This window comes from Hakea prostrata, unplaced genomic scaffold, assembly GCF_041222555.1.
Source record: "Hakea prostrata isolate BN-2017 unplaced genomic scaffold, UWA_Hpros_2 contig_58, whole genome shotgun sequence".
Taxonomy (NCBI): Eukaryota; Viridiplantae; Streptophyta; class Magnoliopsida; order Proteales; family Proteaceae; genus Hakea; species Hakea prostrata.
The window spans coordinates 4,394-148,572 of NW_028291177.1; the positions used below are offsets into that span (position 1 = coordinate 4,394).

At 39.2% G+C, this 144,179-nt stretch overlaps 2 protein-coding genes across 2 annotated transcripts; both read right to left on the bottom strand.

Annotated features, from left to right (window-relative positions):
• Positions 1 to 21,142: 21,142 nt before the first annotated feature.
• LOC148999051 (RNA-binding ASCH domain protein) lies at positions 21,143 to 103,990 on the bottom strand. Its single transcript, XM_089141502.1, has 11 exons — positions 103,779 to 103,990; positions 100,200 to 100,384; positions 100,053 to 100,113; positions 99,842 to 99,890; positions 88,438 to 88,492; positions 88,263 to 88,350; positions 75,625 to 75,743; positions 55,979 to 56,104; positions 55,120 to 55,213; positions 26,020 to 26,174; positions 21,143 to 22,787 (listed from the first exon to the last, which is right to left on the bottom strand). Exons 1-11 carry the CDS (start codon positions 103,972 to 103,974, stop codon positions 22,728 to 22,730), a joined length of 1,188 nt encoding a protein of 395 aa, XP_088997628.1. The 5' UTR covers positions 103,975 to 103,990; the 3' UTR covers positions 21,143 to 22,727.
• Positions 103,991 to 129,816: 25,826 nt separating this feature from the next.
• On the bottom strand, positions 129,817 to 135,251 carry LOC148999052 (RHOMBOID-like protein 13). Its single transcript, XM_089141503.1, has 2 exons — positions 135,134 to 135,251; positions 129,817 to 134,749 (listed from the first exon to the last, which is right to left on the bottom strand). Exon 2 carries the CDS (start codon positions 134,452 to 134,454, stop codon positions 133,645 to 133,647), a length of 810 nt encoding a protein of 269 aa, XP_088997629.1. The 5' UTR covers positions 134,455 to 134,749; positions 135,134 to 135,251; the 3' UTR covers positions 129,817 to 133,644.
• Positions 135,252 to 144,179: the final 8,928 nt, after the last annotated feature.

Below are 144,179 nucleotides of genomic sequence, written 5' to 3' on the forward strand. Positions count from 1 at the left end.
TTGTTCTTGATCCTTCTATTGCACCGCCTACCTTTTTGTTAATATTGGTGAGATCATATCCGAAAACGAAACCCTTGCTTTCGTGAAAAGGGCTGATCTAAATCAAGAGGGAGGATCCGGATAACCAATTTGATGTCTTTGTTTAGGTTTAGTATCACCCATGGTTATGGGAGTAATAGATTTGAGATTCGGACTATGATCATTCAAAATTCGGATTGAAATCAGATGATCAGAAGCATGAGTTTCGGATTGAAACTCTCTGTTTTTGGGAAGGTCACTAGTGGCGGTCGCTCAACCTAAGCGACCAGCCCGAGCGACCGGCTGGTTTCCAGTGACCAAATGACTTTTGGTTTTGATCCGATTTGATTCATTTGACTTATACCTTACTGTAACCCTGCATATAGGTGTCCTCTGTTTGAAGAGAAAGTTTTATAATTGTTTACAGATTACTTTTTTATGGACGAATTACCTATATGCAGGTAAGGGCATACAATCCTATCTTTATGAATTAATTTGAACATGCTAGTCCAGTGTCTGTTATTATTAATCTTTTATTTCATATGTTGCTGTAACCATGTTTCACCTACTGATCTTGTTACATGACTGCTGTTTGTATTGTTTATACATGCACTTTGTCGATTATGAATGTGATGATGTTGTTTGATAGTACGTGGTTCTAATGGAATAGATATTCTATTTGGATATCTTAGCTTGGGATATCAGAAGGCTGTGGTATGGGACACATGCCTATTGATGTCTCCAGCACTGTCATAACTGCTGGATGACATACTTAGGTAGAATCTAGAGTTGCATGGCTAGGTACCCCACATGCTACTACCCTTTCGGTAGGGGAATTGAAACCGGATGACCCATGATGAAAGTGATGTGACGATGGTCCACTGTTAGTCATATAAATGGTAGGGTTGTATATGTTAGGGTTGGGCTAATGGACGTCCAAGGAATGGACCGGGTGTCGTGAGGAGTCATGAGAGCATTCCGCCCCAACAATATGTGGATGACCATAAGGTTATGGAATGGAGTCCAATAGCGGTATCCAGTCCGTGAGGGTTCTCATTCCTAGGTTGCAAAGGATACTGAACCGAGTTGGTTGGTGCCATAGGGGATGTATCTGAACTTCATGTAGTATGTTACCTGTATGACCTTGCATTGGATTAGAAACCCCGACATGCGCCAATACTCATGCCAATGGTGTCACATCCACCTAGCCGGTATCCTACCTGGCATACTTGAGTGTGTGATCCACAGCCCCGAAGATCAAGTATCAAGGTAATCAACCTCCCACATAGACAATAACATAATCATGAACATAAATAATCAATGTGCAAAAGATAATCAAAAGATCCAAATAAGGAAAGAATAAATCATATATCATCAGAGTACGAAAGACAATCAGAATGTCTAAATCAATATGTAAAGTGAGGCGGGATCCCACTCTACAACCAGCGGAAAGTAGATCACAAATCAAAAGAAAGACTACAACTGTTTCTAAGATAAGAAAGAAATAACAAACTAAACTAGAGTCTATTCTATCTTATAAAGAACGTCTTCATAAACATAAACTTCATCAATGATGCTCAGACGTTCCCACTCCATAGTAGGGCTAATCTTGGTAACAAGCAAAACCACTTGAGGAATCCTCAATGTAATCTTCATGGTTGCTAGCACCTTGCGTGAAGTATGCCTCTTCAGTTTGTGCTTCCTCATATTGACTTTCATAGTCATCAGTACCTGTAGAGTAATCTAACAAAACATTTCACAAAAGGAATGAGTTTCAAAGAAACCTAGTAAGGCAGTTAATCCATAACAACGTAAATAGCAGGATTTCAAAACAAAGTAAAATGCTATATGATATGAAACACATGATGCAATATGATTCTAACTCTATGTATGTTGGTCTCTATTGGCAGACATGCTTTAAGTCATAGCACCATACTTCTTTAGGAAGGTCTCATTACACAACGCCTTTTGGTAGTGGGTCCGGCATCCCTCGGGACATTCTATGGCTGGGGGTTAAGTCACCACTCTCTCACATCACCATTGGTTTAAGTACTGGCGCATGTCAGGGTCAAAGCCTAGCCAAATGCAAGTCTCCTACTTAGTTACATCAAGTCAGATCCAGATACATCCATTCCTCGCCCCTGGCGATCCTTTCCGGTATCCTTCACACTAAAGTCCTCATAGTCCCTGACTCCAGACTCATCAACCCTATAGGTCATCCACATATGGTAAACGGGAAGCTCTCACGTCCCCTCACGGGTTGGTTACCAGTCTTGAGAGCCCGTGAGCCCAAGTCTATCCATATGCAACCCTACCGATAAATGGTCCCCACAATGTGATTCCTATCCTTTCACGGGTTGGTTACCGGTCTTGAGCGCCCATGAATCCCCATTGCTACCAAGGGTCGTTCGGTCTCAATTACGCCTCCGATTAGGGTTTGACATAACGGGACATCCTAGCCAAACACTACTAGACAGTCCTAAATATGTCATCCAATAGTTTAGGAAGGTGTCCAAAAGGCATCTCCAGAAACATCCCATAATATTCCCGTAGTTGTCCACGGACAGAAGTGTCAAAAGGACACCTCTCCTTTCCAAACCATACTTAATCATACACAAACATAAATCCATAACATCACATATATGGTAGCTTCTTATATGGAAAGAAATCAATAATAACATCCAACTTGCATATATTTGGTAAGTAAATCATACATGAATCAATTTAATATAAACAAGTAATGCTACTGTAATCAAGATAGTTGCATCAGTAATATATATCAGTGTAAACATCTAATTAAGGAAATAAACTAACACGATTCAAATATAGAAACTATGATATGCAATCTATGTAGTTAAGGAAATAACCATCCTTACCTTATATAACTCGCAAAGGAATCTTAGGGAATCAAGTAAGACCTTGACTAAACTTGGGAAGAAAGTCCTAAACAAGTATATACAACATATTAGGAAAGATACTTAAAAGGAAAGATATCAAAACATCCAAAACAGACCAAATATGAGATTGTTGTACTCATTGGTCGATTGACATGGTCTACTGCCTCAGTTGACCAATGAGTCGACCAACAGAGATAGTGACCTTAAAAAATCAGAGTTTTTAGAATATAAAACCGAATTTGGTGGTTCAAAAGGGTACTAAACAAGGGGAAAACCATAATGGCAGTGTATTAGTATATAGAGGACTCTAAAACACTAATCAAATCAAGTCTTCAAGTTACAAATTAGGAAACAAAAAGTTACCATAATTAGATCAATCATGGTTATTGAAGAATTCATAGTAAAATCATAGACAAGAACAATAAGATGATGGATCACTGTTTGTGATAAAAGAATCATGAAAAGCATGCTTAGATCTTCAAGAAAATTAGATCTAAGACTGAAGAACATCAATCTAAATAAGGAAAGAGAATGAATACAAGCTTTTCTTCAAAAGCGAGTGATGATCTTGATGAAGATCATCCACCAAGCTTTAGATCCTTAGGAAAAGAGAGGGAAAGATTATAGTGATGGTTGCAACAGAGATACAACATCACTACTACTGTCCTCAATCAGAAAAGGAAAGAAAAGTAACGAAGAATCAAAGATGGAACATAGAAGAGGATGATCACATACCTTTTTGTGTAAAAGCACGAGTTTTGACGAAGATCCGTCAAGATAATCACCAAGGACGCAAGGGAGATGACTTGCAGAGGGCTCTGGTACGTTACAAAGAGTTTGGAGGTAGAAAATACGAAGTAGACTTGAGATTGGACTTAAATAGAGCAAGCAAAGACCTAATTAGCAAAATCAGATCCCATTGGTCGATTGGATTGGTCCACTGGTCCTAGTTGACCAATGAGTCGACCAATCAGAACATCAAATCCAAAACAGGGAAATGAAGGCTCAGATCAAATCCAAACATAAAAGGGTTTTGCACACACACCAAGTGACTTACCTAGTAGGTAGAAATGCCTTCAAACCATGACAGAGAGCACTCCAAGTCATTCCACTAATTCCATCTTCATCAGAATGCAGTTTCCATAAATGGAACACTGACATCAACACTCATGGATTCCAAGCCAGCCACCAAGTCTTCTACTAAAATGGCCCAAAGCTGACTTCTTGCCTTACTTCGGGTTGTCGGACCTACAAACAATAGGGTTTCCGGGTCAAGGTTAGGGCTGGGTTTCACAAATGGTCATGGTGAGAGAGTGTTGACTTAACCCCATCCATGGTTTGAGAGCCAGGTGTGGACTTTCCATCTTACCCAGGATCCCTACAGAGGTAACTAGTCCTTGCTGGATTAGAGTGACTAGACCTACCCAGAGGAGGGTATCTTAAAGCATGTCAACTGTTAGAGACTTGCATAGTTAGATCTTAGTAGCATTCATACTTTTCACTCATACATATCATATATGCATTTCTGATTTGTTGGACATATGGATGGGAATTGTTATTGTTCTTACTGAGTTTTCCAGAACTCATTCCTTTATTTGTATATGTTTTATTAGCCTGCATAGATGGAGGAAATGTGTCGGAAGATGGATTGGTTTCCTATGAAGGAACCTTCCTGTATGAAGAAGATGTGGCACCGACAATGGGAAATGGAGATAGCCTGTGCGGGAGCTCCTGCGAGTGCATGGAATGTGCTTATAGCACCCATTGATGGGCGGAGGAGACAATTGGTCAGATAGTTTGCTCACCGTATGGAGGAGAATTGGAGGACCCCTCATCTTGATAAACTTGAGTCTAAGTTTTTAGCTTTAGAAAAAGAAACTGGAAAGAAACTTATTTAAACCTTTTGAATTGCTTCCGCTGAACTCGTATTCTTTTGATTTATTATTCTTTCATTGATTATTTTATTGGAGTATTTGGACTCATGTAATCCTTTAATTCATTAATTGAACTATTATTGCTCTTGATTGTCTTTATTTTTATTTATTATTGTTGATAGACTAAAATTGTGGATCCTGTGACGGATCACTCCCACGGGTTGTCGGGCGGGTAACCGAGACCGGCGGGTGGGGTGTGACAAAAGTGGTATTATAGCCAAGGTTTTACGAAGTCAATAATACTTAATACAAGTGTTAGATGAGCAATCTGAGTCATAGATCCAGAAGTGACTCAAAAGAACTAGAGTGAATAATAGAAAATCTTTCGTTAGAAACAAACTAAGAAAGCAAGTGAATCTTTCTTTTGCATAACTTACTATAAGTCAAGTGAAACACATTCTCACATTATAATTATCAAGAAGTGCATAAGAGACAATAATATAAATGCAACAAGCATAATTGTACTTCATTAATAAGATAATGCTTTACATAATTCGGAGTGTGCTCTACGCTTTACAAAAGATAGGGAATGAACATGCGCTGAATAAAAACTACAATAAGTATATCTAAATCCTAAAGTTAGTCTGTATTGAATCAAAAAGGATAAAAGCCTAAGTCTACTACTGCTGTGGTGGAGGTGGTGGTGCTAGTCTCATCTGGCGGAGAATATCAAGGCACTGCTATCTGGCCCCTCATCTCTACCTGCCCCTGCTCGAACTGGTCCATCCGAGTGAACAAACCTCTAGCCCAAGGTGGTGCGACCTTCGAAGTATCCTCAGCCCCGGTTGTGCCCCCTGTCTCGAACTGAGAAGGTGGTGGTGAGTCTGAATGATCAGCATCATCAGCCTCTACATCCATGTCCTCCGGCTCGGTTGACATCTCTGGTGAATTTGGTCCGCCATTAAGTGCATCTGAGCGACCGATCTGTGACCTATCGTGCCGCCATGGCCGACCGGAATAGACTCCTCTCCCTCGAAGTCAACCTCGAAGTGCTCGAAGATCTGTGTCAGAAGTCGCCCGTATCCAAGGTTCGCTCCCCTCGGATATGTCACTCAATAGATCATGGCAGTCTGAATGATGTATGCCAAGTCAATCTGATAGCGAGTGTACACCGAGAAGGTCATCATAGCCTGCATGAGTGAGATCTCACTCTGATGACCTGCCTTAGGCAGCAGGTTTTGTGAGATGATCTGGCATCAGGGAAGTAACTCAGTCACTGACTCTACCCCGCTGCACTCCCGTAAGCAAATTCCTGAGTAGATGAGAGCTCTCTACTCCTAGTGGATGACATCATTTGAGTCTCAGTGGTGAAGCGTATGTCTGTAGTCTTCACCCTGCTCTCTATCACCATGACATGCCATGCTCTCCCACTCTCTCCCTGTGGAAGGTGTCAAGTTGCTGTAGAATAACCTGACTAGCTTTGGATAGGCATCCTCATTCAAGAACAAGGTACCTCTCCAGCCCACTGCCGCAAACCTACTCTCGATCTGGAACTGCTCTACCTCTGCAGTCACCACCGGTTGTCTATACTCGATCGAGGGCTGACTAAAGTGGCCAATGTACAGCTCCTGTGCCTCTAGTGACCTGAAGTAAGCTGGATGGACTAGGTCCTGTGCGTCACCCCGACCACGACCTTGCTGCGAATGGGTACTCTCCTACCTCCACGAGCAGCCATCTAGTGTGAAAAATCTGTTTTTAGGTAAAAAGAAAGCGAAATGAGAATTAGGACATGTCTAGTAATTACCCGTCAGTGTAAAAATGCATAGTGAATAGTAGATCTATGCCTAGACATGTTTTGGGAAGTAAAGGAAACATTTTGCATCAAAGAAAACCTAAAAATAGTTGCACATTGTAGTTTCTTACATGCAAACCATGGAAATGAAGGGTTTTGTGAGAAGATTACCTGTGTAGCATGTAGAAGTTGTGTGGGAAGTAGATCCGAAGCCAACAGAGTCTCCATAATATTTTCCTTAGCCTTAGCACAAAATCCCCAGAGCCCTAGTACTGTTTTGAGAAGTGTAGAAGTGCATTGGTGGATGGTCCTAGTGATGACTCAACACTTCTCCTAGAATTTAAAAGGAGAGAGAAGGTTAGTCATGAAGGAATAAAAAAGGTGCTTTTGGCACGTCCATAGACCAATGACAGAGAGTCTGATTGATGAGGTTAATATACCCAAAATGTAGATAATTGAAAGAACTTTCATTCAAGCAAGGTTTAAAGTATCGATATCGAGTATCATATCAGTTAGGTGATTTTAAGAGATGTATTGTCCTATATCGAGTATTGTATTGCTTTGGCTAACGTATTTTAGTGTAATTCAATGGAGAGACGCATCGAGATGTATCATATCGGTTGGGTCAAATATGGATACGTATCGGCTAGTATCGTATGGTATCGTGGGATACTTTAAACCTTGCATTCAAGTAAAAAATCACCGAATCGGAGTTCGGATGGGGGTCCAAACTTGGATCGGTCAGTTGGACCATCGGCCGCCCCAACCCCCCACCCCTTCCCAGCTACGGGATAGAATCGAGATTTCGGGTTTTAACATCCTATTTTATGTTTTAATTCACCTCTAAATGCATTTTCTAATGCTAGAGTGGGGATGAGGCTTGGGGAAGTGGAGAAACCAAGGAGAATAGTAGATTCCATCCAACCAAAGGTGCTTTGTGACCCATATTGTCGCCAGAACACTGAAGGAGGTGAGAATCCTTAAACCCTCTTCTTTAAACATAGTTTTGTGGGGGTTTTCTTCACTTTGAACGTGGGATTTCGGTAGTTGAAGCATGTTAGGTATTTTGAATGCTCTTGAATAGTTGTATTAATGGTTCCCTCTAGTATGTGAGTCGTTGGTGTGAATTGTTGCAAAAGATTTCACGTTTTGACTTTTTGAGATGCCCACGGGCGATTTAGAGAGTCAAATTTGGGGCCTTTTGATTTAGAACGAATTGGATCACATTGAAGGTACCCTTAGAACCCTATTGCTGCCAATTAGACTTTCCCAAAGTTTTGTTTTGATTCGACCTTGAATCGGTGGTGTGAAATTCCACCTAACCCTAGCCTGGACACCCTGTTTGTTTTGGATGAAGAAGTGATGTGTTTGGTGTTTGACCTTGAAGTTAGACCTTGAGTTCAGTGTTTTTAGCCTTGGAAGGTCCTATGAAGTTAGATTTGACCCTTCCTTAAGTTGGTTGAGGACCCAAGGGTTGGTTTTGACCTTTGAGATGCAAAATTCAGCAACTCTCAAGGGGAGGACCCTTTGGTCGATCCTCCTTGGTCAGTATCATCAACCAAGACCATCGACCAAAGCATCCTTTGGGGCAAAATTCTCTATTTTGGGGAATTTTAGGTTTTGGGAGCCCTATATATTCAAACCTTGATCTAATTTGAATCACTTCGCCTCTAAGCCTCTAGAGAACATGGGAAGAACCCTAGAGCCTCCTCCTCAAGCCAGGGAAGATCCCTAAGCATTCAACCAAAGTTGCTCTTTGATTACTCTTCTTCAAGGTTGGTGTTCTATCTCTTTCTTCTCTGATCTACTCTCTCTCTATTGTTTCTTCTTATTGTTTTGATTATGAGGAAGGTATTACACTATTGTAATGACCCAACCTCTGATCTCCTTTGTCTTAGAGTGAATCCCCATTCACTCTATGTTCTCCCTTGAAGCCATATGGTGATTCTCCATGTATTTGATATAGTATTGATAGCATGATCTACCCTTTCTGTAGTTTTCTATTCTATTGTGTTAGACCTCTTCCTTACTTGTTTTCTATGCATGATCTACTATTTTCTATCCTTTTGAATGAGGCCCTTTCATTCTAGCCTTTCCGTGATGATTTGCAGTTTTAACCTAGTAAGGCTTTTATTAGAATTCTTTTCCATTGATCTTGTTAGATGTTTAAACCTTCATAGATAATCTTAGAATGATGTTTTAGAATTTTCCTGTTAATTTTGGAGTGTTCCAATGTGTTTTCGCGATTTTCCAATAAAAAATTGAAGATTCTGTCCGTACACTATCTACTTGGTCGGTCCTCTTGGTCGATAACATAGACCAAGGACCATCGACCAAGCAAGTTGCTGACAGGAGAATTCCCTGTTTTATCTTTGTTTTGACTCCGATCTTTTGGATTTACTTCTTATGGTCTATACATGTTTGTTTAAGCTTGTTTAGGTGATTTTGGATTTGTTCTCTGATCTCTCTCTTGAAAGTTATAGATTCAGAATTCGAGGTGAGTACGTTCACTCAAAATATGCATATTTACATGCTTGTTATGATATGATTTGAATGCATGAATTAGTTACTGTTGTTTTACTTTCTTTACATTATATTACTTCTGTAATCACAATAGCATGTTCATATTGTGATTTACATATTGGAATTGATCATGAATGATGTGAATGTGATTTGGACTATGATGTGATATGTATGGAATCATGATATGATGTGAATGCCTAGGTTGTAGTTGTGGAATGGGGAATGCCCTTTTGGCATTTCTGTCTTTGGACACCAGTGGAGGTGGTATGGGACGCTTTCCTAGGGTGCCCTTTGGCGCTTTCCTTGACTACTAGTTGACATACCTAGGATTGGTCTAGAAGTGTTTGGCTAGGAAACCTTTGTCATGTCTAAACCTATTAGAAGGGGAATTGAGAACAAGAAAACCGTGGCAGCAATGGGGATTTGTGGGTGCTCAAGACCGGCAACCAACCCGTGAGTGGACATGAATCACATTGTGGGAGCCATTCATTGGTAGGGTTGCAGTAGTAGACTTGGGCTCATGGGCGCTCAAGATCGGTAACCAACCCGTGAGAGGACATGAGAGCTTCTTGTTACTATTTGTGGATGACTAACAGGGTTAAGAGTCTACGTAGCCGGGAAGGAGACGATGACTATAGGGGGAAGGATACAGGAAAGGATCGCGGGAAGCGAGGAATGGACGTATCTAACCCTAAGTAGATGTGACTCAGTAGATGATTTGTATTGGGCTAAGATTAACCCTGTACACATGACAATACTCAAACCAATGGTGATGTGAGAGAGTGGTGACCTAAACCCCAACCATGGAATGTCCTGGAAGGATGCATGACCCAATTACCAATGGAGAACCCAAGATACTGGGAAGGTTGAGGGAGAGTGATTTGAAGCCTACTTAGAGGAGTATGGTGCTATATCTTAAAGCGTGTCTGCCAATAGAGACCGGCATATATAGAGTTAGAAGCATACTTACATTCATTGTCTTATATCATTGCATTTATGTTTGCTTTGAATTGTGTGTAGATGGCTGTTGTGATTGAACTACTTGATAAGTTCTTTTGAGCTTACCCTTCGGGGGATATGTTTTTAGATTTTGCAGGTTCGGAAGAGAACCTGTGCTTCGGTATGGAGGACCCTTCCTTACATGGTTCAACTTAGGAAATCAATGGAGAAGGTCATGACCAGTGGTGTGACCAGCACACAGGTTTGGACTACATTGACGGCTCCTATTGACGGCAGCCAGCATCGTCTTATTCGCTGATGGGATCGTGAGCTAGAAGCTGACCCAAAGTTTCAAGAGCACAACCCGAAGGTGAAGAAGATGAAGATTGAAGACGAAGAAGAGTCGATGGAAGATTTTGACTAGTTTACTCTTGTTCTTCTAAACTTATATTTTGAATTGTAATAGTTTTAGAGTTTGCTTTAGATTTCAATCTACCTTCTGCATTTATTGTGGGGTATATTTCTATTATACACTACAATCATCTTTTGATTGGCATCATGTTTTCTACATTCTGATATTCTTTTGTGATCCTTCTGAGATCATTTCTTGATTATTATTATTAAATTACTTTAATATAAGGATTTGTTCTTGCTTTTGATTATATTATTGTGCTAAGTAGATATGATTGTTTCTAAACGTGATCTTTGGGGCTATGGATCACACACTAGGGTATTCCAGATAAGGTACCGGCTGAGTGGATGTGACAGGTGGTGAAATAATAACTTTTCACTGAACTAGGTTGAGAATGGTTGCTTTGAACCTAGTTGTCAAATTCGGTTTTTGTGGGATTATTTTGGGATACATTTTGAAACCCAATTAAATCCTAATTTATGTTTATTAATTCTCTTACATGATTCTGTTTATTTTGAATATAATCACCGACTTGTGAGTGAAATTTCAGACTTTGGAGAAAGGAATTGAATTGAAAGGTGAGGAATATACTTAACCTTACATTGCATGTTTAATGATGTTAATTAATTTTCATTCTTGATATCTTGTGCCTTGTTTTGGTATTTATGATTTTGTGATTATGAGTGTGACTTTGTGAGAATGAAAGGTGAGAAAGTGTGTTTGCGTTTAGTTTATTTTCAGTATTCTTTGAATGATGATATGAGAATGTATGTGGGATTGGTTTTGAGACTTAGATTATTTTATGTCTATTTACCAACTAGGGTTGTAGGTTTGCCCATTATCGTAGTGAACTTACATGAGTATGTGTCACATCCACCCAGCCGGTACCCTACCTGGCATACCCGAGTGTGTGATCCACAGTCCTGAAGATCAGTATCGAGGAAATCAACCTCCCACATTCACAATAATATAATCAAGAACAAGACTAAATCAAGGTTAACAATGTAAATTAATAGATTGAAGCAAAGTAACGAAATAATCATCAGAGTGCGGAAATGATACCAATAGATATGTATAATCAAAATGTAGAGTGAGGCGGAATCTCACTCCACGAATACAGCAAAATGTAGTTCGAAAGTCAAAAGGATATTACAATTGGTTCTAAAGACAAGAAAGAAATAATATTCAAACTTAGCTAGAATCTATTCTACTTTATAAAGAATGTCTTCATAAACATAGACTTCATCAATCAAGCACAGACGCTCCCACTCCACGATAGGGCTAATCATGGTATGTAACATGATCACATGAGGAATCATCAACGTAATCTTCATAGTTGCTAACACCTTGCGTGTATGCTTCTTCAGCTTGCGCTTCTTCATATTGGCCTTCATAGTCATCTACACCTGTAGAGTAATCTAACAAAATATATTTGTACAAAAGGAGTGAGTTCAACATAACTCAGCAATGCAAGTCATTCCATAACAACATAAATAACATGATAGCAAATACATAGCATGATGCAATATGATATGAGACAGACAATGCATGAATGAGTCTAACTCTATGTATGCTGGTCTCTATAGGTAGACATGCTTTAAGTCATAGCACCATACTTCTTTAGGAAGGTCATTCACTTCCCCTCAGCCATCTTGGCATCTTGGGTCTGTTGGTGGTAGTTGGGTCTTGCATTCCTCTTGGACATTCCATGGTTGGGGTTTAGGTCACCTCTCTCTCACATCACCATTGGTCTAAGTATTGGCGCATGTCAAGGTAAAGCCTAGCCAAATGCGAGTCATCTACTTAGTTACATCAAATCAGATCCAGATACGTCCATTCCTTGCCCCTGGCGATCCTTTCCGGTATCCTTCACACTAGAGTCAGCATAGTCCCAGACTACGGACTCGTCAACCCTATTGGTCATCCACAAGTAGTAGACGGAAAGCTCTCATGTCCCCTCACGGATTGGCTACCGATTTTGAGCGCCCATGAGCCCAAGACTACTAAATGCAACCCTACCAATAAATGGCCCCCACAACGTGATTCATGTCTTCTCACGGGTTGGTTACTGGTCTTGAACACCCATGAATCCCCATTGCTACCACAGGTCATTCAGTCTAATACCCTTCCGAATCGGGTCTGATATAACAGGGAATATCCTAGCCAAACACTGCTAGCCAAGTCCTAGGTATGACAACCAATAATCCAGGAAAGTATCAAAGGGCAACATTGGAAATATCCCATACTATTCCCACTGATGTCCAAGGACAGAAATGTCAAAAGGACATTCCCAATCCCAAATCATACCTATTCAATCAAAATCCCAAATCAGTCATATCATCCATGATAGATATCTCATCAAATAGAAAAGTATAATAAGACAAGATCAAATGAATAAGCAACATACATGAGTAAGTATTCATACAAGATCAACTACATAAAGTAATTAAGGAAATAAGATCCTACTGTACTTGCAGCATTCATATCATAATAAAAACTATCATAACAGTAGAAAATCTATGCAGTTCCCAATTTAGAAACTAGGATTCATGCAATCTATGTTAATATGGTAATAACTGTCCTTACCTTAAATAGATTTGAAGATATTCCGGATGGACAAGAGAATGGATCCAAGGTTAGCAAACAAACCCTAGAACAACATCATACAACCATTAAGAAGCAGTCCTAAAAGAATAAGCATCAAACGAATCGAAATGGACGAAGAAATCCCATGCTTTAACTGCGGGTTGATTGGCTGGGTTGATTGGTTCAATCGACCTAGGCAATCTGCCCAGTGAATAGTACAAGTCAAAAATCAGATTTTTGGTCCGAAACCTATTCTACATGATCCGGAATGCTACGAAACTTGGAGGGAATATCTAACATAGTATTCTAAGACTACCTAGCACATGTTAGACATCAAACGGAAATAAAAACCAATGCTTACTAATTTAGAATGATACTTTCTAATTTGGTAGAAAACATAGTTTTCATTAAAAACAAACTATGAATGAAAGAGATGAACTAGAGATGATGAGATCTCATTCTAGTATATGAATATAGTAAATCAGAAGTAAGAATGATCATGGAGATGCATCTATAATGCTAGAAGAAATCAAAATAAGAATATGATCATAGATTTAAGAAAAAAATCATAAGAATCATGTTGAGAATGAATATGAAGATCATAGCATAGAGAATGAAAAGAGATTGTAGAAGATATGATTGCAAGGCTGCAACATCTCCTTCATGATCTCAGTTCAGAGAAGAGAATGATCATAGAAAGAATGACTAAATAACCTAATAGAGTGAATACTAACCTTTGATTGAAGAATAAGAGAGAGAACTTGCAAGTTTGCAAGGTTTGATCTTCTTCAACACTCTAGGAGGCTTGGAGAGGAGTTCCTTTCGTTCTCTAAGTTTTTTGGTGTGAAACCCAGCCCTAACCTTGACCCGGAAACCCTGTTGTTTGTAGGTCCGACAACCCGAAGTAAGGCAAGAAGTCAGCTTTGGGCCATTTCAGTAGAAGACTTGGTGGCTGGATTGAAATCCATGAGTGTTGATGTCAGTGTTCCATTTATGGAAACTGCATCCTGTTGAAGATCGGATTAGTTGATGGACTTGGAGTGCTCTTTGTATTGGTTCGAAGGCATTTCTACCTACTAGGTAAGTCACTTTAGGTGTGTGCAAAAGCCCCGTTATGTTTGGACTTGATCTGAGCCTTCAATTCCCTGTTTTGGTCTTGCTATCCTGATTGGTCGATTGGACCAGTCGACCAATCCAATCGACCAATTGGTTCTGTTTTTGCTAATTAGGTTGTGGCTACTCTATTTAAGTCTAATCTAGGGATTACTCCGCCTCATTTGCCTCCTAAGCCTCTGGAACGAGTTAGAACTCCATTCTAATCAATTCCCTTGCATCCTTGGTTGATATCTCACAAGAACTCAAGTGAATTCCTTCCTCCTGCAACAAAGGTATGTCTACGCTCTCTTTTCTTCTACATCTTTGAATTTCTTTTATTTAATCTTGTTCTTGATTGAGATCAGGAAGGAGATGCTGCATTCTTGCAACCATCTATTCCATGATCTCATTCTATTCTTTGAGATTTATGATCATCGTCATGATCTCAACCCTAGCCGAATTAATTCTTGAAACCCTAACCCTTGAATGATCTTTCTGGAAACCTTTGGTAACCTCCCATGCGAGGGAAACCTCATGGGCAATATTTATGTTAATCTAAACTTGATCATTGAATGATTTTCTTGTTATTTTTGACCAAACAAATTATCCCCTTTCATCCTGTGATCACAACCTTTTCATGAGAGCCATAAAGGTTGAAACCCTAGTTTCTTGAGACAAATCAAGAACCCATATTTTGATCATGTTAACATCCAATTAATGTGTTTTCTTAAAAGAATGGAACCCAACCACCCCCAGTTCCTTACCCTGTCAACTCCCTCCATGATTAACCTAATTAGGGTAACTTGGTCCTTTTGTATCTGAACTTGCCATTCGTTAGTGTTTGATGTCCATATAAAAAAAAAAGAAAAAGAAGTGGAATTTCCCCTTATTTTGTACTCTTTTGAACCACCAAATTCGGTTCTATTTTCCCAAAATTCGGATTCTTGTAGGCTACTGTCTCAGTTGGTCGACTCATTGGTCGACTGGGGCAGTAGACCAATCCAATCGACCAATGAGTACAACAACCTCATTGTTGGTCTATTTTGATTGTTTTGATATCTTTCCTTTTAGGTATCTTTCCTAATATGTTGTATACACTTGTTTAGGACTTTATTCTCAGGTTTAGTCAAGGTCTTACTTGATTTCCTAAGATTCCTTTGCGAGTTATAAAGTAAGGACAGTTATTCCTTAATTACATAAATCGCATACTCTCTGGTTTCTACCTTATGAAACTATGAGTTTGTTTACTGTTCTTATATTTTATACTTCTGATGTACTACTGTAACTACAGTAGCACTTCACTTATGTTTTCTTTTTATTATTTTGAGCTTATATGATTGCTTATTACTATATTGTTTAACGATTGGCTTATGCTTTTACATTCTCTTTTATATAATGAATTGTTGGTTGTGTATGACATGACTGATCTGAGAATGTGTTTGACTAGGTATGGTTTGGGATTGAGAAGTGTCAAAAGTCCTTTTGACACTTCTGTCCTTGGACATCGGAGGGAATAGTATGGGATGTTCTCCGAAGATGCCCATCGACGCTTTCCCGAATCATTGGATGTCATACCTAGGGCTATCTAGCAGTGTTTGGCTAGGATGTCCCCGTTATATCAGACCCAAATCGGAAGGGTATTGAGACCGAACGACCCGTGGTAGCAGTGTGATTCACGGGCGCTCAAGACTAGTAACCAACCCGTGAGAGGACGGGAATCATATTGTAGGCCATTTATTGGAGGGTTGCATATGGCTAGACTTGGGCTCATGGGCGCTTAAGACCGGTAACCAACCCGTGAGAGGACATGAGAGATTCCCGTTTACCATATGTGGATAACCAATAGGGTTGATGAGTCCGTAGTCCGGGACTATTAGGACTCTAGTGGAAAGGATACTGGAAAGGATCGCCCGGGGCGAGGAATGGAAGTATCTGAACCTGAGTTGATGTAACTGAGTAGATGACTTGCATTGGGCTAGGCTTTACCCTAACATGCGCCAGTACTTAGACCAAATGGTGATGTGAGAGAGAGGTGACTTAACCCCCAGCCATGGATTGTCCCGAGGGATGTCGGACTCACTACCAACAGGAGTCGAGTGACTGACCTACCCAAAGAAGTATGGTGCTATGACTTAAAGCATGTCTGCCAATAGAGACCAGCATACATAGAGTTTGGATGCATACATACATTATCTGTTTCATATTGCATTGCATCTTGTTATGTTCTGCCACATGTTATTTATGTTGTTATGGATTAACTACCTTACTGAGTTCTTCGAAACTCATTCCTTTTTGTACAATCTCTTATTAGACTATTCTACAGGTACTGACTACTATGAAGAACAATACAATGAAGCGCAAACCGAAGAAGCGTACTACACGCAAGGTGTGAAACCCAGCCCTAACCTTGACCCGGAAACCCTATTGTTTGTAGGTCCGACAACCCGAAGTAAAGCAAGAAGTCAGCTATGGGCCATCCCAGTGGAAGACTTGGTGATTGGCTTTGAATCCATGACTGTTGATGTCAGTGTTCCATTTATGGAAACTGTATCCTGATGAAGATCGGATTAGTTGATGGACTTGGAGTGCTCTCTGTCATGGTTCAAAGGCATTTCTACCTACTAGGTAAGTCACTGGTGTGTGTGCAAAACCCCTTGATGTTTGGATTTGATCTGAGCCTTCATTTCCCTGTTTTGGTCTTGTTGTTCTGATTGGTTGACTCATCTAGTCGACCAATCCAATCGACCAATGGGTTCTGTTTTTGCTAATTAGGTATTGCTTGCTCTATTTAAGTTCAATCTCGAGTCTACTTCGTATTTGCTGCCTCCAAACTCTTTGGAACGTACCAGAGCCCTCTGCAAGTCATCTCCCTTGCATCCTTGGTTGATCCCTCGCAAGAACTCAAGTAATCTTCTTCCTTTTGCATCAAAAGGTATGTGTCTACACTCTCTTCTTCTTCTTCATCTTTGATTTTCTTTCCTTTTTGGGTTGAGACAGTAGAGAAGATGCTGCATTCTCTATTGCAAACATCTCTGTACTTATCTCTCATGATTTCCTAAGGATTAATGGCTAAAGCAATGATCTTAATCATGATCATTGCAAGCTTTTGAAGGAATCATGATCTAAATCATGATCTTGTCTTCGTTCATCTTTTGATTTAAATTCTGATCTTCTTAGATCTATTTTACTGATCATATTAGTAATCAATTGCTGTGTTTTCTTTACAAGATCTATAACCTATCAATCTCTAGTTCTTTTTCCTTGATCATACCATGTTCTTTCTTCAAGAACCATAATTGATCTAATTATGGTAACTTTTGTTTCATAATTTGTAACTTGAAAACTTGATTCAATTAGTGTTTTGAAGTCCTCTATACACTAGGATGCTGCCATTGTAGTTTACCCCTTGTTTAGTACCCTTTTGAACCACCAAATTTGGTTCTTTATTCACAAAATTCGGATTTTTGAAGGCCACTGTCTCGGTTGGTCGACTGAGGCAGTAGACCAAGTCAATCGACCAATGAGTACAGCAACTCCATATTTGGTCTGTTTTGGATGTTTTGATATCTTTCCTTCTAGGTATCTTTCCTAATATGTTGTATACACTTGTTTAGGACCTTCTTCTCAAGTTTTGTCAAGATCTTACTTGATTTCTTAAGATTCCTTTGCGAGTTATAAAAGGTAAGGATGGTTACTTCTTTAAATACATAGATTTGCATATCTTAGTTTCTATAATTGAATCTTGTTAGTTTATTTCTTTAATTAAATTCTTACAATGTTATACTACTGTTGTACTATCTTCATTTCAGTAGCATTACTTGTTTATGATTCATGTATGATTTACTTATTGATTATACGCAAGATATATGTTGTTATTGATTTCTTTCCATATATGAAGTTACTATATATGTGATGTTATGGATTCATGTTTGTGTATGATTAAGTATGGTTTGGAACGGGAAGGTGTCCTTTTGACACTTCTGTCCTTGGACTACTACGGGAATATTATGGGATGTTTCCGGAGATGCCCTTTGGACACCTTACTAAATTGTTGGATGACATATTTAGGACTGTCTAGTAGTGTTTGGCTAGGATGTCCCGTTATGTCAGACCCAATTCGGAAGGGTATTGAGACCGAACGACCCATGGTAGCAATGGGGATTCATGGGCACTCAAGACCGGTAACCAATCCGTGAGAGGACAGAATCACATTGTGGGAACCATTTATCGGTAAGGTTGCATATGGTTAGACTTGGGCTCATGGGCGCTCAAGACCGGTAACCAACCCGTGAGGGGACGTGAGAGCTTCCCGTTTACCATATGTGGATGACCTATAGGGTTGATGAGTCCGTAGTCAGGGACTATGAGGACTCTAGTGTGAAGGATACCGGAAAGGATCGCCAGGGGCGAGGAATGGACGTATCTGGATCTCACTTGATGTAACTGAGTAGGAGACTTGCATTTGGCTAGGCTTTGACCCTGACATCCGCCGGTACTTAGATCAATGGTGATGTGAGAGAGTGGTGACCTATACCCCCAGCCATGGAATGTCCCGAGGGATGCCGGACCCACTACCAAAAGGCGTTGTGTGATGAGACCTTCCTAAAGAAGTATGGTGTTATGACTTAAAGCATGTCTGCCAATAGAGACCAGCATACATAGAGTTAGAATCATGTTGCATCATGTGTTTCATATCATATAGCATTTTACTTTGCTTTGAAATCCTGCCATTTATGTTGTTATGGATTACTGCCTTCTTGAGTTCCTTTGAAACTCATTCCTTTTTGTGAAATGTTTTGTTAGACTACTCTACAGGTTCTGAGTATCATGACTGCTCGTATGAAGAAGCGCAAGGAGAAGAGGCATATCTCCAAGAAGGTGATTGCGGTTACGACAATTACACTGAAGATTTCGCGGGTGGTTATGCTGCGTACGATGCTTAGTCCGACCATAGAGTGAAAGCGCCCTTGCGCCATTTTTGAGATTTATACTTATAGAGATGTTGTCAATAAGATTGAAAACAATTTAGTTACTTATTGTACCTGCTATTGGGATTATTTTTTATTCTTTTCCTTTTCTTTTAGTACTACTTTTCCGCTGGTTGTAGAGTGGGATTCCGCCTCACTTTACTTTATTGATTTGACATTCTGATTATCTTTCCGTACTCTGATTATATATGATTTACTCTTTCCTTATTTGGATCTTTGGTTTATCTTTTGCACATTGATTATTATTGTTCATGATTATGTTATTGTCTATGTGGGAGGTTGATTACCTCGATACTTGGTCTTCGGGTCTGTGGATCACACACTCGTGTATGCCAGGTAGGGTACCGGCTGGGTGGATGTGACACAAGGTGTTGGCGACAATCAAGATTACTCTGATGATCCCTCAGGCGATCACATTTCGTGTTACGATTAGAGGCAACGTGGAATTGGAACATCTCTGTTGGATTGATGAAGTCCACTATTTTGAAGATGTCATCTATAGGATAGAAGACTCTTAGTTTAGTTATCTTTCTTATTTTCTTTTGTTTCAGTTGTTATTCCTTTTAGACTTATACTACGTTTCGCTGTATTTGTGGAGGGAGTTTCCTCCTCTCTCTACTTCTTTTGATATCTTCGGATATCTGGTATCATTTTCCACACTTTGATTATATTGTTTATTCATTTCTTGATTTGAATCTTTTGTTTATAATATTTAAACCTTGATTATTTCCTGTTTATGATTATGTTATTGTATATGTGGGAGGATGATTTCCTCGATACTTGATCTTTGGGGCTGTGGATCACACTCTCGGGTATGCCAGTTAGGGTACCGGCTAGGGGGATGTGACATTTGGAGGCTAGGGATACTAAAAATACGAAATACTATGGTATATATAGCAACATAGACCTAAACAGAAGATTCTGTTTGAATTCTGTTTGCTTGGGTCGATTGGCTGGGTAGACTGACCCAGTCGACCCAGGCAGTCGACCCAGGCTGTCAGCAAAGCTTGAATCAAGGATTTGAGAGCCTTTGAGCAAAGCACGTCACTATAAAGGGCCCAATGGCGCCTATGACACGTGTTTCTCGTTTTATTTGCCTTAATGGCTCGGGAGTGGGCCTTCCGAATACTGTATTTGTTCTGGGAGGTCCTTGTCCCTCGGCGCCACTAGAGCTTTTCTATCTGACTCGGTCCTATTACACGAAGAAGTTCTACTGCGCCTTTTCGGTGAAGGTGAGGCCTCATGAAGATGAGTGGTCTTCACATGTTTGTTCAAAAGCCTTTTGGCGATCAGCTTCTTAATTTACACTTCCAACATGCGGCAATCATTAGCATGACGCCCTCTATCTTTGTGGTAATGACAATATCTTGACGTGCCAGCCCCATCTTGGGGGCATACACATAACCTTCCAGGGGTTTTTCGTTACCCTGAATCTTCTGAGCCTCGGATCTGTGTCAGAGCTATAGATCGTGACTTGTCCAGAAGAGTGAATGCTCCTCTAAAGCTTCTTTTAGGTCTTGAGACCTATAATGGTTGTGCACTAGCTCCAGGGAAGGAGTGGCTGCCTATACGAAATCCTAGTCTTTCGAAAATAGGCTTGCAAGCTCCCTCGCCTACAGCTTGGGCCTTCCCCCCGCCCCTATGTTTTACCCATTGAGCATGAAGCGTAGGCGCTTCTTCTCCCTAGACACTGTCATTTGGGTTGACAGGGGTAGGATTCACTGTGCTAGGCAGAACACTAGTTGGAACGGAGAAAGGTATAAGCTGACTCCACTAGTTCCCCATTGACTAGAAGGAACCCTCCATCTTAAGCATTTTTGCTGCATGTCTACTCATCGGACAAGATCTGGATTACATGTATGAGTTGCTCCCTAGGGAAGGGGATTAGTAGGTAACTCAGGAATAGTTTCTTGACACTCACCCGTCATAAGGGCTTGCGTATCTCTTGAGGCTCCACTCTTTGGCTAGCCCCCTTCCTCCTTGGGCGGGGGTTTTCCTAAGACTTGGAGGCTTTGTCACCTAAGTTATCTCTAGCCATCTTTTGGTTATCTGAAAGATTCAGACAAGGGGAAAACTACTGAACTTTTTGTTAGTGTTTCCAATAGACGGCGCCAAATGTTGTTATGAAAATGTGCTTGGACTCCTTGGTCCACTCCTGATCCGGGTCTGGTTCTTGAGACCAAAACAATGGTGGAGTGGGCCGCCTCTGGGGACGAGAAGCCACCTCCAATGATTAAGTCAGTTCATGTAGGAAAACCAGAGACTCCCTTGATGAATAAATGCCCAGGGGAGTGAAGAAGAGAATGTTCTTCAAGAGTTAATACAGGAGAACAATGGTTGGAGTATTCAAGTCCTCTTTCTTACTCGTGCTTTGTGAGGTTATATATGCAGCTGGTCCATACCTCTTGTGGATAAATCCGATGATTGGATGGAGGATGGAGATGAATTCTTAGAGAGGCTTGTACAACAAGTCAAACTGTGCAATCTTTACGCCGGTGGAAGATCTTGTTGATGAGTCAAGCAATCAGTTTCAAGTTAATACTGACATGACACTGGCCCGCAATTGGGGGGACAAAAAGGTGCAGGTGCAAGGCTTGAGGCTAGTTTGGGATGAGGGAGAAGCTTCTTTGTCATCCATGAGCATTTAATGATTCTTGGCACATTCAAAGCGGTATTAAATGTCGTGATTGACGTTTGGATAAAAGACACGCCAAATCTGTTGCCAACACTACTTCTACTGAGAAGTCACATGATGAAGCTGTGTGTCACTGTGATGTTTGATTCTTGGGTTCTCAGTTGATATCTCTTCCGAGAAGCCCCATGACTGAGAAGCGTCAATTGAACTATCTTGGACCAAGCTTGAGCCTTGGGTTTGGTTCAAGTGGCTTACTCCTGTTCAGAGATTGTCGTTGTAATGACCATAACACTTAGGTATGTAGTTGCAGAGACATCGACATGAGAGACCTCCTCAAGTTGCAGAGAAATCATTGAGAGACAATATAGTCCCTCCTAGTACAGCCTAGAACTACTTCGATTAAGTGATTTCTACCATCTTTGCTCTAATAGATCACAGGCTTCTAGCATCAAGTTGGGGTTTGACTTGATGAGAGAGAACCTTCTGTATAGCATCAGCGCTAGGTGCCCTCTTTCCTTAGAGTCGCTTCAACCTTCAGTCGCCGAGTCGAAGTCTTGTAGTCAATTGTCAAAGAGAGTCAAGAACGAAATAGGGTAAAAACTAAGGTCTTTCTAACTACAAAATTACACACAAAGCCCTTATTACCAACGGTATGGTTCCACATGAAACTTTGATACAGTTTAAATGGCATGGTTCGGTTTACTCCATTTTGGTACATAATTGACACCCTCAAATACAACCACTAATACAACAATCAATATGGCATGGTTTTTAAAGTCGTGAGGGGGATAGGCTACTGGATAAAAGCTACTTTTTCATTAATAAAAGTAGATACATGTATGAATAGGAAAATTTAAATGCAAATTAACTCTTAACGCTCTAAGTGATAAATTTCCAAAATTCTTCAAATCGTATTCTAATACAAGAAATATCCACAATTACTAATATTTTTCTTCTAAGGAGCACGTTTAGTGTTTCCATGCACTTGAATGGCCATCATCCATGTATGGTTCAAGAAATCCTATAAACTGAACAAAACAGGGCAATAATTAGAATGGAAGTTTCCAACATTTACAATAGGGATCTTAACACCGCCCCCTCCCTCCCCCCGCTAAAATAATAATAATAATAATGAATAAATAAACAGCTCCGTTATGAATGCAAGTATGCAACAAATCAAATCCTAGAACATCTAATGATATGAGATACGAACATGAGGATAAATGATACACCTAAAACCCGGATATAACACGTAAATGTATATCTCTTTATTTATTTATTAAATTTTTTCTTTATTCAATTTGCAATCCTTTACATGATGGTTCCACACAAGTTTTTTTTGGGATCATCTCTAAGGTTCAATCTACCTAGTAATTAATTCCTGGGCAGCTGTTTCCTTTTTATATGATAAGGGCTACAATTTACCTATCTAGCTGTATTTGCATCTCAACTACTGGTTTATAACCTACAATGCTATACAATGTTTCATGCAAATCCCTGGGCAACTATTTCCCTATTTTATGGGTGGAATTAATTTTCTGCAAGTTTTTTTTTATATAAAGACTTGTACCTACTCTGTTTCTTCTAAGATTTTTTCAACATCTCATACCTGAATTTAGCATCAGCTAGGTTCTACTCCATTGACTATTGTTGTTTCAAACATTTTTTTTTCTACCCACGTTTGGTACTACACATATTTTGCTTTTTTATTGTTCTTGATTATCCATAGTTGAACCTGTGCCTCTCCTTCCTTGTCCATATTTTGCTTTTTATTAAATCCCATCTATACCATAACTCCTTGCCATTGGACTATATTTACCACTGATACAACTGATACTCTATACTTTCCACATTACAACATTCCCTACCATGAGGAGAACTTGGAAACTATATTTCTTAGGATCTTTTTAAACTAGATATTGGTTATTGGTTGTCATTAATTGTCCACATATAATGCTACACGTGAGGGGGAGAATGGTACATTATTCTATATCTACTCAAGATGTACTGATGGATATTATTTGTGAAGATCTTTGTCCTCAACTTATGGCATTCTACAACAATATCATTAGCTACCTTTACCTATATTGTCATTTACCTAACTACTTGGTCCACAGTAACCCATACTACCTTACCTACTTGGTCCCAGGTAACTCATACTATCTTTTACCTTACCTACTTGGTCCGCAGTAGCTCATATTGTCTTTTACCTTACCTATTTGGTCCGCAATAACCCATACTGTCTTTTACCTTACATACTTGGTCCGTAGCCCATATTGTCTTTTACCTTACCTACTTGGTCTACAATAACCCATATTGTCTTTTACCTTACCTAATTGGTCCGCAATTGCCCATATTGTCTTTTACCTTACCTACTTGGTCCGCAGTAACTTATACTGTCTTTTACCTACCTACTTGGTCCACAGTAGTCAATATTGCCTTTTACCCATCCATACTTTACCTACTACTTGCCTTCTTGTAAAGCATTTATATGGACTTTGGAATAACAATTTTGAAGACTTAGTGTGTATATTCCTCCCTACTATTGGCATTATGTGGATAGTGTCTTTGATCCTGCTATACTTATGGACTTTGTTCATCTTCAACATTGTTGATTATTCTCATTATTGGATGGTTCTTTCGACATAAAAAATTAAAGTTTCTTTAAGTTGATGTTGATTATCTCCTCGGTGAAATTTTCTCAGTGTTTATTGACGTCTACTATTGCTACATGATTCAAAATTGGTGCTACCTTTCAAGTTTATTATTATTGTGCAAGCTGAAGTTTTCTTTGTGTATGCTCTAGCTTAAGGGGGAGTGTTGAAGTTTGTGTTGTTACTGTTCACATGAACAGTGTTATGCATTATTTATTGTTTCCTTTTCAGATGTGCTACTCTTTCTAATGTAAGAATCTTGCTATACAAGTTTTGATAATTTCTAGACAGCATAATTTCTATTTTCTATTAGTTACTAATTTTAGAACTTTCCTTTTATAGTACTTTCTATTTTGGACAAATTTTGGGAGTTAGTTTTACTAGAAAATTTTATCCATAAGTTGCACTTTTTATGTCCTTTTTTAGAGGGCAAGATGACTTGCTTCTCAAGTTGTAATCTAGACTATTCATATCTATAAATAAGAGACTGCGATTGTAGGAATACTAACCTAGAATCGTAGGCTTATGTGATTCCTATCAATTCTTATTTCTTCTTCTAAATTGTTCTTGTTATTGCTCTGTTTTGTTTGATAAAAGTTTAATTTCTAACACATAGTGTTCTTAATTATAACAAAATAGAAAAGTCCAACTTGGACGAAGCCTATCTTTTAATTGGACCTTTACTACCGGTTTAGGCCAAATCAGTACTTGTGCTAGGCCATAAACTTAGGTTGGATGTGGCCCAGAACTTGGGCTGGCCCTGCTGGCTTTCACTTAAGAAAACTTGTTAGTTAAAAACTGAAGATTTCAACGAATTCGATACAGAATCCTCAAAAACTGTATGATGCCTGTCATGAGGAATACTTGCTCGCTACTGTTTCTAAGAAAGTGATTAATGGCAAATGTGCTTCACGGGAATGCTCCAAAAAAGTTGGAAGCCTCCTACCAAATATAATTTAGTTACAAACACTGAAATGTGGATTTACTTCTGGCAACCAGACAACCATTTGAAATTTGTGAGTCATTCCTTAGTATGTACTGCTCCTTATATCTAGATGACTATCCAAAACTTGAAGGCTTCAAGCAGGATGTGCCAATCATCAATCATCATGGAATCTTATTACTTATGCAATGTTTAGGTAATTGTAAAAGGAAAGAAACTGGAACATATTTAAGAGTGCAAATACTGAAACAGGAAGAGAGGGTTACTCTGAACCCTTGTAGTTTGCTCAAGTCTTGGTGCTTCAGTTTCAGAATTCAATGGACCTATTGCAGATGGTTCATTGCGTGCATAGACTAAAAAAACCACAACATCCATGGTGAAATAATTAATTTAGCGCTACCCAGTGCTACCTTTACATATAATTCTTTATAATCATGGTTCAAAATATTTGTTTCTAAAGACATGTTGCCATCCCTGCTGAAATAGAAAATTTTCAAGGAAATTTTTTCAGTGAAAACGTTGCACCCTAAACGTCGGCAGTCAATTCCTCAACCAAAATATTTTGTATATTTCAGCAAGATTTCAAATATTGGATAAACTAATCAAGAAGGGGTGAAAAATAGAAGGGGAGAGACTATAACCTACTGGAAGTAGTATAATTACCTTTAAACCATCTTTAGTCCACCGTGCACCATATCCTTCAGCAACCCTTATCTCAAAGACAACCCCATATGGTTGAACAATATGGATGTTCATCCAGCAAAAATGAGCTATTAAGGAACCGATGATTTTCAATGCCAGTCTGTTCTTATTGGAATCTGAAGAAATAAAATAAATAAATAAAATCATATTTAATGATATGATGACCAGAGCCCATGTGGCCAAACTTAGCATTGTAAACCTCAAAGTTGTTCGTAATATCAATGTTCCTTGGACAATCCATAATAGGGGTTGGGGCAAAATCTGAAGTCTAGAAGAAACATCAAAACAAATGGTTTTCCAAACCAAGTCCACAGCCCCTAGAGTTAGGAGTCCATCTCTTAAGGTTAGGTTCCCACCTTATCCTAGCCCCAAAAGCCAGCTTCCTGACGTAGTCAAATATAGAGTTACCAGGTAGAATTTTAAGATCCAAATGAGGTCGAGCATGGGGGTGCTATAGTGGGCTATAAGCATCCAAGGGGTTAGGGAGAGCCCAAGGGAGACAACCGGAAAGGAGCCAAGAGAGAACCCAGTAAAGTGAGTAGGGTAGCCTTAACTGAGTATGAGAACCCAGCAAGGAAAAGACAGGATTTCTCAAGATTAATGTGATGTCCATTTGATAGAATGGTATAAAGAGGTCGAATTAAGATCCTAACATGCTCTAGGTTGAGGTCATGGTGAAAGAGCGCAAAAGAGATAAGGCATTAAGACTATTAATAATATCTCGGGATCATATTGATTGTTTAATGAATTGATCAATATAGTAAACAACAGGATTTTGAATTTGGTGCTTAGAGTTAAGATTAATAAAACAGTCAGTCCTTCGTATAAAAGAACGAAGTTGATTACGCTATGCAATGATCCCTAGAGAAACATGGACCTAATACATTCTAAAGGGAAGAGTAAGAGTATAGGACAGAAACTAAAAGGAAGAAACTGGAGTGGAACCTTCATTTATTGTGGTAAATGACCTAAGTGTTGACATTGTTTCCTTCTTGTAAGTTGTAACATTAAACTATTAATATGTCAATTGCTTAATGCAGATAATAATGAATGTCAATGACTGAATCAGAATGGTATATATAATATGTTTTAAATACCACAAGTTCATACTTATAGTGCTTGTTTTGTGTGTCAATGGTACTAATGATCAAATCTATAAGATGACAGAGAATATAAATGTAGGTTGTTAAGTAATCATACTCAAATATGAATAATGCTAACTAGTAATAAATTGAAAACTCATTATGAATGAAAATGACACAACAAAACAAGGGAGACAGTTTGACATTAAATTAGAGGTCTCAACCCTTCAATGCAGAAGGATTATATTCGTGTGAAATTGAGATGACAAAAGCCATAATATTTTAAGTACTCAAAACGGAACACTGTTCAAAGGATCTCTATCCTACTCTATGTGCTGATGATTCATTTTGACACTGATGGAAGTCGTTCACATGATGAGATTCTGGCATAAAAATGCACCACAAGGATCCAAATGGTGTGATGAACAAAAGGAATGCTGATAATATAGGGGCAGTTTTTTAATGGAATAAAGTGGGTGGACAAGAAGGGTGAAAAATGTATTTCTTTCCTGGGTTTGTTTGGTTAAGTGTGGCGGGAGAATGAGGAGACAGACTTCCTTAAATTAAGTGATTTGTCTGCTTTGGTGACAGTGACAATTTCCCACTGCATGTGTTAAAAAGTTCCTATCCAAGATGGTGGACCTTTTTTGGGGGAAAGAAACACTACCTTTTATATTGTGGAACCTACATTTCTCTTTTCCAATTTTCTTTTAACTTCCTTTGCTTTTCTATCTTTCACCCCACTTTACATGGGTCACACATATTTCCCCTTCTTTTCCATTAAACAAATGGTTTCAAGAGCCAAAAATTGACTGCTAACAACTAGGCTAAACAAGGACATGCCCAAATGATGAAGACAGGGAAAATGATGATTACAAGGTATAGCAATGAGAAAACCTTTTATGCACACACAAAATCATGATGGATGCTAGATTCAAATGACAGAATGCCAGATACTATGTTCTTTTCTATTACCAATCTTGACTAATGACCAAATTAATGCAAAATATTACATGGCATTAAATGATTCTTTCACTCATGGAGCTGCAAAGCTCACTCTGTATTTTCACCAATTGTTTCAGATTTAGCTGCATAGGATAAATGCAAGGGAATTGTGACTGCTAAGAAAATTGCTGAGTGATAGGAGCTGTGAAACTTTCTTATACATAAAGCTCATCGATGTAATTATTGTAAATGTAATGGTAATACGCAGAGGCCAATGGTGTCGCCTGATTTGAATATGAAGTTCCTATGATGTAAATGGAATACCTTGACCAATACTGAATGAAATGTTCATTTCTGTTAACCCCTATATAATACAAGGTTTCCTATGCATGCATAGTTAGAAATGTTTGTCAGCCCCAGTGGGTCTAAGAAACTGGGGCATGATATAGCATCGTTCTTTTTTTATTTAGCTTTTAATGACAGATAAGATGGTTAAATGTTAACAGGACCAGTCTTTCCCATGTAAGGCATCCATGATACCCATGGTATCCAGAAGATGTCAAAACAAGGCAAAGCACCTAACGACCAGCACTATATTTACTCCCCTCCCCCAAAAAAAGGGGAAAGAAAAAGAAAAATCAAGCATATCCCACCATAGAAAAAAAATTCGAGGGAAACTCAAGTTTCGATCAGGTGAAAATGGGAAACCTATGTGGGAAACTGGGAAATTTCAAGAAAATTTAGGACTTTTTTGTGCAAGTTTTGACATTAAGTTTTGATAGGTTTTAGGGGGTATTTTAGGGTGGGATTTTGCATTTAAGCTAATTAGAGTATAAAGAACACATTGGTCGTATTTTGCTAAAAAAGTCAATGTAAATATGTCATTCAGTGTACATAACATCAATATAGAGTTGTCCGAGAAGTACACTATAGACTTAACTATTTAAGTACATAACATTCAATATATAATTTCTAACTTCAAAACATCAAATACAAAGTAACTGAAAATAAAAGGAAAGTACAACTTAGTGCCAAGTGGATCCATCCTCTGAGTTGAGTAGTATTATCCCTATAACATTCTATCCTCCAACCAACAAACATAGACATCCCATGACATTTTATGCCTATGGTTGTCAAAGTAATCGACAACTGTAACTTTATAAGTTTGGTCATCAACATGCCTGAGATAACTAGTCTGAGGGAATACGCAATTTGGATAGAGAAGTCTTGATGGAGGGGGTATTTGTCATGGTATTTGAGGAAATATGAAAGAAACAAAAAAATTTAAAATTTAGGAAAGCTACAAAACTTGCAAGAAAAAGTCTCAGGTTTCCACAAAATTTCTCAAGTTTCTACGAAATTTTTCAAGTTTCCATGAAATTTACCAAGTTTTAACGAAACTTCCCATGTTTCCCACGAAATTTGGGAATTTTTTTTTCCTCATGAACAGCTGGTCCAGCTAGGTTGAACCAGGTTTCGAGGTTTCAACAAGTTTCGACGAAATTTCGACTGTTTCAATCGAAACTTTGGATTTTTTTCGGTCCCCTAATTTTTCGTTTCGAGGTTCCCAAAATGGAAATTTTCGGTGAAAATTTCGCAAGTTTCGATGGAATTTTGTTCTATATACCCACAAAGGTGCGCCAGCTCAAGGGTATTTCTCCGTCTTCTACCTCCCATTTTTTCATCCGTCTTTTTTTTCTCCATTCTTCATCTCCTCTTCAACCTTTTCCAGCCAACCTCCAAACCCCCTCCAATCCAAAAATAAACAATAAAAAAATAATAATAATTAAATAAAAAATATGATCCCTTGCAAGGAAGAAAATTCCACCGAAACAGGAATTTTGACCTTACAAAAGACCGAAGTTTTTGATATTTTGGTCGAAATTGAACACTTTTTTCTAGAAATTGGAACTTCAATTTCGGGCCTCATATGGACTCAAAAGGATTTGGATTATTGCATACTACCTATTTTAAGCATAATAAACACAATGGAACTAGTATTTTGCCCAAAAAACCCCATTGAAAATTTATCATTCAAGTAAACTAACAAATGACTAGTTTCGACAAGTGCAAACTATATTGCATACATGCATAAAATCATCAGCATACATGAATTGTTTGGTAGAATGGTTACATATACAACAAGTTAACAAAATAAAATGACCGACTAGATAAGGTGATGGTGTCTCACATATATTAAGTTGAAGATATCATATATACATAAAATAAAAATACATAATTTTAGAAAATAATTATTAAAATTAGAAAATAAAAAAATGGTAGCAAATAATAAAAAGATAAGTTTAACAAAACACAATCATAGATCATAGTCCTAGGCTAAACACATATTAATTTCAAGGCAATATAAGATCATTTAAGGCATGAACAAAACAAAAATAAAAAAAGGGAAGTTTGGAACTATTGCTTCACATTCTATTGTTGCCGGAGTTTCCTTTGTAGATGTTGTAGCTTAGGAGGTGTTTGGAGGCAAAAAATGAGCAAAAAAGGTGATTGAAGGCAAAGGAGTCTTGGAAATTAGGTGAAAATGGGATAGAAATCAACAAAAACTAAAGAAAAACAAGTTGTAATGTGGAAATGGTCGAAATTTTGGTCGAAATTTGACACTTTTCCGAAATAATTGGAATTTCGTTTCGTTTTTGAAAAAATGCAGACATTTCAACCGAAATTGTCGAAATTTCGGTCGAATTTTCTTCTATGATCCATTGTATGAGTAGGTCTTCCGTACATTAGGCAACAAATCACCTTGGGCATCCCAATGCGCATTGTCACTCTTTTAAGCTTGCCTTGACAACTACAAAAGCATCTAGAACTAAAATATTCTAGGCCTTCAACTTAATAATTAGTGTTTCTCATTTTCTACCCACTATAAGTTTCTACGCTATCATCTTTTATCCCCTTCACGTTTTTAAATATATCTTGCATTCAACACACGCATCTTGGCACCTTGAGTGTAGTCATAGGCCAAGAACAGGCCATGTTTTGCTATTGGATGGTCATATAGTTCTAAAGTTTTTGGCTGTGATAGGCCCGAGTACAAAGCCTAAGGGGGCATGCAGATTCGTTATCAAGGATTTAGTTGTTTCATTGTAGAGGGGCAGGCGTTGGCAAAACATTGGTGGACCATAGTTGTAGTCTTGAGGTCAAGGCATCAAAACATCCTCCCAGAAAAGACTGTGTAAGAAAAATGCCCCCTGAACTCTGCCTGTGCGGAAGCCTTTAGCACCTGGTTCGCCCTTTGTTTGTTGTTTCATTGTAGCATTTAGAAATTATGCAAGTCTAATTGGATATTTGGCCTCAATAATAGCATCTTAAACTTATAGTTTTGCTTGTCTATTTAGAAGATCATATTTGGTCTCAGTAATAGCATCTTAAAGTAATAGTTTTGCTTGTGTGTATAGAAGTTCAAATATGCTCTTTTAGTTGATTGTAGATTAGATTAAGCAGTGAACTGATACGTATATGATGACTAGGCAAGTTCTAGACATAGTAGGAAGCAGAGATTAAGGGTTCCTGATGTAACCCAGGGTTTGGGTTAACCTCCAGGATCCTCTTAAGGTGAACCAGCTAGCAAACAAATAGCCCTTGGATGATTTTATCTCAACTTTAGTAACCCACGGGAAAATAGAACTGAGAAAAATAGGTTATGAAGGAATGGGAAGGTTAAGGTTTAACAAGATTTGAGATGGCTGGTGGTTTTGGATCATTAGGGTTTTAGAGATATTAGGGTTTTAACAATCAAGATGGGACCGATTTTGGATAATTTTAAGATACCCCAAAATTACCCAGGGATGGAGAGCAAAGATGAGGGGAATGATGATGGGGCATGCGCTAGGGAGGATACATACATAAGGATGATGGGGGCAGCCTAGTTCTTGGGAGCAAGACTCACCTTCCGATAGGTGCCGCAAGGTTTCTCAGCCCTGAAGCACTCATGCGCACTTCCTGGATGCAATTCTCATTAATTCCACTCATTAATACTGAATTGAATTAAAACCTTGGACTAGTATTAATAGCCAATGATAGGGCCCTCTCAAACCTGAATCTGAGTCCTATCGTTAGCTTACTGTTGACGATGGAAGAATACAGAAACAATACAAACAGCAATAGTATATAACTCTTATAGATGATCGTTCATTGTTTCAGAATCAGTAGAACAGCAGATTAACAACGAAGTTATCGCTTGGTGAATACAAAATACTACTAATACCTATTGCAACTACAAACTGAATTATAACCTAAGAATTAAAGCAAAGGCTAGGTAACATAACCAGCTCCATAATCTAGAGCTTCCTGAAAAGTCTTCCTTCTCCCACAAGCACAGTTTGTCTTTACTCATTTTCTCCTCTCCTCTACCCTCCCTCCTTACCCCCATATATCCCTTCTTCCATTCTCTCTAACAAAGTCTAACAAACTCTCCTCTCTTATCCAATGTTCAGTTGCCACCTAGCCTGTCATTTCTGTCCCTTAGCTCATAACAGAATGGTGGTGGCTGTCTACTAATGGATTGCCACTTGTCCTTCCTTTGCACCAGCTGCTGGTGTAGCTACATTCTCCCCTGTTTCAGCCGATGCTACTGCTGTCTTCCCCTGTTTACCCTTGAGTTTGTATAACTGAATAACTAGGGTCTTATCAACACTTCCCGCCTTCAGATTCACCTTGTCCTCAAGGTGAGGGAAAATTTGAGGTGAGTCTTCACATGTGTGCCAGCCATCTTCCGGAAAACGTGCAAGTACTGAAACAAAATTTAGCCCCCACCCCTTTTTTTTTTTTTTTTTTTTTTGCATTTGATAGCCGGACTGCAACTTGCCTAAGGCTCACCAGATCAGCATCATCTGGAAGCAGGTATCTCTTTTCCTAATAGAACTGATCCAACATAAATAGGCACAACACCTGAGGAATCCCAAATGCAATGCTTCTTCATTCGATCCACGCCATGATGAATTCCCGAGGCATATTGGAAACAGCCACTTGTATGAAATATTCCCAGAAAAACAAAATAAATGACCACCGAAGAGCAATAAGCCATCCTTACGATCAGGCCCTTGATTGGAGGATGATCTCGACTCGGTGACGAGGATGAATCGATAGCTTGTGATCCTTATAACTGCTTCAAGTGCTCGAAGAAATGCTCGAAGCTTTGTTAGAAGACCCATGCTCCCAATAGAACGCAGCCCTAAACAGATGGGTAAAATTTCTGTCGCCGGCAACGAAACCAGGCATCGATAGCATGGACCTCCGTTATTATTGTAAGCAGTAAGCTCCCCTTCTAATCCCAGAGCAACACCTGATACAAGAGGCCTTCCCAAAACTACACAACAATCACCGATCAGATACCTGCTGGGCACATTATCCGTGGCATCAATTACTATGGCATATTTGCTCAAAATTTCCAAAGCGTTGGATGTTCATAAGGCTTCTTTGTGTTCCTCGATATGAACAATGAAATTTATCGTGCGACAAGCCGCTGCAGCAGATTCAACTTTTGATTTACCAATAAATGCTTCTATATGGATAATATGATTTTCGCTGAATCGATCAACTGTGCGTGCAGTACAGAGAATGACCCCACCAAGGCTCACCTCTGCATCTCGTCGGAGGCCGAAATCCTCTCGATGGGTGCTGCAACGAGTCACGGCTCTGCGATTGTCTTCGGAAGCAGGAAGAAATCGCCGTGGTAGCGCCCAACCGTGGCTCTTTCCGGCAGATGTTCATTGTCGTTTGGACTGGTTTGGAGTCTCGCTACTCAAGCGTGGATTTGGAGGTTGAAGAAGGATGAACAGTAGCCTTACGGGAACACTCTGGCTTGTAGGTATTGCATTCAAGTTGTCTAATTTCTGAGCCAAGCCTGGGCTGGGCCAGTTAATCCACTGTAGAGCCCATCTGCGAGCCTCACTTATATGACCCAGATCCAACATCTTCAAATTGTGGGCTTTAGTTGGGTCTTTTATAGCCCATTTCAACATCTTCATATATTATAACAAGGTTGCCAACCAGCCCATGGACCTCATGTATTTGACCCATGCTTGGATCGGAACTGCCGATCCACCCAGACCCAAATTTGAACCTCTTCGTCCCAAACACGAGTTGTGATCAAAACCCTCTTGTTTCATTCTTCTTCTTTGTCTGTTTGTTTTGGCCGCCACTAGTGGTACCTCTTCCATCACTAGTGCTGTGGAAAATCCCCGTGAGTACGCCTTAGACTTCACTGGACAATCTAGTAAGAGAACGGAATCTCGGAGCCATATTGCACCAAGGAGGTTTTCCGTTGTGCAATTGGGAACCTGACGACCCCTTCGACTGCTGACTCCTCTCACCACCAAGGAGGTTTCGCCAGAGCTCTAACCACCCAACTCATCACCCCTCTGATTGGTCAACGCTTCTTCTGATGCCCAAGAGCAGAGTCGTGAGAAGCCCCTTCTCCCAAAGACTCACCGTAGAGATCGAACTTCAACTCAGGAAAATCGTTTTGGATGGTTGACTCTTCCTTCTACTTCCTTTCCCTTGTTCGGCGAGGAAAACTCTTGGCCACCACCGGATGTTTCAGTCCTATGTTGCTAGGCGTCAACTCTCTGCAATTCTTAGCGTGAACCTTGGATTCTTCATCGTGTTCTCCAGCATCAATTTCCATCTGATGGGTGTTTGCTGCCGAGCTCGAATCCAGCGTTTTCTCTTCACCGAAATCCATTCTTAAGGCCTCCGTGAAGCTCTCCCAATCTAGTTTCGGCCAGCCTCTCTGGTAGACCCAATTGAGCACATCATCTTCCAAATGATTGAAAGCTACTGAGAGCCAATGTTCTTGCTCAATCTGATGTTGCCAACAGAAGAGCTCGACTTCCATCAACCATACTTGCGCTCATTCTTTTCCTGAAAACAGCGAAAATATCATCTCAGCTCCATGGGAACCTTAATGCTCTGATACCAAGTTGATAGGGCCCTCTCAAACCTGAATCTGAGTCCTATCATTAGCTTACTATTGACGATGGAAGAATACCAAAACAATACAAACAACAATAGTATATAACTCTTATAGATGATCATTCATTGTTTCAGAATCAGTAGAACAACAGATTAACAATGAAGTTATCGCTTGGTGAATACAAAATACTACTAATACCTATTGCAACTACAAACTGAATAATAACCTAAGAATTAAAGCAAAGGCTAGGTAACATAACCAGCTCCATAACCAGAGCTTCTCGAGAAGTCTTCCTTCTCCCACAAGCACAGTTTGTCTTTACTCATTTTCTCCTCTCCTCTACCCTCCCTCCATACCCCCATATATCCCTTCTTCCATTCTCTCTAACAAAGTCTAACAAACTCTCCTCTCTTATCCAATGTTCTGTTGCCACCTGGCCTGTCATTTCTGTCCCTTAGCTCGTAACAGAATGGTGGTGGCTGTCTACTAATGGATTGCCACTTGTCCTTCCCCTGCACCAGTTGCTGGTGTAGCTACATTCTCCCCTGTTTCAGCCGATGCTACTGCTGTCTTCCCCTGTTTACCCTTCTGTTTGTATACCTAAATAACTAGGGTCTTATCAGCCAGTATTAAGACTCCTACTTCAACTCTTAAAGGAAAACCAAAATAACTCCTAATCAGGAGTCCTATTTAACAACTTAGGAACCCGCCACTAATTAATTAATGAACTTCTACTTACGCTACAACTCAAGTAACTCACAAACTAGGACTCCAAGTAACAACATTACGACAAAAAATAGATGGAACTATTCCAACTAAATAGGGCTCGAACCAAGGGAGGATAATGACTAAAATACCCTGCATTGGTTTGGTGGTCCTACTCTGGTTCTACCGCAAGCTGTTAGTGGGCTTGGGCCCTCTTTCATCCCCTCCTGGGCTGTCTCTTGCTGGTTACATCAGCTCCCCCCTTGTTGAAATCATTTATTTCCGATGAATGGGTAAATGCCATATACCTCTTGTATAAGTCTGGAGTGATCTTTTTGAAATCATCAGCAAGTATCCATGTACTTCCGCTTCAAGGTTTGACATCCCACTTAACAAGGAAGGTGTGGTATCCAGGTCCTCTTCATGTGGTCTTGTGCATGTCATCTGGCACTTTTTTGATAGCTTCTTCTTCTTTGGCGACACGAGCTGTGATAATTGGAGCATCCTGAATCCCCTTCATCCCAATGGTGGCCACACCGCCAGGGGATAAATAGAGGTCTGCTACATTAAAGATATTAGTGATACCCATGTCTAAAGGTAACTACAAAAGATAAGCATTAGGGCAGATCCTTTTGAGAATTTTGTAGGGTCCCATCTTCCTGGGGTGCAGTTTGGCATTGGCACCTGGTTGGAGTTGCTCTGGATGTATTCTGACCATGACCATATAACTGTATTAAGTGCTATGCTATCCTCATCCTTACGTATGCATGGACTTCAGTTTTATGCTGAAAGAACTCGTCTGCTTCAGTGCTAACTATGGCTTTTGTTGGCAGAGGTGTCAAATCAATAGGCTTTTGGGGTTGGACATCTAGCAAAGCTTCAAAGGGGGTTCTCCTAGTGTTCTGTTCACAAAACTGTTGTAACTCTGCGATGTCATGTATGGCTGGCCAAGTCTTCTCTAATCTTGCATAAGGCTCCTTAGTAGGTTTCCAGTTATCTATTAACTACTTCTGTTTGGCTGTCAGTCTGGGGTGGAATGCAGCTGAGTATACTAACTGGTGTTAGCGAGTAGCCAGAGTGTCTTCCAAAAGTAAATCCAAAAGTAACTCATGAACTTGATGTCCCAGTTTGATACAATCATGCTGGGCAATCCATGCATCCAAACAATCTCTTGAGGAAACTTCTAGTGATGTGTCTAGCATCATCTGTTTTATGACAGGGAAAAATGGGTCATCTAAGTGAATCTATCAACTACCACAAAAATTGGATCAAATTTTGTTTGGGTAAGGGAAAGGGGAGAGTAGAGTCCTGTGTATTGCAGATTTCCTTTGGCAAGTTGACATTCAACGTCCCTTTTAAGTCCAAGTCAGTAGTATCTAGCCATCACTTGGATTGTGGTATTATTAACCCTAAAATGTCCATCAAGGCCCCGTTCATGTAACTCTCAAATAATGTGCAGCCATAAATGTGACATCCCTCAGAAAATACTAACCTGGTTATGTTTATAGGGTTGGAACCTAAGAGAGCTAGAGCAACCATGCTGTGCGCCTTGAGCATGGGTTCCAAAGTTCAACCTGCAAACATGGAGGTGGATAACTAAGATCATGCAGGTGTGCAACAAGGTACGAAACTTTGGCGAAATTTGGGAAGGTTTTGCTGGGATTTCGCCCCAGTTTGGGGGGGGGGTGATTGAGGTCATTTTGGCTTGGTTTTTGGTGTCTAGCCTAATATGAGGTCAATAAACACACTAAGAAAGCTATTTTGGCCTAAAACATCAGCTAAAGTGATGCTCCTGATTGGCACATGCCTGGCTGTATGCAGGAAAAACTGGAAGTCAAGAATATGACTTTAGACCAATGTAAATATGAAAAGATCCTCAGCGATCTTCATTTATTTGCAAGAAAAAGACAACTAAAGTTCATTATACAAGTAACTCACCAAGTTTTACTCGAGAAAAAAGAAAAGAAAAAAAAAAAAAAAAAAGGACAACTAAAGTTCATTATACAACTAACTCACCAAGTTTTACTCCACCCAAAAAAAAAACGAAGTAGTCAAGTATATCTTACATACAAGTACAACAATATAGGTCTAGAATATGAAAGTAAAATAACCTAAGCTATACTGCTGCTTGATGTCCTATGGTGGCTTCACCTCCATCATCTCAATTCCAAGAATTGTGCCTCGGTGGATCCATCCCTTCTTTGGCCAAAGTGTGCCGCTATAATCATCTCATCATGCCAGTTTACATACTCATCCCATGACATGTTATGCTGATGGTTGTTAAGGTACTCAAGTACTCACAAATTGTACCTCTGTGGCTCGTGTCATCCATTAATACAAGACAAGTTCAGTCCAAAGGGTAATGAGAATAAGGGTATGGAAGAGGCTCCCCTGGGTGTGGTGGTGCTGGTGTATATGGGTGGTGGCATATTGTATTCGAAGAATTCCTCCAAAACTTTGGATGTCCTCGAGGCTGAGCTTGACCCATAATCACTGAAACCGCCACTGAAAGGGATACTCAAGACACCAAAAGGACCATAAGTAGATGTGGAGCCTCTAGAGTCATCGAAGCTCAAAGATCCATCATCATGCCTATAGTACGAACTCTCGGAAGATAGGTATGTACCATCATATCCATGAGTGGGAGGGACACCATGAGCCTCATACATAGATGTGGAGCCCACAAACTCCTCCAAACTCAAGGATCCCATCGCTCCCGCTAAGCCCTCCATCAAATTTAAAGGACCATATGATCCGTACGATCGGGTGTCGTCCCCATAACCATGCATGTGTTGGTTCCCTAGTTCCTCCTCTTCTGGATGTAGGTTGTAGGACGACCACGATGGGAGTCATGGGACTCACCACCATAATCCTAATCTTGATCTTGAGTGGCATGTGTGAAATAAGACTCCCCCGCATATCTCACTGGGGAGGGCTATGTTGCAAATAATGGAACAGGTAAGCACTCGTGAAGTCCTCCACTACCATAACCATCGTCATCATCATACCCATCACCTCTAGTCTCATGATCCTTATCATCACCACCACTGTCATCGTCGTCGTCATCATCAGAATGCCTCTAAGTCAAATTGGGAGCGAGTATGTCATCTGGATCATCATCATCATGTGTGCCATATGCCATCATCCAATCCTCATCCAATGTACTAACTGCCTCCTGTGCATGTGTCTGCCCAAATAGAGATGCCATAAAATCATCCACATCAACCCCTGCAACTCAAGCAAGCTTTAGGTTAGGACTCCCTCCAGGCATGTCCAACAACAACTCACCCCTATCCATCAACCACTGAGTGAGGGGATCCTGCTCTTCTGCATCCACTTTGAAGACATTGTTGAGGTCGATGTTCTGCTCACTACTCTCAGCCTCTTCATTGGCATGTTATATCTTCAACCTCATGTTGTAGTGGCAAAACATTAGATTGTTCAAGTGCTAGCTCCCCAACCTGTTCCTCCTTTTGGAGTGGATCATGCTAAATGTACTCTAGTTCCTCTCACACCCAAGAGGCAGAGCAAGTCTGAGAGAGGATCCTGATCGTCAGTCTCCTAAGGTTCATTGCACTTACCATAGATAACCCACTACTCAACTATGTTACCACAAAAACATTAAGTTCATACTTAATAGTTGATACTCAACATAATCTACTTGTCTGTAAAATGTAATAACTTGGATCAGCGTTTTCTCGTCCCCTAATGGTAGCATCCAAATTGAAGGACAACCAAATGTGCCCCTAAACACCTTTATTTACAATCATTTGTAGTGATGGTTAGCTAAATTCTTTAAAAAATCAAATGCAAGTTCCAAGTCTGAAATCCTTGTTATCTCTCCTTGGTATGTCAAAATGATTGGAGTTGTGGTTCGGCTCCAACTTCGTAATCACCTGCATCATGGCATTGAGCAAGCTGAGTCTAACCCCAAATGTTTGCCATACTAATATTTGGGGTTGAGATAATAGGCTGTGCAATTCATAAACTCAGTCATGGAAAAAAAATCGAGGTAAACTCAAGTTTCGACCAAGTGAAAATGGGAAACTCAAGTGGAAACCTATAAAATTTCGTGAAAACTTTGGACTTTTTCCTGCAAGTTTTGACAGGTTTTAGGGAGTATTTTGGGGTGGGACTCTACATTTAAGTTAATTAAAGTATAAAGAACACATTTGGCACATGCATTTTGTTAAAAAACTCAATGGTGATATGTCATTCAAAGTACATAACATCAACTTAGAGTCGTCTGAAAAATAACTTCTAAGTTCAATTCAAAACATCAAATACAATGTTGTTCAATTCAAAACATCAAATGCAATGTAACTAACAATAAAAATAAAAGGGAAGTACAACTCACTAATTCAGTGCCAAAAGGGGTGCCTCAATGGATCCGTCCCATAACTTGAGTAGTACTGTGCTTGTAATATCCTCTCCACTGACTAACAGACATAGAGATCCCATGACATGTTATGCATGTGGTTGTCAAGGTAATTGACAATTGTACCTCTATAGGTCTGGTCATTAACATGCATAAGATATCCAGTCTAAGGGAATACGTGGTTCAGATAGGGAAGTCCTAATGGAGGGGTTATTGGTGGTGGTTCCACGCCAAAGATTTGCTCCACAAATGTCTATGCCCCAAGACCTTAGAGTTAGTATCCACATAAGTAGCACCCCTATACACATATAGCGCCCTCTCGCAGGCACTGGACAATACATCCTAGTCTGTCCCTCATAATCCTAAGGAAACCCATAACCATAAAGGGCATGACTGTAAGCCTTAGAAGAAGATGCAACACTCTCCATACCGTTCTTGTATGAGTGGGGATCTGCTGCTCCTGGTATCCAATATCCGGCTGCGGAGCCTCTCGACTTATCTAGACTTATAGAACCCATTGAGCCCACCAAGCTACCCACATCCATTGGATGGTGAGATCTGTACGATGAGGTGTCATCCTTATACCCATGCCTATGTTACTTCCCCTTCCCCTTACGGTTGTAGGTGGAAGTGGAAGAACGACCTTGAGATGTTACTCCATCGTGATCGGCATTTTGGATAGCATGGATGAAGTGACTCTACCCCGAGAATCTCAATGGCCCTCCTTGTCCGTGACTCTCAATTGGGGTCATTGTTGGCTTTGGTGGTAGTGGTGGTCTCTCCATAGGATCAGCTGAATTCTAATCATTTGGTCCAATATCATCATCATCATCACTCCCACTGTCATTCCCACTACTAGGTCCAACATCATCGTGATGATCATCATCAACATCGTCATCATCTTGTGCTTGAGTAGTAGGTGTCTAAGTAACATCATCATCTGACCACACAATATTATCCTCACCGACATTGGATGCATCGGGGTGTGGTGCAAAGGGATGGCTAGGCTCAATGTGCAGTCTCCCATCTCTCATACAATATGACTATTGGGTCGACCTCTCGCCTCATCCAACAACGGCTCTTTAACCACTCGAATAGGGGGTTCTCCTCATCATCTTCAATGGCAAAGATCCCAACCAACTAATCTTGTCCCCATTACCTCCATCCTTACTTTGCTTAATGTGCTCCTCTCTCAACTTCATATTATAGTGCACATATACAAGATATTCTAGCCGCTTCACCCCCAATCGGTTCGCCTCTTAGAATGTATCAAATTGAATGTGCTCCAGTTATGCTTGCAGCCGGTGGCAAAAGATGTCTGGCAGAGCACTTTAGTTGCAATATGAATCAAGTACTCTGACTCTAACCCGTATTGCAACCACCACTCAGCTGTAAGAAACATACCCAACCCAATTAATAAGGCTAAACATTTAATTGTATAAAAAAACTAAAATTGAGAAAGTAAAACTTGGACTAAGTGCCTAACCAGGAGTGTGATGGTCCCCCGAGCTTGAATAGCCACTGAGCGACCGAAGCTACCAACGACATCCCTAAAAGCCTTCAACTACAATAAATACTTACAAAGTATAAAAAAATAAGTAATTATTTTAAGAACTAGTCATCTCACAAGTTACAATGTTACCTCGTTATTAATTAATGCTTGTTTTGTCGGATCCGGTTCCAACCTTTCCACTACTTGATGGACTGCCCAGATCAAGTCTGTCATCATCCCAAGTTCTTTACTATAGTCGTACATGGAATTCAAATAGTAGGCTATCAAGCAAACTCAACAATTGAGATGGTAAGAAACTACACAAATACATAATAAGTAACAACTTGGAAAATTTAACTACTTTCCACTCACCAGGCAAATGCAGTGGGTGTTGCAGCTGCCTCTCCCACCTCTCCTAGATTATATTAAGGAATTTTTTTATTGCCCTTAGGATATAGCTTCCCAACCACCTCCTTCACCATCTCCATTGCAGCCCATATATTTGGTAAAGTTGATTTCCTTTGTTGATCTACCAACTTCAAGATTGTCACCACAAGCTGTAGAAGCTTCACAACTTTCAAATTTGCTCATAAGAGATCACTAGATACGGTGGCCTATGCTGCACTCCTTGCCAATGAATCTAACTGGGGCCAATCGAACCAATCTTGCGATGCAAACATCTCATGTAATTGGTTTTTCTTCTTCTCAAAATTCTTCAAGGCAATCCAATTTGTAGCAAATCTTGTGGCCCCAAGCCTCCCCAATCACCACCACATATCCTCCTCAACATATCCAATGCATATCCATGGTTATATACAATTGTGGTCACATGTTAAGTTCGCTGAACAACCTTCTTCACAAATTTGATTTGCCCCATGTCCTTTAGCATCAAATCAACACAATTTGCCACACAAGGGGTCTCTAAAAGCCTATACCTGGGATTCTCCATCAACTTCATCCCAGCCTTCTTGAAGTTGGAGCCATTATCTCACAATCTGCATCACATGCTCAACTCTAACCTCTTTCACCACACTCTTCAACAACCCACATATGTATTTTGCATCCTTTTTGTGACCGGATACATCAACAAACTTGAGGAACATTGTCCTCCACCCCAAATCAACACAAAATTGATGATAGACTGTTTAAAAGGACCAATCCAATTATCATACATCACCATCACCCCATAGTGCCTTCACATCAGCTTAAGACCATCAATGTAGGTCTCCAAGTCATCCTTATGCTGTGAGAGATATATATTATATATCTCATATGGAGTTGGCCCAACCACCCTATGTCCAACACCACTGATCTCATCCACCATTGCCTTATAATAAGGCTCCTATGCAGCGTGTGCTGGAACACTGTGATATAATGCCCACTTAGAGAAGGCCATCCCTACCTTCTCCTTCACATCACCCCGCAAAAATGCTTTAATTTCTTTTGTTTTGTCTACGGCCTCCTAAACAAGTCAGGATCAATGCATAGTATATGAACATCAGGATCTGTAGCACTAGGTCTCAGTGCAGCAAATGTAGCACTAGATCAGGGCCGTGGGGCCCGTGGCAAGGGGACTTTGGCTCCTCCTCATATTGGAGTTGCCTCCCCCTCCCCTCTCAAAACCTGGATCTCTAGATAACTCTTCACCCATAGCCCTTTGTGTCCTCCTGATCTCATCAAGTTTATGAGATTCTCTACTCATCCTTAGTACTCTCTCCATCTCTGTCTCTAGGGATGATGCATCAAGGTTTGGCTCATCTGGATCGATATCCTGCTCTCTCAGCTCCTCCAAGCATGCTGCGTGGAACTCATCCCTCTTTGCCCTCTTCTCTTGCCCTCATCTCATATATTTTTCCATTGCCACTTTAATTTCATAAGGGACATTAAGGCATCAAAGCACATTGCAGCCTCCTCCCGCTAGATGGACCTTTAGTCGAGTGGCCCCACCTGATCCAATATTTTTCAAACAAAATTTACACTCAAACTTTTTCTTGTCATCTGTCAGAGGCCTACCATGCTGCTAAGCTATGTCTGAAATAGTAGTTTTTGACTCAAAAGTGAGTGCCTAATACAAAAATACATGATAATCATCGTTAAAACACAAAAACGCTCTAATTTTAGCCTAAAGACCCTAAACACAAATTATTTATAAACTAAGGTATTCACATACATTGAGAAATTTTGTCCTAATTAAAAATATTTTTTTTATAATTAAAATAGTATTTATAGTAATTATTAAATACAAGATAAATCAGAGATAAATCAGAAAACATAGTAGAACACTTCAAAAAATAGATTCAATCAATTACATTTGTAAATCCACCTACTCGAGAAAACAAAAAATAATTTCAACTCAATTCAACATCATTTGAGCATGAAACAAACAAAAAAAATATAAATTTTTAGGTATTTTTTAAAATCAGAAAAATTTTAAAAATAAATAAATAAATAGTAGAACACTTCAAAGATCAAATCCAACAACATACACTTGTAAATCTACCCACTAGAGACCATGGAAAAAAAAATTCAAAACAATCCAACACCATTTGACCATGAAAGAAAGGAAAAAAAACAAAAAAATTTGGAAAAACTTAGGTTACCTTGCAACAAAACTTGAAACCCCTTTAAATAATCCACCAAGAAGGGCCGGAACCAACAAAGGAGTCCTTAACAATGCTTGAAATGATCCAAAAACAAGCAAAAATGGTCGAAACTTGGGGGAAATATGAAGGCGAAACAGCGACTTCTGCCTCTGTATTGAGCTCGAAAATCTGCAAAATGCAGAGTTTCGTGCAAATAAAAGGAGTTTAAAGAAAAGAATTGGCCTGTCGGGTTCCTGGTGAGTATTTCTGAAACAACTTTGTATCCCTCTTTGGTCTTACCAACTGCATTGAGAAAGCAGCCATTCACATGCACCAAACACCCTCTCACCAACTTTGTTTCATTTTAATCCCTATCCCCAAAATTTTGAAGCTTTTCCTCTTTATCCTGTACTTCTGTTCCTAATACATGGCAGAAGCATTGTCTCAATCAAGCAAAAAGGAAGAAATGGATGAGGAAATGAGAGCTCTAAAAAAGAAAAAAAAAAAAAAAAAGGAAATTGGTGACTTTGCCCACAGGAAAGCAGATTGTTGGGTGCAAATGGGTATTCGTCACCAAAACACCAAAAACAAGGCAGATGGAACTGCAAAAAGATACAAACCAAGATTGGTAGCCAAGTGTTTTACTCAAACCTCTAGGATAGACTATCAAAAGACGTTTGCACTAGTTGCTAAGATAATATATTTCAGGTTGTTTTTTCGTGTGCAGTAAATAAAGGATGGAGCTTGCAGTAACGTTATGTGAAGAACACTTTCTTTTACGATGGTGGAACTTAAAAGGAACTGCTTGAAATCCTTCATTAATGAAGTAGTTAAACAAGGAAAGTGAGATATTGCAATCCTTGTACAACAATCTATTAGACCTTCTAGATAGCAAGAAATCTATTTGGATTCTACGATGTCTGCTTTTGAAGGTAATTAAATGCTCCTCTCTTTTTTGAAGTATTTACAATAGATAGATCAAAAGCAACAACCAAATCTAAACTTAAGATCCCTTCCTCATTCCTCTCTCCAAAACCATATCCTCCACATATTCTCCCCTAGCCTCTTTGATCTTTCCCCATATGTCCACTTAAATCACCCCCTACGATAATATTTTTTCCTTGACGAATTCCTTGCATTAATCCATCCATATTTTCCCAAAATTCTAAATTTAAACTTTCATCACAAATTGTATTTACGGTTTCTTTCTCTATTACAAGCTTGATAATTGTTGGTTGAGTTCTACTAAGAGTTGAACTCCATTAGAGTTTTTGTTTATGTAATTTTTTATTTCTTGTTACCCAAGTAAGGGTATTTATGTAATAGTGTTCTTTTCACTTTATTATAAATAGAGGGCTTGAGATCATACTGATCCATTCAACCCATTCTACCATAATCAATAGTCTCAACATGGTATCACAGCCAAAGCTTGATTAGGGAAGAAAAAGAAAAGAGAGAGAAGAAAAAATAAGGGAATAACCTTGCTGCAAAAGGGGAAGAACCTTGTTGCAACTAGTCTCCTCCATTGCTGCAACTATACCACCATCACCTCCTCCATCACTGCTGCAACCATCTCCTCCATTGTCTGATATTTCTACCTCTGCCACCCAATCTGAGCCTTCCCCTTCCATCACCTTCTTCTCTGTCTCTCAAACGATCAAACCCACTCCAAAAAAACCCCATCGGTTTCCTCTTCCAATCTTCATCATTCAAACCTCAAAAAACCCCATCTGTTTCTAACCCACCTATTAAACCCCCCCCCATTGAACCAACCTAATTAAAACCCCATTAACCCAATGAACCGAACCTAATGAACAACCCATTGAACCAAAATCATGGACAAACCAGACCAGGGGTCTAATTGTTAATTCGTATATATGAAGGGGTCTCTTTGAGAATTCATAGATTTACACGGCATATATGAAATTATACATCTGCATAGGGACCTATATTATCCATCTTTATAGGGGTCTATCGGTAATAATCCATATTTATAGGGACATATATGCAATTATCCATCTTTATAGGGGTTTATATATAATTATCCATATTTTATAGCGACCTATATGCAATTATGCATATTTCCAAGGGTTTATTTGAAATTATCCATATTTCCATGGGTCTATCTGCAATTTTGCATATATACAAGGGCATTTTCTGTAAAAAAAATTTAATGGAGATACTTACTATGGACCTTGTAACTCCCTAGATTTGTTTGGGTGGTTCAGCTATTCCATTCGATGACATTTCAGTTGTTTTGAAAGAGTGAAGAACTACAGACATTTTTTTTTTGCATGGCAACCATCAATGATATTACTGCCTCCACTGGCTCCGAACATTACCCCACTCTTCATCCTCTTTTGGTAAGATTTGATGGAACAAATTATTTTATCTGCTCTCGATCTGCATACTTAACTATTACTGGAAGAGGACTTGTTGGACACATTACGGGCGCCACTATCAAACCTACCACCACAGGTATTTCACAGGATAAATGGATCTCGAAAGACTCTCTTATTATGTCATTCCTTTTGAATTCCATGAATCCAAATATTGCCCGTGGACACTTATTACTTGATACTATAGCCCAAGTTTGGAAGGCTACTACTAAAACGTATGGATAGTTGAGGAATGATGCAGAAGTTTATGAGCCACATATGAAGCTTCATGAGACTACCCAAAAGGAACTGACTATAGCCCAACATTATGCTAAGTTGCGATCTCTTTGGTGGGAATTGGATCATTATGGGGATTATCACCCCACTAATCCAGATGATGTGGCTACTTATAGGAAGCATGTTGATAAGATTCGGGTATATGACTTCTTAGCGGGTTTGAATATGGAGTATGATTAGATCAGAGTGCAAGTATTAAGTCATTCTCCCTTTCCTACATTATAACAGTCTTATGCCCTTGTTCAATGTAAGGAAAGTCGTCGATTAACCATGGTTCATGCTCCTATTGTGGAGAAATCAGCCTTATAATCTGTTAGCACTAAATCTAATTTAACTAAGGAGATTGTTAAGTGTCACAAACCATATCATACCAAGGCCAACTGTTGGAAGCCCTATGGGAAACTTGCTAATTTTAAGCAAAAATTGGCACAAAGAAAGGGAAATCGAAGGTTAATCTTTCTAAGAATGCTTAAGAAAGTATTTCCTGATTTAGTTTCTTCTTGTAAAAAGGGTGAATTTTCTTGTGAAGCCTGCATTTTTACGAAGCAGACTCCTACTTATTTACCTTCTCTTCATAATAGAAAATATATTCCTTTTGTACTAATTCATACTGATGTGTGGGGCCCCTGCCAACATGAGTCTTACTGGCTATAGATACTTTGTTACTTTTATTGATTGTCACTCTCAATCTACATAGATTTATCTTTTAAAACAAAAAAAAAAAAAGAAGAGGTTTTTCGATGTTTTCGTGATTTTCATAATATGATTAAAACTCAGTTCAATGCCACTATAAAGATCCTTCGCAGTGACAATGGCACAGATTATATTGATGGTGAATTTTATAAATATCTCTCTCACTCTAGCATAATACACCAGACCAGTTGTGTTGATATGGCTGCCCAAATTGGGGTTGCTGAAAGGAAGAATCGGCATCTTTTAGATATAGCCCATTCACTTATGATTACTATAAATGTCCCTGACCAATACTAGAGTGATGTTATACTTACCCTCTTACCTTATGAATCAGATGCCCAGTAGGATACTTGGTTATAAATGTCCTAATGAGCTTCTTCAAGGAGCCGCTTCTTTTGAAATTCCCCTAAAGGTTTTTGGATGCATGTGTTATGCCAGAATCACAGCCCACCAAAGTAAGTTGGCTCCCCGCGGCTTACATTGCATATTTCTGGGGTATTCTGCTACTCAGAAAGGGCACAAATGTTATCTTCCTCCTTCCAAGAAAGCCATAGTCTCCATGGATGTAATCTTTAATGAGTCTTACCCTTCCTATACACATCTCCAAGGGGAGAGTCCTAAAGGAGACATGTTCTTTCCAACTCTGGACCTTCTTATCACACCACCACAACACATCTTAGGAGTTGAAGTGTTCCCTAACCAAGGGGAGACCTCGGCCAGTGTACCTAAGGACTCTAATAAAGGTGTTATTTCCAACTCTAAACCTTCCTATCACAGCACTATAACACAATTTAGGAGTTGAAGAAGTGTTTCCTGACCAAGGGGAGACTTCGGGCAGTATACTTGAGGACTATAATTCTCCCCCTCCGTTTTTTGAACCATGTGAAGAACTTGGTCAGGGGGAGACCACTCCTGTGAGGCACACTATTGAGGTCTTTTAAAAATAGATTGACCAGAATAAGGAGATGCAAACTTATCAGAGGAAGAATTGAAGGGGGAGAAAAGTGATACGGTACAACTTCAGTCTCCTGCTCCATAATCAGATTCTACTATTCCCCCGAGGTATCTTCTTCAGATCTTTCTATTGCAGTTAAAAGGAGTCAGATCTTGTACTCAACATGCCATAGCTAAATATGTTTCTTATGACTCTTTGGCTAACTATTACTGTGCTTTTATATCCTCTATATCATCTATATTTGTTCCTAAAAGTTGGCAGGAAGCCTATGCTGATAAAAGATGGAAGGCAGCTATGGTAAAGGAAATGAAGGCAATGAAGGCAATGAAGAAAATGATATTTGGGAGCTAGTTACACTTCCTTTAGGAGAAAACCCTATGGGCTGCAAATGGGTGTTTGTGGTTAAACAAAATATGGATGGATCAATCAACAGGTTAAAGGCTACACTAGTTGCAAAGGGGTTTACCCAGACCTATAGGATTGATTATCAGGAGACTTTTGCCCTTGTTGCAAAACTGAACACAATAAGAGTTCTGTTGTCTATAGCTATGAACAAAGACTGGAACTTCCACCAACTAGACGTAAAGAATGCCTTCTAACATGGGGAGTTAGAAGAATAAGTCTATATGAAAATCTCACATGGTTTCTCCAAAGACAAACTGCAGGGAAAGTCTGTCAGTTGAAGAAGTCAATTTATGGGTTAAAACAGTCTCCTAGATGCTGGTTTGGACCCCTCCTAAAGGCAATGACTTCTATAAGGTACAAGCAAAGAAATGCCGATCATACACTATTTGTCACTCATGTACTAATATCACACTTCTCATTGTTTATGTGGATGACATTGTCATCACAGGGAATGATGGTGAGGAAATTCAAACATTGAAGGACTTTCTTGGCAGAGAGTTTGAGATTAAAGATCTAGAGAAGTTACAGTACTTCTAAGGGATTGAGGTGACTCGATCAAAGAAAGGTATACTCCTATCCCAAAGAAAGTATGTCCTAGATTTATTATCAGAAGTGGGAATGTTGGGGTGTAAAGCAATTGATACCCTTATTAAACCTGGAGCTAAACTTAAGGAAAAAGAGGGAGAACCAATGGACAAATGAAGATACCAAAGGCTGGTAGGTAAGCTTATTTACTTGTCCCACACCAAGCTAGACATCGCTTATGCCATGGGATATTGAGCCAGTTCATGCATGATTCATATTTAGCTCATATAAAGGTTGTTACAAGAATATTGCAGTATTTGAAGGGAAATCCTGGAAAAGGAATACTTTTGTCACCCACTGATAATCCAATAGTAGAAGCATACACTGATGCAAACTTGGCTAGATCTCCTGACAGGAAGTCAATTTCAGGTTACTATACCTTTGTTGGAGGTAATCTAGTTACTTGGAGAAGTAAAAAACAGAATGTGGTAGCTTTATCCAATACCAAAGCTAAATATAGAGCTATGGTTAGTGGAGTTTGTGAGCTATTATGGTTGAAAGGCTTGCTAGATGATATTGGAGTCCAAGTTCCAAACCCTATAATGCTATATTATGACAACAAGGCTGCCATTAGTATTGCCAATAATTCTGTGCAACATGATTGAATTAAGCACATTGAAATTGATAGGCTTTTTGTCAAAGGAAAGTTGAAACAAGGGGTCATCTCTATGCCTTATATGACCAAGTGGCAGATATTTTCACTAAGGGTTTGAAGGAAAGAGATTTCTTTCCTATTGTAGGCAAGTTGTGCATGACTAATATCTATGCCTCAACTTGAGGGGGAGTGTTGGTTGAGTTGTACTAGGAGTTTAACTCCATTAGAGTTTTTGTTCATGTAATTTTCTATTTTTTGTCACCCAAGTAAGGGTATTTATGTAATAGTGTTCTTTTCACTTTATTATAAATAGAGGGCTTGGGATCACACTGATCCATTCAACCCATTCTACCATAATCAATAGTCTCAACAATAGCAATAATCCTATCACCTAATCTTTTAACAAGCACCACATCATTATTTAAATTTGTATCCTCTATTTTACCTACCCTACTTCTATTACTTTTATGATTTATCCCTGGTATACCAAATTTTAAGGTCATCCAACTCTCTAGCTTTTTTACCCTTCCATCTTATCTCTTTGCAAGCTATATTAATCCTTCTTTTCATCATAATATCTATTAATTCTAAGCTCTTACCTATTAGAGATCCTATGTTCCAAGATGCCAATCAAATCCTACATTTCCAGACTAGCTTCTTTACCTACACTCGTCCATAACGCGAGAACCTTTGCCAACTTATCACTGCACTGGGGAGCCGATGCGACGTGTCGCTTATGGGATGCTCTAGCTAGTCCTTGCCCACTTAGAACTACACTTGGGCTATAGTGTAGCGGCATGGCGTCTTTTGTCGGGGAACGCCTTAGCATAGCGTTTATCATATAACTTAACCAATATTTGTTGTCGGTCCCAAGCCTAGTAAACGGGAGGGTTGATGTGTTAGGTTGGCAGCCAGCATTGGTAAAAATCTAGCCAAAATAAAAAACCAAAATAACTCCGAATTAAGGTTCCTAATATCTCCTCCCGGACTTCCTCTTGCCGGGATGACCTCTCTCGGGTCCAATCCCTTCTCCGATCTAACCCCCTCAGTTTCTTCTCTTGCTGAGGAAGAGAAGTCTCTTTCCCTCAATCTCTCCTCTCTTGCCTCCCAGGAAGAAAGTTTCTTTCGGCAGAAATCGCGAATTATATGGCTCGAGCTTGGGGATGCCAACACTGCCTATTTCCATCGATCTCTTCACCTATTTCAACTCTTTCCCTTGTCTTCTCACTAGTAGTGGTACATGGATTTATAACCCTCCTAGTATTAAGGTTGAAGTCACCTCTTTCTTCTCTAAGCTCCTATCCCCTCCTTCCCCTCCCCCTAGGCCTCCTATCACTCCCTCCACTCTAAACAAGTTTGTAGACCCTTCCCTTCTTCCTTCTCTTTAGTCTATTCCTTCTCGGGAGGAAATTCTCTCGGCCATCTGGTCCCATAAATCTAATAGGCCCCAGGCCTTGATGGATTTAGCATCGACTTCTTCCTTGCTGCTTGGGATTTTAGTGAGGATGACCTTGTTCATGCTATTCATAGCTTCTTCTTCAATCCTTCCCAGCTTACCTCCATCTATCAAACTTTTCTCTGTCTTATCCTCAAGAAACCCGGGGCCTTTTCTCTCACTGATTTTCGCCCCATCTCCCTCTGTAATCTCCTCTATAAATTCATTTCCAAAACCCTTGCCAATAGGATCAAGTTGGTCATGCCCTCTTTTGTGAGCCCCAACCAATCCGCTTTCATCTCTGATCGGAGTATCATGACAATATCCTCCTTTGTGCAGAGATCATCAGAGGGTTTGATAATTCCTCCCATTCCCCTGCTGCTCTTTTCAAAGTTGACCTCCATAAACCTTTTGATTCCATTCGTTGGGACTTCATTAGTGAGGTTCTCCCCTCTATGGGTTTTCCACCCTCTTTTATCCACTGGATTTAAATCTGCATCTCTTCTCCTCACTTCTCCATTATCATCAACAGCTCCTTGCTGATTTCTTCCCTTCCCGGGTGGGAATTCTCCAAGGGTGTCCGTTCTCTCCCTATCTCTTCACCCTTGCTTTGGAAGTCCTGTCCTATCTACTTCAATCCAAAATCGACCAGCTTCTCATTTCCCCCATCCCTCAAGCTCACTCATCTCACTTTCACTGATGATCTCATGATCTTCTCCAAAGCTGACCACACATCTATTTCTTCCATTCTTTCTACTCTTTACTTCTTTAAATCCCTGTCTGGTCTGAAAGTCAATCTTAAGAAATCCACTATCTTCCTCTCAGGTATCTCTGACTCGGCTCGTGCCTCCCTTCTTCAACTCTCCAGATTTATTCTTGGCTCCTTCCCGATAACCTATCTAGGCCTTCCCCTTATCCCTAGTAGGCTTACTCATCATCATTGCTCTTCTATGCTTAATAACCTCCGAAAAAAGCTCCAACTTTGGAAAGGGAAACTTCTCTCCTTTGCTGGTAGAGCTATTCTCATCCGTTATGTTCTCCAATCCTCCTACCTCTACTGGTGTGGTATCTTCCCCCTTCCCAAATCTACCATCCATGCTATGGAGTCCCTCTTCTCCGCTTTCCTCTAGAAGGGGCAAGATTCCTCTCGTTTCCTACACCCTATAAGTTGGGTTGCCACTAACCGGCCTAAATCTGAGGGAGGCCTCAGTATTTGAAGGATCTATGATGTTAATTTGGTCTGCATCCTTAAACTCATTTGAAAATTTGCATCAACACATGATTCCATTTGGGTCTCCTGGGTCTACTCATACCTCCTCAAATCGAATTCTATCTGGACCACCCTCCCCCTCTCCACTTCTTCCTAGATATGGAAAAAGCTTCTCACCCTTCGGCCCCATGTCCTCTCTACTATCTTGGTCCAAATCTCCTTTGGGTCCACCCCTTCCTTCTGGCTTGATCCCTTGCATCCGATGGGTATTTTGTTCTCTCTCTTTGGTCCTCGAGTTGTATATAACTCCCGAATCCCAAAAGATATTCCCCTCTCCTCATTCATCACTAATGGCTCTTGGTCTCTGCTCCCCCACTCGAGTCTCACACAAATTTGGAACTCCATTCCCCCTTTGTCTTCCTTTGCCACTGACATCACCATTTGGACCCCATCCTATACTAAAACCTTCACAATTGCCTATGCCTGGAACCTCCTCGAAACCCCTCCACCCCCCGGTCCCTTGGTTCCCCATTGTTTGATTTAAAGGCCACATCCCCCACCACTCTCTCACCCTTTGGAGAACCCTTAACCTGTCCCTCCCAACCCAAGCCTTCCTCATCAGTCGCCACATCCCTGCTAGCCCCATCTGTAGCCTCTGTTGGATTGGTATTGAGAACATTGACCACCTTTTCTTCACTTTCCCTTTCTTCCGCACCATCTAAATCTTAGCCCTTACTTCTATTTGGCCTAGATCAAGGCACTTTTTTACTTTTGCTCCAGATTGGAATTGGGTCCTAAGTAAGTTCTCTGGTTCCTCGATTTGCGACCGAGTAGGTAAGCTCATCTTCACTGCTACAGTTCATCATTTATTGTGGGAGCACAACATAAGAAGATGGACTTCCAAATCCCAATCCCATGTCTCGATTTGGAATGCCATCTATTTTTTATGTTTTTTCTAGGCTCAATTATTTCCCCCATCCCCCAGTTATGGACTCTCCAAGGAATAGATTGATTGTTAGTTCCTGGAGCCTTAGCTCCTCCCTCCAGTCGTTTTCTTAACTGATTGTTGCCCCCCCCCCTCTCCCCCTTGTATTATTTGGTTCGGTTTTAATATATTATTTATTCATCCAAAAAAAAAAACTTAGGGACCACTAATTAATTAAAGAACTTCTACTTAAACTACAACTCTTAAGTGACTCACAAATTAAGACCCCAATTAACAAAATAAAAGTAGGTAAACACTCCACAAAAATAGCTGGAACGATTTTGACTAAATTGGGCTCGAAGCATAAGTGGGTAATGACCAAAACCCCGGGGGGCCGCCCTTTGGGGCCCCGGTGGGGGGGGGGGGGGGGGGGGGGCGGGGCGCGCGCCCGGGGGCCGGGCGCGCGCGGGGGGGGGGGGGGCGGGGGGGCGGTTGGGGGGGGGTTGGGGGGGGGGGCCCCCCGGCCCCCGGCGCCCAGGCGCACCCCCCTTCTTTTTTTTTTTTTTTTTAAAAAAAAAAAATGAAAAAAGTAAGGAAGAAAATAATTGGGGAACCAACCAAACATATTTAATTATCACTTTCTAATAAAAAAAATTTAGTTTTTTTCCTCACACTTTTTTTTTTGTTAAATTCTTTCTTTTTTCTTTTTTTTTGTTTTTTTTTGTAGGTTTTAAAAAAAAAAAAAAAAAAAAAAAAATATATTTTTTTTTTTTCTTTTTTTTCTTTTTTTTTATTCCACCCCCCCCCCCCGGCCCCGCGGGCCCCGCCCCCCCCCCCCCCCCCCCCCCCCCCCCCGGGTCCCCCCCCCCCTTTTTTTCTTTTTTTTTCATAAATCTTCGACACTCCTGCATTGGTCAATCTACCATTGCTTTTCCCCTAATATGTTTGCTGACCCTAGAGCTGATTTTCAAGATGCTGGCATCAGTTGTTTCCGGTCCCCTATCTTGTTTTTTGCGACACCTAGGCATCCAGGATTTGAAGTCCATTACTAAGTTAGGTTTCCACATGTTTTTTAATTATTGATCAAACGACCTGGCAGCCCTTCAAGAAAGAAAAAAACTACTTTACTTTAGAATTGATCCTAGGTGATAAGGCGGTTGTCACCTCGGGCACCTCAGATCCCAAGCCATTTAAAATTGATGATGTTACTAGACTTGAAGCTATGACCACAGCAGTGCTTACTGTCCAAGCAATCTGTACTTATCATCAGTAGTGCAAAGTCTTAACAACATCTTCAGAATAATAACTCAACAAACCAAAGATTTTGTCACAGTAGAAAGTGAGAGAAACTATGGCAATATTAATACTCAATTTTTAGCATAACAGCATGCCATATTGCATAACAAGGATAATGGTAGAAACAATCCTCAGTAACATGGGTGCTACTTGAATAGATGCTCACCATTTCCATCAAAATCACCCCACCATCCATCACTGCTCCTATTAACATGCTTAGCCAATGCCCTTGCTCCCTTGGTTAAGGTACTGCCTTTAACCTCGACCAACAGAAATAAATGTAATCAAGCAATCATCAATTTAGTATGGGTAAGCAAATAAATTTAGATTAAGCAATAATATATTTCCTTGATCCACTCTGACAAGCAGAGCAAAGCAATTCAATACAAACAACTACGATACTATGTTGACATTGAGGATGCTGAATTCAGGACACCTAGTATACATTCAGTGTACAACCCCGGGAAGAAAAAAAAAGAGAGGTGCCAACTGCAAGGAAAAGCCATTTACAACTGTTATCACCAAGGTCAGTACCATAGTCATCAAGGAGGCAAGGTGACCAAGGCATTGGAGAGGGCCAAATATGAAAACACCCACCTAGGCACCCAACATGACCAATGACTCTGGACACCTAGTCATTGCCTTGACTACTATACCCGAATGGCACAATCTGAACCAAAACCATAACGGTTCACTCATCATAATCCTTTCAATTAGAATCTTAAAATGCAAGACAGCTATGTGCTAGAAAATCTAATAGGGTCAATTTTGTCCCACCATCCCAACCCCAAGGTGAATTAATTAAATGGAAGGCCCTTTTGCCCTCAAGAAGCCAGCTCCTTCCCCCACCCACTGATCGTGATAAGAGTAATCATCTAGACGGAGCTCGCAATTTATTCCTTTCTGAAACCAAATAAGATGGCAATCTTTATTCTCTAAACATAATAAGTAGAATACATCAACTGATATTTACCTGAGCCCAACCCTAATTTAGGCAACGAAATAATTAGTCAGCCAGTACTTACATTTGGCTTATGAGGCATCAGGAAAGATGATAGCAGAGCAGATCTTGGGGGAGGAAGTGCATCAGGAACTGATCCCACAGTTTGAGCCAAGCCCAGAAGGCTTCGTATACCACCATAACTCAATCCCTGGGTTACAGAGAGAAAAAGTTATTACTTTTTCTGTTTACAAATGACATTGCAAGCTGCAAGTAACTCAGATAGGTAAATCTAGATGTGCTTGGTATATTTCAGCAACAATTTGCCTGACAATATGAGTATAATTGTTGACATCTATAAATATCTAGAAGAAAAGTATGCCTGCTAAATATTATTCTGGAGCAACGAAATCATACTAGTTATCTGAAGATATTAAATAACATAAACAAAGAATGGAAATTCTGTAAGACCAAAAATAAACAAGGAAAAGTTACCAAATAACAACTAGGATTAAAGGGTTAAGGGTCATCTGGAAACTAAAAGAAAATAAAGGGCAAGATAGAATTGATACACCCCAAGCAATGTAACGGCAGATCTGTTTAACCTCAGTACAACAAATAAACCAATATTACGCTCAGCAAAACCAAAATGAAACAGGTTCTCCTTATTTTGTGAACTAGGGTTCCCTTCTTCAACTCAAAAACTTAAACAAACCTCGAAACTGCAGGCAAAGGAGAGAATAAGCACTGGCAAAATTTAAATATCTGATGACATACAAACAATACCAGAACCCATAACCATTCCATGGTAAAAGGTAACGAAAGAAAGAGAATGAGGAAGAAAGGAAAGACTGAAAGAGGACAATGGGAGAAAAGGTTCGAGCAATAGAAGGTGTTTTCTATTGTACCCATAGTTGTGAGCAACGAGGTGATGCATGGCAGTTTAGTGAAGTTGAGGCGATGATTCGACAAGGCGCCCTCCGAGGCGCTTTTGAGGCGGTCGAGGCAGCCGAGAATCTCATAGCCAACTATCAGAGGCTCAGAGCATAAGGGTATTCAATAACAGGTCATACAAAGTCCCTGATTAAGCATTGTTTATTTTTGGAAACAGACAGCAGAGTTTAAAAAAAAAAAAAAAAACGCCGGAGATATACCGTCGCCCTAGAAGATGGTGAACAAACCCAAAAAAAATGGCCAAGAATCTAGAAGCAAAAATTAGAGGCTCAGAGCATAAGGGTATTCAATAACAAGTCATACAAAGTCCCTGATTAAGCATTGTTTATTTCTGGAAATAGATAATAGATTTTAAATAAATAAAAAAAATTGGCCGGAGACATACCATTGTGGTGTTGCATGAGAAGATGGTGAACAAACAAACACCCAAAAATTGCTAAAGTTTACTGACTAACAAAATCACCAATTAACGAAAGGAAGAAAGAAAAAAAAAACACAGAGAAAGAAGAAAGAGTTAGGCATCACCTACCTTCTCCTAAGATGAAGCTATGAAAAGACGCCAGAAAGAAGAAAAAAGAAGTCGCCGCTGCAACTGGAGTTACTTGACTACTAGTGTTGCAACTTCAATAAGGAAAGGTTTCAGGTTTATACCAAGTTTTTAAGGGGAAAAAAAGGAAGAAGAAGAAGAAAGAAGTCGCCAGAGAGAGTAGAAAGAAAGAAGTCTGCAGTCACTGCGTCTCGGTCTCGATCACTGGTCGCTGCAAGTCATTGGCAATGGAGTTTGAGAGGAAGAGTTACCGAGATTTTAGGGCATTCGATTTTGGTCTTTACGGTTTAAGTCATTCAATTGCCTTTTTTTTAATTGACGTAAAATTTGATCCCATGTAGCATATTACAGTGATGCATATTAGGTCCAACGAATAGTTAATTCCCAATCGAAACTAATTGTAAATGAATTATCAGCCTCTGATTTGGATCTTATTTTTTTTGGACTTTAAATAGCCCATATGTCGGTCGCCTTGGGGTATATGGCATCCGAGGTCCCTGAGGCAACGCCTGAGACATCGAGGTTGACACCTTATGGGCTACTAATGAAGCGACACTCGCCTTAAGCCCTCCAAGTATGCCCGGACACTTAGGCGACGCCTTAACAACTATGATTGTAACAACTACTAACCAACATATATTTGCATTAGAGTCAAAACAGAATTACAAATGGAACATAACTGTTGGTTGGTTCGGTTTATTTGTGGGTTGGTTTAATTATAAGTTGTGGTTCAAGTTATTATTATTCAGTTGGTTAGTGAGGGTAATTATGTAACTTTGTATATTTCACATTATTATAAATAGAAAGCTTAGGAATCACATTGATTACCTAAGGATTCTTATCTCCACATGGAATCAGAGCCAAGTTATATCGAAAAACCTAGTATTGATCAGAAAATTACTGCAACATTGAATCCAAAAAATACCATTGCTCAGAGAAAAATTTTTTTGACCTCTTACACCTTCCTGAGATATTTCAGAACCAATTTGCAGCCTGCAGAACAGCAGTTTTTATCAGATTTTTCTCCAGCAGATTTGATCAGCAAGTCATGATATTTTTTGCAGATTTTTCTGGCCATTTTCAGAAGGTTTGATCAGAATTTTCAGCGGGTTTGATAAAAATCGTTTTTGGTGGTGTTCTTGGTGAGTCGACTGAAGATATGACTACACCGGATGTTTTTGCAATTCCAACAAGTCATGAAAATTATCCCAACCTTCCATCACTCTCTATTAGGTTCGATGGAACCAATTACTTGATCTGATCTCGTTCCGCCTATTTGACTATTACTGAAAGAGGTCTATTCGGTCATATTATGGGCACTACAACCAAACCTTTTGACTGCTGGCATTCTTCAGGAAAAGTGGATTTCACACGACTCTCTTATCATGTCCTTTCTCTTGGATTCCATGCATCCAAATCTAGCCAAGGGTTATTTATTGTTGGATACAGCAGCCCAGATTTGGAAGGCTACTAAAGAGACTTATGGACAACTAAAAATGATGCGCAGATCTATGAGCTACGAAAGAAACTTCATGAGACCACACAAAAAGAGCTGACAGTTGCCCAGTACTATGCTGAATTATGCTCTCTCTAGCAAGAGTTAAACCATTATGTTGACTACCAATTGACTAATCCTGATGATGTGGTTGCCTATAGGAAATATGTTGACAAAATTCGGGTGTATGATTTTTTGGCTGGCTTAAATGTGGAGTATTATCCGATTCGAGTACAGGTTTTGAGTCGCTCTCCTGTTCCTACATTGGAACAATCTTGTGCACTTGTTCAACGTGAGGAGAGTTGTCGTCTGACTATGTTGCATCACCCGATAGTGGGAAAATCTGCTCTTTAGAGTGTGAGTATGGTGTCCCGAACAAAATCAGCCAAAGATATGGTTAAGTGTGAGCATTGCCACAAGCCTTATCATACCAAAACCACATGCTGGATATTACATGGGAAACCTACAGATTTTGAACAAAAAAGGGCTCAAAAGAAGGGTAAACCCAAGGCTCATTATTCAAAAATTGTTTCTACCGCACCTACTTCAGATATCAGTTTTTCCCAAGAAGAGTTGCTTGCTCTAAGGCGCATTCTACAGTTGTCTACCGCCGCCGCTACACTGCCTCTTCCAATGCCTCGTCAACTGCACTACTACTTCAAGCACCCTATTTAACGGCTTCCATGCTTCTTCCGTTTATGCTCCATGGATTATTGATATTGGAGCAACAGAACATATGACAGATTCTGCTTCTCTTTTCTTGAATTATTTACCTACCTTAGGGAAAGATAAGGTCCGTATAGCTGATGGTTCTTACTCTTCCATTGCTGGAAAGGGAACCATACAACATTCACCATCCCTTTCTTTGTCTTCAGTTTTACATTATCCATCTTTTTCTACTAACCTTCTTTCCATTAGTAGTCTTACCAATGACTTGAATTGTACGGTAACATTTTTTCCATCCTATTGTGTCTTTCAGGATCTGGTAACAGGGAAGGAGATTGGACGTGGTAAACTAGACAACGCCCTCTACTTGTTGGAATCGAATGGAGCCTCTTCTTCTGCTATGCTTGCTACTCCTCATCTAGTCAATTTGTCAGCTCTCTACCAGTGACATCGTAGGCTAGGCCATCCCCTTATAGGAACTTTGAGAAAACTTTTCCCTGATTTAGTCTTATCTTGTCATAAGGAATTTTTTTTTCTGAAGCTTGTGTTTTTGCTAAACAAATACGTTCAAGTTATTTGCCTTCTCATAATAATATAAGTTTTATTCCTTTTATGTTAATTCATAATGATGTGTGGGGGCCTTGTCGTCGTATATCTATTACTGGCCATCATTTTTTTGTTACTTTTACTGATTGTCGCTTCTGGCTCCACATGGATTTATCTTTTTAGACAAAAAAAAATGAAGTTTTCCGATGTTTTCAAGATTTTCATGATATGATTAAAACTCAATTTAATGCCACTGTGAAGGTCCTTTGCAATGACAATGGAACCGAGTATAGTGAAAAAGAATTTTAGAGATACCTCTCTAATTCTGGCATAATACATCAAACTAGTTGTGTTGCTATTGCGGCCCAAAATGGAGTGGCCGAATGGAAGAATAGGCGTCTTTTAGAGATTGCTCGTTCTCTTCTAATTGTCATGAATGTCCCCGACCAATATTGGAGTGACACAGTTCTCACTGCATCATACCTCATGAATAGGATGCTTAATAGAATTCTAGACTTCAAATGCCTTAGTGAGGTCCTTCAAGGGACATCTTCCTTTATAGTTCCTCCAAGGATATTTGGTTGTGTGTTATGCCAAAACTTCGACCCACAAGATTAAGTTGGAACTTGGTGGCCTCCGATGCATTTTTCTGGGGTATTCTGTGACCCAAAAGGGTTACAAATGTTACCATCCTCCTTCGAGGAAGACAATAGTGTCCATGGATGTCATCTTTAATGAGTTTACTCCTTATTATACACCTCTCCAGGGGGAGACTCCAAAGAGCAGAGGTGTTTTTTTCCCACTTTGGATGTTCCTATCACATATAGAGACCTACCAACCCTAATTCAGCCTCAGTTAGAGGTTCAGGAAGAGATTCCTAAATAGGGGGAGTGTTAGGTACCTGAATGAGGCTACTTAACAAGGTGGAATAACTCAAAAAGAAAAAAGGGACTTTGAATAAAAGTTAAATAAGAAACAATACATACTACTAGCAGTAGGTGATTCCTACGCCTACCCAAGAGCAATGGCTCTCACATAAACTTCTCTCTCCTGCCTCTTTACTCTTCCTCCCCCCCCCCTATTTTTAGCAATTACATTCCTACCGAATTAATTAACAAAATCAGCCTACTTCGAGTAGGACTCTTCAAAAGTAACCTAACTGTAATGTAACTCTAACCTGGATGTATTATGACTCACTCTAACCTGAATGTATTATGACTCTCGACTCTCCAAATCTAATTCTAATAATCTTAACGTAGAAGGACTCTTCATGCTTCAAATCTGCCAGTCACTGAATGCAATAGGACTCTGCTGAAAACGACAGGACTCTCTTCACTCTTCAAACTGTCAATCGTTTCCTTGAGAGTGCTTTCCTTGTCGAATATAAACTCTTGATATCAGGGGCTTATCAATACTCCCCTCCAAAAGTTTCACCTTGTCCTCAAGGTGAAAATCTGTAAAGTGGGATTGCATTTCAGCATAAGATTCCCAAGTATTTTCACAAGGCGGCAGTCCTTTCCATTGAATCAAAACCTTCAGCAACCCTTGAGTAGAGAAACGAATGTTGAGCTAGGCTTCGGGTGTGAGCTGCAACTCGTCGTTTCCCTACAAACAAGTTGGAAGCGGCTGCGGGGTAATGTGCTGCCCCAATGCCTGCTTCAACTGTGAAACGTGAAACACCGGGTGGATCCGTGAATCATCAGGTAAACGTAGACGATAGGCGACTGGTCCCACTGGCTCAATGATCTGGTACGGCCCATAGTAGCAATGGTTGAGTCTCTCATTGGGCCGTTTGACGAGTTTCTGGAAGCGATAAGGTTGTAGCTTAAGAAAAACTTCATCCCCCACTTGATAATGCACTTCCCTACGCTTTGAATCCGCGGAAATGCACATCCTATTTTGGGCCACCCGCAGATTTGTTTTGAAATCCTCCAACACCCGATTGCGCTCTCGGAGGAACACATCAACCTCATCCACTTTAGATCGACCATCCTCCCAACACAGAAGAGAGGGGGGGTCTCGCCCATACACAACCTGAAAGGGAGTCATTTTTGTGGCTGAATGAAACGTTGTATTGAACCAATATTCGGCCCACAGCAACCAATTAATCCAGTCCTTCGGTTGGCGAGCACAAAAGCATCGTAGGTAAATTTCAAGGCTGCGATTTACCACCTCCGTTTGACCATCCGTTTGAGGATGGTAGGCACTGCTGAACTTGAGGTTGGTGCCCGCTAATTTGAAAAGCTCCATCCAAAAATTACTAAGGAAGACGCGATCTCGATCGGAGACAATGGTTCGAGGGAACTCGTGCAAGTGGATAACCTCCTTGCTGAATGAGATAGCCACATCCTTGGCGGAATAAGGGTGTGAAAGAGCAATGAAATGAGCGTACTTGGATAGCTGGTCAACTACAACAAGCACGGTATCTCCACTCTTAGTCCTGGGTAACCCACCAATAAAATCCATGCTAATGTCTTCCCAAATGCGATCTGGAATTGGCAGTGGTTGAAGGAGTCCAGCGGGTTTCATGGCTTGATATTTACTGCGCTGACAAGCATCATAACTAGCCACAAATTCGTGGACAGCAGCCTTCATTCCTACCCAGTTTACCACAGCTGCTAATCGCTTGTAAGTCCTCAAAAACCCTGAATGCCCACCGAATGGGGTAGAATGATACTCTAAAAGTAATTTGGGAATTAATGGTGACCCATCGTGGGGATGACTAACCGATTCTTATAGAGTAAGGTGCCCTTTTGAAGCTGGTAGCCGAGGTAGTCCTGGGATCCCTTCAGCAAGGCTTGAACGACCTTCTGGTAATGGCCCGTGGCGTGTACCGCTGTATCTAATCCTCACTTTCCTGCCAAGTTGCTGTTGTCATCGAGTAAAGCTGCTTATCATCCTGCGACCGTCTCGAGAGAGCATCGGCGGCTTTGTTTTCGCTGCTCGGACAATACAATATCTCAAAATCAAATCCCAAAAGTTTCAAGACCCACTTTTGTTGATCAGTAGCCACAATGCATTGTTCCAGCAAATATTTCAGACTTTTCTGATCCATTCGTACTTTGAAATGTCTCCCCATTAAGTAATAACCTCATTTTTGGATGGCAAGTACTATTGCCATTAGTTCTTTCTCATAGACAGACTTGGTTTGTGCGCGAGGGGACAACACTTGGCTCCAGTAGGCAATGGGGTGGCCCTCTTGCATCAAAACCGCACCCAACCCAAAACCTGAAGCATTAGTCTCTACCAAAAACTCCTTTGTGAAATCTGGCGTCACCAATACTGGAACGGTTGTCATGGCTGTCTTAAGGGAGTTAAACGCCGTTGTTGCCTCGTTACCCCACTGAAATGCATCTTTCTTCAATAAGTTCGTGAGCGGAGCGGCAATTTTACCATAATTTCGGACGAATCTGCGGTAATACCCGGTTAACCCTAAAAACCCTCGCAAGGCTTTAAGATTGGCGGGTTGGGGCCACTCCACCATGCAATTAATCTTCCGTGGGTCCGCCGTGACTCCGTCTTTAGATATGATATGCCCTAAATACTCCAATGTAGCAACCCCAAACATGCATTTTTTCCGGTTGACGACGAGGTGGTGCTGTGTGAGGAGTATAAAGGTGGTTCGCAAATGGCCCACATGTTCCTCCATGGTCTTGTTATACACCCAAATATCGTCAAAGAACACCAAAATAAATTTTTGCAAGTGTTCTCGAAATACCTCATGCATGAGTGATTGAAATGTGGCTGGAGCATTCGAGAGCCCAAACGGCATCACCAAGAACTCGTAATGCCCATTATGTGCACGAAAAACCGTCTTTTCTTCATCACCTTCCGTCATTCTAATCTGGTGGTATCCTACTTTCAGATCAAGCTTGGTAAACACTGTTGCTCCGCCTAGCTCATCCAACAGTTCGTCAATTGCAGGAATGGGAAACTTGTCAGGAACTATGAGTTTATTTAGGGCACGATAGTCCACACAAAAACGCCATCCGCCATCCTTCTTTCGAACCAACAGTACTGGACTGGAGTAAGAACTCACACTAGGTCGTACCAATCCTGCTGTTAACATTTCCTGTACCAATCTTTCGACCTCGTTCTTTTGAGAATGTGGGTAACGATAGGGTCGAATATTAGGTGGGTTACTTCTCTCGGCTAACCGTATCCGGTGGTCTTGCTTCCTTCTTGGCGGCAATTCAGTTGGTTCAGCAAATAATTGAGCAAAGTCAGTTAATAAATGTGAACTGTTGTACTCTCTTGTACCTCTATATCGTCTCCGACAGGATGCTGAGGTTGTAGCCAGTATCCATCATCGCCTGCTTGAACCGACTGTAGCACACTCTTCAATGTTGTTTCTAATCGCAGCAAGGTCGGATCCCCATTTAGTTTCACGGGTCGTCCCTACCACTCAAAGCTCATGGTTCTCAAGCGCCAATTACAGCGTACTTCCCCTAGTGTCTGCAGCCATTCCACGCCCAAGATTATATCAATGCTACCCAAATTGAAAGGGTAAAAATTTTGCACAAAGACCTCACCACCCAACTGAATCGGAATCTGTCGACAAATCCCCGTACCTTTGCTAATCGCCCAAAGCAACTTGAAATTTTGTTTTCTGGATTTCCAATCCCAACGGCTCCACCAACTCTTGAACGACGAAATTGTGCATTGCTCCACAATCGATCAGAATGATGACTTCACAGCCATTTATTTGTCCCGTCAGTTTCAGTGTGTGTGGTGAATCGATCCCAACTAAAGAGGTATGAGAGAGTTCCGTCTCAAGCACTGGCTCCATATCGTCGCCATTGATCACTCCTTCCGCTGCTGCAACTTCTGGACTATCATCGTCGTGGAGTAACAACAACCTTAGTTGCTTCAAAGGGCATCGATGGCCTCTAGAGTATGGGCCGTCACACCTGAAACATACCCCTTTGTCCATTTTATCTTTGATTTCTTCCTGGGATAACCAACGTGAGCGTCCTGAGCTCCCCATCGCAGCTATAGTTGCAGGTCGAGATTGTGAAGAGGAAGACGCGGGTTCACTTCTTTGGTTTGGCCGAACCGAACCGTTAAAGCTTTGGTTCATTCCGGTTCCCTGAACCTGCCTGGTTCCTTTAATATTGGTGTTGGGTGGGCTGAAGTTAATAAAACGTGAGGTTAAATTTTGGGCCGATTGAGTGGGCTGGGCCAAAAAAGGTTTCTTATTTTTCCCCACTCCATTTTTGTCCTCCACGGCTTGGGCCAAGTCCATTATTTGGCCCAAATTGGTGAGGCCAAATAATCGAACTTCAGCCCTTACTTCTTCATTTAAACCAGCGAAAAACAGCCCCTTCAACCATTCTCCATCTACCACTCCAGCTGCCGCTGCTAATTTCTCAAACCCTTCTCTATATGCTGCAAGCGTTCCACTTTGCTTGTGATTAATCAATGCTTCTTGGGCAGTCTTCAGTTGTGCTGAGTTAAATCGCTAGATCATCGATTCTTTCAAGTTTCTCCATGATGATAATGGCTGCTGCAGTTCTCGAAAGCGTATCCATCCTAGTGCTGCACCTTCAAAACAAAGAGTTGCAATTCTGAGTCTCTTCATCGCTGAGTTTGTACAGATCAAAATACCTTTCAGCCCGTGCGATCCATCCCATCGGATCTTCCCCCGTGAAAATTGGCATCTCAAGATGTCTAGGAAGGAAGTCTCTCAGTTTCTCTAGTTCGATCCTACGCTTGCTGTAATCTGGAACTCCATCGGTTCTAGTCACCTCCGACATTAAGGTATGCATCTCTGCTGATTTTCCTTGCGATAGCATGAACTTTAATTCATCTCTGAACTCGTCATTGGCCTTTTCTCTTTTCTCTATGTCTTGTGCTAGGAGTCCCACTTGACCTTGAATCTCTTTCACGATACTTTCCAATTCCTCTTCCCTCTGCTCCATTCGACTCTTGACCATTCCCCTGGAGTCGATGGCTCTGATGCCAATTTGTTAGGTACCTGAATGAGGCTACTTAACAAGGTGGAATAACTCAAGAAGAAAAAAGGGACTTTGAATAAAAGTTAAATAATAAACAATACATACTACCAGCAGTAGGTGATTCCTACGCCTACCCAAGAGCAATGGCTCTCACATAAACTTCTCTCTCCTCCCTCTCTACTCTTCCTCCCCCCCCCCCCTATTTATAGCAATTACATTCCTACCGAATTAATTAACAAAATCAGCCTACTTCGAGTAGGACTCTTCAAAAGTAACCTAACTGTAATGTAACTCTAACTTGAATGTATTATGACTCACTTTAACCTAAATGTATTATGACTCTCGACTCTCCAAATCTAATTCTAATAACCTTAACGCAGAAGGACTCTTCATGCTTCAAATCTGCCAGTCGCTGAATGCAATAGGACTCTGCTGAAAACGACAGGACTCTCTTCACTCTTCAAACTGCAAATCATTTCCTTGGGAGTGCTTTCCTTGTCGAATATAGACTCTTGATATCAAGGGTTTATCAGGGAGCATTCAGCCAGCGTACATGTAGACACCCAATCTTCTCTTTTCCCATCTGAACCTTGTAAGGATCCTATCCAAGGGGAGACCACTCTTGTAAGGCACACTATTGAGGTCTTTCAAAGGCAAATTGACCAAAGCAAAGATGTGCAAACCTATCAAAAGAAGAAAACTAGTCGCAACAGCAAGTAGAGAAGGACGACATGTTACCAGTTCAATCTCCTAATCCAGATTCAGGTCCTGTAAGTATCCCTGAGATATCTTCTTCTGACCTCCCTATTGCTGTTAGAAAAGGAATCAGATCGTGTACTCAACATCCTATAGCTAAATATGTTTCCTATGATTCTTTGTCTGACTCCTACCAAGCTTTCATATCTCCTTTATCTATTGCATTTGTTCCAAAGACTTGGCAAGAAGCTCATGCTAATAAAAATTGGAAGGCAACAATGGTAGAGGAAATGCAGGCTATGAAGAAAAATGGCACTTGGGAATTGGTTACTCTTCCTCCAGGGAAACAACTGGTAGGTTATAAGTTGGTGTTTGTGGTAAAACAAAACAATGATGGTTCAGTCAACCGATTGAAGGCTAGCTTGGTTGCAAAAGGGTTCACTCAGACTTATGGAACTGACTATCAAGAGACATTTACTCCTGTTGCAAAATTGAATACAGTCAGGGTCTTGTTATCAATAGCTGTGAATCAAAGTTGGGATTTACATCAATTAGATGTAAAAAATGCATTTTTGCATGGAGAATTGAAAGAAGAGGTCTACATGGAAATCCCACATGGATTCTCTGACAGGAAAACAAAAGGGAAGGTTTGTCGGTTGAAACGGTCAATTTATGGGTTGAAGCAATCTCCCCGGTGTTGGTTTGGACGTCTCCAAAAAGCTGTGACATCGATAAGTTACAAGCAAAGTAATGTTGATCATACTCTCTTTGTGGAAAGGTCAGGAACTCACATCATGCTTCTTATAGTCTATGTAGATGACATTGTCATCACTGGAAATGATGGGGCAGAAATACAAAAGCTGAAGAGCTTCCTCGGCAAGGAATTTGAGGTTAAACATCTAGGGAAACTCAAGTAGTTCCTGGGAATTGAGGTTGCTAGATCAAAAAAAGGCATCTATTCGTCCCAACGCAAGTATATCCTAGACTTACTTTCAGAAGTGGGAATGTTGGGATGTAAAGCCATGGATACCCCAATTGAAGTAGGCATTAAGCTTAAAGAGAAAGAGGGAGTACCAGTAGATAAAGGGAGATATCAGAGGTTGGTTAGAAAACTTATTTATTTGTCTCACACCAGACCGACATTGCTTTCTCCAGTAAGTCTAGTGAGCCAGCATATGCATAACCCATACTCGACTCATATGAATGTTGTTATTAGAATACTTCATTATTTAAAATCCACACCACAAAATGGAATACTTTTGTCACCCTCAAATAATTTGAAAGTAGAAGCTTATACAGATGCTGATTGGGTTAGTTCACCTGACAAAAAATCAATATTAGGATACTATACATTTGTTGGGGGCAATCTAGTAACCTGGAGAAGCAATAAGCAAAATGTGGTGTGATTGTCTAGTACAGAGGCCGAGTATAGATCCATGGTTCGAAGAGTATGTGAACTTTTATGGTTGAAGGGTCTATTAGAAGATATTGGGTTTCCTATTACAAGTCCCATGATGTTATATTGTGACAACAAGGCTACCATCAGTATAGCCAATAAATCCAGTGCAACATGATCGTATAAAACATACTGAGATAGATAGATTTTTTTTCAAAGGAAAGTTGGAACAAGGGCTGGTATGCATGCCTTTTGTGAGATTTGGAGATCAAGTAGCTGACATCTTTACTAAAGGACTAAAGGAAGGAAATTTCTACCCTACTTTGAGCAAGTTGGGCATGATTAACATCAATGCCTCAACTTGAGGGCTAGTGTTGGTTGGTTCGATTTATTTGTGGGTTGGTTTAATTATAAGAGTTGGTTCAAGTTATTATTATTAAGTTGGTTAGTGAAGGTAATTATGAAACTTTGTATATTTCACATTATTATAAATAGAAAGCTTAGGGGTCACATTGATTATCTAAGGATTCAATTATTTCCACAATAACCCATACCAAATTACGCCTAAACCTAAAGTCCTAAACATAAAATTTACTTAGATTAGGAAACTACCAACCAAAGGCATAAATTAATGAAGAAATCCACAATAGGAAGACCATGGCAAATTGGTCAGTGGACAATTGTAGTTTGAGGTCAAGGTATTGAAACAGCCACTCAGCAACGCTGTTTAAGGTAAGGCTGCATATGAAATTTGCCCCCAGACCCAGCTTGCAGGAAGCCTTTGGCACCAGATTCACCCTTACTGATTTGAGATTTGTCAGTTCGATAACCTTGAGTATAAGATATGTAATTACAGTTATTTAATGGATGACATGTTATTTTGATAGTGAGCTACTGTGTCGATCTAATGTTACTAATTCTGAAACCTAGTTGCTGTTTTGATGATCATACAGTATCTCTCGATCCTACCGGATGCAATTCAGGGTTCAGTTTACCTTATTGGGTCATTTGTGGGCCCACCCAAATCATAAATGACTCTAAAAAAGACAGGGTAGAGAGGGTTGACGGCAAAGTCCATTAACATGTAGAAGTATATACAAACAGTAGCAAAATGATAATCAATCTTAAGGTTGAATGAGTAGCAATACTGTTATTATAATTCTAAGAATAAAGAATTGTCTCTAGAATATTATCGACAATCCCACATCTGAAATTTCTTTTCTTTCTAGACCTATCCTATTATTATAAATAAAGACTGACTGTGTCTCTCTGACACAAGTAAGAAGTTTAGATAAAGATTGATTGTGTCTCATTCAGAGTCCTTCCAAAAGTCTTTGGGTGTGTAGCCTTTGCTTGAACCATCATGTTCATGGTAATTTAACCCTTGCGGGTTGTGGTACATTTTTCCCGGCTACTTTGCCACCCAAAAAGGATACAAGATCATCTGCCTTCATGAACGATGTTTGTTACCATGGATGTGATCTTCCAGGAAAATATTCCCTATTTTTCACCTAAACCTTTTCAGGGAAAGCGGGTCTAGTGAAGAGGTTTCGGTCCTTATTCCTTCCATGGAAATCCCTTCCAAATTTTATGGTAATGATGCCCACTTGGAAGGTGGAGTAATCAGACAGAAACAAGGACCAATCGCCAAGGACAATGATATGCACGGGGAGCAACAACTTGTATTGCAATCACCTTTAGAAACTCACCAAAGAAAAGCAGCTCTAGAAATGCCTCATACCATTCCTAGCCAACTGGAAGCTCTACATCCTGGTCCTGCAGAATTAATCCCGGTGAGTCTATTCCTAACCCAATTTCTGATCCATCATTAGACTTACCTATTACACTGAGAAAGCACCCATGAGCGTGTACTCAGCTCCCTATTTCTAATTTTGTAACATATCAAGCATTATCCCCAGCCATTCAAAGTTTTGTTTCTTCTTTGTTCTCTGCTTCTATCCCTAACACCTAACAGGAAGCACTAGCTCATTTTGACAGGAAAGAAGCTATGGATGAATAGATGAATGCCTTGGAAAAAAAACCGGACGTGGGATCTAGTTACCTTAGCTATAGGGAAGAGGAATGTTGGTTGTAAGTGGGTGTTTGTTATTAAACCACAAGGCTGATGGTACTATGGACAGATATAAATCTAGACTAGTGGCCAAGGAATTTACTTAAACCTTGGCATTGATTACCAAGAGACCTTTGCTCCAGTTGTAAAGATGAATAGAGTACGAGTGGTGCTTTCATGTGTAATCAATAAGGGATGGGATCTTCAACAACTTGACTTTAAGAGTGCCTTCCTACATAGCAAAATTCAAGAAGTGTATATGGATGTTCCACAAGGGTATACTTCTATTGAGAGTTGAGACATGGGAAGGTATGCAAACTTAAACATGTTCTTTATGGGTTGAAGCAGTCCCCTAAAGCATGCTTTGAAAGATTCCATAAAGCTATGGTGTCTATTGGCTATAACCAAAGCAATGTTGATCATTACCCTATTTATCAAAAGGACAGACAATCACATAACAGTATTGCTGGTATATATAGATAACATTGTTATCACAAGCAGCAGTGCAACAGAGATTTTGGTACTGTGATAGGAAGGTTTAGAGTTGGAAATAACACCTCTATTAGAGTCCTTTGGTACACTGGCCGAGGTCTCCCCTTGGTTAGGAAACACTTCTTCAACTCCTAAGTTGTGTTGTGGTGATGTGATATGAAGATCTAGAGTTGAAAAGAACACCTCTCCTTTAGGACTCATCCCCCTGGAGAGGTGTATAGTAAGGGCAAGACTCATTAAAATTACATCCATGGATACAATGGTTTTCCTGGAAGGAGGATGATAACATTTGTACCCTTTCTGAGTAGCAGAATACCCCAAAAATATGCAGCGTAGGCCGCGGAAACCAGCTTACTCTAATGGGCTGTGATTCTGGCATAACACACACATACAAAAATCTTTGGGGAATAATAAAAAAAGAGGCTCCTTGAAGAATCTCATTAGGACATTTAAAACCAAGTATCCTACTCAGCATCCTATTCATAAGGTAAGAAGCAGTGAGTAGAGTATCACTCCATTATTTGTCAGGTACATTCATAGCAATCATAATTGAACGGGCTACCTCTAAAAGATTCCAATTCTCCCTTTCGGCAACCCCATTTTGGGCAGCCGTATCAACACAACTGGTATGGTATATTATGCCAGAGTCAGAGAGATATCTCTGAAATTCACCATCAATATATTTGTGCCATTGTCACTGCGAAGGATCTGCACAGTGGCATTGAACTAAGTTTTAATCATATTATGAAAATCACGAAAACATCAAAAAACCTCATTCTTTTGTTTTAAAAGATAAATACATGTAGAACGAGAGTGACAATAAATAAAAGTAACAAAGTACCTATGGCCAGTAATAGCCACACATTGGCAGGGACCCCACACATCAGAATGAATTAGAATAAAAGGAGTAGATTTTCTATTATGAAGAAAAGGTAAATAAGTAAAACGAGTCTGCTTTGCAAAAATGCAGGCTTCACAAAAAAAATCATCCTCATTACAAGAAGAAACCAAATTAGGAAATATTTTCTTAAGAGTTCCTAGAGGGGGGTGACCTAGCCTACGGTGCCACTGATGAAGATATGATATTACCTAATGGATCTGATTAGAAGATGTAGTAAAAGCAAAAGTATATCCTCCAATCGGCTCGAGCAAATAAAGTCCATTGTTTAGTTCACCACGTCCAATCTCCTTCCCCGTGACCAGATCCTGGAAGACATAGTAAGATGGGAAAAAAACCATATTACAATTCAAGTCATGTGCAAGACTACTGATAGAGAGCAAGTTAGTAGAGAAAGAAAGAACATGTAAAACTTTAGACACAGAAAATGATGGAGAATGTTGAATGGTCCCTTTTCCAGCAATGGAAGAATAAGAGTCATTAGCAATTCGAACTTTATCCTTTCCAGAAGTTAGAGAATATTGTAAGAAAAAAGAAGATAAACATGTCATATAATCTGCGGCTCCTATACCAATGATCCAAGGTGTAGAAACTAAAGAAACTTAGAAGCCTGTAAAAGTTTTACCTGAAGTAGCAAGGTAGGAGTTGGTATGGGTGGTAAAGGAAGCATGATGGTAGAGGTTGTACCAGCAATAGAAGACTACAGAATACATCGCAAAGTAGCTAACTCCTCCTGTGAAAAACCAATGTTTACAGAGGGTGTTACGGAAACTATCTCAGAAATATGAGCTTTCGATTTTCCTATTCTTTGTGCCCTGTTTTGCTCAAAATCAGCAAGCTTCCCGTGGAGCTTCCAACAATTTGCCTTTGTATGATATGGTTTGTGACAGTGCTCACACTTGATAATCTCCTTAGCTTAATCAGATTTAGTGCAAACAGACTGTAAGGCTGATTTCTCCACAATAGGAGTATGAAGCATGGTTAATTGACGGCTTTCCTCACACTGAACAAGGGCATAAGACTGTTTAAGTGCAGGAAAGGGAGAACAACTTAATACTTGCACTCTGATCTGATCATAGTCCACATTCAAACCTACAAAGAAGTCATATACCCGAATCTTATCAACATGCTTCCTATAAGTAGTCACATCATTTGGATTAGTGGGGTGATAATCCCCATAATGGTCCAACTCTTGCCAAAGAGATTGCAACTCAGCATAATATTGGGCCACAGTCAGTTTCTTTGGGGTAATCACATAAAGCTTCTTTCGTAACTCATAAACCTGTGCATCATTCCCCAACTGTCCATAGGTTTCAATAGTAGCCTTCCAGATTTGGGCTGCAGTATCAAGTAATAGGTATCCACGGGCAATATTTGGATTCATGGAATTCAAAAGGAATGACATAATAAAAGAGTCATTCGAGATCCATTTATCTTGTGAAACACCTGTGGTAGTAGGTTTGATAGTGGTGCCCGTAATGTGTCCAACAAGTCCTCTTCCAGCAATAGTCAGGTAAGCAGATCGAGACAAGATCAAATAATTTGTTCCATCAAATCTTACCGAAAGAGGATGAAGAGGGGGGTAATGTTTGGAGCCGGTGGGAGCAGTAGTACCATCTGTAGTTGCCATATTGAAAAAAAAAATTGTCTGTAGCTCTTCAGCCTTCACCCTTCAATTAAAACGTCACAAAATCCAATAGCCACACAATTTTCAAAAAGTGCATATAAGGAACACCATGCCCCTTTTTTCAGTAATTACAAATACGTCCCTAAAAATCAGAATTTGCAAATAGGTCCTTAAACTTATATAAATTTACACGTAAGTCCCTGAAAGTAAGTAAATTTGCAAATAAGACCATAAACTATGCAAATTTACCAATAGACCCTTGATAGAATGCAAATTTACAAAATTAACCCCTCAAACATCTATTTTATTTGGGCTAATCGAATCGCAGGCTTCAGATGAAGAACTAGAGGGAAAAAAATTTGCAGGAGCAGCGGTAATGTCACGGTAGGGCAGAGGAACGTAGAATGGTTGAAATAACTCACTACAGTGTAGCGGCAGAGGCAGAGCAATGGCATGTTTTTCTGCTCTTCTTCTTTCCCTTTTTTTCTCTGTTCTTGGTCTTTTCAAACTCACCGTATGCAGCCGAATTGAAGAACATAGTGCAGCAGCGGAGTTCTTCTGCTTTTCTTCTTTTTGTTCTGTTCTTGGTTTTGTCGAATTGAACTCACCGTATGCAACGGACTGAAGAACAGCCCGAAAGAAACGGCGATGGATTTCGATGGGTTTTCAATGGGTACTGAAGAACATCCAGAAAGAAAAGGCGATGGGTTTCGATGGGTTTAGATGGGTTTGAAGAACTGCCAGAAAGAAAGGGCGATGGGTTTCGATACTCTTTCTGCGATAGCGACAACGAGAGAGAGGCGAGGAGGTAGGCTCAACACTCCCTTTTTTTTTCTTCTCACTTCCCTAATCATACTTAGGCTCTGATGCCATGTTGTGAAACACAATATTGGCAGAATGACTTATTGATCAATGTGATCTCAAGCCCTTTATTTATAATTAAGTGGAAAATACACTATTACATAAATACCCTTACTTGGGTAACAAGAAATTTACATGAATAAAAACTTTAATATAATTGGACTCCTAATCGAACTTAACCAACATATTGTTTTGATAGACAAGACAAAAGTAGGGATCCGTACCAAATTAGAATCATACAGAGCAACTTTGAAATCAAAAGGCTTTAAACTAAGTAGGACAAAGACAAAATATCTAGTGTGTAACTTTGGTCAGGATAGGGCGGATGATGAGGTGGTGAAATTTGATGAGAAGGAGATTCCACAAAGCAATTATTTTAGGTAGCTTGGCTCAATCATAAATAAAAAAAGGTGATAGAGAGGATAGTGTTTTCCAAAGAAATAAAATACAATGGATGAAGTGGAGATGTGTCCAGAATCTTGTGTAATCAGCGTATTCCTTTAAAGCTCAAAGGAAAATTCTTTAGGACCATTGTATGACCAGCTAAGATATATAGTGTAGGGTGTTGGCCTACTAAGAAGCATCATATAAATAAACTTAATATAGCAAAAATAAGGATGTTAAGATGGATGAGTAGCAAAACTAGGAAAAATAAGATAAAGAAATGATCATATTAGAGCTGGTCTGGGAGTTGCTCCAAGAAGTGATAAGCTACGAGAAAGTCATTTAAGGTGGGATGGTTCCATTCAACGGAGGCCTGCAAACGCCCCCATACGGAGAAGTGATTTAATCCAAATTGTAGGAATTAAAAGAGGCAGACCTTATACAACCTTAAGAGAATGATGAGAAACGATACACGAGCTTAGACCTTGTATCTAGTATTGCCTCAAACAGAGCGGATTGGAAGGAAAGAATCCATGTAGCTGACCACATTTAGTTGGCAACAGGTATTTTGCTTTGCAGGAACACACACGAATCTTCAATCATTCAACCATGGTTCAAAATTAGACATCCCATTTTGCTTTCAACATTCTTCAAAACAATCTGGATGGGTGGTCAAGTTTCTCCAACAAAATAAACCATATTTCAGTGTCAATTCAACCATTCTGATGGTATGTCTCAGCCACTTGGGGATATATTTCAGTTTCAACCAGGTTGAAACCGAAATTTTGAACTTCCTTTTCAATAAATCAAATCTTTGAAAGAACAAAAGATATCTGATAAACTAAGGAACATGAAGAGCAACTTTAAGAACTCAGTCACACACTTTTCCTCTTCCAGAATTGATTGAGATAAGCACTGATAGGTAAGCTTGCAGTGGGAGTGTGGGACAACAAACTTAAATTTCTCATAATATTTAGGCCAATTACTAAATAATGCAGGCATGTGAGAAAAGCCTGTAGCTTTGGGCAAAGAACCAACCCTCAGATATAAAAACAAAGCTACACTAACAAAGAATCATCCACAACATATACTTCAATCAATGGCTTATGATATTATAAAATTCAATGAGAAGCATACTCACAAGAATTATGCCAGCAAGGGAAATGTAGGGCTGAGAAGTTGGTTTTCTAACACAAATTGCAACAACACCATTAGACTTTTCCTTCTCTTCAGTATAAAACTTGCGATAGATTTGCACACCTGAAAATATCATATGCTCAGTAGCTTTAGAGGCAACTAAACACGGGAAACCTTGTGAAAGGAATAATGTTTTACCATTTGGATAGATAGTAAAGAATCTGATGGAACAAAAGCAAGGATATCTGACTTCAGGCATTTACAGGAATCAAGGTTCTAAACCAGAATTGTCAAAGTAGCCGACAAGTTGACAGGTTTGAGGGCTCCAAAGGAGCTGCGAAGAAAGGACAGTTAGAGATCAGTTTGGTTCACTTGATGCATGAACTAATTATACATGCATGACTATGAAGTGATTTATTATCTATGAATCTGTTATTTATTCATTTCTTTATTTTGCTTCATTGATTTGTTGTTTTAATCTAGAGTCCAATTCTTTCCCCGTAGATTTGGTTAGACAAATAGACCTGAAAAAAAAATGTCTTCAAAAATTGATATGTAATTCCACAGAAAAAGCTTAACCATTTGATAGTTTGACTGGTTTTTTTTGTTTTGTTTTGTTTTGTTTGACTGGTTTTTTTTGTTTTGTTTTTTTTTTTTTTTTGGTTTTGTTACTATACTTTTATATAAGCACTGCATGGTGATGTTACTAGACTTTTTTGACTGTCCTCTTAGATTACTTGCATGGCCACCTATTGAGACTTGAGAGTGAATAAAATTATCATTACCAAACCCCAAGAGGGGGAAGGGGGAAGAGGGAAGAGAAAAGGTGCTAGGGGGTGGGAATGCACCAGAGAGCTAGGGGGCAGGAATGTACCAGAGAACTAGGGGGCCATAAGACAAAGAGGGCTGCAAAACGGTAACACCAAAACCCTAGTAACAATAATCTTCCTGTTCCTTTGGGTGTCAAAAACATGGGGGTGGGGGAAGCCTGATACCTGGCGCAACAAAATGGTTGGGTTCCCAGATCAAGTCCAAGGTCCTAGATCCAGAGATCCATTTCCTAACGTTACTCTCAATCAAATGTAAGCACTGCACCATAACAGTAACTTACTGACCATGTCACAAATTGTGCTTCCTGAAAAGGATCTTGAGGGTCTACAATGACTAAAGCAAAGCTACGGTTGATTTTAAAGTGAGGCCATAAAGAGGAGAGACATTTTTGCCAAGTGGAGCAGGACATGGTGCAAGAGAACAATAAATGATCACTGTCTTCAATACCATTCAAACAAAGGATGCAATGATGGGGAACAGGGATATGGTGATGAAGGAGAAAAGACCGGGTACAGAGACAAAGGTTAAGAGCTCTCCGCAGGGATGACAAGGTATATGACCTTTAAACCAATCAATGTGGTGCCAAGGCACAGTAGAGCTAAGGGTCCATGCAAGGTTCCAAGTGGAGGCAGTAGTAAAGGAGCTAGAGGTAGACGCCAGCCAATTCAAGGTTATCCTAAGAGTGAGGAGTGGAAGGCAGGGGGTGAAGAGAGGTTCAAATTTGGGTGGGACCAAGAAGGAAGGGAGGGGGATTTTCTTTTCTTTTCTTTCCCTTTTTTAGGTTGGGCAAGAGAGGGGATGCCATGACCCACTAATGATGGAGGAAAAGGTGATAAACATGGAGATTCTAGACTCATAACTCATAAGTAGCTCTAATACCCAAGGTGTTAAAGAGGATACCTGATGAGTCATGAGCACCAAGGATCCATCAAGAGGGATATGGATAAAAAGTGGTTGAAAGAGCCAGATGCCTTAGGAAACAAATTCCTCAAGACCCAAGAGGGATCATTAGGTATCTTTGCAGTCCCAAAGGACAGGCCTAGAGGACATAGGAGCAGACCCAGTTGATGCAAACCGAATCCTCCTTCGAAGAGATTTTTAGATGAGCTTTACGAGGCTGGCAGTGTTGTAACGATGAATTCTATGGATGCCTAGCCTCCCCCACCGCCTTTTTCTTTTTCTCAGCTTTAGGCTGACAAATGGAAGACCAACTTACAGGGTGAAGGAATCTAGAGGCCTCTTCAGCTTTCTGTAGGAAAGCAAAAGAAGGGTTCCACTGAGTTGATGGTGAGCTTAGAGAGAGAGAAGATCCAACTCTTCATACATTTTCGTGTAGTCTGCAAATATTAGTTCAAAGGTTTGCCCTTCCAATCAGCCCTACAGAACTCTTGTGAAACCTCATACATACAAGAAATATTATTCTATCCAGAGTACACAATATTTAAGTAATCCCATACTGATCTATTGATGGAGGGGTTGCCATCTTATCACTATCTGGGCTATTCCCTAAGACAATGATGGGAACCAGTTCAACTAGACGCAGGTATGTCATTTTTCAATTTTGTTTAGAAGTAGGATCTTATCTTGGTCTTCCCCTTGCCTTACCCTGAACCAGGATCCTGCTGAATATGGAGTATTCTCGCATGGTGTGGTCACCTCTCTCTTAGTGGACTAGTAGAATACATCAGCTAAATGCCTTCTCGAGAAAGAGTTGGTCATAGAACAATCTCGGAGCTCCACCTTTCCACTAGCTGGCTTCTTTTCGCTCCATAGTCTCATTTAACCTCAGTAGCAACAAAGCATACTTAGCATCGGGTGATCGAGCATGCAATCCCATCTGTGCATGTTGGAAGGACATCATACCAAAGTCGTACAATTAGTAATCCATAAATCCTTCACAATGTCAACATGTGTAACTAGGTCAAAAATATTTCTCTCCATGGAGTTCAACATTTGCCTTAAGATTCAGGAATTTATAGTCTTCCATGTATCATTCCTAGTGGACTTAGTGACATGGTATGAGACCTCACGAGATATCTCGCTTTTTAAGAAGGCAAGACGAGATCAAGGGCAAGATTCTCACATCTTGCTCGATATCTCGCCATATCTAGTCATATATTGTTGGAACTCTCAATTTTTGTCAGATTTTTTATGGATTTCAATTGGATTTTCACTTGCAACTACTCTTAGCACATCTACAACACCAAAGGAAGATCAATCATTTTATGCTTGCCTTATGAACTTATGAGTTATGACTAATATAAAACTTCTAATGGTCGTATAATTTTATTATTTAATTTTCAAGAATCGAGATTGTGGTACTCATATGAATGGAATTTTTTATGACATTTAAGTTATTTGATGTATTTGATACACCAAGGATAGACCGAAAAGCCAGAAGAGCCCAGAGCGAAGGCAAGACGAGAAAAGAAGGGCAAGAAAATGAGATAAGAAGGAAGAGATGGCGGGACAGGAGAACAGGGGGGGACAAAGAAGGAATCCCGAAACGGGGCACACAAGGGCAACAAGCCCAACAGCACCGGAATGGATGAAAACCAAAGACACAAGATGAGGTCCCCGGGATGCGCGGATGATATGGGAGAGAGACCCAAGTGGGGAAAACCAAATAGAACAGGAGAGTAGCGGAATCAAAAGGCAAACAGAGACAAGACGAAACAGGAACAGCAGACGGGCGAGAGAAGGGGAACGACGAAAAGAGACGCGAGGATTGTTTAGGACCAGGCAACAAGAAAGAGGGATAGAAGATGAGGTCCCAAAGAAAAAAAGGGGGAGAAGGAGAGGGCACCGGGCAGGACGGCGACCAAAAGCAAAGGAAAAAAGGACCGGCCACCAGCAGAGCGGCGAGGGGGGAAAAGAACGAAAACGGGGCGAAAGAGAAGCAAGATGGAGAGGGCAAACAGGATGGAAGAAGAACGACATATAGAGGGCGGGAGCCCCAAAGGATAGCAGAAAGCGTGAGGGGCACGACGCCGGAACCATAAAGCCCGCGGAGAAGTGTATAATCCATAGAAGGAACTGAAGAGCTAGGGGTAGACCAAGATAACCTTAGGAGAAGTGGTGAGAAAGGATATGTATAGCTAGGCCTTGATCTAGCATGGCCTTGAACGCCGATTGGAGGGCAAGAATCCATGTAGCCGACCCCATTTAGTTGGGAAAAGGCTTATTGTTGTTGTTGTTGTTGTTGTTGATACACTTGCTTTTCATTTATATGCCTTCAAGGTTCTATATTACATGTTCCATAGTTTTGCATTCTCCAATCCTATTGCATTTCCATTTCACACTTAGGGTAAACTTAGAACTTGTACTTAGGGTTGTTTTCTCACAAATTCAGGGCCACCAATGTGTTCAAAAGGCCTAACTTAGGCTAACTACCAAGTTTGAGCCCAACTTGGACTCTAAAACCCACCGAGATGGGCCATCAAGTTGGCCCCAGAAAAAGACCATATCTCAACCAAGATCCCACCAAGTCGGTCGAGATCTTGGTTTTTAGAAAGGGCGAAATCTCGCTCGAGAGCAAGATCTCTTAAACTATGCTTAATGAGATGGTCTTGTTGTTCACAACCAATCAACACACATGAATATCTCTTTCCACTGATAGAAATTGATAGTCCCTGCAAGTTTTTGTTCAAAAATATGATGAGATGTGGATGTCATGATTTCTATAATAGTACTCTTAGGCTCAGATTTCAATTCACCCATAGACATAATGATCTAATCTTTCTTAATTCCATAAAAGAGACTTTAATTATAAACAACTAGGCAGCAACTAGCAACACTCCAAATGCAAGACCCAAAATCGCTCAATCAAACTTCCATTAAACCAGAACATATAATGCCAGAAATTCCACAGAAAATAGGCACATAAGAGAGATTCATGCTTCCAATAATCTGAACCAGAAGTTGTGAACAACCCTTGAACAGAAATAGAAACTGCAGAAAAATTCTCAACTCATCAGAAAATTCTCCAAAAATACTAACCAACAACCACGTGAGTTGTAGCAATACCAGCAATTCTAACAAATACACAGAACAGTATTCTTCAATGTAGCAAAAATTCTCCCCCCCCCCCCCCCCCCCCCAAAAAAAAAAAAAGCAGCACAGAAATTTTGAGCAAAGCAACCAGGTAGGATTTCAATCTAAAAACAGTCACAAAGTAGGATTTCAAAACACTCTCCTATTGATCAGCGGGGTTTGATCCAAACAATCTCCCATAAACCAATCTCCAATACTCAGAAGTTCATGAAAACTCAGCATAAGTACCTGGACAAGGAAAGAAAATCCCACCAGCCTCCATTAAAACACCAGTAACTTGGTTCTTTTAAATTTGATGTAAGAACCAGTCACTCATCGCGTCTCCTTACAACACTACCCAAAAACCAGCACAAAAGTGCTGCGACAGGTTAGAAATTGCTGCAGAAGAATCCATGGTTATCAAAGCGTCTGCCTAGGCGCGACTAAGCGTCCGCCTAGGCGGCAAAGAGGTTTTTGAACCGCTTAAATTGTTGTCGCTTAACTAATGGGCTGATTACTTGCCACTTTTTTGCTTAGACACTACCGTTTTGCCGCCTAGATGCTAAAGTAACCGCTTTTTTTACATTTTGTAATTTGTGCATATTATTTTATTTTTTTAATCATAATTTATTATACAATCCCGTATATAAATTTAAATATGTGAGCCATTTCGGAATCGAGGCCCAAAGTGCCTGTCGGCAATAGAATGTGAAGCATGAGCCATATTCAACTTTGATAATCAATGAATCATTAAATAAACAATGACTTGGAAATCGGAATAATGAGATCTATTAATTTATCATGTCAACACTGTTTGGTTAAAAAAAGGGGAAAATGGATACATCAATTCTAATTACTGATCTATGCACAAGAGTACAAGACACTTATTTAGCATCACACTATCATAGAGGTAAGTAAGAATGTAAAATTACTACTTTCATTTTCATTTTTCACATTGATTACTAATATAGTACATACTACATAATTATTGTTATGAATCTTATGATGTTTGATGAGATGAAGTTATGTTTTTAATCTTTTTTTGAATAATTTTTCATAAATGTGATTCTTGAATGTTTTTTTATTTTCATTTTTATAAATGTGATTGTTGAATGTTTGTTTAGCACTTTAGTTTATTATAAAAAGTATTTGTATTAAAAAGTAGTTTAAAAGTAGTTATATTAAAAATATGGGATAATTACTATTGCCCCCTTATACTTTGGTTTTATTACTAATCAAACCCCCTTCTTTGTGAAATTACTATTGCCCCTCTCACTTCTAACGGTGTTAAGTTGCTGTTAACATCAAATATGAAATGTCTATTTTGCCCTTAAAATTAAGAAGTCAAAAATATGACATTACCCTCATTTATAGAAACTATATTGCATGTCAATTATATCCTTAAAATCTTATATTTTAGAATTAGTTTTGGATTTGGTGGGACCACATACTTATGATTGTTGAAACTTTCACATTCTACTTAAATTTTTCATAATCACCATGATGAAAGTTTAAAAACAAATTAGCATATAAGTTCTAATTGATAGAAAATTTGGTAACACACATAATGGTCAGCATATATTAGGTGATTTTCAATTTGCAGCTTTGAATTAAATTTGATATTTCTTAACATTTTAGTTTATATTTTTAAGTTTTATTTAATTTCATATTTTCTTTACTTGGTGATTTATTTTTAGAGAAAAAAAATCACATCTTTCCTTTATTTGGTGGTTTCTTTTTAAAAAAGAAAAGTGAAATTAAAGTTAATTTTTTCCTATTAAAAGTAGTATTATAACTTGAAAAAAGAGAAAATAAGTAAAAAGATAATTGCAGGGTTATTTTTGGAATTTTGAAAAAATATATAGATGCCACATCATCAGTAAACTAATGGAGCTTAACGGTAGGGGGGCATTAGTAATTGTAGACAAAGTTAAAGGTTAGAATCGTAATTTTAAAAAGTACAGGGGATAAAGTAGAAATAAAATCAAAGTACAAGGGGGCAATAGTAATTATCCCTAAAAATATTGACTAAACCGCTTTGATCGCTTTATTGCAGCCCAAGCGTCACCTAATCGCCAAGGCGGAACCCCAATCGCTTTGCCACTTTAATAACCTTCAGAATCTTAAACCGATATCTGTATCTGCACTAATCTGCCGCAGAAAAATTGGGACAAAATCTCAACCTTTTGGTGTGGGAATTTGCAGGAGTCGATCAACAAGGCTCTGATACCATGTACTCTGCAGAAAAGAAGAAACATAAAGAGAGATCGAGAAGAAGAGAGGCAGAAACAGGAGATTAGACGAGAGGGAGGTCATTAAAGATAGAGAGACCGATGGAGCGAATAAGAGCCTCACTATCGTTGTGACTTGTGAGGAACTCCACAACATACTTCAATATTTATAAAAAGATTCTAAGCATACAATCTCAAAGAGGAAAGAATCAACAAGGAAATAATCACAAAAAGAAAGAAGGATCCACGGATGCAAATACCACCAGATCCCAGCTCGAGATTAGCCGTGCTAAACTCGAGCCTTATTTTGGTTCCCAAAATGCCCTCCAACATAAAGAATCATTAAAAGTAGCCCCTAAGATCATTACAATGAATTGAACGCAATCAAGAATCCCTACGTAAAACATTAAAATGATGTCAACAGTCGAGGGTTTCCATAATCATACAATCAAAACTATATAAAATAAGTGAAACACAAAATCAAAATAATCCCCAATTATATAAGCGTATAACCACAAGATGATAAATGACTAACGCTAACAGTTGCACAATCCAATTTGAATAATTAATTGTCTTGCTAGCATACTACACAATTACAGCAATTAACCACACTACCTGCAGCATCAACTACTGCTGCCAACATTGAGCATGAGTACAAACAGTAGAGGGAACTTCTAAGTCAAGGGTTTCTTTTAAGAAGAGGAAAGCCCCTCTTTCAATTGTCTTTGTTTGGATGATTCCATGAGATACAGTTTACACATATAACATATTTTTATTTTGTTTTGTTTTTAATGATTCAGTGCAACACAAAGTATGAAAAGCATGCACAAAACCAATTACAATATAGTACATAGCAAGGTTGGAGATCTCTCTCCAGGGCAATCTTGCCCTTCAAAAAAACTGAGATCTTGGTCAAGATATTGTAGGTCTTGGAGGCCCAACTCGAGTGAACTCGAGGGTCCATTTGGGGGGGAGTTTAACGGTCAGGTTGCATTGAAATTTGGTATTTTAGCCTATTTTAGCTTTCTAAACACACTGTGCTCTTAGATTTGTGAGAAAACAACCTTTATGTATAAGTTTCAACTTGACCCTAAGTTTGAAACCGAAATGCTTTTGGAATGAACATGCAATGTTATAAAAAACATGAAATATAAAACCATCAATTGATATAAATGAAAACCAAGTGATAAGATAAATCAAAAACTTAAATTGTTCAAAAATTCATCCATAGGAATACAACACAAGATCATCATTCTCGATCTCGAGAATACAATAGTACAAGCATCGTAAGTTCAAGAATCACAACAGAACAAAGGGACATCACATCAATCAAGGCCCAGCTCCACCATCAACTCCACCAATTTTTGTTACGAACACAAATATATCATGCTTATATTAACATGGTAGTGTTTTTAAAAAACACAACAAAACATAAGAATCATTTAAAAAAATAATAATAATGATAATTTTCATAAAAATATTTTTCATAAGAATTTTAATTAATTTATTAACTTAGAAAATAAAATAAAATAAAAATAGATAATAAAAAAAGCAACAACCATGAAAAAAAATTGACTCCGTGAGGTTGTATCCCTTCCAATGGGGTTTAACCATATTAGAATGAGTTTCGAAGCCTAAGTACTTTCTCAATTTTTTTTATTTTAATTTCTTAGAAAATGTATTTTTATATCCAAAAAATTAATTTTTTTTCACATTAAAGTGTAGGTCAGACAAAGATGTTAAACATATGTTTAATCCACACTCAAAGACCTACTCTAGAACATAGTATTTGGAAAAAATAAAAATGGGGGGGGGGGGGGGGAATTTCACCTTTGTTTGAAGAACACCTTCAAATGGTCTTGGTTGATGATGTTTTTTGAGGTAAATGTGCTAACAAGTCCTTAGGAGTGTTCTAAGTGAAGTTCCGGCAAGAATTAAGCAAAAAATCCTAAGGACTTAATCACCCTTCGACTGTGTTCTCGAGATAGGATTCCAGTGGAGCGAGAGGGAATCGAGACAAGACTAGAATCTTGTCTCAACCGAAAGAGGGGTGTTATTGGGGAAGGTTCGACCGAGATCTCAATCGAGTTGGGGTAAACCCAGGTTTCGACCCTGGTCTCGTCTAGCTTGGCTGGAAAAGCAAGACACGAGCCATGGTATACAGAATAAAATCAACAAATAGTTAAACAGCACCTCTACAATAAACTTGCATGGCTTGACCATTGAAAAATCAGGCAATGCTTTAATAACAATGTGTAAGAAGATTGGAGGATTGATTAGATCAAGGTAGTCCTACCAGCAAACGAAAGGATCCTGCCTACTTGGTCTGAAATTTTTAGCCTGCTGGGGAACATGATTGCATAACTTGAACCCTTTTGCCAAACTTCTTGTGGACTGGCCCTTCTCTGGAAAGAAAGATGCATCTTTTGGCATGGGAGGTAGTATGTAAACCAAGCAAGAGGTTGGGTTAGCAATTTGCCACATAAAAGAGATGAATATGGAAGGGATCCTTTGGCAGATCTAGTGGGTTGCTTCTTAAAAAGACAGCATTTGGGTCCAGTGGGTGTATAGGAGGAATCCTAAACAGGACTCCATCTGGACAGTGCAACCTACCCAGAATTGTTGTTGGGAATGTGTTGAAACATAGAAATAAGGCAGAATCCTTGGTCCATAGTCTCATTGGAAATGGAACAGGGACTTGTATGTGGCTGGATAAATGGCATCCTAGTGGTCTTGCTCAAAAGTTATGGGAACAGAATCAAATTTGAACAATTGCTCACTAATGGTAAGTGGAGAAATTGCATAGGGCAACTGGCTAAGATAATGATTGAATGGAGGGATTTATCGTCAGTGGAGAGGCTTCATCATAGTCAACCTGACTTGGCGGTATGGAAGGGGACAGCTAGAGATATCTTCACTAACACATCAGCCTTGGGACCCATCCGACAAAGAGCATAGGAGATTGACTGGTGGATAGCAGTGTGGCTTGCAGACAATATTCCTAGAGACTCCTTTATAGCCAGAGAAGTCTTAGGAATGCCCAACCTACTAAAGATAATTTGGTCAAAAGGGAAGTCCTTGTGAAAGAGAACTGTTGTTTATGTTGGTCAAAAATGTTGGTCAAAAGGAAAGTCCTTCTAGAAGGGCAATGCTAGGGGTTCATATGGCAGCCCTTTGGGTAACAAATGTGGTCAGCCCAAAGGAGAAAACTGGAGTGGTAGCAAGGCTAGCTTTTGTGCAACAATTCAGCATATTTGGACTGAAATGAATCACCGAATTTTCAGAAATAAAGCTAGAAAAAGGAGCAAGTGGTGGCAACCATTGAGGAGGATGTTGTGCTTAAGTGTGGGGCTACTGATTTTGCTTCTGAATGAAATGTTCAGGCTAGTTATATACCTAATAAATGGAACATTCAAGTGGAATAGAGAGTCAAGGTGCCTAGGGCATGTTCTTGGATTAAGCCTCCTTCGTATATGGTAGCATTGCATTGCAATGGAGCTCTTACTAACTCGGCAGCATCTTTTGGAGTGGCCAGATCAGGAACTGGAAGACCTCTTATAGCCTTTGCAGGAAAGGGGAAGAGTTGGTGGTCATACCAATAGAACTGCAAGCTATTTTGAGAGGCTAGCAAATCTGTCACCAACAAGGATTCAGGAGTGTGTACATTAGCTTAGATTTGAAAGTGACAATAGATATAATTAATGGAAACCCTCAGGGGCCATGGAAAGTGTAGGCCATAAAAGGAAACATTTTGCAGTTGGTAGGATTGCTATATCATAAGGAATTTTGGCATGTTTGAAGACAAAAGAACCAGCAAGCAGACTACACGGTAGGAAGACAGGACCAGCTCAGTTGCAGTGGGAACCTCATGAATTCCCTGGAACGCTTGAGTTAATTAAGAAAGATGTGGAAGCATTTGTTTATTACAAACAATAATTGGGCATGTTTCCCTATTTCAGATATTGGGTAGGAGGGTATGCCTTCCTTGATAGGATCCCCTTTCCCTCACTTTTTTTTTTTTTTTTTTTTGAAGGGTGTCCCTTCAGCTAGGAGGATGCCTGAAGTGTAACTTTCTTCTCTAATATCAAATACATACCAGAAAAAAATATATCTATAGGTTCTTGAGTCTCAACTCTCGAGTTGTAAATTTAAGATTGGATTATCATTTGAACTTTGTAATTTGATCTATGAACATGTATAGTATATTAGACTAGCTTGAATTTTTGAACTTTCAAAAGCAATGCACGAAATATGATGTGTACAATAGGCCATTTTAAGGTATCACTTCAGCATACTGGTTTCCAATTTGAAGTCCAAAATAGAACTCATGTTCACACTACTACAACAACAATAACAAGAAAAGCCTTGTACCAACTAAATGGGGTTGGCTCTATGGATTCTTGCCCTCCAATCAGCTTTGTTTGAAGCCATGCTGGATACAAGGCCTACGCTATGCATATCCTTTTTCACCACTTCTGTTAAGGTTATCTTAGGTCTGCCCCGAGCTCTTCCTCAGGATTATACCACTTTTCCATACAGGGGCATTTAAAGGCCTTTATTGAACGTGGCAGTGCCACTTCAAACAACTTTCTTGTAGCTTAACTTAATATGGTCATTCCTTATCTTATCCTTCCTAGTTTTGCCACCCATCCATTTAGCATCCTCATTTCTACCACAATGAGTTTATCTATATGATGTTTTCTAACAGCCCAACAGTCTAACCCATACATCATTGTTGGTCGAACAAGGGTCCTATAGAATTTTACTTTAAGCTTTAATGGAATACGTCGATCACACAAGAACCCGGCTACACCATACATCATGTTCACGCTACTGTTTTTCATAAATCTGAGGTCACCAGAGTGTTCAAAACTCAGATGGGCTGAAATAAGCTGGACAGCAAGTTTCAGCCCCAGATGACCCCTAATACCCCTGAGGGTGGACCTTCAAGTTGGAGAAAAAATTCTACCAACTCAGCGAGCAACTTACTTTTTTGAGTAGGCAAGATGGGCCTCAAGATCCAGATCTTAAACCATGGACCAGTTATCTAAGTGTTGCTCTATTAGAGTATAAGGATTGTTAGGGATATTTTAGATTTTGTTGTTTAACCTTTTTCATTGAAATGGGAATGGTAAATCTTTTCCATATCTGTAACCAGTGATTGCAAAACTATAATTTGAACCTACCAGTTTATAATTACCATCTCATAAATCTGGGCAACTTTCCCTCAATAGAACTCAGGTTGAGTTCTATTTTGATTTGACCATCTGATTTGCTGCTAAGCATGATTTCTCTTAAATTTGGGAACTGATCTTTCTGAAAAGACCTTGTCTTGGCCTGGTTTTTCTTTCAGTCTCAGTACTATATTAACTTGGCTACTTAATGCAATTTAACTTTTTCTTATCCATAGGGGCATAGAGTACACTCTTGTTACTGCTGTTCAAATACTTGAGTGTGTTATTCTTGTTTATGTAAACCAATGACAGATCAGAAAGAAAACCAACTAGAAAGGATAAGGAATAGAAAGAATAAGCCTCTTGGCCCTTGCCTTCTTTAATTGAATTTACACCAGGCAGAACCTTTGGAAGTGACTCCAACTCCAACATCTCAGAAAATGAGTCATGCCGTCTAACATCCTGCAAATAGTAAGAATCTCAAAAGGACTAACAAATCGAATTTTTATTTTTTAAGCAAGATTAATCACAAAGAGTAGCATTTATCACCTCAACTTCAAGCAACAGACACTTGTTGAAGAGAAGAAGAGCACCTGATCCAATTCTGGGATGGAGGGAGGGGGAAGAAAGAGGCTACATATGAGAATTCAAGCTACTAGCAGCAACAAAAATCTTATGAAACCATGACTGGAAAAGTATTCTACATCTTGTATGCATGGACAATAAGAGCAAATGCTTAGTCATTTTCTCATAAAAATACATAACTGAAAGATTCAGAAAATCTGACAAAGAGACCAACTTGACACTGTATATAGTGTGTTAGAGTTTGAAAGAAGATGACCTCTACCACAATATCTAAACTGATGATCCCGGGTTGATACTACTGGATATTATTTTATTTTATTTTGGGGGGGGGGGTGTTGAAGCATCATAAAAAACTTTTTCGAACACACACTTCACTTGATAATTCTTGTACTGATAGTCATGTCAAAATGAACTTAAATGGATCCGTACACATAGAGAGGGAGACAAAACAACGTGCCATCGTACTGACAGCAATCCCTAACACGGTTACGCAAAATGCATTCAGCTGTAGTTTGATTGAAATGCAAACACTGATTGGTTGGCACACGACTTTACCAGTCTACAATTCACGTGCACCGCTTGTCTCACAACTAATAGAATGGCTAGGCCTCCAAGATATGCACAACCATCCTGCACTAAAACACACTCCAATACTATTGCATAAAATAAAAATAATAACTACAATCACATTAAATTGTGTGATTCCACGGTATGCCTATATCCACAATGCAATACCCTAAGAAGGGTTTCAAATATTGCAAATGCACTACTCAATTTTAATTGCAAAAACCATCAAGGAACCCACAAACCCTGCTTCAGCTTGTGTAACGAGACAAATAAGGGATACCACCTCACTCTCTGGTCAAGCATCCTACTCATAGTTGTCAAAGCGTCCGCCTAGGCGCACCTAAGCGGCCTGTCACGGCCTTAGTTATTGACTAAGCCAACCGTGCTAGCACTTAGCACTTACTTGTACTAAGTCAGCCTAAAACCTAGCTAGAGAGAGTAGAAGAAAGCTTAGAGCTCAAAGAGAACCGAGAGAACGATTGATCACACGATGCGACAAATGAACCCCCCATTTATAGGTGAGGTAGGATACAAGAATGGTGTGATTTGACAAGTGCTAGAACTAATGGTTAGGAATATCAGTGGGCAGATATCAGGGAATCTAGAGACAAGATACTTATGGAGAGATCCTCAGAACCCCCCCCCAGAAGTGGGCAAGTGTAGCCCAAGTGTATCTAAGTTGGGCTAGCCCATGTGTGGCCCATGAATATTATACCATTGGGCCTATGATAAATTGGGCTGTGTCAGGCCGCTTAGGCGGCAAAGCGGTTTTTCAACCACTTTTTTTTTTAACCGCTTATTTGACGACCAATCTGCAAAGGAACTCCAAGGCCCAAAGTGACATAGAACCTATTTTTTGCTTCGGGGGCGCTGCCCCCACACCCTCACCAGCAACATGAAGCATAAGCCATACTCAACATCAAGAATCAATTAATCAGAAAATGCCTAGGCAAATGCTTTGACAACCATGGTTTGATGAGATGAACTTATGTTTGTGTTCTTTTTGTGAGTTATTTTTCATAATTATGATTCTTGAATGCTTTTTTTTTATGAATGTGACTATTGAATATTTGTTTAGCTTATTATAGAAAGCATTTGTATTAAAAAGTAGTTATATTGACAATTTTGATCCAACCGCTTTGGTCGCCTTATTGCCACTTAGACACCGCTTTGTCGCCTGCTTACCTAGACGGGGCCAAATCGGTTTGGTCGCCTTTCCGCTTTGACAACTATGATCCTACTTGCCAAAATTACGCTCACTAATCAAATTAATATAAGTAAATTCCCTCGAGTTTTTATATCTAAAACATCTCTGGAAGATCTTTGCATTCTAACAATTATACTATAGTCTTACGCTTCCCCACCAAAATCTAGCTCTGATTTCAACAAAATAAAACTGCACCAACTTGGCAAGAGCTGGGTCCAACTCAGTTTTCAGGACCACTTAGTTGGCCTCCACAACCAAGTTCTCAAACAACATGCAAGTTTTATAACCTCGTTAAGTCATATGGCTCTTGACACAAAATTTGGGACTTGGAGAAACCATTAACTTGTGGAGATCTTGGCAAGTTGCTAAGGCAAAGTTGGCTCTTGAGCTGACCATAACCACACCCAGATTCTGAGACCTCAAACCTTGCCGCCACCTTCGTCTGTGCTGCTTGCCGATGTCTAAAATGCCTTGGCTTCCTTAGGTAGTAGGCCTAATGGTAGGGGTATGTCCCAAGTTACCCTAACAGTATTTTCTTACATGCACTATCTAACATCATTATAAATAAAGATGGGCTGTCACTTTTTCTTTTGGGTGAATTAGGCTTCTATCACTTCGACATAAGCCTAGTTCTTCTAATATATACGGCAACAAAGCAATTTCTTTTTGGGGATTTGTTCTAACGTTGCTTAACCAATGACAATCTAGCACCACAAAGAACCACTTCCGCTATCTACCTTCCTCTTGTGATCCAAATCTGGTACCGAGTTAGCCTATTTCCCTTTGAAATTAACCTAGGGCTTATAGCAGTCAAGGATTAGAATCTCAGTTTCGAGGCAAGTTTGAGTAGGCCAAAAACTGAGACATGTTCATCTGATTTCTTGCCTATACCTATTTAAATCAGAATGAACACAATGGAACAAGTATTTTGCTATAAAAAAAAAATTAAAATAAAATAAAACAAACAAACAAACCATTGAAAAGCTATCATTCAAGTATACTAACACATGAGAGGTTCCAAGATATACAAACTTTGAAAAATTGAACAAGCTATATTGCATACATGAGTTGTTTGATAGAAAATTACATACACAATAAAATATAATAACCAAAAACAAAGTCCCAGGCTTCAGTTCCAAGTTAAGTGCCTGGTTGGAGTCGGTGGATCCATCAACTATCTAAAGTAGTACTCTGAATGCTGGAAGAAAATTTCCCATGACATGTTACGCCTAAAGTTGTCCAGGAACTGATTCACTGTGTTTCTATAGGTGGGATCATCAACATAATGTAAATATCTTATCCTAGGAAAAGTGTCATAAAGGAAAATACTCCATACGACACCCACACAAGCTATCAACAAAGCAAAAACCAAGACCATTCAAGCCATCAACAAAGAAAAAATAAAAATACAATAAGCTCCATAGGCTGACTCCGATAGGTGACAGTGAGAGGGACACCATAAGCTCCATAGGCTACTCCATAACCATAAGGCTCCACTAGTGGCTGACTGGGCTGACCCTGAATATGATAGCCAGGAGGGACACTATATGGTCCATAACCATAAGTCGACTCGGTAGAACCAATACTCTCCACAGCAGTATCATATGAGAACTCTGCAGGCCTATGCCATCCGGATCCTCTGGAGGTGGAGTCTCTAGCATCATCAATGCTCATCAATCTCATAGATCCCACCAAGCTCTAGGCATCGGATGGACGGTAGGACCCATATGATGACGTGTCCTCTGTGCTCCAGCCATGCTGTCTCCCCTTCCCCTTCCTCGAATATGTAGAGGAAACATTTTTGCCTGGAGATGCAGTTCCAGTATGGTCTGAATCCTGTGTCGCGTGGGTGAACTGACTCTCGCCCGTGAATCTCGGTGGTCGTCTTCCCCACCCTTGACTCTCACGTGGTGAGGGTGGTGGTGGTCTATCCATAGGATCAGCAGAATCCTGATCACGAGGTCCAACACCCTCCTCATCCCCTCCATCATCACCGCCATCGTCATCATCACCACCATCGTCATCATCACCACCATCGTCGTCATCGCCGGAGGCCTAAGTCACCTCATTCTCACTCTGGGTGGATGCACTAGGGTGTGGCACGAATGGACGGGCGGGCTCTGCATGTGCACTCCCCTCCCTCGCCATAAAGTCCTCCACATCAGCCCCCATCTCCTCTATAATCTGTCTACTGGGACGTCCTCCCTCCTCATCCAACAATGACTCTCCACTGTCCCTGATCCAGTCAACTACTGTGTTATCATCATCATCCATCTCAAATATATCAGCCAGCTCGATGTTGGTACTCTCTCTATCCACCCCCTGTCTAATATGATCCTCTCTCAGTCTCATATTATAGTGTATGTAGACAAGGTCCTCTAGACGCTTCACACCCAATCAGTTGCGCCTCTTCGAGTGAATGAGGCTGAAGGTGCTCCAGCTTCTCTCACAACCAGTGGCAGAACATGTTTGGGAGAGCACTTTGCTTGCAATCCTACTCAAGTGGTGTGAATCACATCCAAATTGCAACCACCACTCAGCTACAACAAACATGGGCTCCAAGTCATTTTAATACTTAAATAACTAAATTAAAGATAAAATATAATAATTAAATGTATAATGAAATAAATGAATGAACTTACCCGTAGGGGCGGATTCCGATCCCGATACGGCCACAGAACGACCGAAGCTCCTAGTGGCATCCCTAAATGCCTTTATCTAATATATAAAGAGAAAAAACAATAACTAGTTACTAGTTACTACTCACTATGTTAATGACTTAGTATAAAACTATGAATTGTGAATATCAAACTATTCAAATCACTATCTCACCTCCATAAGGATGATTGCTTGTTTAGCTGGATCCGGTTCCAACTTCTCCACTATAGTTTGGACTGCATCCATCAAATCTTGCCTCATCCCAAGATTGTCCTTGTAATGGTACTTGGGATTTAAATAGTATGCTGTGTAAGAAAAAGTATGTCATAAAAGGGAATAGTTAATGCTTAATAGTGTGAATGTGTGATAACATAACATAATGAAAATTAAATTAAATACTAGACTAAACAACTCACTAGCCTTATACAGTGGATGCTACAACATAGACTCCCATCTAATGTCGATGATTTGGAGGACTCTCTTGTTGCCGTGTGGGTGGACCTGAGCAACTTGCTGCCTCATCCTCTCTATTGCAGCAAATTTGTGTAGTAGAGTAGGTTTTTTCTGTTGATCTATCATCCTCAACACATGCACCACAAGCTCAAGCCTCTTCACCACTATCCTCACATTGTGCCAGAAAATCTCATCGAGTATGGTCAACTGTGCTCTCCTTCCTCCCACTGATGAAGAACCCTCCCAGTTAAACCACTCCTCTAATGCAAACATGCTCTTAAGGCCAGTCTTCTTACTCTCAAAGCTTTGCAGTGCTATCCAATTAGTAGCAAATCTGGTTATGCCTGGCCTCACTAACTCACCCTGACACTTGTCCCTCATCACCCTTAATGCATAGGTGTGGTTATAGATGAAGGTGTTAACTTGTCGGGCTTGTTCCACGGTATTATTCACAAGCTTGACCTTTCCGATGTCCTTCAACATTAAGTCAAGGCAGTGAGCAGCACATGGAGTCCAAAAGAGCTTATATCTGTCCATCCATCAAGGCATCAAGCCATCAATACAAAGTTATAAAGTGTACATGTATATGTCTAATGTAAATATATGTATTTAGTATTTACAAATGAAAATTAATACTATATGTTTAGATACTTGGAGTTCTCCTGCATCTTCAACCCATCTTTCTTATAGTTGGAGCAATTATCAATCACAATTTGAATCACATTTTCCACTCCAACCTCCTTCACCACTTGCTTCAATAATTTGTAAATGTATTTTGCACCCTTCTTCTCACCGGATGCATCTACTGACTTGAGGAACACTGTCCTCCCATCACAATTCAACATGAAATTGATGATGGATTGTCTAATGGGACCAGTCCAACCATCAGCCATCACAATCACTCCATAATGATTCCATATAGGCTTTAATCACTTGATGTACTCATTTAAGTCCTCTTTTTGCTTAGGCAAATCCACATTATATATCTCATATGGAGTGGGGCCCTATACACCACTCCCAGCCCTGCCTATCTCCTCAATTATAACTCTATAGTAGGGCCCCTGGGCTGTATGTGCTGGAATATTATGGTAATAAGCCCATTTGGAGAAAGTCATCCCCACTTTTTCCTTCACACTTCCCCATAAGTGCTTCAACTTTCTTTGTTTATGCTCAAGCCTCGCAAATAGGGCCGGATCATTGTGAAGAATCTCAAGATCCGGATCTGCAGGATGTGCTGACAAAGCTCGACCCCTTGTAGAGGCCCGTGGGATAGGAGCCTCCTGCCTCACACTCTAAGTCCTCCTCATAGGGACTTGGGAGCCACCTGTGCCTCCCATACCTCTGTTGCCTCTTCATGTCATCAATCCTTTGTTGCTCCCTACTCATCATCATCGCCCTCCTCGGTGATCGGCCTTCTGGATCAGGGTCACTCTCTCTTGGCTCATCCATACCATAATCCTCAGGATCTGGAAGGTCATCTAAGCAGGCATCCTCGAACTCATCCCTCTATGTTCTCCTCTCTTTCCTCTTTTGCTTTCCACCACTAATATATGAGGCCATGGCCATTACCCTCTTGACCTCTACAAGCACCTTTAGGCACCCTGTTACATCCCTATTGCCACCAGCTAAATGAACCTTCAATTTAGCGGCCCCACCTCCTATTTGTTTCTTGCAGTAATTACGCTCACTCTTCCTCCTATCAGCTGTCAATGGCCTCCCATGTTGCCAAACTATGTCTGACATCTTTAAAAGAAAGTGTCTGATATAAGAAATACACACTCAGTATCTTGAAAAGCTCCATAATATGCTCCAAAAATGACATACATGCTTCTAATAATAACCTCCTATTTTTTAATATTTAAAATATATATATATAAGTATTTTTTTAATGTATAAATAATTTTAAAATATATAAAATACACACAAACTATATTAAAATATCCACAACATGCTCCAAAAATTGCATACATGCTTCCACTAATACTTTGCTATTTTTAAATTTAAAAATAAAATTAATTAGTTTTTTTAATATTTAAATATTTTTTAATTATTTAAATATATATTAAATATAGTAAAATTACATAATTAACAGAAGAAAATAAATTAATTCAACACCATCACAGCAATATGGTGTCTCAATTCTCACATACATTAATTTGAAGCTTATGCATGTACTATGCATATACATTTTTAGCAATAAACATAATTTAGTAAATAATTTTTAATAACAGAAAAATATAAAAAAATAGTAGGAAGAATCAAAAAAATAATTTTGACACTACAAATCCATAGATCAACACTTTAAAGTAAACATACATTAATTTGGAAGCAATCTAAGATGATTTAAGGCACAAATGAAACAAAAATCAAAAAATGAGGAAGTTGGAAACTCACATTGCAAGATTTGAGAAAATGCACAAATGGAGGAGCAAATCAAGTGTTTGAAGGAAATGGATTTGTAGAAATTAGGTGTAAAAGGGGATGAAAGCAAGAGAAATCTTAAAAAATTTCAAAAACAGCTCGAAATGGCAAGGGCAATATCGCTCGAGATGATGAAAGAGGCTAAGTAGGTCAAAAATGGGTCGAGTTTGGATATTTTATAAGCTACGCAAGTATCGTTTCGGCCCGATATGGTATTGGGCCGAAATTTTGACCTGTATCGACCGATATCAGTCGTACGAAACGATATCTAACATTTTTTGTACCTGTACATGCATTTTGTTTCGGTTTCAGATTTTGCAGACATTTCAAACGATATTTCAACCATATCGCTCGAATTTTTTTCCATGCTTCAAACGACATACCAAACCATTCCCCCCAAGCAACAAACCCTAGAGGTTGCTCCATACAGACTTCTTCATAGAGATCCAATTGAGGAAAGCATTCTTTTCATTGAGCTGGAATAGGGGCCAATGATATGTTGTAGCTAAGGAGATTAGGATACGAATAAAAGTAAGCTTCGTCACAGGAGAAAAGGTATCCAAATAGTCCTACACAATACACTTGAGTATATCCTTTTGCCACAAGTCTATCCTTCAATCTAGCAAGCGTACTATCAGGACTTACCTTCCCTGCAAACACCCAACTACATCCAATAGTAGTTTTCCCAAGAGGCAAGGGAATAACGTCCCAAATATGATTACCTTCTAAGGCTGTCAACTCCTCCATCATCGTAGCTATCCACCCAGGACATGACAAGGCCTCTGACATAGTCATAAGAAAGAGGGTAAATCTCAATGGTGGATAAACAAGTATGAAAAGTGGGAGAAATAGTAGTATATGAAACAAAATTAGAGATGCAGCACTGAACACAATTCCGAGTGCCTTTATAAAGTGCAAGCAGAAAATCAAGGTTAGAAGCAGGGACTACCACAGGATCCACGGGTGGAGAAGGCAAGTGGAGGAGCCACAAGTGCAGGAGGAGCCATAAATGTTGTCGGACGTCGCTGATACATAGCAGTAATATCTGTCTAGATGGAAGCAGAGGCTGAGCTAGAACAGGTGAAGTAATAATGACAAGGAGATTTGTGTCCATTGAAGAAACAGTTATAAGGTCACAAGTGCAGGAGGAGCCATAAATGTTGTCGGACGTCGCTGATACATAGCAGTAATATCTGTCTAGATGGAAGCAGAGGCTGAGCTAGAACAGGTGAAGTAATAATGACAAGGAGATTTGTGTCCATTGAAGAAACAGTTATAAGGTCAGAAAAATGAGGAACAAACTTAAAGAATGAACATCAACAGTGATAAAATATTTTCCAAGTTCAAAGGAATAAAAAAATACCCCTTCTAAGTGCAAGAGTATCCAACAAACATGAACTTCAGGGCTTTTGGATCAAGCTTAGACAACCCAAGATGGTGGTCCCAAACAAAACAGTCACTCTCAAATACACAAGGAGGCAACTCATGTAAAGCACTACCAGGAAACAATAAGGAACACGTGATACCACCTTTCAAAACAGACGAGGGCATCCAGTTAACAAGAAAACAACCAATCAGGACAGCATCAGCCCAAAATGATTTGGGGACCCATATTTCAAACAATAAAGAGCGGATGAATTCCATCAGATGACAATTCTTCCACTTTGCCACACCATTCTGTTGTGGAGGTGTCGACATTAGAGGATTGATAAAGAATCCATTTGAAGTCATAAATGATTAAAGGGAGATGAAAAATATTATTTTGCATTGTCACACAGGAAATTTTGATAACTACCACAAATTGTTCAATCACAAAAGCACAAAAATATTATTAGTAACTTGTACCCATTCTTCATCAATATATATTTACATTGCCCTTCACTAATAATTTGAGTTTTTAGGTGCAACGTATGTAATATTATGATGGTGGAGGCTATGTGTTCATCCCATGGGAAACACATTGGAAGGTTTTTCCCAAAGTCTATTCTACTTATATGATCTTGAGCACACGCAGCGACCATGTAATCTTGGCCTACACAGGCGAGGCAGCGTTGAATTAAGTTGCCTTCCCTAATTGATCAAGCTTCTAGGCAAAATAAAAGCTAATGGCATCTTTGTCTGCATTTTTAGTTCTAAAGCAGCCTAAGAGCTCGTCAAACATTGCAGCCCCTTTCCACTAGCGCAATATAATTTGGTTTGCGACACATCTTCCTCATTATAGTTTTACCATTTGGAGGGCTCTCTCCAATTGCCTCCTAAGTCCCAAACACAACCTTTCCTCATTCATTGCTAGGCTGTCATATCACCCTCCTGCTGCCTTTCTTGGAACCCAGGAGGTTTTGCTTATCTTTTCCAGCACTAATTCATGTTATAATATATTTTTGAGCAAATTACACAACAGCTGCTATATTTGGGGCAAAACTCTTGACCACCCACTATTGCCTCATAAATTACATGGCACCCACAATCAAAATTACAAGTTACCCATAGTTACATGTTCAGTTAAGTGGAGGTGTAAAATGACCAAAATACCCTTACTTGCATTCAACTCATTTAAAATTTGAAATATAAATTATCTAAATGCCCTTTGGGCAATAAAATTACTTTAATGCCCTTGTGCCTTCACCCTGACTCACCGGCTTGACTCCCCTTCCCCTACTCCAACTCTGACAATGGCTGCACGATTTCCAGATCTACCAGATTTTCCGGCAGGGGCCTGTACATGTGGGATCAGTGAGGGCAAGCACAACACCTTAAATAAAACAGCCATTACCAACTTTAATTTGGTGAGCAAAATCACATTCAGTGCAAACTGATAACGCCAGCAAATGCCTCCATGAAAAAAATCAGAGCATACAGCACATGATCTTGCTGACCCCGAGATCTACAATTTTTACCTCCATTTTTCTGATTCACAAGCAAATCTAGGTTTGATGTCTTTGTGGATGATTTTCTAAGAGTGCAGACGGTGAAGAAATTTTTGAGGGGACGACAAAATAGAGTTGCTACAACTGGAGCTCTTGGAGCTTGCACAACATTTCGGCTTTAGAGCTCAAATTTAGAGTACAATTCGTCAGCAGTGAATTCCATCGGCGTGGACGTTGACCATGAGGATGAAGAATTCAATCTACATTGGGCAGCAATTGAGAGATTGCCAACCAACAAACAGATGAGAATTTCCCTGTTTGATGATTATGAGAACCAATTCTAAGGAGCTGTTGATTACGATCCTAACACCAAATATGTGGTTGACGTTACCAAGCTTGGATCTTTACCTCTTTACCGTGAGCAGAATTTATAAAATTTAAGAAGATGAATGAGAGAGAGAGAGAGAGAGAGAGCGAGACTTTACCGTGAGCAGAATTTATAAAATTGAGAGAGATGAGAGAGAGAGAGAGAGAGAGAGAGAGGGAGATCTTCCGGCAAGGACAGTTCCAGCGGTGGTCGCCGGCAAGGGAGGGTTGGGGTGGTTCCCAGCAGTGGTGGTCCTGAGAGGTGTAGGTAGAAGATGGGTGAATCCCTTCACCCACCTAAGGGTTGGCTTTAAATGCTTTAAATAAAAGTAAGGGCATTTGGGAAATTTTACACCTCCACTTAACTAAATATGTAATTGTGGTTAACTTGTAATTTTGACGGTGGGTGCATGTAGTTTATGAGGCAATAGTGGGTGGTCAAGACTATTGCCTCAAATATAGCAAGTGCCATGTAATTTGCTCTATATTTTTTGTCAACCAGGCTCCCAAAGTTAACTCTTTTAACATTCAATATCAATTCAACACAACCTCGATTGAACCGCGAGACTACCTAACATCTAAGAAAGGAAAGTATCCTGAAACTGTAGTGACCATTTTGGAGGATTGTTAAATATTCAACTGTTAATCGGAATCATCAATAGTTTTTTGTACTCAATAATGAGAGGAAACTAACAAATGTATAATTGTATTGAGGAAACATGCTATCATTTCTTATCCATAGATCTATTTCAAGCTTATGAAAAACACACTAAATGACAAGTATTACAAAATATATAAGGAATGATAAGAATAAAATATCACATCTTACTGGTTGTAAGCACCAACAGCGCACCTCCCTTCAATTGATTTTTGGCCAGCTGGTGGATAATTTCAATTGCAATTCATAAGCACTCCACAAGTATATGTTTATTAGAAGAGTTGGGGGGGTGGGGGAGACTGAAAGAAAGCAAATAAGTTCTCACAATAAGAAAAAGAAATATAGAAACAATATTTGGACAGACAATCATGTGGTAATTTACCTCTTAGTTGTGAAAAAAATGGATCCTGGACATGAAGTTCGAACTTAACAGCCTTTAGCATCTGAAGAATAGTAGTTACAAAATTAACATTAACACAATAGTATCATCAAATTAATAAGCGAAATAATATCGGAAGCACAAACTTACATTTATTAACTCAGGTAACTTATCCAAAAGTAGTTTACTCCACTCCTCTTCTTTCTGCTTTATGGAATTATACTCTTGGAAAATCCCACTAGATGTTCTCTGAAGGGATCCAGAAGTTAGGAACTGGCATAAAGCAGATGCCAGAGACTTATATAAGGGATAAAGTAGCAACCCTCCACCAATATCTGCAACACAAACATCAACAATAACAAGAAACTAAGCCTCTTTTGAACTACTTGGAGGCCACCATATTTTTGTTCTGTTCATGCCATATATGCCCAAAATCAACTAGATCATCTTATGAGATAAATTATCCGTAAATCTTTTAAGACATTGGATGTCACATTGAGATATGTCATACACCAGCAAATCCATGGGTAGGGACCAGTGGAGATCTATAAAACACCTGTTCAACAGCAATGAAGCAGCAACAACCTTTAAGGTGCTTGAGGGTTTTGTGTCCATGCAAGCTAGTCAGGTGCATAGGGTAAGGCATAGTAACTCTCCCCTTGCCCCCATTCCTTTTTCTTTTTTCTTAGGTGAATAAAAATAAAATTAACGAAAAACAGAGCTCAAAGCACTTCCAAGGAGGGAGCTCTAGGATCTCAGCAATACAAACACGAACTTAACCAGCACCTCCATGAAACACATATTAAACCACCCCCCCCCCCCCCCCCCCCAAAAAAAAAAAAAACACTTCGCTATACAAAAATTAAAACCTGCACTTCATTTACAAACCAAATTCCGTGGGGTTAGAAAAAGTAAACCCTCTATGGAGACTCAATTGGCCCCTGATCTCAAAGGAAATACCATCCCAAATATGCTCATAGGTTCTCAACTTGCCCACCCACTTCTGCAAATTCCTCTCTCTACCAACATAGTAGACTGTCACCACAAAAGCCAGCTTCCCTACTTCATCAGCAAACGAGTTGTCTGCAAACTACCGATTGAAACACCTCCTTCTAAACGATTGAAAGCTCAACCGATCAGAGCTGCATCCCCTCTGGATTTCTTCCCATACCCTGGAAACCACTAGACATTTAAAGAACAGATGATCCGGATCTTTAGTTTCATTCTGAACAGAATGCAACTAGAGTTTACAGTCATCCCTTCTTATTCAACAAATCCATAGTTTGCAGGCCCCACAAAATACCTCTCCACCGCACAAAAGAATGCTCAAGGATATGCCCTCTAAACCACACCACTTTCCAACAAGGAAAATTTCCCCTCTTATTTCAAACAAAATTCCCGGTTTTCTAAGAAGTAAACTCACCTGCACTAGGAACCCCATTGAAGAACATCCCAAGAGTCATATGGCCCACGACCAATCTGGTCCAAATCATCTCATTTATCTCCAAACTCCTCCATCACAGCTGACCAGCACCCCAGGAGTTGAGGTATCTGATACACCATCTTGTCCATCCTAAAGTCATATTGGGCCATGTACCCATAAACGTTCAATGAAAAACCTTGAGAATGCCATCTGTCCAACCATAACTCAGTAGAACACCCATTCCCAATCCAAACCACCATCAACTTTTCCGCCCTAATCCTTAATCTTAACATTTATTTCCAAGACCAGGAGGAATTTGGAACAGACGGTGCAGTCCAAATAGAGTCCTTCCGCTGGCAGTTGGAATGAATCCACCAAACCCAAAGGAGTTACGATTCAAACCATGTTCGAAATCAATTTGATGCAAGCAATTTCATTGACCTCTTCTCTCTTTTGATTCCCAAACCACCATTCTTTCACGGCAAACAGACTGCAGCCCCATTTCTTGATCCAGCCTTTTCCTGCTTTCACAACAAATCAGCAACTAAAGTTAGAAGCAGGGAAATTCCAGGTCTACGAGGGGCTGCCTCCAAATTCCAGGTCTATGAGGGGTTGACTCCATATGTTCAATCGCATCTCCTCCCATTCTCCCTTCTCTCTTTTCTCTTTTCTTTTCTTCTATTCACCTATTAAGCGTTCAGATTTACCATATGGTTTAGAGCCTTGATAGAAGGAATCTTCCTTTCTCTCTCTTAGTTCAGATTCCTCACAGTCAATTCTGGATTTCCTTCTGCTGATTCAATGATCAATTCCTTCTCCTCTAGTTGTGTGTGCTGCAGCCTAGTGGTTCCTGGCTTTAATAGTAGGAAGTATAACCTTCTGTTCTAAATCAAAATAACAACCAAAGGAGCTGATCAGTGCTGTTCCTGGATCAATTGGTGTCTATTATTGGAATCTTTTTATTCATTTTAATGGTGTGATTTGTGCAGCTGTTGATCCCAAAGAGCATCCACTGTTTTGTCAAATAAAAAATATGTATGAGTAGAAGTGAAGCTGAGTTGTGACTATTATCAGTACTTAGATTTCTCTAGTCTCCTTTGGCAAGAACGTTGGTTGATGTTTTGCACTTTATTGCTTGGTATTGTTGTTGAGTGGCTAATAATAGTGATCTGAAGCTATCTAGTTATGCAAATATTATTCATATCTAGTCTACTAGGTCCATCAAAAATGTTACTGTGGGAACAAGTCATGATGGCCTATATTGGTTGAAGGAGAAAACTTTATGTTAACTGATCCTCCTAGTAAGGAGGAAAGAATTAATCCAGGACATTGGGGGCTAAACTGTTGGCTGAAATGCATATGGATGCTAAGATTAAGCATAAAAAATAGACTAGACTTATACTTTGTTGATAGATTAGGTATACACATTTCGTTAGGAAACCTATTACTTAACTATTTACTCGTCCTAATCCTTTGCAAGTGTCATTAGTCAATTGATGGAAGTGCCGAGGAGGGTCCTATTGGGAGTCTGTACCAACAAAAACATGGATTTGACCATTTCACCTTTTAAACCAATCACGCACCACCAGGTATCATTAAAAGTGAAGAAAAATTGTAGATTCACCATACAACAACAACAAGCCTTTTCCCAACTAATGGGGTTGGCTACATGGATCATTGCCTTCCAATCAACTCATGATGTCATACTAGATACAAGGCCTAAGCTATACATATCATTTCTCATCACTTCTCTTAAGTTATCTTATGCATTTCCCTAGTACATCTAATTCCTTATATCTGAATTAAAAAAAAAAAATTTCCACAAAGAGACATGTAAATCGAACATAGTCGTACCACCTCAATCAACTTTCTCATAACTTATTATTTATTGAAGCTACTCCCGTTCCAGCTCTAATATGTTCATCCTTTACATTATCATTCCTAGTTTTGCCATTCAATCAGAATAGTATCCTCATTTTGTTATATTGAGTTTATCAATATGATATCGAGACGATCGTATGACATTTCCATAAAATCAATAACACGCACCTCAAGAAAACTAAGGTAAAAATTTCCAACTACGAATAAGCTCAATAAACTGGAATAAGACCTCAGAAAATATTAAGTGAACTACGGACTTCAAAAAATGCGTTATTTATCACTTCAACGCAGAAACAAAGTAAAATCGCAATGAAATTCTTCAGTTTCATCCCAACACTACGATCCACAACCCAGAATTAATTCGGTTTAGTTCCTACTCTTGTTTATTGACACTGAAAAGTAAAGACCAAGATCGATGCTCTCACCAGCTTGATCCGAATTTATAACACCATGATCATCTCTAAGGAGGTCGGTACAGTATTCTTTCGACAAACCAAGATCAACTTCCAGGGTTTCGTTGACATAAGACGAAAGGATGAATTTTAACAGTTCTTCGATACAATTTGGTAGTTGAAGTGGTAAGACTCCTGGAGAAGATGGCGCTTCCATGGCTCGCCCCATCCATCCACTGTTTCTCTTCCCCAGCTGGCCACCTGGGTAAACTACATTTTATAGATAAAAAATAAAAAATAAAAATTAATGTTAAAGATAACATTTTATAGAAATCAAACTCAATGGCCGCATCTCAAATGAGACATGATCTCATTGCAATATACCCCTATATGTTCATCTGAAGTGGAGAGGTGCATCCGGGGTCTTATGTGACGAATCCAAGGAGGAAATCAAAAACTAGGGACAAATAGTATGAGACAGTGCGAGTGTTAATATAGAAAAGAAAAAGAAACAACGGAAGAGAAATAAAGATGCTAAGATGAATGAGTGGCAAAACTAGGATGGATAAGATAAGAAACGATCATATTAGAGTTGGTCTGGGAGTTGCTCCCATAAATGATAAGCTTAAAAAAAGTCGGTTGGGGGGGCCCGCCCCTCATCGGAGACCTATAAATGCTCCGAAGTGATATAATCCATATTGAAGGAACTAGAAGACTAAGGGTAGAACTAAGATAACCTTAGGAGAAGTGGTGAGAAATGATATGTATAGCTTAGGCCTTGTATCTAGCATGGCCTTGTAGAAGAGCTAGGGGTAGACCTAAGATAACCTTAGGAGAAGTGGTGAGAAAGGATATGTATAGCTTAGGCCTTGTATCTAGCATGGCCTTGAACAGAACCGATTGGAGGGCAAGAATCCATGTAGCCGACCCCATTTAGTTGGGAAAAGGCTTATTGTTGTTGTTGTTGTTGTTGTTGTTCATCTGAGAGATTGATTTTAGCTGCATCCTATTTTAAGTTACAAACTTCTAATTTTGATGTGGTTGATATCATCATCAAAATAGGGAAAATAGTATGAGATAATTTTTTTTTTGCTAATATAGTACGAGATAATTAAGTGATTTATTTATATGTGGTAAGGATTTCTCCTAATATATAATCACACCAAATATATTATAGTTTGACATCCTCTTTTTTGTGCTCTTTGTATCACTAGTTAAGGGTGTCGATTCGGTACGGTACGGTACGGTTTTGGGTTTGAAAACCTCATACCGTTTTTGTACCGTACCGAATTTATATGGTACGGTATGAAAACGGTAATAATTCTGTACGAAAAAATGGCACGGTTCGGTATATGGTTCGGTTTTGTTACGGTATGAAAATCGGTATGTTTTCAAGGTTTGGCATAAGAGTCATCTATGTTGGGTTTTTTTTTTTCCTTCACCTGATGAATATTTGACTTATGTCTCAGTCGTTATTACATTATTATAGAGATCAAGTTCAAAACTTTTAGTATGAGATTTAAGAGTATTGTTCGAATCATCACAATCTTATCACACTGTTGGCAGCAATTTCAGCAAATAGCTTGGCTTGAGCCAAACAAAGCTGGGAAAGGTTGAAAATCTGCAATTTGGTAAAACAAAACTAATTTCATCACGTGTCATTAATTGCATGTATATATGCTAACATGAGAGAATTGTAAGAGGTTCTATTATTTCCCCCCTCTGGTATTTGCTTGCATTTGTTGAAAGTCATTTGAGCATTCATATTTTCTGATTTCCTTTTGGACCTGAATTTTGTGGTTAATGAAATTGTCAAATTATCTACTCAATTATGTCACCAACTTGAATCCATGATGCTGGAATTGCTCAACCGTGGGCCTTTGAATAAGCCTGACCTAATTATGGGCCTGAAATCTTGGGGTAGTTTTGAGAGGGTACCTAGAAGCATCACAATCTTATCACACTACAGTCTGCAGATACAAGAAAACAAGTACCAACAAAGTTACAAAACTAGCATACACTAAAAACTCTTAAGAAGTCCAGTCTTCTCATCCTATGCTGCTATGCATCAACTATTTTGTTGGATGATTCCATTAAGGTATTCCACGAACTCATCAATCAGGTAGGGGCCATGCCCATGCACCTTCTACATCATAGTTTGACAGAGTAGGGCCTACAGTCTGCACAAACCAAGACATGGCAAACGTCATTTTTTTCTTTCTTTTAAAAGCCATAAAAAGGAATTCAATAATAGTAAGCATCAAACCTAGAAAGTGAATTTAAATTCTCACCACATAATGGAAGATTTTGATTAACCTGCACAACATTTTCTAGCCTATGACTCATGAATATTAGGTTCTTCTTCATTTAAAAATACAATAATACAATGTGAGGAGGAATAATCTAAATCTTCACTTGGATCCATTAAATTAAACAAAGACTCATGGATTGGTTGGCAGAGATCGACGGGACTAAAATACTTAACAATAAAAACAGAGACTATTGCAAACATTATAAAATAAAAAAAAAGGTAAAGCACTCAAAAAAATGTTTACCCCAAAATGTGCTTCATTAAAGAGAGGATATTCCAATTTTAATAAAAAACAGAAAACATAGTTAATGAAAACATAGGCATGGCAAAGAACTAGATGAAATTACAAACTCTATGTTTTGTTGCTATGCATCCTCCCTTCCACAGTTCCACGAATCCACGCTACATCAATCCCTGCAATTTGGAATTAGAATATCATCTTTGGATTAATATTAACTTGAGTTTCAATTACTTTAAATGAAAACAGAAGCATATACAACAACAATCTTATATTCTTATAGACTTACTCTACGTTGCTAGGAGTTGAGGATCCTTCAGTAGAAACCGGATACATTGTAAAAACATCTTGCAATGCTTCAGATAATTCTTCAGTATCTTGATCTGGATCCGGTTCAGCTATACGAAATGAGAAAAACAACAATTAAAATAACTAATTAGAGTTAAAAAACAATATTTTAGGAGATACGCATAGTAATAACAAGAAAAAAATATTACCTCCAAAGTTCACATCATACATTCAATCTCGAAGGCATACTAAGGCTTCAACATTGTTAGAGAGTAACTTATTTCGATATTTATCAATCACCCTACCCCCAGCACTAAATGCCGATTCAAATGCCACCGTTGACACTGGAATTGCTAAAACATCACGAGCTACCTGTGCCAAATTAGGGTACTGTCCTTCAGCCACCTTCCAATATGCAAGAATATCAAAATCCTTTGCCCATGGCTTGGATGGCTCTTCAAGATACAATTCCACTTCAGTCTTATTTGTCCCAACTTTTTCCACAGAATTTTTTTCAAGGAAATTCTATAAAATAGACATACAAGGTATTATATAATATAAAAACTAATAAATATCAATCAAATGATAACACAAATTATCAAAGACATATAATAATATACCTTGAGAAAATTAGAAGAGGCCTCGTAGATCATAACAGAAGAAGAAGAATAAGAAGCATAAGACTCTTTATCTTTTGACATGTTCGCATATTCCCCATAGAGCTTTTCCAAAGCTTCCTTAACACGTCGAATTTCACCTTCCACTAAGAAAGAGTTTCCTTGATAGATTGATTCAAATGCAGCTTGAACAATACTCATTTTGTATCGGGGATCCAAAATAATGGCAACTGACAAAATCAAAGAGTATTTCTCCCAATATTTGTTGAATTTTAGTCTCATGGCAGTTAACATATTTCCCATAAACTCATCTATCAGTGATCCATTATTCAAAGTTATGTAAATTTCCAACACACAAACAAAGTAAAGATTTGAAGTAGGATATTTAGAACCCAATAAAACCTTTGTTACCTCATTGAATGGCTTCAACAATTTTAAAATTTTTTTTATCCTCTCCCATTCATCTGAGTCAGGGTTCAATGCATAACTTTGATTTGAATATCCCAAAGTCTCAAATACTGGCCTATAAAATAGAGCATCACTAAGCATTTGAAATGTCGAATTCTATCTTGTAGTTACATCTCCATGCAAACCCCTACTAAATGACATTCCTAGGCGAGCACAACATTCTTGAAATTTTACTTTCCTAGCTTGTGAGCTCTTCACATACTTGATACTATCTCGAACCTTTTGAACAGATGCATCTATGAATTTGATGCCATCTTGAACTATAAGGTTCAAAATATGGGCACAACATTGAATATGAAAAAATTCTCCTTTACAAATCAATGCATTCTTTGAATTCAAAGTGGTCCTCAAATAATTAATCCCAGAATCATTGGAACTTGCATTATCAACTGTCACTGAAATAATTTTTGTTCAATCCCCGACTCAATCAAAATCTTGTGAACAGCCTCACATATATTAGCACCCGAATGTGGAGGTGCTAATATAGAAAACTTGATCAATTTCTTCTGCAAAACCCATGAGTTATCAATATAATGAGCAGTGAGTGTCATATACCCATCATTAACTATTGAAGTCCACAGATCTGTTGTGATTGACACTCTTCCAGATGATATCTTCACTGCCTCTCTAATAGCAACTTTCTCCTTCTTGAAGATTCTATGAATATCACTCAAAAGAGTATTTCTACTAATAGGAGAGTACTCAGGATAAATATATAACATTAGTTTCCTAAATGTTGCATACTCTACAAATCTCGAGGGGAGTTCATTCTTAACAATCATCTCCAAGACCAAATCACGCACTACAATCGGGTCAATTTTCAAGCTTCTCATCCCCAAGTTCCCATCACTTTGTTGCAACACCATTTGATTTATGTCTTTGTTATCTGCCTTAGGACACTTTTTCATGTGATTATTGAGACTAGTGGTCCCATTTTTTTGGGGGTTAGCCAAAAATATCTTCCCACATTTTGTGCATTCTGCTCTAGGCCTTCCATCTTGATATTTTTTGGGATCAGGATCAACCATTTTAAACCAATTACTTGTCCAACATAATGATGTTTTAACTTTGCCCCTTTTGGTTGGTTGATTTGAATCTGAAAGGTTCTCTCCTTGGTTATCTAATTGCTCAACAGTTCTTTCAGTCTGAGAAGGTTCCGGACCCAAAACAGAAACATCATGTGACTCGACAATCTCAAACCGACGCCTTTTCATTTTGTTGGAGTGACAAATATAATAGTAACTGCAAAAGTGATAAATAAGACAATTCACCTCTTACACTCTTCCAAAAAATAGAAACAAGAGCAATAACAATAAACATGAAATCACAAAAGAATCAGTTGATAACCAATAAAATAATATACGAACTGCAGCTAAATTCCAAGTCTACATAGAACTATAGAAGTGATAACCCACATAATAAATATGTTAAACAAGTGAGCATAAACATGCAAACTCACAACCAATTTAGAGCTGGAAATAAGAAAACCCATCATACAGGTTGTATGCAGAGAAGGTCAGGTCACAATTTGGTTTGTCACCTCTACTAGGTGGCAGGTGCCCATCAAAAAATTTACTTGACCCAACTTCCCAACACCACCCGAATCTCTTACCAAACAGGAGGGAAAAAAAAAACAGAAGAAGAAGAAAAGAAAAGAGAGAAGAAACCCTCCAATCGACATAAAAAAGAGACCCACTTACAAAAAAAAGATACCCACTTACAAATAAAAGAAATTTGCAATAAATATTAGCTGCTCCTTGCCAAACAGAAATGAGTACTACTCTATTATCCTTCATCTTCGAAATAACTTCCCCAATCCCACCCTCAATTCTCAAATATATACGGAGTTGAGAGTCTGATTGTATACATATGTACATGCTTTGCATCTTGAGCTTCCTCTCTATGCCTCAGCTAAGCCTATACCCCAAAAGAATGAACAATCACAAGGTAAAAGACAAATTTTTTTCATTTCCAATAGAAAGAAAAGATCATAGCTTTTGGGTACCTTCACTTCCCTAAAATTGATTGCTTACAAATCGGAATGTGCAAACAATAATGATAATAACAGATCAAATAATAGTTTGATCAATGCAAAACCAAAACAAAAAATATTAATTAGCAGGCTACCCAAAAATCATTCAGATAGAAAACATGGGTTACACATAAATTAGGTATGGTATACCAAACACCATGAAACAGAGTATGGCTTACATGTTAGTAAGAATAATACTTTTTCAGATAAGGCATGGTTGAAACCAATGAGCCTACAATCATTTTGCCATAACACACAATTTTCTGTATCAAGAATTGAGTTGTAAACACAATTTTCTGTGGCAAAAACAGAATACAATTAACACCATGAGAGGATTCCTGTGGCAAAAACAGAATACAAGTAACACCACGAAAATCCTCTCAGATATTTCATCAAACGTCTGCCATGCAAGTGAGTCAATCAAAATCGAACACCTCGCAACTGCTTCAAGCCTTCAAAAATTGGCATTCTAAATATCAAATGTGTTAATCAAATACCACATGCTTCAAGCCAGATCACAGGGAAGTTGCTAGACATCAAACAAGTGTTAATTAACGCTGGGAACAATTCATTAACCCAAAAATATTAATTAGCTTACTGCTCTGTTCGTCGAACTCCACTAGTTGCAGGCTTGCTTGCAGTTGCTACTGCTTACGAGATGGAGCTTACCCAGCCAGATGGAGCTTCGAAGAAGGATGAACAAGAGGCGATTTGCTACTGCTTACCCAGGTCCTAGACGGCAGACAGTAAGAACGAAGGAAGAACAGATTTGTAGAAAATAAAAAGAAATTAGAGTAGAAGAAGAAACTAAACAAGAAGGAAGGAAGAACGAGAGGAAGGAAGGAATCAAGAACTAGAGTAGAGTCTCACCTTGCAGGCTCGCACAGTCGCACCTCTTGGCTCTTGCTCTCAGTCCTGCCCCCAACGGCTGCTCTCTCCTCTTCGAAGTTCGAATGTTACAACTTATGAACAAAGCAAGTTACAAGCCAATTTTACGGTTTATCTATTATCATCGGTATATGGTATACGGTATACGGTTTAACAGTACGGTATACGGTACATACCGTCGGTATGGTACCGTATACCGAAACCGTACCATACCGAATTACCAAATTCGGTTTCGGTACAAACCGTACAGAATTTGGAAACGGTACGGTGCGGTGCGGTTTAAACCGTTTGGTACGGTGCGGTAATATGGTTTCGGTACCGAATTGACACCCTTAATCACTACCCACATGGTTTCTAGTAGATCCTTCAAAAGTGGTGTGGTCCATTCTTTTTGTACATCTTTGATTATTCCATTCCACAACAATCTTACGCTCCATCTGTCTCCATTTAATTCATTAGATATACCTGGGGGGCATTAATATCTTGGTCTTGGCTTTCATTTTGAGACTGTGGAGTTGGCATTTTTTGGTTGTTATTCATCATTGATTGCATCAAGGCAACTCTCTTGGCCTCACTAGGAAGAGTAGAACAGAAACAAAACTTTATGGGTCAACAGATTACCGAGATTCACACTCAGCAGCAGCAGATGGTTCACCGAATGAGAGACATCCAAGCTTATGTCGAGCATTGCGAGAACTTCCTTCATCAGTACATGCCCCCACTAGAGCGCTAGAGATTTATTCTTACTTCACTCAATTTCATTATGTTTTGAACATGTAATTTATTTTGCATGTTTGTCCACACTTACACTTTATTGTGTTGTGTTATTTTAGAACTTAAATATTTTATCAGTTATACACTTTAATATTTCATATACTTTATTGTGTTTTATACTTTTGTTTAATTAATAGCATTTGTGTGACTTTGTGTTTCATACGTTTATTGTATCTTATTCAAGTTAGATTCATTATGCAATTGTTATGATAAATTTTCTAGGTTCATATTGCCTATTATTCACTTCTATTTGGTAGAATCATTTATGGATCGATGACTCAAGATGCCCCCTACTATATCACATAGAGTTAGGACTTGTATGAACCAAGGCTTTGATACCATCTTCTGTCACACCCCACCCAGCCAGATCAGATTATACCCCAACATTGGTGGGGTGATACACCGCAAGATAGGTTCAGTGACAATTCCATACAACACATGATATATCAAAATTAAAAGAACAAGAATAAATCAAGTTCAAGTAATAAATTATCAAATCTGAAATAATGATTACAACCGTCAAAACTTCAAATAAAAAACTAAACATCAAAGTTCTAAGAAATAAAGAAAGTTTAAAGTCTAAAGCGGAAAATATGTTCTAAGTAAAGATCTAATGAAAAGCGACCCCATAGGAACAATCCTGACACGAACAAGAAGCATCATGTGCATCCATTTCTTCTCCGATCATGCCCACCTGGTAACCACCCGACAAAGGATCCTCAATGGAAGTGGAGTCCTCATAACCTATAGAGAAGTCTAAAGAACAAACAAAAATAAAGGAATGAGTTCACAAAACTCAGTGAGATTAACTAACATCCATGTCATACATTCATCAAATTTCCACATCATAATTCATAAGATAACCATGTAATTTATAATATAAATAAATAGATGCATGACGATGATATGATGTTCATAACCCTATCATGTAGTCTCTAAGGTAGACACACATTAAGTGTAAACATCAATCTCCTTTGGGCGGTCTCAGTCACTCTCCCTCAACAAGAGACGTCTGTTGGGTTCTCCGTGGTTGTTAGGTAAAGTCTTATCGAGCCATAATTGGGGCATAGGTCACCACTCTCTCTCATCACCGTTTGGTAGAAGATTTGGCGTGTGTCAAGTGTTGGGAAATGCCATGTCAGCATTGCCACATTTGTCTCCATTAGTTTTGATGATAACAAACATAATTTATTAATGTCTACATTAAGCTATGTTTTGTCTAGCTCATTACTAAAGCAGATCGATTCCATCTCGTTGGACCAAACTCACTAGATACTTAAGCCCAAGTCAAGTCAAGCAATCTTGAACAAAGAACCACAAGAACGCCTAGCTTCTTTAATATGTTCCAGAGAATATCGCTCGGCAAGTCTTCCCAGCAAGCATGTTGACCAACGTCTCCTTGCTCTTGCTTTTGTTTATCATCGTCAGATGTGATAGTCGTATACTGCAACTGACATGCATGTAGTATATGTTAGAATATTAATTGAATATTCCACATAAGATGAGCTTCATTGATTGTGTTACAATTTGATTTGGTTTCTTATTGGTCTAATATGAATAATATACGGTTACTAGAACTCTTATATGGACTGGCTAGTGTGGGCTAATAGGGACCGTTAAATCTTGATGGACGATCTAACGGATTTGCCTATATAAAGGATGCTAGGTCCCTCCTCTAACCCTAATCATAATCACATTATTCTCTGCGTTAGTTAAGAGAGGTTATACCATCCAGCCAGTGAATAAGGAGGAGTCTAGAGGAGAAGATCCAGCATCAAGTTGATCATAGAATCAATTTCCACCTCAAGTTCGTTCCTAGTGGGAGACATAAAGAAGATATTCCGCTGCGCTTCGTCTCCAATAGAACCATATAAAGGTATGTTCATCATCATTTTGTGTTATTATCATACTAAGGTGTTTTTAGTCGATTTATGCGATCTTGGATAGAAATATTCTAACATGTGGTATCAAAACCTGTAGATAATCGATTAAAGACCCATAGGATTGTTGAATGATGAATTTGGGGTTCTAGAATGGAACCTATGAAACTTGTGAATTTTTCCCCTGATTTTTTCATCGAAACCGTGGGGGTTTTATGTCAATAACTTTTTTTATAGAAAGGATCTTGAAAATCCAAAACTACCACTGCGTAGATCTCGGAAAAAGGAAGAAATTGATATATTATGGGTCACCATCGGACTTCGGACGCGCCGGCAATCGCTGCTGGAATCCGGCAGTAGTTTTTTTATTTTTTTAAATTTGTGCGATGCTGACGTGGCAGGTTAGCCGGGTCAGGCGACCCTAAATTGAACCAGTCGAGCCAATCGGATCGACCCAGTTGACCAGTCAACGGTTCGACCAAATGGTTTGGGTCGGGTGAACCGTTTTACTGTTTGGACCAGTTTTGATTCAACTCGCTGGGTCAAGTTAACGGTTCAATTTCAATTTTGACTTCGGTTCGATCCGATTCAACCGAATATGATTCTGTTTTTATTTAAACCGTTTTTATTGCTGGCCGAACCGGTTAAAAAAAAAAAAAGGGGAAATTCCAAAATACTATTTTTTTTATATTTTTTTACTTTATGATCAATCCATAAGGAGTTTTGAAGCGTTATTTTGGGGTTTTATGTTTTAGACCCTTCTGAACGCATTGGAACCATTTTCAAGATCCAATTCTACCCCTACATATGTAAAATATGATATATGATGTTTTGGTTAAGTTGATAATTGGAATGCTATTTATTTAGTCTTTTTTTTTTTATTTTTTGGCTAAACCGTAAGGAATTTTAAAGCGTTCACTTGGGGATTTATGTTTTGGACCCTTCTGGACACAATGAAATTATTTCCAGGACCAAATTCCACTTCTATATATATGAAACATGATATGACATATTTATGTTGTGTATGTCATGAATTTTGTCTAAAAGGTGTTTTTGTGATGATATATGTGTACTCTTTAAAGTAATGCACTTATAAGTTATATGTTACCCACATTATGATAATAAAGTGATGCACTTATAATTTACATATTAAAGTGCTAATAAAATGATGGAGTATCACAACTGTATGTCATGAATTCGCCCAAAAAGTGTTTTCATGATAATATATGTGTGCTCTTTCTAGTGATGTACTTATAAGTTACATATTAAAGTGCTAATAAAGTGATTGAGTATCACAACTGTATATCATGAATCCTGCCCAAAGGTGTTTTCATGATGATATATGTGTGCTCTTTCTAGTGATGTATTTATAAATTATATATTAAAGCAGATTAAAGTGCTAATAAAGTGATTGAGTATCACAACTGTATATCATGAATCCTGCCCAAAGGTGTTTTCATGATGATATATGTGTGGTCTTTCTAGTGATGTATTTATAAATTACTTATTGAAGCAGATTAAAGTGTTAATAAAGTGATGGAGTATCACAACTGTATGTCATGAATTCTACCCAAAGGTGTTTTCATGATGATATATGTGTACTCTTCTGTTAGTCACCTTTTCTGTCTACAACAATATAATGTTATTGAGATTCTTATAAAGTCAAACTTCAAGAAATTGTAAATGATATGTTGTTAACCACATATTATTTGTTACTGAGAAACTGATGGATATGACTCAAAAGAGTATAGAAGACCAATGTTGTTTTTTGCAGAGGTGAAAAGTAATTATGTCCACTTACTGCTTATTAAGAAGTCCATCAATGAACACTTGAAGAATTGTTTACCCACTGAATGCACTGTTTTGAAATTGTTGAATGCAGTAGCACAAAGATACTAAGTCTCATCTAAAGTTGAAATAAATATATTTCTGTAAGAGTTTTTTATCATAAGGTGTGATGGTTTTGGAAGAGTTAGGGATTATTTCAGTAGAATGATTATTTTCAAGATAAAACTCATGATTCCTAATGTTTCTTTATTACCCCTGATATTATTCATTCTTTTTATTACCCCTGGTATTATCCATCAATGCCTTTTACATCCTCTACTGAGTTTGGAATTATAAAGATCAATATTTTTTTTCCAAGAAGAAACTTTGTTCTTATGAGCATCAGTACTCATAAAAAATGTTCAGGGTAAAGATAAAGAGTCCGGTCAGACTAACAATTTGGGACCTATGAAAACTTCCTTATAAATAGAGATGATTGTTGCTTCTTTTTTTTTTTTGTTGTAAGTAGAAGTTGCATTGAGTATAAGGTCTGATTAACTAAGTGCGATAATAAAAGTTATGATTATTTGATTTTTGTTTGAAGATCTGATTTTCTCTTGTCCCATTCGGTCATGGTGTCTAAATAGTGGTCCTTATTCCGCCACCTTGCGTATAAATTATTCTTGCATCATATTTATTGATGATCACTCTTAATATGGTTTTTTGTACTCAATTAAAGAATAATCTAAATCTTTGAGATCTTCAAGAATTTTTTAGACTGAAGTTGAGAAATTGTTAGTTTTGACCGGGGAGGAGAGTATTATGGCTGATATGAGGATACTGGACAGCTTAAGGGCCCATTCGCTAAATACTCGGAAGATTCGGATATAGTTGGTCCGTTCACTATGTTTGATAGTCCCAAGCAAAATTGTGTAACCGAAAAGCTTTATCACACTCTTATGGACATAGTGAGGAATATGGTAGGATAACTATTTTGTCTGAATTTTTTTTATAAGGTGAAGCCCTAATAATAGCCTTTTATATCCTTGATTATGTTCCTTGCCAAATATGTTCCTTTGACTCCCTTTTTCATTGCAGATTATTCATAAATCTAACTTGAACCATTTTAGCATTTGAGTTGTTCTACAAATCTAAGATTGTATAATCCAGTATTGCAAAAGTTGCAACATAAAAGTTTTTCATTGCTAATTTGTTTCTTACTCAGATTTTGTTTTTACCATCTTTGTTAAGACAACAGAATTGTGAATTCTTAAATAGTTTTCTAGAGTTTGATATAGCCAAGAAATGTAGCTTGTTCCCAGATTACTTGATATAATGAACATGAATATAACATTGGCATTATGGTTGACCCAGTTACTAAAAAGTTGTCTTTAATCTTTAATTAGATTTGTGATTGGATGCAACGAGATATATGATATAGTTGATGAGACATAATGATGTTTGGGAAGCTTGTTAAGTTGCCCAAAGGCTTTAAACCCATTTATTTTAAGTGGGTGTATAAGACTAATAATATTCATGAAGAAAGATTGTAAGGTTTAAAACCAGATTGCAGCTAAAGAGTTTACTCATAAAGAGGAAGTTGACTAGTGAAATTTTCTCACCTATCTCTTCTAAGGACTCTTTTAGAGTTATACCAAATAGATGTGAAGATTGTCTTTCTAATTGAAAACCTTAATAAAGAAGTCCATGTCATTTAGCCTGAGGATTTTGCGGTTGGTGATCTTAAGGATTTTGTGGTCGATGATTTTAATCATCTTGGTGTAGACTCAAGAAGTCTAATTTGTGGTTTTAAGTAAGCTTCCATCTATGGTGTTTAAAGATTAATAATGTTGTGACTTCATTCGATTTTGTTGAGAAACTTATATATATATATATATATATATATATATATATATATATATATATATATATATATATATATATATATATATATATATATATATATATGGCAAGGTCAGTGGGAGAAATTTTATCTTTCTCATTATTTATGTTGATAATATTTTGCTCACTAGTAGTGACGTTGGCCTACTGCATAAAGACCGAGCAATTGTTATTTGAGAATTATAATATAAAAGACCTTGGTAAGGCATCTTTGTCTTGGGCATTGAGATCCATAGGGATTGTTCATGCTATTTATTGGATCTTTCTCAGAGGGCATATATAATTTATATTTAAAGAAGTTCAGTATGCTAGATTGCATACTTGAGAATGGTTTTGATTCTCAAGGGAGATACACTGAGCTTATTACAGTTGTCCTATAAAGGATACTGAGAGAGAACAATTGAAGAAAGTATCTTATCTTGAGATACTTGAAGAGGACAATTGATGATAAGATAATCTACAAGCTTGTTCCAGACCTATAGCATTAATGTGTGTGTGTGTGTGTGTGTGTGTGTGTATATATATATATATATATATATTTATTTATTTATTTATTTGACCTTGCTAATTGTCTGGATAATAAGAAATTCATTTTAAATTGTTTTCCTTGATGGCAGGAGGGATAATATCGTGAAAAGTGTGAAATAAAGTAAAATTACTTATTTCATCATATGGGTTGAGTTTGCTACATGTTATGGGGCAGTTACTCAAATTGTTTGACTAAAGAATCTCATCAGATAATTGACAGATCTATTTTAACATTCTGGATAGACCCATCCAATTGTACTGTGATCACAATTCAGTTGTGTTGTTTATTAACAACAAGAAATGTATGATCATAGGGTTTAAATACATGATGGTCAAGTATTTGACCAATAAAGAAAAAGCTGTTTGGTTAAGGAACCTCATTAGATAGTTGACAATTTTTTATTTTTTGGATAGACCTATCCAGTTGTACTGTGATAACAATTTTGCTATGTTGTTTATTAACAACAATAAGGGTATCACAAGGTCGAAACACATGGAAATTAAGTATTTGACTACTAAAGAAAAAGGTAAAGAAGGTGACACCATAGTAGATCATATGTGTACAAATAATATGGCTATAGATCCCCTAACTAAAGGGTCCCTGCTCAGACGTCTTTGATAGACATGCGGTACTATGGGTTTAGGAGGATCCTTAGATGCAGTTGTTTAGTGGGAGTTTGTGAATTTTGCTATATTGTGTAATAAGGTATTCTATATGTACTTGTCTCTTGTATGCACTGATAATTTATTTGAATTCAATAAAGTTCTTTGGTGACATTAATGTTCACATTATTATCATGTTGCATGTTATGAAAGTCTTAAGGTATGTGTTAACCTTAAGCAAAAGCTAAGGCATTCATGTATTAGCCTTAAGGTGTGTCATGTAACACATAAAGTTAAAACTCGAGTTATAAAGATGACACAGGTTCGTGGGAACCATAATGTACATATAATCTCCTTTTTTGTGGTATTGAGTCACAGGTTCGAACCATAATGTACATGCTTTCGTGGCATTGAGTCACAGGTTCATAGAAACCATAAAGTATATTCTTTTGTGGCATTTAGTCACAGGTTCGTGGGAACCATAAAGTATATTCTCTCGTGGCATTGAGTCAAATTCGTGGGAACCATAAAGTGAGACATTTGGACTTACAACGGAATGACACATGAGGATTTCTATAAAGTGTCATCAGTTGCCACACTACCATTTTGCATCCATTTTCAGTAGAGTTAAGAGTATTTGTGACCATGGATGGTCCTATGTCGCATAAAAGATGCAACTGCCATGATTCGGTACTTAAGGCTCTATGTGAAGGGATTGAGTTCTAGGATTATCCTCAGACCAATATAAAGTTGTGCACATAAAGGTCAAAATGTTTTCAATGTATCTTTTTCAAATGTTTTCTTAAAACAAAAGAGATGTTTTGTTTTACTTGACTGTGTCACAATCAATATAGCCCAAGTGGGAGAATGTTAGAATATTAATTGAATATTCCACATAAGATAGGTTTCATTGATTGTGTTACACTTTGATTTGGTTTCTTATTGGTCTGATATGGGTAATATACAGTTACTAGAACTTTTATATGGACTGGCTAGTGTGGGCTAATAGAGACCGTTAGATCTTGATGGATGATCTAACGGATTTGCCTATATAAATGATGCTAGGTCCCTCCTCTAACCCTAATCATAATCACATTATTCTCTGCGTTAGTTAAGAAAGATTATACCATCCAGCCAGTGAATAGGGAGGACTCTAGAGGAGAAGATCCAGCATCAAGTTGATCATAGAATCAACTTCTACCTCAAGTTCGTTCCTAGTGGGAGACATAAAGAAGATATTCCGCTGCGCTTCGTCTCCAATAGAACCATATAAAGGTATGTTCATCATCATCTTGTGTTATTATCATACTAAGGTGTTTTTAGTCGATTTATGTGATCTTGGATAGAAATATTCTAACAATATACACTTAGCTTCTTGCATATTTGATGCAGAACGACGGGGGGAGAGAGAGATTGCTGGACAAAACCGAAAACGATTATAATGGTAATGGAAGAAGGCAACAAAACCGTACTTGATTGCCTTGCTTCACTTTATAAGATACAACAAAGATCCTCTACTGCTAGAGTCCTAGTGCAGTTTGGAGTTACAAGAGATTAGGGTTTCTCCCAAGTAAATCTGACTTCTTGAAACTAGTAAGTTTCCTTAACGATAGGAACTCGTCAGAATTAGAAGTCTACTTAACATAGGAACTTTTCACCGTAATGGCTTGGGTTGGTAACTAGTTCTAGGTTAGGGTTGAAGCTGGAGCTTACTCCGCCTTGCTTCAGCTTAACTTCCATAAAATAAATAGGATAAAATCCCCTGCTATTTATAGCAGAGGCACGTACACAAAAAACTAAGAACAAGAGGTTCTTTTTCCGGAGATTTTAGGAATTGAGTAGAATTTAGGATTTTTGTTAGTGTTGTGTCTCAGATCCGATCCTGGTTCCAACTTAGTCGAGTCGACTCCCGGTTGTCCTCCCGAATATGAAGACGATGAAACCTGCAAAAGAAGTTAGACGCGAACAGGCTAGGATGCCGAGTAACCGCCTCAGATGGCTAAGTCAGTCGGTGATCAGATTAGTAGGAGTTCACTAAGAAAGTGTTCTTGCCTTACCGAAGGAGTAAGTCTCTGTTAAGTAGTGTATGGGTTACCTTTCCGGGAACCGACAGGATTCCCCCGTGGCCGTCCCATCTAGCTGTCTCTGCAGTTGACCTTCCGTTTATATCGACGTTGCCTTTTTTGCCTTAGCGGGGATGGAGCCTTCCATATGAGGTGCACGATCAGTCCATGTCCCAACTGGATAGCCCGTCTTATACCTGAGTTGGGTTATAGCAAGGTCAGGTACATTCTTCCTGTATCACTAGCCTCCTAGCCAGTGCGATGGTTGACATCGTCGGACGGGGTAGAGAACGCCAGGAACTGAGTTGTTGTGGTATGTTCTCCTATTATTCTCGACTCAATTTTTTGTCTCTAACTGTTGAGCTTCCCCAGGCGTTAGCCCTAGTCTGGTGTTGCCACGTCACTTGTCAGGGTAGTTGATCATAAAGGCTATTTCGGGTAGCTCAAACGCCTCGCAACCTAGACTGTCAATCTCGTCGCTTTTTAACCGTTCAATTGAGGTTATCTCCCCCTCTTTTAGAGGTATAAATATCCCCTCCTATTTTTGTTTGTGATCACGACTTCATCGCTCTCGACCAGGCTCCCTATCAATCTTCGCTTCCAGTTTTCCTGACTTTCTTGATCAGTAAGTTTATTCTCGATCATGTTTCCAAAGGGTGGTTTTAAATCTGGTCTTCCTAAGATCCCTGTGCCTAATGTTCTAGAGAAGAAACGTCCCGCCCGAGAGGGTTATGTCAGTGAGGGTGACAGCGACTAGACGGGAGCTGCCAACCTCATAAGGGATCACCTGAAGGATCTACACAAGCAATCCTCAAAGGTGTGTCTGATCATTCCCCGAGTGACAGCCCCATTGACGATGATCCGAGGGTTTTTGAGGAGATCATCGGTTGGCGTGTTCTTTTGCAGTGTCGGGTGAACAGGCGGGTCCATCCTCCCTCCCAGATGAAGAGGATCCTAATGTAGTTTCTCGGGATGATTCTGGTTCTGAGGATGGGTCCGCTTCTCTTTCTACTTCTGTCCATGGTGTTCCTTCTCATGTTGATCCGCCGAGTATTTCCTCTCGCTCGAGATCTATGTCTTCTTCTCAGGTTGGTCCTTCCCGATCTAGGGTTTCCGTTCCCTGTCCTCTGTTTCAACACTCAAGTGGGTTTCGTGGTCCCATCCCTCGTAAACTTGATAAAAAGAGGCTAAATGCCCATGCTTTGGCCCTAGCCCAAGCCGAGCCTCGAACACCCTATTTGTACAAGGGACCTCGAGACCTGAGTTTTATCTATATTCCCTTACTTCGTTTGATCTCAACACATACTTGTATATTGAATTCTACTTCTTGTATTTATTTTTGCATTTAATGAAAATCTTGGTATTGTCTTGGATAATATCCATATTTACATTGGTTAAAATTCATGCTCCAGACTTCTAATTTCCCCTCCATGTAGTTGGACAGATACCAATCAAAAATATCATTTTGAATTAAATTTTAGATACAAATATCACTCTTAGTATGTTTATTAGCCTAAAATTAAATTGACACCGAAAACCAAGCCCAACTGTGTGATGCCCCGCATCTTTTTATATTATTATTTTATTATTGTGTGTGACTGTGTCGGTCTTTAAGATTATTAAAAGATCATGATGATTGGTTCAATGATTTAATCAAATGATTTGAATGTAATTAAAGAATAGCTTAAATGATGCTAGATCCCATTGACATTTGATCGAGGTCAGACATCGCTTGTGGGTCCCACAACAATGGAATTAGACTGAACTGAAAACGAGGAAATGATCGGTATAATGTTTTGAACCCAGAGGTACTGATATTCGCACCTTAAGACGGGCCCTGCATAAGATATTACAGTAGGCCCCCGAGCCCATAAAGAAGTCCATTATTTAATTAAATATATATGTGTATATATTATATTGTGTATATATATATATATATATATATATATATATATATATATATATATATATATATATATATATATATATATATATATATTAACCGATTAAGGAGAGAGAGGCAGGGAGGAGGTGATACCTTTACCCCACGTCCTACTTACGTGGTGACTTCTGAAATGAAGTATGCATGGCAGCATGATTTGTTAAGGTAAGAGGAGAGAGAAAACACTGATGTTAAGAAATAATGGACAGAAATGAGTTAAAAGAAGAAGTGGAGAGGAGTTAAGGAGGAGGAGAGAGAGAATAGCGTAGGAGAAAGAAGAATTGGAGAAGAGAGATTGAAAAATTGGAGAAGAGAGATTGAAAAGGAAGCCATTAAAGAAGATTAAGAAGAGAAGAGAGAACGAGTGGAGATAGGAGTGGAGAGAGAAGAAGATAGAAACAGAAGAAGAGGAACCCATTAAAGAGCAGAAGAGAGAGAAGAGAAAGAAAACGTGGAGAACAGCATTAAACAGAGAGAGAAGATAAGTGAGAGAAAAGAAAGCAAAAGAGAAATATTGCTGAGGTACAGAACAGAGAGTGAGAAGATAGGTGAGAGAAAAATAAAGTGGAGAGAAGCCATTAAAGGCCTAGAGGAGAGAGAAAGAGTGGGGAGGAGAAGCGAGAAAAGGAAGACAAGAGAGCAGAGATAAGAAGACCATGGGGAGGAGAGAGGAGAGAGAAAGGAAGAGAGAGAAAATAAAATAAAATAAAAGGGAAAAATCTCCCGTTGGTTTCCGCGTACGAAATATGCAGTAATTATTCGAAGTACAGGAAGGAGAGCGGATTTTGACGGAACCAGTGTCAAAACACACACACATGGAACAGAGGCAGGTAAGTAATATTGACCAACCTATGATGATAAGTGGGTGTTTTCCTTTAATAGATATGTAGCATGCACATGGTAACATAAAGTCTATTTTATCTATTCGTTGATGCAATATGAAAAGTGCATGATATATGCCTTTGTGTATTGAACAAAATGCATGGAATTGGATGACAACTCAATGACTTGATTGAATTGCTTGAATGAAATGTTGATAGTGTTCTTGAACTGTTAATCATGAATTTGCAAGCATGTTTATGCATGTTAAATGTAAATTATCATGCTCTCATATGTAAATGATGAAATGTCATGACCTGTGTTAAGATGAAATTGAATGATATCATGCTCTCATGTTTAAATGATTGAATTGTATGAAATTGTGTCTAGCTTTACTCATATGATACTAAATGATGATTGAAATGAAAAATGTATATTGAAATGGGCAGAGCATGGTAATGCAATACTGGAATTGAAGATGAAAATAGTAAAAGAAAAATGAATAAAATGTAATGGCTTCTGTAAGTCCTGATACTTATGTACCCAAATGGGAATGCATGAAGCAAGACTGAAAAGTGAAAAGATTGAGTCTGTGCCGATGGCAATCCACGAGGTGTACAAGGCCTTGTGCCTAGAAGCCACTTCGGTGGTGAAGAGACAGAAGCCACTTCGGTGGTGAAGAGATATGTGCATCCTCTGGATTTGCCTAGGCTCAAGACTATAATGTCAGATATAAAAAATGCAAGTAGAGGAAAAGGAAAAAGGAAAAAGAAAAGGAAAGGATAATGGAAAAGGAAAACAAAAGGAAAAATTGGAATGTATGATATTATATGATTTTGATGTGATCATTAATGCATGATGAACTATTTGACTTAATTACATGGTTGTCTATATTGTTTACTGGGCCGTAAAGCTCATTATTGTAAATGTTGACTGGTACACAGATTCATGATAAAGGCAAGGGTGTTGCCACTTGTCAATGCCTTTAAAGTTGAATATGTAAATTCACATTCCTTTCGTTACGTTTGATGTTTGTATAACTGGACTGTAAATATATGCATTCTTTTGCAATTGTATGTTCTTGACTAGACATTGTTGAAAGGTTAAATGTAGACATAATACCTCCAGACTTTATGTATATATTAATGGGCCAGACGATCAAGTAGGTTGTTTGTTTTGCCGTGAAAATGTTTTGTCTAACATTTTGTTTTTATTGATTATAAAATGATGATAATGAATAGGAGTTGTCACGTGCCCCAGTGGAATGTACATGATGTGGGCTCCACCAAGGCTGTGAAAATTGAGGTCGTGACAAAATAACCCAAAAAACCCATAAAAAATAACAAAATTTATAAAAGAAAAAAATTCCAAAATTTTTACACAAGATTTCACACTGAAGATCAGCTTCTTCATCGAGGGGCGAAAGAATGGCTCGTCCTAGATACGTGAAGATGCAATGCAACCACCCCTTCAGAAACCACAAGCTCATCAAGCTCAAACCCTTCAAAACCGTCCCACACCCATTATATAAGGAATGATTTCTTCCTCTAGTATATTCAGATCAACATCCCTTTTATAGCTAGAGGAGATACTCTTCACCCACACTACCTTGTCTGACACAATAAACCCAGCTAATGTAGATCCCAATACTTCATATGAGTGTCGAAGAATAATCTGAATGGCTGGGTGGAGAGGATTTGATCTCTTTTACAGCATATTCTCTCCAAAAACGCAACCTATAACTGTAAACATTTTCTTTAACTGTCGTAGGCAAATTCTGATGACATTCCTAATTGTCAATTCCAGATAAAGTTCTTGTTTTGTCTGGTTTTAACAGCTTTGGCAATCAAATACCAGCAATCTTTGGACACGACACCGGCAATAAAAGAAAGCATGAAAATACTAACAGCATTAAAAACAAGAACGAAAATTAAGACTACATCCTTGTCCCATTCTTGGTATTGGTGAGGCTACCACCTTGGTAGTGATGGTGGTGCTGCTGGTACCCCTCGGTGAGGTTACGGTTCCTGTCGCAGGTTTTAATGAAAGTTAGCAGCCGGGGTGGGGGGGGGGGGGGGGGTCCACTTCCTTTCTCTGTATCCTACTGAAAGCAGTCTTTCACTGTCCTCACCATCTGCAAAACATGAAGCTATACAGTTACTGTCTCCCAAGCAAGCATCTTTGCATTCTTCTTCAGTCTAGGCTGATAAAACTTAATATTAATCATCTTCTCATACAATGTTCTCCAGCGTAGACAATGAAACTAATATTTCGTGTTTGGTTTCCAGTCACACTGGACATTCGCTTGCAACCTTAACTTTGTTTACCATCATCAATGAACTGGAAGCCAAGAACACCATTGCATATGGCCCTTAATTGATACATGACATCACAATACACATTTGAACCACCGATGCCCTTGGATTCACACTTCTCCATCCATGATTCCCACATAATTGACCAGTTGCACTTGTTCTGATCATCCATACCAATGGAATAGACTGTGTGGCTCCCATCAACATCAATAATCATACAATAAAAAAAACTATCCCGTTGATTGCTTGAGTTCCACCAGTAGATAGATTCTTCACAATGACACCACTGCCATTATTAAACAACTGTAGTTTCCATGATCATCATGGTTTAATGTAACATTACCTCCTGGACAATACTATTGATAGCTGCTCCCCATATGCATATGGAGTTAATGTGGAGCTCCAGTAGGACATTGAACAAGGTTTCCATCATTCTGCATCTTGAGCCAAAACCTTCCATTTGAGTGATCGGTTTCTCATACAGTAGAGAGCAGCTCATGACCACCAAGGAAACGTTGACCGGCAGACGGGTGTCTCTACGTCCTTGAAAACTTTGCATATGATCTATCCACTTGAATATTATAGAACAAAAAACCAGTGTCAAGCATAGACACCCAAGTGATATCCTGCACGTAATCTCCAAAAAACTCTGTTGGTATTATGTGAGTTGTAGGATGAGACTACCATCACCGGAACGACCAATGAAGCGTTGCTAGACAACAAGGGGGGATCATCTGGTTGGTGTCCATAGGACTATATGTTGAGGTAGTATCCAGGCAAACCAAATTCCAATGGCAGAACCATTTCTTTCTGGATAAAACCCAAAGGCAAATTGACCAGAAGGACAAAGCCCTGATGAATTGTTAATTGGAAAAGGGGGAGAGAGAGGAACGTAAGCGAATGCTGGATGATCTTTGTTTATGAGCTGCTACTTCTACAGAAATATGAATTGCAGCAAAGATTAGTAATCGAAACACAAAGGTAGTAGCAGCAGCAGGCATGAGGCTTGGAAGATTAGAGCTGTTGTTCTTTGGGTGAGTGATCGATCTGAATTTATTTAGTTGGCTATTATTTGTTGTCACTTCCAACAAGCACAAGAATAAAAGTCAAGCATGGAATACTTTACAAGAGTGCTAACATGTAGACCACTTCAACACTGTATATAACTTGAAAAAGAAGACTACTTACTTAAAAAAAAAAAGAAGACTACTTCTAACCAAAAAAAAAACAAGAAGACTACTTGTGTTAACTCTTGGAATAATTTCCAGAAGTGTTTTTAAGTTGTGTAAGATACTTTGAAATGTCTAAAATACCCATTAAAGGTGGAGATAAAGCTAGAAAGTGATTTTAGTCAGTCTTCTGCTACTATAAAAAGAAGCATCATGAAACCATGATTCAACAAACCTCTGAACATGATTTCAAAGGGAAATCATTGCATGAAATCATGATTCATGGTCAAACATGTGAACATGATTTCAAAGGCAAATCATCACGCGCATCACCCAAAAGTAATTAATTTAAAACCCAATTCCCAACACTTGGATATGATTTCCTCTCTCCTCCCTTTAACTAGATTCTCTCTCCTCTTGCACCATTCTCACCCCCATCCTCTTCCTCTACCTCATATCTCCCTACTCAGGCATTATCACCATCACTAAACTGGCAATCTACATGCACACTCAAAGTTGCACAGGCAGCCTACATCTGTTAGAAACTTAGAACAATGAGTTCTCCCACTGCTCAACATTTCCTTGTTTTTCCACTTGAATCTCAGAGACAACCCCTAATCAGAAAAGCTCTGATTCCTTATCTTGCAAATCGGCTCAAAGTTACCATCCATAAAAAAGAGAACGGTATTTAATAACTATCCAATTCACAATAAAGAACCAGAAGGCAAATCCCACAGACACAATAGAAATACAAAACAAACAAATTCCAGGGATCAAATTATGGATAAAGTAGCTCCAACAGCATTTTTACTCAAATCTAGAAATTGACATACACAAGAAAACCAAATATCAGAAGAAAACAAACATGCAAGAACCATTAACCTGTAGATTAAGGTCTGCCGCTTGCAGAATCTTTCCAGATTTGACATAACCAGGGTTGCCCCCCCCCCCCCCCACCCAAAAAAAAAAAGTTGAGCCCAGAAAGCCCACTCCAAAGCTGGCCAAGTACCCCCAGGGGTATCTTACAGCCATTTTGGGGCTCAAAATGGGTCTTATTAGAACCCCCTCCATCCAAGAGTCATGGATCCATCTCTTCTTTCTTTTTTTTCAATTGGATTAGTATCTAGTGAGTTATGACTGCGTCCCAGCCTATGTAACACTCTGAGTCAGTGATGTAACCCAACTCTAGGGTTAAGGATTATTTATAATAATCCCCTAGAATTTAGGTCAGCCCAGAATCTTTTTTATTGAACCAGCAAATAATCAACCAGAATATAAGGAAGGGATAATTGCTATGGGTAGGTTATGGGTGTCAAGGTTTAACAAAAATCCAATGGGCTAGTTTAAGCTCACAAGGAGTCCCACGGGAAGAGCTACAGAATTGTTTGTGAGATTTTAGGGTTTTAACAATCTCCCATGAGATCATCTTGAGAATAAAATTTACCCTAGGGTGGAAAGAGAATAGTGGGGATCAATCTTGGGGTTTAATAAAAGTAACCTAGAGTGGCTAGGGAGCCGACCTATTTAGTTGGGACAATACTTATTGTTGTTGTTGTTGTTGTAACCTGGAGTGGTTAGGGGAGATTGCAGGGATGATTAAAGGGATGGATCAAGAGATGGGAGATTTCTAGGGTTTCTTGGACTAGACCTTGGGCAATCTTTCTTGAGTCTTTTCTTTCTCTTCTTACTTTTTTCTTCTTTCTTCTGTTTTCAGACTTGCCACAAGTCAGAGAAGGGGAAAGAGAGAGGCCTAGAGAAAAAACAAGGGGGAGAGGGGGTGGCACAAAGGTTGGGGGTGGTAGTGGGGAGGGGATTAGAGGTGTCGCAGGGGGTGCGAGAGGGTTCCTAAGGGCTGCGATGGGTAAGGGAGGGGGTCCAGAGGGCTGCGATGTATAGGGGAGGTGGGGGAAGTGGATAGGGGCTTCTGTACTTACTTGGGAAGCTGATGTAGATGAAGAACTGTTGCTGGAACTTGAAGATCGCTGCTGAAATTGAAGAAAGAAGCTTTGAAATTTCTCATGGCCCTCTCAAGAAATTCCATCTACCGTTTACAATGAGAGGAATGGCTTATTTATAGCCTCACATAAAAAAAGAGAGTGGAAAATCAACTAGGGCTTCCTTTATAAACTATGATACCCCTTACACTTACGCAAATAACAACCACACAATCTAAAGAATATAACTTGGACTAAAAGACCTAATTATCCACAAGGAATCTTTATTTAAAATAGATTCCCAATGGCACTAGGACTCAATTGATTAACTCAAACATGGAGATAAAAATAGACTTGGACTCTGGAAATTATAATAAAAATTCTGAAATTAAAATATTCAATAACTAGGAAGGGAAAACAACCAAATTGCCCCTATCAGGGGTTTGGCCAGCCCTAATTGCACCATCTTGGTTGGGCCTTAGGGCCCAAACTAGGGTTTTTGCGAGGGGAGATTTTGTGCTTACACCAGTTAAGAGTCCAATTTTCCAGGAAGACTCCTCAAAGTTAGTAATCAAGATGTCTTATGTAAGAGCCCAATTAGGGTTTCTTTCAAAAGTCCTTTGTTATTAATTAGCTGAGTCCTTTTTGTTGGGGGAATCCTTTATGGATAAGGTTCCCAGTTTGAGTCTTAGTCAAAGTGCTTAGGATTAATTCTCTTTTTCTTCCCGGCACTAGGACTCAATTGATTAGCTCAAACATGGAGATAAAAATAGACTTGGACTCTAGAAATTATAATAAAAATTCTGAAATTAAAATATTCAACTACTAGGAAAGGAAAACAACCAAATTGCCCCTATCAGGGATTTGGCCAGCCCTAATTGCACCACCTTGGTTGGGCCTTGGGGCCCAAACTAGGGTTTTCACAAGGAGATATTTTGTGCTTACACCAGTTAGAGTCCAATTTTCCAGAAAGACTCCTCAAAGTTAGTAATCAAGATGTCTTATGTAAGAGCCCAATTAGGGTTTCTTTCAAAAGTCCTTTTGTTATTAATTAGTTGAGTCATTTTTGCAGGGGGAATCCTTCATGGATAAGATTCCCCAGTTTGAGTCTTAGTCATGCTTAGGATTAATTTTCTTTCCCCCCCCCCCTCTTCTTCCTTGATCAAACAAGAGCTTAGGTTATAACTAGCCAATTGAGTTCGTAATGAACTCAGTTCAGAGTTTATAAGAAATTCAGAGGCTTGGGTCATGGGGAAGAAACACTGCTGCCTAGGTTGAAGAGTGTTTTTATGCATTTCATCTCCTCCTCCAAGCTCACAGCAGCCTAGCACAATCAAATTCCAGCAGCTATCAAGAGATCCTTCAAACCCAGCCAAGTAAGTACAAACCCAACCCCTAACTTTCCTTATTCCCCTCCCTAATCCCCAGGGCAAGGCCTAAAATCCCTCCCCACTGCTTGCAGCAGCAGCAGCCCTCCCAATTGAAACCCTAGTCTCCCCTCCCCCTTTCATCCCATCCCCCTCTTCTTTTCCTTATTCTTTTCCCTTTCTTGAACTTGAGAAGTGTGGGCAAGGGTTAGCTAGGGCATGTCCCTTGTAAGTGACACATCACATCAGCGCCCAAATGCAATGATAAGTAGGCAAGGGTTCCCGCACCATAGACGAGTGCAGGTAAAAAAGCTAGTCCAAAAACGTAAGATTAGATTGGCATCTTGGACCATAGGATCTTTAATAGGTAAGAGCTTAGGATTGATAGATGTTATGAGGAAAAGAAGGATTAATATAGCTTGCATTCAAGAGACTAGATGAAAGGGTAAAAAAGCTAAAGAGTTGGATGACTTTAAACTCTGGTATACTGGGGATAAAACTAATAAAAATGGGGTAAGTATAATAGTAGATAAATATTTTAAAAATGATGTGGTGAATGTTAAAAGAGTGGATGATAGGATTAATGCTATCAAGCTTGTAATGGAGAAAGATATTGTAAATATAATTTGTGCATATGCACCTCAAGTAGGGTTTGATGAAAGTCTAAAGTCAGAATTTTGAAAAAATATGGATGGATTACTGCAAGGAATTCATCAAGGAGAAAAATTATTATAAAAGGTGATCTAAATGGACATATTGGAAAAGATCAAAGAGGCTATGAGTGTATACATGGATGATATGGTTTTGGAGAGAGGAATGAGAAAGGGATTTCAATTTTAGATTTTGTTGTTGCTTTTGGTCTATTTATTGTAAATACTTCAAAAAGAAATATGAGCATTTAATTACCTTCAAAAGTCAAAGAAGCCAAATAGATTTCTTCCTAACTAGGACTAATAGATTGTAGTACAAGGATTGCAAGGTGATACTAGGGGAAAGCTTAACTGCACAACATAGACTTGTGGTCTTGGATATGTGCCTAACCCCAAAAACTCATAAAAGGTGCAAGGTTAACTATCCCAGGATAAGATGGTGGAACTTGAAAGGAGAGTACTTGAAACCCTTCACTAATGAAGTAGTCAAACAAGGAAAGGGGGAGTTTGAGGGGGACACTAATGCGATGTGGAATAAGATGGCTATGTGTATCAAGAAGGTGCCTAAAGATGTCCTAGGTGAATCAAAATGAAAAGTCCATTCTTATAGAGAGACTTGGTGGAGGGATAGTGAAGTTCAAGCTGCCATTACGAATAAGAAAGCTAATTTTAAGACATGGCAAAGAACTAAGGATGTTGAGGATCTTCAAAGGTATAGGTTGGCTAGAAATGAAGCTAAGAAAATTGTAAGAAAAGCAAAGGAGAAGAAGTATGAAGAGTTATATAATAACTTGGGCACGAAGGAAGGGGAGAAATCTATTTATAAGATAGCTAAAATAAGAGATAGGAAGAGTAGAGATCTTGACCATGTTAAATGAATTAAAAATGGAGATGGTAAAGTACTAGTATGTCATGAGGGCATTAAGAAAATATGAAAAATTTATTTATCTAGTCTACTAAACGAGCATGCTTCAAGCACCTGTGATTCAGACAATTACACCATTCACCAAGGCATCAATTTTCAAACATATATACAGAGAATTTCGATGTCCGAAGTTAAAAAAAAACTAAGGAAGATAAAACTAAGCAAGACACAAATCCTGATGAAATCCCAATAGAAGTATAGAAGAACTTAGGAACCCGTGGGCTAGTTTGGTTGACAAAGTTGTTTAATAAGATTATGAGCACAAAGAAAATGCCAGATGAATAGAGGAGAAGCATTGTGGTTCCAATTTATAAAAATAAAGGAGATATTCAAAGCTGCAACTATAGGGGCATTAAACTGATAAACCATACTATTATGAGAGAGAGTATCATTTGAGACACTTAACCACAATCACAGAGAACCAATTTAGGTTTATGCCAGAAAGATCTACAACGGAGGCTATTTATCTAATTAGGAGACTTACGAAAAGGTATAAAGAGTGTAGGAAAGACCTTCATATGGTATTTATAGACCTAAATAAAGCTTATGATAGAGTTCCTAAAGCGTTAATTCAGCAAGTACTAGAGAAAATAAGTATTGCAAGTAAATATGCAAACATAGTTAAGGATATGTATGATGGTTCAGTGAGAATTGTAAAAACAATGGGGGGACAAAGTAATGAATTCCCAATTACAATTGGGCTACATCTAGGATTAACTTTAAGCCCATATTTATTTGCACTTGTAATGGATGAATTAACCAAAGACATTCAAGACAAGATCCCTAGGTGTATGCTTTTTGCTGATGATATTGTGTTGATAGATGAGATTCAAGTGGGGATTAATACCAAGTTAAAATCCTGGAGAGCAGCTTTGGAATCAAGAGGCTTTAAATTAAGTAGAACAAAGACAAAATATCTAGTTTATAACTTTAGTCATGATTGGGTAAACGATGAGGTGGTGAAACTTGACAATAAGGAGATTCCTCAGAGTGATTCTTTTAGGTATATAGGTTCAATCATAAATAAACGAGATGATATAGAGGATGATGTTTCCCAAAGAATTAAAATATGGTGGATGAAGTGGAGAGGTGCATCTGGGGTCTTGTGTGATCAACGTATTCCATTAAAGCTTAAAGGAAAATTCTATAGGACCGTCGTTCGACCAACTATGATGTACGGTGTAGAGTGTTAGGCTGTTTACAAGAATCATACAGATAAACTCAGTATAGCAGAAATAAGGATGCTAAGATGGATGAGTGACAAAACTATGAAGGATAAGATAAGGAATGATCATATTAGAGTTGGTTTGGAAGTTGCTCCCTAAGTGATAAGCTTCAGGAAAGTCGTTTGAGGTGGCATGATCATGTTCAAAGGAGACCTATAAATGCACCTATACGGAGAAGTGATATAATCCAGATTGAAGGAACTAGAAGAGCTAGAGGTAGACCTAAGATAACCTTAAGAGAAGTGGTGAGAAAGGATATGCATAGCGTAGGCCTTGTATATAGCATGGCCTCAAACAGAACTGATTGGAAGTCATCCCATACAAACGCAATTTTTGGAAAATGGGCTACAAGGCATTTACACTCCATAATAAAATATATGCAGTACCTAAATAATTATCATTCCAAACTGTGACAAAGCTACATAATCCAAGAAGCCAAAAGTACAAATTTCCATGATACTAAGAATGAGTATAGGACTAGATACGAAACAAAACTGAAATCATTAATGATATCGTAAGTAATGCAATACTGCATTTGAGTAATCAAAACAGTAGCCAGTCAAGATCCTTTTACAAAGAATAATTCTAGGTTTGAAAATTAACTATAAATAAAAAATAAAAAATAAAGAAAGCATATATGAAACAAAACTGAAACCTTCAATGATATCAGAATGATAAAGCTAGAATAACATTATGAAAGAAGGGACAAAATTGTATTTCAAGTACAGCAGAACTGTAGAATTGAGTTAGGCTCCTCAAGTCATGCTGTACAAATGCAATTTTCAGAAAATGGGCTACAAGGCATTTACACTCCATAATAAAATATATGCAGAACCAAAATAATGATCATTTCAGACTGTGACAACGCTACATAATCCAAGAAGCTAAAAGTACAAGTTTCCATGATGCTAAGAATAAGCATGGGACTAGTAAGTGACCTCCAAAATGCATCAGGTGTTTGGCAACAAGCACAGCTATCTTTCTGAAAAATGAGTCTAGCAGCAACATCTCCTGTCAAGATGAAACACAACAGCATCTGAACGACTTCAATGTTTAGCACAGGACTTGAAACTCATTGCCATTCCGAAAAAAGCTGTGAATTCACAGATGTACTTTATGGGTTCATTCCCAAGTAAGTCGAGACATCATCAGAGGAACATGAGGAAAATCTGGTACATACTCTTAATCAGTAGCTACACAAGTTCAGCACCTTCCAGTGTTAACGCACTCATCTGTAGTGTTCTACCATTTCCTGATGTAAGAACTGAGGGGAATGATGGATCCGTAAGAGATTCGATCTCAATAAAACTCAAGTCAACAGCACCAGATCTCTTTAAACTGAAGACAAATGCCAGCACAATCCATCCAAGCATTGAAATAGCCCAATAATTGTTCATCCCCTGTATCAAACCCCATCCAATAGAATAACCAACAATTATTCCTGATAAATGGCCCAGAAAACTTGCCTGGGGAACAATTATTGAAGTCAGGATAAGGGATTCAAATGGAGCAAAACTGATAGGCAGTGAAAGAAACCCAAATAGCTCCAATTTAGATGAAGGTTGCTTCACAGAAAGGATAGTCATCCATCCAAACACAACGCACGAGTAACCAACAGCTGTCACTCTTCGAAAATACTCTAGCTTAAACTTTTGGATCAAAATATGGTAAGCCCCCAGGACCAGGACCCCTGACAAGACTACCAAGATAAGAGTATAATGAAGATAGAACTCAACCCCAAGACCTATATGGCCCATCTGCTCTACTACCCCAAGACTCCAAAGGGCACTCATGTTGAAAACCAGGTGAATCACACTTATATGTGAGAATGCTGAAGTTATTATCCTCCAATGGTTACCTTCCAGAGCTGTTTCATAACTCAAACCAAGTTGTGCATACCCAATATTTTTCTTCTGCACAATAAACCAGATCAAGGCACAAATTGCTATTATAGAACTTGTTGCAGGTTTTTCAAGTATTTCATAGAAGAGTGGCCTTCCCATATTTGGTGTTTGTTAGTCGACCTTAGCAACACCAATGCAGACAATACCTTGCAGCTGTTCAAGTTGAGTTATTTGAACCCATCATCAAGTATTCAAGAATCATCTCTCAAATTTTCTATTTCAACAACTGGCACTCTCCTCACACCAAAAACCAACTTGAACTGACAAAAAAAAGAGGGGCTTAGATCCGACAATGGTCAACCCAGCAAGGAAAAACTAATGGGGCAGTTAAAAGCTCAGAAATTCTTCAAGAATGAGACAAAATTCAGCCTCTCCAATCAATTCCTGAGATTATCTGATACATATCAATGAAATAAAGATTAAAACTTGTCCAAGTCAGACAATAACAGAACTTCCCAATTCACCTAGATATGCGGAAATTTCAGATATATCGACGTATCATTCACAAGAAACCATCAAGCAAGCAAAACGAATCTTCTGAAGATCTATCAAAATACTTCTTTCGTTTCGATATTGAGATCAAACCGACAAGAGAATAAAAACACCAAGAGAGCAATAGCCAAGTATTCAAATTGGAGTCCCCAGTTGGAGAACATAAGTGATGGCACTTAGCAGATTCGAACGCTTTCCTGGTGCGACCATGCCTCGAATAAAATTTAAGTCAGTGTTTCAAAGCTCAAACAAAGCGTACATTAAAAAGTCTAATGGATTTTTCTACCTTTTCAGCAACATCTTCGCCATCTACGTTTGCCCTAGATTTCTGGTTTCTGCACTGCAAGGTTGGAGTCGAAGGAAAGAAATCTGCCCCTTTCCAGATCTTTCTCTGCATTAATTGACTGAACGTTTCATAACTACTAAACTACCCTTGCCAATAATTTTATGGACAAAAGCTTCCAGGCCGGGGTCGGGCCGGAACGAGGTCCGGATTGGGGTTTTAAATTAAAACAGCGGAGCTCTTCGGGGACAAGCTCAAACCCGACCGGTCAGCCTAACGTTAGGGGGGAATGCTGACATCTGGTTGTGCTTCTAGCACAATGGCTGCAGCTTCTTTAGTGTCAATTCTCACTATTTTTACATACTTAAAAAAATAGAATATAAAAGCCTATTTTTTATAATGAAAATTTGAGAAAAAATAAAAGTGCTAATTGAGAACAGATGAATAAATTTAGGAGTGAGAAAAAGGAGAAATAATAAAAATTTTATAAAAGAAGAACAAATTGTAAGGGCACCCCAAAATAAATGCGCAAAAACATTAACATCCCACTTTATGTTTTGAAAACAAAGCACTCCAAAGTTGGGTTTTCATTGGACATATTAGTCCAATCCGTTAACGTTTGTGAAGACCGTTAAACCACTGTTAACTATTTATATTTTGTCACCAAAAGACTCCGAACGGGACCAAGATCAATGTCTTGGATCGTATTTCGGTACCTTCTAAAACTCGATCTTTGCCTCAAAGGAGTCATCGGGAAGATTTTGAGCATCAAGGAGAAATTCACCCGCAACCAACCTGATCGAGAATGTCAGTTACACGAACACATTACCAAAGGGAGGATACCGCTGAATCTGATGGAAATAGGGCAAGGCAAAATTGACTTCGTAAAAGGATGGCGAAGGTCGAGCGCAAATTGGAGGATCGGGATCATGATGAGGATCTGAACGTGGTTGATCGGGAACCTTTCTTAGATGAGATCATGAACATGCCACTCCCTCATAATTTTATCATGCCAACCTTAATACCCTTCAAAGGAAAAACCAACCCAAAGGAGCATATAAGCTACTTTAAATCGGTAATGATTGTCCTCGAGCGGGAAGACGAGTTGCTTTGCAGAACATTCCCGGCTTCTCTCAAAGGACCAACCATTAAATGGTTCAGCAGTTTGTAGCCGGGATCCATCAACAATTTCAGAGAACTTGCTCATAAATTCATAGTCCGGTTCAGGAGCGCAATCGGGAGCAAGAAGACATCCGACAGTCTATTTGCCATCAGGCAGGGACGAAGTGTGTCCATTCAGGATTTCTTAAAACGCTTCGATGAAGTGGCCATTGAAATCAAAGATCTAGACGACGTCGCCTACAGTGCACTCTGGAGTGGCATTACGCACCAAAGACTTCTTGAGGGCCTCTTAACAGACAAACCCAAGACTTACGGGACGTTGTTGCGAAAATGCCAGAAGTAGGCTAGCGTTTTTGAAGTGATAAACACCCAGGTAAAGGCTGATTGAGATAGAAGACCCGATGGGGATACTGAGAAGAACTCCCCCAATGATAGAAACCAAGGGTCAAAGAACAGATGGAAGCGTGACCAAAGGCAGGAAAGCTACACTCCCCTCAATGCTAAGCCATCAGAGATTTTGATGAATATTCGGGACAAGAAATCTTTAAAGTGGCCAGGAAAGCTGTACTCTCTTCCAGAGGATCAGGACAATGACAAAATACTGTCGTTTCCATAAAGATTATGGACATCATACAAACAGTTCTCGAATCCTAAAGTCAGAAATCAAGAAATTGATCAAAGAAGGCAAACTTGGCCAATATGTATGAAGATCCGGAAAGCCCCGAGACAATTCACCCAAGCCAAAAAAGAGAGCCCGATCGCCCTGCCCGAAAGAAGTTGCTAAAAAGGCTGACAAAGGGAAAGAGAAAGTTGATCGGGAGGAGTCTCCTGTTTACGTAATAATGGGAGGCCCAACCATGGAATCAATTAGAAAGGCAAAGCAGAAAGCACGGTTTGTTGGAGTTGTACACCTTCTTAAGAAGAGGCAAAATCTAGCATGCCTGGAGCCCATAACATTCACAGATGAGGACTTGAGCAGAGTCATAGCGCCGCACAGTGATGCCATCATCATCAAAGTAAAGATTGCAAATCGGGAGGTTCACCAGGTCTTGGTTGATACGGGATCATCAGTTGATCTGATATCTTATGAGGCTTTTAAAAGACTCAAGATATCTGAGGATCTACTTACCCCATCAGCAACCCCTCTTTATGGTTTTGCAGGTTCTTCAGCGATAGCAGAAGGAACAATACACTTGGACCTAAGGATCGGGAAGTCACCTCGAGACACGCTCATTTAGGTCAACTTTATGGTCGTAAAGGACTTATCAGCATATAACGTGATCTTGGGACAACCAACACTCAATGCACTTGAGGCGGTGGTGTCTCCCCGGCACATGAAACTTAAGTTCCCGACCGACGCAGGGGTTGGTGAATGCAGTTCCGACCAATCTACCTCCTGACAATACTATGTGAATTACTTGAAAGAAAAACAGAGATCAGAGAGTTTGGGAAGCGCCTTGACCATTGAAGTCCGTGACGATCGGGATGAAGAAAATATGCAGAAGAGCAGAACCAGTCGAGAAACTAGAAAGAATTCAACTCAGCCAATTCTTTACCCGATCGGGAGACGTTCATTTGATCAGAACAACCCGACGAGTTCAAAGAGGAATTAACCAAGTTCTTGTGCGACAATGCTGATATCTTTGCATGGTCTGTGAGTGACATGCCCGGGATAGACAGACGGGTAGCAGAACACAAGCTCTAGATTCAAAAAGATGCTACCCCGGTCATCCAAAGAAGAAGAAATTTTGCAACTGAAAAACATGAGGCGATAAGAGTAGAAGTTGAAAAACTTGAAAAATCAGGCTTCATCGAGCCGATCGAATGCCCGACTTGGTTGGCCAATGTGGTAATGATCGAAAAAGCAAATGGGAAGTGGAGAATGTGAACTGATTACATTGACCTAAACAAGGCCTGCCCAAAGGATTGTTACCCTCTCCCAAGCATGGTGGGAGATCTCGCGAGATCTCGCGAGATATCTCGCCTTTTTAGAAAGGCGAGACGAGATCTCTGGCGAGATCTGCGAGATTGCAGATCTCGCCAATATCTCGGCCAGATCTCGCCAACGGGAGAATTTTTCACACTTTAGGGGCTTTTTAAAGCCCCTATCTCGCTCGAGAGAGGCATCTCTCGCCTCTCTCGAGCCTCTCTCTCTCCTCTAACTCGCTGGAAGCCCATATTTGGCCGGAAAACTTCATTTTTGGCCGGAATTTGGCCGGAATTTGTTGGGGATTCAACATAGCAACATCATCAACTCATCTACAACAACAAATTGAAGCATATTTGTAGTGATTCAAGCATATTTCAAGGGATCTTCAAGAAATGTAAGATTTTCCCCCAAATTTGATTTTTTTCAAATACAAGGTTCTACAATGATTGTATGAGTGTGATATAAATATATGTTGATGTTCAAGCTTAGATCTACACTTTCATGGAAAAAATTTTAATTTTCTGTTATTAATTTTTTTTTGAATTTTCGTATTTAAAAAATATATTATCTAAAAAATTAAAATTAAAGATTATAAATAAATACTTATGATATGAATGTGATTATTATTTATGTTAAACTACATTTAGAGGGCTACAATCTCATGTATTAATATTTTGATTATCATGCTTGCTGTATTTTTTTTATTTAAATAATTAAATAAAATAATTATGAAAAATAATATTTTATTAAAAAATTATCTGTTTTTTTTTTTTAAAATGATGCTTATATTATGTAGTTTATTTTTAAAAATACAAACATGTCTTATTGAGCATTGTATATATGTTATCTTAGAACAAAGTGTGTGTTTTGTTGTTTTATAAATTATTTTTACATAAAATAATTATAAAAAATAATATGTTATTAAAAATTTATCTTTTTTTTTTAAAATGATGCTCATATTATGTAGTTTATTTTAAAAATACTAACATGTTTGTTTGAGCAGTGTATATATGTTATCTTAGAACAAAGTGTGTGTTTTGTTGTTTTATAAATTGTTTTTACATGTTTTTATGTATCTAAAAATTATTCTAATGATTATTTGGGAATATTCATGATTCATGTATGTATTTCAGACTTTCAGTGCTGTACATTTGAATCTTAAATGGCAACTAGTGGGAGTGGCGGCACTTTGGTAGTGGGACTCGGGACATTGCTTGGCAACATGGGGATCCACCTGATCTGGCGACAAGAAGAAATCCCGATGCAAGTATTGCCTCAAGACTTTGAATTCTGGTGGTTCAACCAGATTAAAGCAACATTTGGCTGGTGGTTATAAAGATGTTGCCAAGTGTCCCAGGGTTCCTTATGAAGTCCAAAAAACAATTGCAGCAACTTTAAGGGGAGGGAAACAAAAAAAAGGAAGAGATGGCACAAAAGCAAAGGGAATTTGAGGATATAGTGCTATCTAGACCTACTCTTGATGTTGATGAGGAATCAAGCGATGATGAAGAGAGGAGGAGGGTTATGGGTGTTGAGTCACGAGCCGAATGGAGACAGATGAAGGCTGCAATGGAAGCTAGCAGACAGTCCTTACATGCTGATAGTGTGAGGCAATATGAACAAACAAGGGGAGCAGGTGGTTCGTGGTCAGGGGCATCCATGCCACCTAGACATAGTTTTCAGGGAACTGAGACTGAGAGGACCGAAAGGAGGAGGAGGAAGACTACACATTATGATTCTACATTTGACCAAGACCCCTCCCTCTTCAACCAACAAGACATCTATTAAAGAAGCATTCCCTATATGTTTGCTGGAGGTAGAGAAGACAGTAGGGAGGAGGAAGCTAGGTTATCAATCAGCAAATTCATGCTCTATAACAACATTGCACCCAATGTAGCCAAAACACCATACTATCGGGGGATGATCAATGCGGTTGCTAGGGCAGGTGTAGGAGTTAAAGGCCCAACAGGCTTGGGAAGTAATGAATAAATATTTACCCAAGGTAAAGCGGGGAGGTGGATAAATATATTGAATCATTAAAAGAACAATGGAGTACATATGGTGTTACTGTGATGGCTGATGGATGGACTGGCCCTACTAGACAGTCCATCATTAATTTCATGGTGAGCTGCAATGGAAAGACATCCTTCCTCAAGTCAGTGGATGCCTCAGATAAGATCAAAGATGCTGACTACCTTTACAAGCTTCTTAGGGAGGTGGTACTCGAGGTAGGGCCAAAGAATGTGGTCCAAATTGTCACAGATAATGGTGCAAACTTCAAAAAAGCTGGTGAAATGTTGATGAGGAAGAAGAGCAGCAGGATCCACCTCTTTTGGACACCATGTGCTGCTCATTCGATTGATCTTATGTTGAAGGACTTGGGGAAAAGAAAGTCAATCAGTACTGTGGTTGAGAGGGCTAGAAGGGTAAGTAATTTTATTTATAACCATGGTTATGTGCTGAAGATGATGAGGAACCACTTGTAAGGGTGATCTAGTCGGACACTGGATTGACTAGATTCGCCACCAACTATGTAGCTCGAAAAGCTTCAGGAAGAAAGTGGTGGGTCTTCGGCACATGTTTGCAAGTGAGGAGTGGTTTGGTTGGCGTGGATCTAGCCATCCTGATGCAGTACTAGCCCAACAAACCATTGCTGATGATTCCTTTTGGAGGCATTTGAATAGGACACTGGGCATTATAGAGCCTATTGTGTTTGTTTTAAGGATGGTGGATTCGGAGAAGAAGCCCACAATGCCCCACATATATGCTGCCCTCCAGCAAATGAAAGAGTTGGTTAGAGTTGCTGCCCCTAGCACCTTCAAATCCTACGAGAGGATCATCGATAATAGATGGGAGATGTACTTGATGCATCCTTTGCACTTGGCTGGTGAGTCACTTTTAAGTCTTTAAGTTTTTGTTGTATACTTTAATTTAAATTCTTTATTTGTTATAACTTATAACTTATAATTTATAAACAAGTAAGTTAGTAAACAACCAAATCACTAAGTCACTAACCAAATTTTTTATTTCCACAATGCAAGCTTACTACCTCAACCCAAAGTACCATTACAAGAATGATCCGGGGCTTGATGTAAAGTTGATGATCGCGGTGCAAGAGGTGGTGGAGAAGCTTGTGTCAAATCCCATCATGCAAGGGACAATTAATGGAGAGGTGAGAACTTATTCAATTGTTTCTTCAACTTCTTGCATTAGTGCATTAGCCATTAAGCATATACATGATAATAGTATAATACAATAATTGAAGAATTGATGAATTGGTGTACGAGATCGGGGAGTTCGGGGATGCCTGCGGGAGTTTTGGAAAGCCTTCTGCGGTTGCAACTAGGAAAAAAACTGATCCTAGTAAATAGTTTACTACTCTATAAGTCATTAAGTCTATAAGTCTATAGACTATAAGTCTATAACTTTATAAATGATAAGCGATAAGTTATATAAATATAAAGATTTGCTTGCCTAATGCATTCTTATTTTTGGTTATGCTGGTGATTGGTGGTTTCTATATGGAATTAGTGCGCCAAATCTCGGGGACATAGCAATTAAAGTACTCTCACAGACTTGCTCATCCTGCGGTCGCGAGAGGAACTGGAGCACCTTCTCGCTCATCCATAGTAAGGTACGGAACAGATTGGGGAGTAAGAGGCTCGAGAACTTGGTGTATGTGCATTACAACATGAGATTGAGAGTAGGGCACATACAAGATAATATAGATGACGACAATCGTGAACCGATTGAGTTGACTGATATATTCCACGAGCCCCCGAGAAGATGAGGAAGATGATGTCATATATCGGTGGGTTAGGGATCGAGGTGGCCCTTCTTTGGATGGGCCGGAAGGGTAGCTTGATCCTACCATTGCTGCTGCTGTGGGCCCAGATGCTGTGGCTGAGCACCTATCTTCTGATGAGGGTCAGGCTGCTGTAGCGGCATCAGAAGGATCAGCTGTACCATTTGTGGAGCCACCTGGTCGACTTCAAACAACTGAGGTGACAACTAGTAGTGGGGATTCAGATGATGATGCCGATGATACCAGACGGCCAAGTGGCCCAAATCAGACATCGAGTTCGAGTCATGGAGGCGATCGGGCTGGTCGTGTTTCGGTGGAAGTCGGCGTCAACAAAGGGAGTCACACGACTCACCTCCACCAGAGTCCGAGTCATCCGACACATGTGAGCCACGGTTCCCCTATCTCTCGGACTTATAGTAGGAGTCGGAAGAGCGAGATCAAAGCAAAGGCGGGGGCAAGCCCGAATGATGATGCAAGCATGCATGATCTTGAATTGAACATGGGAAGCATGAGCCTAGATCGAGTGATTCACAACAGCGAGAGCTGTCATCGGGGTACCAATATGGGGATCACAGCACCGGGTCAGATTACAGTGGGTATTCTTCTTATGGAGGTCATACTATTCCTCAAGACCCTTCACCTGGAGAGTATGCATATGGGAGTGAAGGTGGGTTGTTAAATGAGTGGTTTAGAAACCCGTACCCAAATACTCAACAACTATATGAACAACAACAACAACAATGGCTCTTTCACCCACCCATGATTGACGGTTATCCCAGACTGCTATTCCTCCAGTATTCTGACATGCAAACATATAATGATCATATAAATCGATATGTGACATACTTCAGTGATCAATTGACTTGGGAGTCATATGTGGCCACCGTTCAGAATCAATTGATGCGGAATGTTGAGTGATACTCTTAGTCTTGTAAGTTGTAAGTTGTAAATTGTAAGTTGTAAGTTGTAAGTTGTAATCTTCTTAATTCTTATGGAGTTATGGTTGTAAAATTTTGAAGACATTTAAGAGTTTAACAATTTATTACTTTGAATCTTTGATAGTTTGAACTTTGAACTTTGATCACTTGTTGACTTGATTCTTGAATACTTGATGTGTAATGTTATTATATATTTGTATTTGATACTTGATGGTTGATAAATGATAACTCATTAACTTGAAGTCTTGAATTACTTGATATCTTTACATAATTACATTACATGTTGTCTATTCTCTAAGACTCTAACTTTGCATTACACAGAATTTCGGCTTTACACATAGGGTCGACGTAAGAGACATAGTTAGGGTTATTTTCTCACAAATCTAAGGCCACCAATGTGTTCAAAAGGCCTTAAATAGGCTAAGTACCAAGTTTCAGCCCAACCAGAGCCCTAAAACTCACCGAGATGGGCTACCGAGACTACCGCCAATTTTCTGGCATATCTCGACCGAGATCTCGCCATCTCGGTATTTCTGGGTGGCGAGATCTCGCTCCCACCATGCTCCCAAGGATTGATCTATTGATTGATGCAACAACTGGACATGAAGTCCTTAGCTACAACCAAATCCTAATGAGTCGGGAGGATGAAAATCATACATCCTTCATGACCGATTGGGAATGCTACTACTACCAAGTAATGCCATTCGGGTTGAAGAATGCAAGGGCTACTTATCAAATGGCTGTCAACAAAATTTTCCAACACCAGATCGGGAGGAACATGGAGGTATATGTGGATGACATGCTCGTAAAGAGTCTGGTTCGGGCCCAACACTTAGCAGACCTTGAAGAAACTTTTGACGTTTTGAGAACTTATCAAATGCGTCTAAATCCGGAGAAATGCGCCTTCGGAGTTTCCTCCGGGAAGTTCCTTGGTTTCATGGTTTCTCAAAGAGGAATCGAGGCTAACCCCAAGAAGATCTAGGCCTTGTTTGGAATGTAACCTCCCAGTACTGTAAAAGAAATCCAATGCTTGACAGGAAGGGTGGCGGCGCTAAACCGGTTCATATCCCGAGCAGGGGAAAAATGCAACTCTTTTTTCAAAGCATTGAAGGCTACACCAAGCTCGGGAGAGATCACTTGGATAAAAGAATGCCAACAAGCATTTGAGCAATTAAAAGTATCACTCGGGACAACACCCGTCTTAGCTTGACCAGTAACCAGGGAGCCTCTAACTATTTATCTTGTCATTTCACC

Excerpts from the sequence above, each read along its gene's own strand:
- LOC148999051 (XM_089141502.1), bottom strand. The coding sequence starts at position 103,974 with ATGGGGCGAGCCATGGAAGCGCCATCTTCTCCAGGAGTCTTACCACTT. Across the intron at positions 100,385-103,778 it reads TATAAATTCGGATCAAGCTG|ATATTGGTGGAGGGTTGCTA; the intron begins GTGAGAGCATCG and ends TTTGTGTTGCAG. Across the intron at positions 26,175-55,119 it reads GGGTGATTTTGATGGAAATG|ATTCCAATAAGAACAGACTG; the intron begins GTGAGCATCTAT and ends TTATTTCTTCAG.
- LOC148999052 (XM_089141503.1), bottom strand. The coding sequence starts at position 134,454 with ATGGGAAGGCCACTCTTCTATGAAATACTTGAAAAACCTGCAACAAGT.